At 35.8% G+C, this 143,669-nt stretch overlaps 10 protein-coding genes, 1 long non-coding RNA gene and 1 other non-coding gene across 19 annotated transcripts; 5 read left to right on the top strand and 7 right to left on the bottom strand.

Annotated features, from left to right (window-relative positions):
- Window positions 1-5,807: 5,807 nt before the first annotated feature.
- On the bottom strand, window positions 5,808-9,973 carry LOC140890320 (la-related protein 1C-like). The gene is made up of 7 exons (XM_073298083.1): window positions 9,339-9,973; window positions 7,977-8,523; window positions 7,748-7,904; window positions 7,540-7,630; window positions 6,776-6,847; window positions 6,183-6,478; window positions 5,808-6,101 (listed from the first exon to the last, which is right to left on the bottom strand). Exons 1-6 carry the CDS (start codon window positions 9,789-9,791, stop codon window positions 6,230-6,232), a joined length of 1,569 nt encoding a protein of 522 aa, XP_073154184.1. The 5' UTR covers window positions 9,792-9,973; the 3' UTR covers window positions 5,808-6,101; window positions 6,183-6,229.
- A 3,645-nt stretch (window positions 9,974-13,618) lies between these two features.
- LOC140875545 (uncharacterized) lies at window positions 13,619-15,844 on the bottom strand. The gene is made up of 3 exons (XM_073279257.1): window positions 15,609-15,844; window positions 14,636-15,094; window positions 13,619-14,511 (listed from the first exon to the last, which is right to left on the bottom strand). The coding sequence occupies exons 1-3, from the start codon at window positions 15,717-15,719 to the stop codon at window positions 13,822-13,824; spliced, it is 1,260 nt and encodes a 419-aa protein (XP_073135358.1). The 5' UTR covers window positions 15,720-15,844; the 3' UTR covers window positions 13,619-13,821.
- Window positions 15,845-17,519: 1,675 nt separating this feature from the next.
- Window positions 17,520-20,658, top strand: LOC140882975 (uncharacterized). The gene is made up of 3 exons (XM_073289252.1): window positions 17,520-17,772; window positions 19,402-19,720; window positions 19,822-20,658. The coding sequence occupies exons 1-3, from the start codon at window positions 17,692-17,694 to the stop codon at window positions 20,373-20,375; spliced, it is 954 nt and encodes a 317-aa protein (XP_073145353.1). The 5' UTR covers window positions 17,520-17,691; the 3' UTR covers window positions 20,376-20,658.
- Window positions 20,659-39,254: 18,596 nt separating this feature from the next.
- Window positions 39,255-44,376, bottom strand: LOC140889765 (ABC transporter B family member 13-like). The gene is made up of 10 exons (XM_073297493.1): window positions 43,801-44,376; window positions 43,664-43,718; window positions 43,387-43,562; window positions 43,084-43,284; window positions 42,712-42,971; window positions 42,308-42,621; window positions 41,994-42,217; window positions 41,078-41,864; window positions 40,742-40,983; window positions 39,255-40,640 (listed from the first exon to the last, which is right to left on the bottom strand). The coding sequence occupies exons 1-10, from the start codon at window positions 44,086-44,088 to the stop codon at window positions 39,414-39,416; spliced, it is 3,774 nt and encodes a 1,257-aa protein (XP_073153594.1). The 5' UTR covers window positions 44,089-44,376; the 3' UTR covers window positions 39,255-39,413.
- A 25,351-nt stretch (window positions 44,377-69,727) lies between these two features.
- Window positions 69,728-74,034, top strand: LOC140884806 (synaptotagmin-2-like). 2 transcript variants are annotated; one of them, XM_073291671.1, is made up of 12 exons: window positions 69,728-70,263; window positions 70,571-70,669; window positions 70,780-70,830; window positions 70,999-71,122; window positions 71,542-71,660; window positions 71,857-71,958; window positions 72,191-72,265; window positions 72,398-72,474; window positions 72,571-72,817; window positions 73,057-73,407; window positions 73,506-73,637; window positions 73,727-74,034. In XM_073291671.1, the coding sequence occupies exons 1-12, from the start codon at window positions 70,153-70,155 to the stop codon at window positions 73,856-73,858; spliced, it is 1,620 nt and encodes a 539-aa protein (XP_073147772.1). In that variant the 5' UTR covers window positions 69,728-70,152; the 3' UTR covers window positions 73,859-74,034. The 2 variants fall into 2 exon arrangements, with proteins under 2 accessions (XP_073147772.1, XP_073147780.1); XM_073291679.1 differs by having other exon boundaries at window positions 69,746-69,864.
- Window positions 74,035-88,156: 14,122 nt separating this feature from the next.
- Window positions 88,157-96,271, top strand: LOC140874699 (kinesin-like protein KIN-6). 2 transcript variants are annotated; one of them, XR_012148203.1, is made up of 19 exons: window positions 88,157-88,693; window positions 88,775-88,974; window positions 89,092-89,215; window positions 89,336-89,430; window positions 90,118-90,253; window positions 91,152-91,217; window positions 91,363-91,425; window positions 91,532-91,582; window positions 91,656-91,738; window positions 91,822-91,936; window positions 92,496-92,541; window positions 92,650-92,870; window positions 92,966-93,208; window positions 93,663-93,722; window positions 93,795-94,350; window positions 94,712-94,794; window positions 94,978-95,059; window positions 95,450-95,565; window positions 95,679-95,711. XR_012148203.1 is itself a non-coding variant. In XM_073278054.1 (19 exons), exons 1-19 carry the CDS (start codon window positions 88,175-88,177, stop codon window positions 96,129-96,131), a joined length of 2,955 nt encoding a protein of 984 aa, XP_073134155.1. In that variant the 5' UTR covers window positions 88,157-88,174; the 3' UTR covers window positions 96,132-96,271. The 2 variants fall into 2 exon arrangements, 1 of the variants encoding a protein (XP_073134155.1); XM_073278054.1 differs by lacking the exon at window positions 94,978-95,059 and adding an exon at window positions 96,033-96,271 and having other exon boundaries at window positions 95,679-95,757.
- Window positions 96,272-96,560: 289 nt separating this feature from the next.
- LOC140877222 (DEAD-box ATP-dependent RNA helicase 28) lies at window positions 96,561-106,008 on the bottom strand. The gene is made up of 19 exons (XM_073280754.1): window positions 105,615-106,008; window positions 105,337-105,519; window positions 105,166-105,234; window positions 104,920-105,026; window positions 103,756-103,837; window positions 102,821-102,994; window positions 102,191-102,339; window positions 101,994-102,089; window positions 101,136-101,238; window positions 100,985-101,047; window positions 100,139-100,200; window positions 99,895-99,991; window positions 98,705-98,823; window positions 98,576-98,618; window positions 98,269-98,370; window positions 97,610-97,708; window positions 97,454-97,528; window positions 96,997-97,271; window positions 96,561-96,909 (listed from the first exon to the last, which is right to left on the bottom strand). Exons 1-19 carry the CDS (start codon window positions 105,939-105,941, stop codon window positions 96,894-96,896), a joined length of 2,241 nt encoding a protein of 746 aa, XP_073136855.1. The 5' UTR covers window positions 105,942-106,008; the 3' UTR covers window positions 96,561-96,893.
- Window positions 106,009-109,643: 3,635 nt separating this feature from the next.
- LOC140876120 (uncharacterized) lies at window positions 109,644-110,355 on the bottom strand. Its single transcript, XM_073279998.1, has one exon. It carries the CDS (start codon window positions 110,231-110,233, stop codon window positions 109,919-109,921), a length of 315 nt encoding a protein of 104 aa, XP_073136099.1. The 5' UTR covers window positions 110,234-110,355; the 3' UTR covers window positions 109,644-109,918.
- Window positions 110,356-117,529: 7,174 nt separating this feature from the next.
- TRNAL-CAA (transfer RNA leucine (anticodon CAA)) lies at window positions 117,530-117,613 on the top strand. Its single transcript has one exon. It is a non-coding gene; the product is annotated as a tRNA-Leu (tRNA).
- Window positions 117,614-127,125: 9,512 nt separating this feature from the next.
- On the bottom strand, window positions 127,126-129,050 carry LOC140877079 (thaumatin-like protein 1b). Its single transcript, XM_073280591.1, has 3 exons — window positions 128,860-129,050; window positions 128,045-128,738; window positions 127,126-127,735 (listed from the first exon to the last, which is right to left on the bottom strand). The coding sequence occupies exons 1-3, from the start codon at window positions 128,915-128,917 to the stop codon at window positions 127,570-127,572; spliced, it is 918 nt and encodes a 305-aa protein (XP_073136692.1). The 5' UTR covers window positions 128,918-129,050; the 3' UTR covers window positions 127,126-127,569.
- A 4,213-nt stretch (window positions 129,051-133,263) lies between these two features.
- LOC140875001 (uncharacterized) lies at window positions 133,264-136,938 on the bottom strand. 6 transcript variants are annotated; one of them, XR_012148294.1, is made up of 8 exons: window positions 136,579-136,938; window positions 136,429-136,477; window positions 136,250-136,301; window positions 135,631-135,791; window positions 135,137-135,247; window positions 134,680-134,835; window positions 134,288-134,381; window positions 133,264-133,724 (listed from the first exon to the last, which is right to left on the bottom strand). XR_012148294.1 is itself a non-coding variant. In XM_073278512.1 (6 exons), the coding sequence occupies exons 1-6, from the start codon at window positions 136,926-136,928 to the stop codon at window positions 134,683-134,685; spliced, it is 876 nt and encodes a 291-aa protein (XP_073134613.1). In that variant the 5' UTR covers window positions 136,929-136,938; the 3' UTR covers window positions 134,457-134,682. The 6 variants fall into 6 exon arrangements, 1 of the variants encoding a protein (XP_073134613.1); XR_012148293.1 differs by having other exon boundaries at window positions 133,265-133,724; window positions 134,666-134,835; XR_012148297.1 differs by having other exon boundaries at window positions 133,267-133,595.
- Window positions 136,939-137,114: 176 nt separating this feature from the next.
- On the top strand, window positions 137,115-138,328 carry LOC140876473 (uncharacterized). The gene is made up of 4 exons (XR_012148802.1): window positions 137,115-137,246; window positions 137,331-137,391; window positions 137,581-137,662; window positions 138,061-138,328. It is a non-coding gene; the product is annotated as an uncharacterized lncRNA (long non-coding RNA).
- The last annotated feature ends 5,341 nt before the right edge of the window (window positions 138,329-143,669 follow it).

The raw sequence follows: 143,669 nt of genomic DNA, 5'->3' as shown, positions 1-143,669 counted from the left end.
ACAATAATGAAGTTGAATTTGAATACCTTGTAAATTTTACAATATTATTTCATGATTGTAATATTAAGTGATAAAATATAATCTAAATAAACATTAGATATTCTGGTACGAAAGATATTTTTTTAATTATAAAACAAAAAGGAAAAAAAATTAACTGTTCCACGTCGGTTTCTAACTAAGACCATATTGTAATTTCTGTCTCTATTCGAAATTGGTCGCAAAAATTAAAATATTAGTATATTTATTTAAATGAAATAAATGGTTAATTTGAGACAAAATTTAACAACGTCGATCTCAAGGAACTTAGGGACCGATAATTTTTCCGGTAATAGATCGTTTTTTTTTTATTCCGTTACAATTTACAAATAAGCGTTTTTCTTCTAGAGGTGTTTTTTTTTTTAGTATTCTAATGTGACTCTCACCGTGAGCACCTCTGTGAGTACCGACTAATGTGACATTCATCTATTGAATGTACAAGATGTCACATCAACCAGTGCTCATAGTGGTGCCCAGGTATATATAGACATATAGTTTTGATCTCCCGAACCCTATGATGCAGGGATCCATGGACGCCCATGTTGCAGTGTTTTATTATTATTTGTTGTATAGGTGCGGAGATCAAAACTATGTATGTAGGAACGAAGCTAGAAAATTCAATTAAGGGAGATGAAAATGATTTTTTATTGGATGAGTGGATGACGTCGATAAATCATTTAGAAAATAAACAAATTCGAATGATAAAATACTATAGATAAAACAAAGTTGAGGGGTGATGAGTGCAACCACTAAACCCGTTAGCTCCATCTGTATATACTAGCATCCTTTTGCACGCATTGCATGCTATACGATCTATTTTTAATTATATTTCAATTAAAATTGTCAAATAAAATAAAATAAATGTACTATATATTATATTAAATACACAAATTGGGGGAAATAGTAAAATAAAAAAAGGAAAGAAAATAAAATAAAAAGAGAAATAGAAACCATAATAGATAGAGGAAACTCGTAATTGAGGGAAAAATTGAGATAGTGGTATAGGATAAGTGATATCTTACCTGTACAGATACTACTTCAATACAAATTCAATGATTGAGATTTATCGATATATGTGAGTCCTACTATATTTTTCAGTGGTTCCCACAAATATTGATATATCCTCACGTTTAAATACATCATTGAGATAATGTATGTAAAAATATGATGAAATTATCTATGGCGGCGTAGAAGCGTTTTGTATGTGTGTGTGTGTTTTTTTTTTTCTAATTTAATTTATTATTTTATACCAATACACCAACTAAAGATCTTTCACCTGATAAATTTAAATATATATATATATATATATATATATATAATTTTTTTTTTTTTCCCAAAACAAACTTTGTATAATGGACATGTGAGTTACGGCGAATCAAACTGTGGGATCGTCATGTAGGGCCACATATATTCTTGAATCTGTGGCTATCACTATCAGAGTCATAATTGGTCTTCATACTTTTCCACCCTTCATTGTTATTTTCTTTTCAGTTTATCTATTTGTTTCTAATTAATTCATCCAAATTTCCTGCACCAAAATTATGATTAAAAATAATGGGTTATAAGCCCAATTTTAATTTATTTCATTTCAATCAATTATTTAACTAAGCCAAAATAAGGTCGAAGCCCAGTAAGCAGTTTTAAACATATATAGGATATTGTTTGTAACCTTTAAAAATAAGTAATTATGGATTATTTTTTCACAGATTTGTTAAAAAATATATATATAATCACTTATTTTTAGAAGTTGCAAACGCTAGCTAAATAAAAGTGTTTTTTTATGATTCAGGTACATTTTCATTTTTTCTCTCATTCGAGCTCTCTTATTTTTATGATTCAGGTACATTTGAACATCGAAGAGTCTACGTCGGGTAATCCACATGGCACCTCTAACGAATATTTGTGATACACGTGACAATCCACGAAATTATGGCCTGGAGCGTATCCATGATTTTTTTCTCTTGAGGGGCTTGATGTATAAATTATAAAAACCCAAAAATTTGGAAAATCTAAAACTTTCATTTCAAACTAATATAAGCAAAACTCAAGCATAATAAAATAACAATCAACAAAAGAAAAGAAATAATTGAGGATAACTACAATTATATATCACTTTGCATATTTTTTGCTATTCTTGAAAATTAGAATCAAACTAAAGAATTTTAAATAAAAATCACTTACTGCCTAAATGAGAATAACTAACATTAAAAATCTTAGTAAATTAAATATTTTAATTCACCGAAATTCACGAAACAACTATGCCACTAAACTATGACAGTGACAAAATTAAGGCAAAAACGAAAGCTTAACAAAATTATCCAAAAATTAAGTCACAAATGAATTATACAAACAGAAAACTAATTAAAAATAACCTAGCTTTGAAGAAATATATTGGCCATGAGTTCATCGCTATTGAAGGATTTAAAAGGTCTTAAATTTGACGAAAGAACATTCAAAAAATAAACATATAAATAAAAGCAAAAGAGAATAACAAAAATTAGTAGACAAATTGTAAGAAATGAAATTTGTACCTTCACGCCTATTTGATTTTTAAAAAAAATCAAAAAAAAAAAAAACTTGGTGGGCTTAATTAATAATTAGACCAAAATACAACTATATAAATTTTAAGCCCAGTCAACCCGGGTGAGACTATGCTCTACCAGGTGTGCTACACCTGGTGGAGCTAAGCCCTTGGATCAAGGGAGGACCTACGTGATAACATGTGGATCCCACATATTTTCATGTGGGCCCTATTGATCCAAGGGCTATGCTGCACCTGAAGAAGAACTCCAGGTGCAGCATAGTCTCACCCCAGTCAACCCCCTACTAATGGTACGCTCCTGATTATGACTTATCGATATACGCTTATGAAGTTTCAACCTATAAAGTTACAAACTTATCTATAAAGTTACAAACTTACGAACCTTACACCTACGAAGTTCTGCTTACGAACCAACTGGACTTTCGCACTCCGATATACGGAAGTGTCGATGCAACCCATGCGAGTAGTACCCTAAGATGGCATGTTATTTTTTTATTGGCCATCCATGTGGGCCCAACATGTGGGACCCACAAAATTGACCAATTAAAAAATGACACGCCACTCATAAGTACTACCCGCATGGATGACCAATAAAAAAATGACACATAACCCATGAATACTACCCGTATGGGTGACATCGACATTTCCCCGATATACATAGTTGAAGTAGTTATATTTTTTTTGCTACATCCAAAAATATGTATTCAACCAAAGAATCCTTATTATCTATCCGACAAAAGGGCAGAGGATATAAAGCTAAAAAGAAGGTAAAATAATAGGGAACGAATAATAAAAGTTGAAAATGAATCGAAAGGACAGATTGTTTGCTTGTAAAATATCGTTTCGATCATCAAAATCAAATCCACTGTTTCTTCTTATTATTATTTTTTTGAAATCGTAAAAGACCATGGTAACCTTTTATTTGAAAATAACCATGGTAACCTTTTATTTTAGAATTTGTATTGAGTTTTTTCTTTCTTTCTTCGAAGCTTCGCATACGACAAAAATAAGATTATGCATCCTTGTCGTATTCATAATTTAGTTCAAATTATTAAACTAAAAATAATTATACAAAACATATCTTTCATGGGAATAGAAAGTGACGAACGAAGGAATATAATGAGCATTTTAGGTCTTAGTCTAATGGTTAAGGTTGAAGCTTTGAGAATATTTGGTCTCAGGTTTTATTCTCGCTTAATGTGAGTAGTTTTTCTAATTTATTTAGATAGATTTATAAGTTTTCTTTGTAATTTTTCTGCTCAAGACAAGCATGTCTTGAGTCCACGCTCGAATTTCGTCTGAAGTGCGGACAACTACTTTATATGATTGTAATTTGGATCAATATTATATTGCACTCTTAAAAAAAAAAGAACATTCTCACCTCATTTTTTGTATTCATGTAATCATGTTTGATTAGTCTTTGAAATCGGAATGTGCATTCCGATTTGAAAATATTTACCATAAATTTTGGATGAGAATGATCATTCTCACTTCTATTTCTAGGTTTGTATACTAAAATTTTCCATATTTAGTTTATTTAAAATAAGTAACTAATATAATAATAATAATAATAATAATAATAATAATAATAATAATGCATTATTATAACTAGCAGAAACGCACACGCTTTAACAATACAAAAATATTGTATATATAATTTATAAATTATATTTTTTAATTAATATGACTTTTTTCTCACTACTGTAACATGAGTATTTATATATATATATATAAAAAAAAGAACATGAAAAAATAGTTAGGAAAGTGGGGCAGTGAGTGATCTTTAAATTTGTCCTCTATGTATTTTTAATTTTAGTGAAAACAATAAGGATATTTTTGTATAACCATTAAAATGACTAAAACGGTTACTATATTATTCTCTTGTAATATTATATTAAATAGATGTATAGATATGAAATAATAAATAATTATATAATTATTTTATTACTATATAATGAATAATAATATTATTATTTAATATTGATGATTAGTACTATGATCTTTTTATTTTTTATTAATATTTATAAATTTATTAATAAAAATATTATGTTATTTATTTATTTATTATAAAATGTAATTATAATTACTTATTATTATGATGATAATAATTATTTTTTGTTATTATTATAATAAATAATGTTAATTATTATCAAAATATAGGTTTAAAATATATTATCATATAATAATAAAATGTTTGAATAACTATTATTTTGTTATTTATAGTTAAAAAATATTTGACTATTAAAAATAATTTAATTCCTTCCCATTTTCCTTTCTTCCCAAACCAATCATAGGAATGAATATAACTGTCATTTCAATTTTTTATCTTATTTTATTTCAAAATTTACTTCATTCTCTATTGTTTTCCAGTGTACCAATCATGTAGCTTTCAAAACCAATCCAAACAATAATCTTTTCTATTTTATTAAAGTTACTTAATCGGAATGAATCAAATTTTTTCTTCTATGATTGATAGGTATAAACATCAACAACTACGAATTGGATTAGTTTCTCCTCAACAAATAAGCGTTTGGTCCACTAAAATCCTGCCTAATGGAGAGATAGTTGGAGAAGTGACAAAATCCTATATTTTTCATTACAAAATTAATAAACCGGAAAAAATGGATTATTTTGTGAAAGAATTTTTGGGCTTATCAAAAGTGGAATTTGTGCTTGTGGAAATTATCGAGTCATCGGAGATAAAAAAGAAGACCCGAATCTTTGTGAACAATGTGGAGTCAAATTTGTTGATTCTCGGATATGAAGATATCAAATGGGCTACATCAAACTCGCATGCCCAGTAACCAATGTGTGGTATTTAAAACGTCTTCATATTGCAAATCTTTTAGATAAACCACTTAAAGAATTAGAAAGCCTAGTTTACTGCAATGTGTGAGTTGATATGTTGGTATGACCAACCTTTTTATTTTTACCTTTTAATGTATATTTAATTATCAAAATGATATTTTATTTTTGTCCAATGATAACTACTAATTTACGAAAAAACCACTTTTATAAAATTAATTTATTTATATAAAAAAACACTTTTTAAAATTATTCTATACTTTTATTTTTGGTTTTTCGTAAAAAAATCGAACTACATAAGCACGCAACGCATGCACGAGAATACTAGTAATTAACTAAAAATTGATCCAAACCATACAATTTGATTTTACGGTTTAATTCGATTTCGGAACAAAACCAAGTTCAATTTTCGGGTGCGGCATAGAGGCCAAGATATAAATGGTACCCATATCAAAAAGCCTAACCAAATAAAAAAAAATTGATAAAATTCAAGGTAAGATTACTCTCATTTTGGTTGCCCAAACAACATAATTTTCCGATCTCATAATGCCTTGCATACTGAGTAAACTGCAAGCAAAACATTTTTCCCCGACGATTTAAAAAATCAACGTCCGAACGATAAAAAAAACAGCGTTCATCCATGTACCAACACAAAAGCCAAGTTCGCTCTGGTTTTCTTCTCAGTTTTCGTCTCGTCGTCCTCTCCACTCATTCATTCCTGAAACGAAAAAAGAAAATTTTCATACGTGCAAATATGTCATTACTTGTAAATACATGCATCTGAGGAATCTGTCTGTACCAGCCTTGAGTGAATCCACAGAACTTCCTTCACGGAGGATAAGTGTTTCATACACTGATTGAATGGACTTCTTCAACGTTATCATCACCATTAGCCAACCTTGACGATCCAGTCAAGGCTTCTCCTAGAACCTGACCAGAAGCCATCTCTACCCGCGTGACAATATTGCCATTTTCACCCCTTGTGGTATCATCAAGTGATGTTTCCTGCAATGATGTAGCCAAGGCATTTTCGGGCGTAGCTACAGAAGCGTTTAACCATTTCTCCCATTCATGATGCCGCCTCACCTTGTCTCCCTGTAAAGTAAGGAGCGACAAAATGACGAAAATAAGCTGCCATGGATATGTGCAATCACCTCATAACAAAATACAAGTACCAAAAGACGATCTACGAGATAGCAAGTAGCAACTTGAGTGGTTATTCTCCACCAAAAGAAAAGAAAAGATATACGTTAAATTCATAACACGAGTTCAGCCACAATTTTACTGGACTATACTGTAAGTCATGTAATCAAGAGACGTGGATTGAAAGATACAGTTGACATAAGTAGAAACGGAATACCACACCAAAAAAAGGAAAAGGAAGAAACTAACCTGTACTTCCACGACTGTTGAGCATCTCAAGGATTCCAAAATCAGTGGGATATCCTGTGTCAAAAGATGTACCTGAAAAGCAAATCACAAGACAAAGCTTGATCTTTGAGGTGGATACGATTACTGCAAATATGAGATTCCTAAAAGTAAAACAACTAGTTCAATATCTGCTAATCACTTGGTCAGTTGCCAAACCATTGCTCAAAATTCTCACAGGCGTCGAAGAGTGGAAAATACTCCTTTTTTTCAAGTCCTGCTGAGAGATTTTTATTTCTACTGTGGATTTACCGAAACAAGAGTGGAGCAAAGGAAAAAGAGAAAAAGATTAAGATAAAAACAAAAATACAAAAAAGCATTATAAATATCAATTTCAATAAACATGCAGCTTTATGATTAGCATGACATTGCCCAAGGATTTTGGACATTTACAAGTAATCCTCATGAAGCCCAAGAATCGAGCATCAACTGGTACAAAACTAGCATGACATTGCCTAACAAAAGAAGTATCGAGTATTCCTCCATTGTCGGTTTGTCTCTGTCACCAAGTTAAATGACATTACCAGTTGCATGCAATATTTCCGCTTAAGAAGAATCAAAGTCCATCATTGAGTTAGATCAGTAAAAGATCCTTTTTTTTTTTTTTTGAAATTATCAGTAAAAGATCATTAAAATATAGTTAACTGTGAGTTTTACGACAAGGAAACGAGAAATCATAAACATCGAGGTAAATTACAAACACAGGACCAGTTGCAAGTGCAACTTACTCGGGGAAAGGAGGCTATTAAAGTAATGGGCACCCAGCCGTGATCATCCATGTTTGACTTCAGAAAATTATCAGTCATCAAATTAACATCACTGTCACATCATAATACCTCATTCAGTAAAACAAATATGGATGGGCATGCAAATAGCAAAGGAGATGAAGTGCCATCGCAAATCAGTTTTTGAGAAGTGCTGTTCCAAAGAAAATACCTGAAATAATAATCTATTTGACTAACAATCAAATTAGATAATGGATTCACGTTTGAAGCAGGATAAGGCAGAGATGGTGGTGACGGAGGAACCATGGGCATAACCCCAAAGGTCTCCGGATGCACTGTTGGAACATAAATAAAAGGAGATGCCATATCTGAAAGATCCAAAACAATTGTTACTAAGTCCAAATAGTCCAATTTTAGCATAATACTGTTCAGTATCTTACCAAAACCTATCTGACCAGGGATTAATCTCACGGCTGGTGGCACCATAAATGGGGGAGCACCAGACGGAATTGGAGATGGCATATATCCGAGTGGAGGAGGGGGCCCATAATGAGGGGAAAGACGAACATCTCTACGATCTTGATCTCGCCAGCCTCCATGATTACTATGGTATGGGCCATCTCCACGAGGGCGGGAGCCATAATTACCCCTTCTTGAAGTATTTCTCGGTGAAGAATGACCATTTCCCACATGTGAATTAGAACCTTCAACTCCTCCAACTGGTCTCGTACCTCTCACAGGAGTATTCAGTATGGGAGGAATCAGCTCATAGGGCAATCCAAAAATTGGAAAGGGTGGTGGTGGCGGCGACGGCGGTGGGGTAGATGGCCTGCCAAAATTATTTTGAGATGGTCCACTCACTGAGGGACTTCCTCCACTACCACCTCCTCCTCCACGATTCCTAGATCTTGGCCTAGTAGGAGTTGTACTATTTGCAGCAGAATTAGCATTAGCTTGTCTACGAGGAGGTGTTGATAATATAGGAGCCTGCAAGATCATTCAAACAATTAAAATTGATGGCGTTCATCAATGAAATTTTCAATACGAAAAAACAAATTCAACATTTCACTAGATAGAATAAAGTTTTATCAAGCATACACAACTATACAAGTAATACATGCCTGATCTACACCGTACCTACAAAACTTGAAAGTTAAAAAATACTTCATACACAAATATGAGAAAAATCAAATTCTATATTATGTAAGAGTTAGATCCACACAAAAAATTACTATATGCGCGTTAAAGGATCCAAATTATATTACAAAATGCGGGTTTTTCACCTTTAACGGCCTACTGTAGATTTCATTCCCAAGGCAATAAGGACGCTGACAGCATTACCCGAAATGCCTATTTTTTCATTTAACATCAGCAATGCTTATGTGATTAAAAGATCTTGACCACGGTTTAGCTCATCCACTTATCGGAGTGGACGCTTTTCAATTGAGCCATACGAACAAATGTGAGCTAAAAAAATAAGTTTGCACAAATATGTGAGGGAAATTATTAAACTTTGCATTTTCCCAAGTCAGATAGGATTGACACACATACCACACATGATACAATTAGCAATCCAATGAAAAATAAGAGAATGCATATAAGGTATCCACACACACATTCTCATACGCTAAAAAAACTCAAAATTGCAACAAAAAACAATCTTTCACCAAGAACTGAACACTGATAGAAACATATATAAGGCTGAGGCACCCAAAAGAAACAAAATGGGATTGTTTACATCAAACCCAAAATTCTCAAGGGCAATGGCAAAATATGTATGTTCTATGTATATATATCTTCACCTGAGAAGAAGAGGCTGGTAAATCAGAACCTGGTCTAACGGAATCGATCGAAGATCTCGGACCAGGCCGGGTGGATTCCGAAAGAGCAGGCCAAGAGATATCCCCACCCATAACTGAACCCACATCAACGACGCCGTTTGAGGGCATGTTCCAAGCAGGTCTCCTAGGTCCACCCGCATGGCCTTCAATGTTAGCATCAGAAATCTCGGGCTGGGCTTCGTGACCCGAGCTCTCAACCAAAGAATTACCCGAACCCAAAGGCTGCGCCGGCGGGGCTGAAGAAAACCCAGGAGCTGCGGATACGGCGGTAGCTGTGGGAGAGGACACCTGTTCCGAATTGCCCCTAACAACGGAAGACCACGCAGCCGGACGCCGGGATTCAGGGCTGTTGACTCCAACGTCGTCGGCGGTGGCGGCGGCAGTGAATGAACTATGCGAGTGATCCATCGCCATTACTTGGGCATTAACCCGAATTACAAAAAACCCAAATTGAAAAATGAATCCTTTTGCTGGAGATTTATCGAAATATACGAAACTATATCCGAATCCAGGTTTCGTGTGAAGTCCTTCCGAATACCATGAGTGCGAGTGTGTGTGTTCAGAGAATTTGATGTCGAAGATGCTACCCTACGGGGTTATGAGAACGGAGAAATTTACTAAAAAAGGCTGACTTTTTTTTTTTTTTTTTTTTTAACAATATAATCCAGGTATTAGAAAAACTTTGATACACCAAAATTTGTTTCTCAATTTGGTCTTTTCTTTTGCAAATTTTTTGAATTGATAATTCATTGTGCACTGTTTGGAAAACTTCAGTATTTAAAAATTTTTGAAAGGAAAAAAAAAAACCGTTACAATACTATGTCTTCTCATCTTTACACGTATTGAATAAATAGATTAATGTCGATTTATTCATTTACTATACACACATAACGCGTGTGTGTCAATAACTAGTTTAAGTTAATTATGATGGTTCTTCGATTCCATATGGTTAAACATAAAACACTAGTATTTTTTTTAAAAAAAACAAACACCGTCGGAAGCGGAGGGTTAGGCAGACCCCTACCTGTATATAAACATACATAATCAATACAAGGAAATCCTAATGGAGGAGTGGACTAGACCAATACCTCCTTAACAGGCTATACAATGAAAATAGTCACATCCAAACAAGTATGTTATCAGAAAAAATACAATCAAGACAACCCTAGGCACTAGTGAATACAAACAAAATATCAGTGACAACTAAGAAATCATAAGCAGAAGCCATCATGAGCAGCAAAAGGACAGCAAAATCCACGACTCAAGCTAGGCAAGAGAGTCACAATCAGATGCATAGTCACTGACCAAAAGAGGTCGCATGGAAAAAGGAGTCGCAAACGCCAACAACAAGCAGACCAAGCGCGACCGCCAACCAAAAGAACCGGATGAAAAAATAGCAAGGATATGGCGTAGAGAGCCCAAACCAAATCCTAAAACCCGAGTAGACATGAAGACTTAAAAATAAGAAGGCATGTGAATCTGCCACCGTAAAACACTAGTATGTAAATTGAGAAAACCAAAAAACTTTTAACAACAAGAGCCGTCAATTTGAGTTGGATTCATTGAGTCGTCAAATTTCACCACACGTTTCTACACGATTTAAGTGAATTGAGTTGAAAAAATTTCAACTCATTTAAAGGCGGACGAATCCGTGCGGGTCGTGGGTCTAGACGGATTTGGGTTGACCTACGGCTTTGGTAGGAAAAAAAAGAAATTTATGTTATGGATTTATGTTGATATGTATATTTTTTAACGAAAGTTATAATTTTTTTTATTAATACTCTGTTTAAATGGTACATGTGTGAAATTAATAATTAGATATTTATTGATATTTTTTATAAATATTTATGAAATGAAATAAAATTTTAAATTAATTATAATAATTCTTTATATTTTTTTAGTCGACCCACCCGACCTGCAACTCAGTTTCGATTGGGTTGGAGATTTCCTGTAGTAGTCCGAATTTTAAATTAAGTTAATCAACCGCCTAAACGTGTTTAATTTGTAAAATATGATTAAGAGATTTCTAATTGGATTAAAAGAGTTTAAAATTGTATTCGGAATGATCGGAAATGGTACCAAGGGCTTCAAGTTAGTGGACAGTTTGGAAGCTCCGAAGAGTAGTTCGGAAGCACCGAACAAGTTCGGAAGCAGCGTTGTATTTCGGATGCAGAGGGTGAGTTCGGAAGTTCCGAACTTAAGATCGTTGTCTATAAATAGGGTTCTTCTTGCCAATTCACAAGTTTCCTCTCTTGTTTCTAGTTGGTTTTGAGGTTCCTAGGCGTCATATCGAGGGCCAGGTTGTGACAAACCACTACTGGGATCGTATCAAAGTTGTGCCTTGCGTTTAGGGCAATCGTTATCAAAGTGCTAACGACGGACGCAGGTATACGTCTAGATTCTGATTAGCTTTTGTGAGTAGCTAATAGTCTAGTTAAGATTTTTAGTAAACAATAAGTGATATGATGATTATGTGCTTATAGCTAGGACTAGAGAGTCAGTGTTGTTAGGTTGCTTGAATTGCTAAATAGAGGTACAAACATACTATCTATCTTAGTTGAGTATACGTGTTCTATGTTTGCATGATTTTATATGACATGAATTTATGTACATTCATTATGTCACGGTTATTACTGCTACATGTATATTATGTTGAACCTATACTTTGATATTACCAGTAGAGGGGTTGCTCAGCCTCGAGTTATTGTGTGGATAGATCCCATGTATTTGGATTCAGTTACCTTTATCCATTTATTGTTATGGTATGCGAGTATCTCCTGATGCGAAGATCTAGTATGCTACATACCATGACGCCTATTCAATTTTTTTAAAAAAATTCACTCATTTTACCAATTCAACGATCTCATGAGTTATGGCGAAAAGGGCTGATTTTTTTTATTGTTAGCATAATTTAACAAGTGTGAATTAAACTCTTTTTTGAGCGTGCCTCTATTGTCTAACACAAAAAACTTTTATAAAACAGTCTAATTGACTAATTATATTAGACTTGTCTCTTATTTAAGTTACTCATAAAAATATTACTTTTTATATAAAAATTATTAATTGTTATCGTAGATAAGTAAAATTGATATGTCTCAAGAATAAAAATATGTGAGACTATCAAACAAAAAAACTCTTATTAAATATTTTTATAGGATCGAGCATCCTCCGCTATACCAAAAGTTATAACTGGTGGTAATGATGCAACTCAAATATTTTTAAACCGCACAGCAGCCCAAACGTCATGGTTCGATCGCACGATACAACTCAAATCTTTTTAAACCGCACAAGAGTCCAAGCGTCATAGTTCAATCGCTCAACCTAGCAGTGACAATTATTGTACCCAACAATCTCTCTCCCAATAATTGAACTACTTCAATAAATGAAAATCGAACTCATGACCTTGACTTTCATACCAATTATAAGACCAAACACTTGCTGATTTACTATAGTTTTTGATAATAGTCAAGTCAAATCTTTTTAAACCGCACAGCAGCCAAACGCAGGAGTGTTCATTCGAACTGAACCGAATTTCACCGAAAATCCGAATCGAAAATCGAACCGAATTTCACGGTTCGGTTCAGTTAGAAACCGAAATATTTTCAGTTTTTTCGGTTCGGTTTTCGGTTTAACCGAATTTATATTTATTTTATTTATTTATTTAATTTATATTTATTTATTTATAAAAAATAAAAAATGAATTAAAATTTTAAAAAAACAATTAAAAAGTCAAAAACCGATTTTCGGTTGGGTACGGTGAACCAAGCGAAAAAAACCAAACAAAACGAAAACCGAAAATCCGAAAACTGAAAATCGAATTTTTGATTTCGGCTCGGTTCGAGCTAGTAACCAAACCATAGACACCCCTATCCAAACGTCATGGTTCAATCGCTCAACCTAGCAAGAACAATTATTACACTGATGACCCAACAATTTCTCTCTTTTTGTTTTTGAACTTGTCGAAATGTTATTTAAATAGCTATATTCACTGTTAAATAATATATGTGAATAACAAAATATAATCGAATAGCAAATTTATTTTTTTTGGAAAGGCAATAACAAAATTATTTTGAGATGCTAAAAGTAGTTTTTTTATTATTATTTATATTTATTTAAAAACGATGCAAAAAGTGGCGATGATCTTGTTGATGTGTAAACATATTTTTACACCTGTCAAAAAATGAAACAGATTTTTACAAAATAAGATAAGATTATAATAGAATAATGATGATTTTATTTTTAAAAAATAAATATTAATTTTTAAAAACATTTTCAAACAATAAGTTGTAAAGGACAGTCGTACGGAATGGCCCCCCACATAGGTGTCCGCCATATGCCCTGAACATCCAATCTGTATAGGAAATAAAATACATCACCAAAATCAGCAAATGATGAGAATGGAGATGTCAAGAATCAAAAATAGAGAGGATAAACTGGATATCGGTCACAGGGACCAACTTGATCGGAACATTAAGGCTGAAAATTGAGTAGATTCATCCATCACATACATCAGAGCTGGCTGTACTTTAAATCTTTTACCAAAGTTCAAGTTCAAATATGTTTCAACCTGGAAATGATCCCAACTTCTCCGGCCTTGTAGCGACCCTCCCAAAGTCAAGCCCCACCCGAATTCATCTTCAGGGTTATCACACATTGTCACTGCCCATTGGAAATATCCGGGGTCTGAGTTTTTGGTCTCGATCCAGCCTCCAATTCTCGTGTTCTCATCAAGTTCTGAGTTAACCATCAAAGCAATAGATCCATCCGAGATGCGTCCTTCCTGACTTGTAGGACTATCTTCCACCGTGGATATGTCTGAAATTCTATTCCGTTTGAATGCGCTGATTGGGAAAGCCAATGCACCGAGATTAGTCCTTTGACTCGATGACCTAGACACTTGGTGCCTGCCCAGAAGGGAGAGCTTTGTGCTTCTAGAGAGTTGCCAAGCAACTTGACCAAAAGTGCTCAAGGAAAGTGTAATTCCAGCAGGATGAAGTTGTGTTCGTAGACCAGAAACAAACTGAGCCAATGAGGCGACAACATTTGACTTTCTCACCGTTATGCCAATGGCACTGTCACTATGTTGATTCAGAAGAGGAGGACCAAATTCAGAATAATCAGTAAGGGCCCTTTCCTGCATAAAGAAAAATAACTTCAAAAATTTCACTCGGAGATCACCTAATTCATTAGATTATGCATAACATGAAAATGAGTGATATGTGGCAAGTGTTAAAGGATGCCGAGTTATAAAACATTACCCGATGAGAATCTGTTGCAACTTCAACGTCTCTACATTGTGCACCCATTGGAATTGCAACTGCAGAGAACCAATCCCTAAAATGTGCTCCATAGAAAACTTTAGTAAGTGAAAGTGGCCCACCAAAAGAATCACCTTGCCCTTTTTCACTCGCCGTAAACTCAGCCAGAAATATATCTTTCTCCCGAACAGCAGTTTCAAATGTAAATCTTGCATCAATACCCGTCCTAATGCCCGATCTTTGTAATATATCACATTTATGTTCGTCATCAACTCCATCCATAATGAAGAATCCGCCCAACACATCCACCTTTCCTCTCACATGTGTACTCGCTTCCTGAAACGGATTTCCCTTGGAAGATTTATTGAAAGTTAGGATCCGTTCCACCTTGTCTTGCCTGTCCCTGAGCTTCATGATATCCGAAAAAGCTTCTCGTTGTAACCGCTTCAGGATTTCAATCTGTAAACACATCATTAGAACGGCTGTAAGGCCCCATCGTATAGCTTGATTCCATATGTATTGAAACAAGAAGTGCAGAACCTGAATGCTACGTTTGCCAGTGCACTTGAGAGACATTTTTTTTTTACATGAAACTCTTTTCTAGGATTACATGATATGGACGTCTGCATTTAAGCTCCATTATTGCAGTTGCTGAATCATCACTAAAGTGAAAAATGTGTCGCAGTCAAGTAATACCTATTATGACACACCAAAAACTGATTCGATCCTTCCGCACTCAAACTCAATTCAAATTTACATCCAGGAGCAACGACTTAAATACCAGTTTCTAATCAAAACACGATAACCAGAGAAAAATATGAACTCCCGAAAAATCTTTAAGCACACCGTATCACACACAATAAACAAATAAAATTTCAGAAATTAGATAACATAAACCATCATCTGAACAAGAAATCAAAATATAAACTGCAAAATATGCAGAAGAAGAAGGGGAAAAAAAAAAAAGGATTACCGGACTTCGGTGGTCAGAATCCTTTCGCCTACAGAGGAGACTGAGAGCAAAACATTGCGTAGATTTCGTGAATTCCTTCAGCTTATCAACCACTGTGGCAACTGGGTCCATTTTCAAGTTCCAAATCCTTCGCCAAGTTTACATCTGAATCGTAATTGTAGAATATACAAGCTTGAAATCCAGAACGAGCTCTCAGTTTCCCAAATGGTTGCCACCGAAACCTAATAATTAACGTTTTTTCACCAATTTATTTATTTATTATTTTATAAAAAAAGAGAAAAAAAAGGATTTTTTTTTTTTTTTTTTTTTGAAACAAAATGATTCCTTTCATTAACACTGGCAAGTGGTAAGTAGAAATTCAAATTTTATGAAATTGTTTTTCTACCATATCATTTTTTTTTATTATCTTAAGGTAATTTTTCGTAGTTCATATTTTGAGTTACAGACCACCAAAAAAAAAACCGTGAACTTTAATTACTAAAAGATTATGGGATTTTAATTTTATGAGGAATATCAAATTTGACGCATTTGAAATTTTTAAAAATACGAAAAAATAATTCAATTGATTTTGGATCTAATTCAATTGGTTTTGGAACTAATGATGATGGAGTATTTCACGCGGTGGAATACTATTTGAATTATCGTTCGGATTTGATTTGTGTTTCGGAAGATGAATGTCTATTTTTCTATACATTTTCCAAGATATTAGAAATACTCTTAATAACCGGTTTACATATTTTTAAAAACTAGTTAATAGCAAAAAGCTCAAATTTAAAAAGGGTATAATAGTAAAAGAGGAAAAGCTTACTAAATATAGTATATGCCTATATATTTGAAACAAAAAAAAACGTGAATTATATAATCGAGACGAAGAAAATATAAATCAACACGTTTCTCAAAATATGAGAGCTTGTTGCCTAAATTTTGTTCAAGTAAATTTTAACCTTGGATCGAGTGTAGCATTCATTCCCAAAATACGAATTTGATGCAACGAGCTGGTATATTATGTCATTCACTAATCTAAATGAATCAGAGTTAAATTATTTTTAATGGAGACCGTGATTTAGATAAGAGTTTTGATCAAATAAGTTTTTCACCTTCACTTTGAATTTAGTGTAGCATCCACTCTCATAATAGAGTTTTGACCCAACGCCGACGGGAATTATTTAACTAAATAACATTTGTTTGACAATAATTTTGAAATATAATCTTTTCAATTTTTTTTTTTGTTTTGTTTTTGTATTTTCATTATTATTTTGATTCCAATATAATAGAGTTAAAATTTGAATATAAATATATATAATTTTATCACATTCGAACAAAATTTTTGAATCATTTTTTTTAAAAAAAATTGATGAGAAAAATATGTTGAATAAATATATTTTAAAAATAAAATAAAATTTTAATTTAACATCAACATAAACTTTTTGAATATTCTTAGAAAACAATTTCGATAAAAAAAATTATTTTGATAAATACATTTTTAAAAAATTAAAAAAAATTTAAAGTTTAAACCTTCATGGGCCATTTTCATATTATTAAATTAATAACTGTTTTGATTCCAAAAATATACTAAATAGATATTTAAAGAAAATAATGAACGGATTTTGTTGAAACATAGAAACAAATATTTTAGAATCTCATAAAAATAGCAAGATTTAAATGCATGTCAAATAATTTCTAATTAGCACAAAATTGACAAGTATTTAAGTTTAATTGGTATAGCAGAGAACCAATAACGTAGCATATTGTGTCGTAGACTCGTAGAGGATCTTGACTGCTTATGGGCCTAACCCGTCAAACTAACCCATAGAACACTCACAAGCCCAACGGGCCCAAGTAAAAACCCGAAAATCGCGTTCTATCCACGCCTATTTATAACCCTAACCCTACACTCAATCTCTCTTTTCGATCGTCCTCCGGGGTAGATTCTTCGTCTGTCGGCAGATTTCGTGTTTTCCGATTCTCATTCGCACAATTAATTCGGGAATATCTTTCCTGGATCTAAGACCGATCCGTTGTTCAGCCATTAAACAGTAGGATTTCTGTATTCTCTTCAAATCTTCGATTCGATCTCGTAGGTATGTCTCGGTGCTTCCCCTACCCGCCACCTGGGTATACACTGAGAAGATCCAGCGAAGATGCCTTGATCGAATCGATTAAGGTTTGTTGAATGGAGAGTCCTGATTGAATTATGCATGAGCATGATCGATGTTAATGTTGACGGGTCTCTCTGTGTTGTTCTTTATGTATGGGATGCTGTGGTCAATGTGTATATTTCAAAGAAAAAGATACTGGCGTCGAGCGTGTACTGATTGATATTGGGGTTTTTGCTAACTACAAGTGTTCATGTAAAAAATCAAACTTGAAGCCAGTAACTAATTTTATGCATGACTATGATTCCGACATCCGTGTTGTGGTTTTTTGAGAACATTATGTATCTTACTTTAACAGAACATTACGAGGAGAGTTTCGAATCAAGAATTGACGTTATGGAATGGGTTTGGCGATGGATTTGTTTTGAGATTCTTGTTGTTAATAACTGACTCCATTAAGCTATTTTATGAGCTTTTGGAGGTGGAGTTGGCCTATCTTGGCATCGTTTCTTATTGTGATTTGTAGTAAGCAAGATGATGAGATATCTTGGAGAGAACTATTCTAGTGGTTTTCAGGTTCTAGGAGAGCACTAAGGCGAGTCCGGGGGCCGGGGTAACCTATGCTCGACCATTGAACTGTGCAAAACATATGTTCATTAGATTTCAAATAAATGTAAAAGCCTTAACTTTTGATTTCACTTAAAATTCATAATCGTTTTACCAGGCACATACTTAAATGTACCTTGAACCTTGAAATAAGTGTGCCAATATATGAGTTTTTCTATTCTACACCATTAAAACGATGTGATTCAAATATGAGAGACCCATATGGTATAATGATGTTGGATGTGGTGAGAATTATTGTGGTGGAGGGTAGACTAACTCCTAAGATACGAGGTGGAGGATAGTTAACTCCCAAGATACATGCTTAATTGTCAAGGTGTGCCCCTCATTGAAGGGCTGCACCTGGCCACCCTAGGTGCCGCAAGAGCTGAGCTTTTGTGTGTCTGTATTGCCATGTTGCTATGTTAAGTGGTGCAATATCAATCTTTTCGTATATGGCTTTTGTCAAGAAAATCCATTTGATGCACAAGGCTTCTTGAACATTATGGTAGCACCGAAGAATGTCCACAACTTGCAGAAGGATATTGTCTTTGGAGAGTGCCTTGAGAGTTTTCCTTAGTGCAGCAGAGCTTGTGCTTTGTTCAACATGTGTTATTTGGTGTGAGATTCTGTGAGTTGTGCTATAATTGATAGTTTTTCTCCGAATTGTTCATACTTATTTGGTCTTTGTATTATCACGAGTGATCTAAGATTTGAAGGGTTCGATAAATAGTAGTAATTTTTCTTTTCAAAACTGAAAATAGCTTATTGATAACTATATATTTCTGTTGTTTACTGTGTAAATATGCATGTTTCATAAGTTACATTGGCAATCATTTTTTAATTTTATTTAAAGCAAATACAACTATTTTAAAATGATACTAATGGTGTTCATTGAGTGATGTTCATTTTTGGAAAAGTGTTGTGCAATCTCAGCGTTGAGTTATTGACCATGCCACTTAGATGGTCATCTGAGTGGCTAGGCTTAAATATGAATGATCTATGTTTGGAGTGCACTATTCATGCTCTGAGGTCTCTGTTCGTTTCCTTGGCAATGTCATCAACCCTAAAATTGCTATTTTGGTGCTCCAAAGCTCCAAAAAGAAAAGAAGAAAGCCAAGGAACAAAGGAAGGAAAGGAGAAAAGAGAGAAAAGAGAGAAGAAAAGAGAACGATGAGAAAAGGAAAGAGAGGAAGGATAAGGCAAATCAGAGCTCTGATAAGCATGACATCTCAAAGGGACAAAATGACAAGAATATTTGGGCAAATAGCGATCATTTGGAAAAAAGTGGCCTCACTGAGGAACATGAACAGCCTATTTGTTTGCGCATTCCTAGCACTTCCTCGGATAGCACTGAAAATAGCACCCAAAGGAAGAGAGACTTCTCCCTCGTTGGTGGCAGGCATGGCCATGGTAACTTCTTTTTTATCCACTTAACTAATTTCCCATATTCTGTTGGTGATCATTTATTATCTTTTATATGGTGCTTAGTTTGCCTCATTGACGTAACACAGGCAATATTATCAGAATACGGATGGCCTCAAAGAAACAGAATTCGTCTACTTCGTCGATTGATGAGCATGTCTGCTCTACATCTGGGAGGACCGACGTTCCTGCCCAGAATAAAGATGAAATTTGCGGCAAAAGCAAGCAAGAAGCCATTTACATCCCGACTGAGGAGACCAGGAAATTTGGTCAGGGTTTTACTGCTGGAACTGAAAAGGAGCTTGTCTGTTTAATTTCTAAGAATGATACTGGCCCTCCTTGCATAACTGGAATTTCACCTTTGCCTGATGCTGTTAGGTCCTCTATCCAAAGACGGGAATTAAAGTATAACAAGTTAATCGAGACGTGGCTTCCGCCACAGCTCGAGGATACATGTCTTGACACAGATGATCTAGATTGGCTCTTCGGTGGCAAGAATCAAGGCATCCGGACTGAGAAAAGGCTGAAATCCGAATGTGATAACATGTCCTGCTCGAGCAGCTCGACATTGTGGCAACCTCATGCTCGCCTCTTGCCTGAAGTTGGCGTTCATGCCTTGCCTTTTACGGTTCCATTTGCCTGAGTAGTTTTCTTGTTTCCTCTCCTAAATCATTGAGCTTAGATTGTTTTTGTTAGCGTCAGCTAGGAGCAGATAACATGCTAGGAGAAAGGTGTTGTCAAATTACATTAGTTTGTGACCCTACGTGTCCCTTATATTTTTATAAGAAAAAAAATTGATTATTGGCTTTTGAGTTAAAAGTCAGATTTGCGGCTTTCTTAATTCAGATTCTGCCCAATTCAAAATCCAAAAGCTGGTGATTGTGATTTTTGTAGAAGTGTCGTACGAGTATCATTTATATCGAACATTACTTATTTATTTTTAGTTTTTGTTTTTGTTTTCAAACACTTATGGATTGTGATTAGTTGGGTGGTTATTTTAGGTCCCATCGAGTTATTTGTGGGCTCTACGAAATGAACATCTATATCTATAAATCATGGCTTAATCCAATGTACCAAACACAGCCTAAAAACATTAACCGACATTAACCAAACCTACAAGTATTTAGCAGACATTTTGCATCAAATTGTTGTTTATGTTTTTCATTTGCAAAATAACTATTCGATATAATGTGTTTACCCATATTTATATTTTGTGTTATTCGAGAATAAACTTATGTTAATTGGTTCATGGTTAGAAAAAAATTATTATATACCTCATTTATTTCGAGGTTAGAAAAAAGTATTATTTATATCTCATTTATTTTATAGATAATCATGACTAATTAAATTAATTTATTATAAATAAACCCCATATACACTACAAGAAGATATAATATCTATATTTGTATAGTATATTACACACGCAATACATGTATATTGATAGCTTGACAGTTCAGTAGCTTGGCGATATGGACAAATCCTATGTAACAATTCAATAGTGAAATTTAATTTGTTTTTTTTGAAAAATCAAATTTAAATTTAAAAATTTTGAAAAGTGATGAACGATGGTTGATTAAATGTTATTTGGTATATTATGATTATTAAATTCTTACATATGACTGATTCAATATTATTTAGGATATTTGATTATCCGGTTTTTATTTATAGACATCACTCTTTTTTCTGATTATGTTACTTAATTTGATGAAATTTTATTTTATTGGTTTATGAGTACTGCATAATGTGTCTTCAAACCAACATGCCGGTTTAAAATGATGGCATATAGTATGAATTTTTTCATATACTGTTTTATTTCCGTGGTCCTTATTGCTATCTTTTTGGGAAATACTGCTGGTTGGGTGAGATTTCAGACTTAGAATAGCATCTTAAATCTTATAATTTATTTACTCATTGTCCAAAAAAGTGCTCTTAACGTACTTGAAAAAATAGGCAAAAGAAGACTTTTTTTATTATATACCAAATGTCATTCTAACAACTTTCATTTCCTATTTTTATGTCAACTCTTTACTAATTGAATTTTTCATTACTTGGTTATGTGCGTCCCCAATTTAAGATTATATTTTTCAGTGTGCCAAGTTAAAATCTTAGAACTAATTTCTGCACAATTTCACACGGCATACTGTTTCCTCCACAATACAATCATTATCTTTATGCTTCAAATTTTTGCCATAAAGTTTCATATAATTTCTTATATTTGTGCAATTATGTATATTTTGAATTATTTTTTTAGTTTACTTTTGTACTACAGGCGTTCATACTATTGAATTTAATTATATTTGTGCAATTATATTTTATTACTAACGATGATTTTTAATATGATTTCTTATATTTGTGCAATTTTATTTTATTAAATTTTTGGCTTCAACATAGGATTTTATAATCTTATTTATAAATCTCATTCAATGTTAATTACGACAAATTTTTGCCTTTAACAGATGATGGGATGAATAATTTACATAAACTTTGAAAAGTTTTATTTTGATTAATGTTCTTTTACTCTCTAAGCTTTTATGCATATGGTTCCTCAAACGGATAATTTGTGGCTTGCTTAAATTTTATCACTAAGAGTGACACTATACTAGATAATTTACTTTGGTTTTATGTAAACTCTTTACCAATTGAATATTTTTGTACTTGGTTATGTGCGTCGCCGTAAATTTTTTTATAACGTGGAAATCCGTAGCTGTTACATTTAGGTGTGTATCGAATAAATCCCGAATTAAAGCAATACAATTTTTTTCATTTATTGATGAAAAATTGATTGTTAGAACTTGCCATCACTATAATTAAGAAAACTCAAGCGTCTACTACTGATTAATTTTCAATCAATATTAAGAGTGTAAAACTTTTTCAAAAGCCAATTTCTATGCCAACACACATCATTTACTCCATGTCTATATTGTGTTATTAATTTATTATTGTATTGTTGTTGAAGTAGATTTTAAGGGTTATGTTATGTGATTAATATAATTAAAATTAGTAATTGTGATTATTTCAATAATTACTTAAAATACAAATAAACTTGATTTATATTTTAGTAAAATAATATATAATATTAGAAGTGATTTATTTAACATGAGCTTTACCATTTTTTTTAGATTTAACATCAATTTGTATAATATTTCATAAGCCAAGAATTATCTAATATTATATTATGAGGAAGGTTGAAAATATACAATATATATATTTTTATTTTAAGAAATGTGTTAGTTAAAAATAATTGCATATTGAAATTTTGTAACTTTGATCTTGATTTCTCTTAAATTTAACATAGTATTATTTAAATACATTGACTAAGATAACATTTTTATAGACCGATTTAGAACAAAATGTATATCCAAACTTATAAAGCTAATCTAGACATGGATACAAACTACAAAGTTTATTTATTTAGCAAATATATAAAAATATTAGCATTTGTATATGACTCAAATGGTTTAGAATGAAGATTCAAAAAAAAATTTAGAATGATCATAGGACTCAAAAAAATAAACATAAAAAATTTGTATTACGACTCATATATCTATCTATTCAATACTTAGATGCATTTCTGAGAAAGGAGATAAATAATTGCACGAGGTGAAAATAAAACAGATGGAAGAACTTACAAAATAAGGTTTGGTATTTTCTTTTCTGTATCTTTGCGGTAGATGATGTCAACCTTCAACCTCTTCATTCTTACATCAAAAATTTTTGCAAAATGACCCAATCACAAAAGAAATATAAAGACGGAACAAAAATAAATTTTTTTAACCAAAATCTAACCATCACTTTTTTAATGATTGCAAATACTCCTTTAATTGTTTAGATTAATTGGGACATTACACATGTCTGGTGTAGAGAAATTTTTTTTACATCAAAATTAAAGAAAATTTATAATTCGATGAGTTGTAAATTACTTTTGTTGAGTGATGATCCGATCGAGAATTGTTTATAATCAAATTTGCTAATTATTGAAAATTTAGAGAGTGTTTGCAATCATTAAAACAAATAATTGTTAGAATTTGGCTTAAAAATCACGTTTGTGTGTTTTTTAAACCCAAGTCACATGTTAATTTATGTTTAACTTAATTAAAATCCAAAAGCTAGACATATGGTGATTATGATTCTCCAAAAATGATTTTAATAAAAAGTTCAATGTTAAAATCACTATAATCATTTATTTATCAAACACTACACAACTTTCTTTTGTAGACTTTCACATTTGTTTTCAAACACTATCAACTTTTGATTTTTCTTAGCTTTTTTATAATTTATAAATTTAATCACTTTTATAAAAAACATAATCTTTTGCAAACACTTCCTTAATCTTGACATGTGTAGGTCAAATATCTTGACACTATTTTATAATAGTTATTATATTTGGATATTAAATGTTGAAATATAAATAAAGCCAATAATATATGACCATTTGGGTATTGGTTCTTAACGTAGGAACAAAAACTACCAGGATCGGAGTGTTATTTGTACTCCATAATTTGTTAACGAATCTCCAACTTATCATTTTATCTAGTTATTTGTCAACATTATCCTTTCTTAATTTGAGTTAATTTTCAAAACTTACTATCTACTTTTTTACATTAACTACTATAATAACTATATCATAATACTTAATTGTATTTCTTTTATCTTATATAATAATATAATTATTTAATTATTATAATTTAAAATACACGATAAATTTTGGTATGCCACATAAATTTTAATTTATTTTTTGAACAAATTTAAATTTGTATTTTGTTTGTTTCGTAGATTACTTAGTTATACTAAACATTTTTTTATTTTAATTATTTTGATTTTATTTTTAAAAAAATTGAAATATGTCGAATATATAATATTGTAAAATAAATATTTAGGTTATAATTATTTTAAATATTTAATTTTCCTATTTTGATTGTTGGAATTATATTTTTTAATAAATAATAAAAAAAATTTGAAAAAAATAAATAATAAATTTTTTTGACAACAATAAACAATAAATTCTAAAGAGTTATTTCGCCTTTTTTTTTTAAAACAGTTTGTTTCAAACATGGATATATTTTGTTTAGTCGAAAAACAACTTACATCGCATACATTTAAACATATTAAAACTCCAATTTAATTAAAAATTAGAAAATTTATAACACATTTAAATTTTTTTAGAAAAAACATTATTATATGTTTGTAAATAATATAATATAAATATATATTTTATTGTTGCGTAAGATTATTAAAGTTTTATGAAATCAAAATTTTACACATCTGCAAAAAACAAAGAAGTTACCAAAATGTTATTACCTCGAGATAAATTTTTTGCTATTTTATATTTTAATTTTATATAATAAAAAATATGACAAATTTTTAAAAATATTAAATATTTAGTTGTTTTTTAAATAAAATTTTTAGCAGTTAATGTAAAAAAAAAGTTTTAGATTTTGTAAGATAAATCAAGATTTTATAAAATAAAAAATATTTAGAAGGGTAAAGTTGTCTAGCAATTGATTAATTTTTATGTAGTGGAGTGTTATTAACACTTTTTGGAGTATAAATAACACTACTTCCCAAAAAATATATATCTTAATTGTAATCTATATTAACTAAAATGTACCCAACATTAATACTTCTTTTTCATCATGTAAATATCATCCTTTATAGCAAATTTTCATATATTTTTTGAACTACGTTACAAAGCTAAGCTATTAAAACTAACAAATTTTAATGATTATGAAATCATAAAAAAATCGAGTAATATGATAAAATGAATCACTGTGAGCTCAAAAAAGTGTTTACCTAAACAAAAGATGTTATATTAATTGCATTAGAGGTAACAACGAAGTCGCAAACTAGCATTATTAAAATATGTAATCAGTAATAACAAAATTCACATTCACAATTAATATGTGTGTTTGTTTGTTATAAAAGAGAGATTCAACACAATATTATAATGTTCTAGAGCTTTAATTTAAACAAAACAATCATAAATTTGATATATTTTAAACTATACAAATGGTTGAAATACATGATGACATGCTATCATCATCATTGAAACATTTGAGGAATATATAACTGTGTGCCTCAAATTAAAGCAAATGTAACAAAAATAAAACAACCAAAAAATAAAAAAATAAAAAATAAAAGAAATTATAGCATTATCAAAATGAAAAATTAGTTAAAAAATCTCACACACACAAACAAAAGAAGAAAATAACACAAGGTGAGCACATCATTGATGATCAAGAAAGTAAAAAAACTGAGATTGAATATGATTATATATATATATGTATGTATGTATATATATTTGTTATCTCAGTCCCACCAAAGACCTGAACAAATTTCAATTCAAAAAAAATATATATATCTATTATCTATTCTTCTATTATTATTATTATTATTATTATTATTACTATTATAAATATATGAGTTCCAATTGTGAATTTTCTAATTTGCCCTTATTTATCTTACATAATATTAATTAAATATTTTTATCATTTCCAATGTATTTTTTGGTTTTTCCTTTCATTTTTTAGATTAGTCTAGAATAAATAATTTTTTTTAATTGTTAACATTTAATTCATGTCTTAAATTAAAAAAATTTATTAATTATTAATTAATTAATAATTAATTATCTTACATAATATTAATTAAATATTTTTGTCATTTTCAATGTATTTTTTGGTTTTTACTTTCATTTTCTAGATTAGTCTAGAGTAATTAATTTTTTTTATTAATTGTTAACATTTAATTCATGTCTTAAATTAAAATAATTAATTAATTAATAATTAAGTAATTAAATAATTAAATAAAATTATAAATATATGAGTTCCAATTGTTGTAACGCCAGAAATTATTTAATTTTGATCCAAGAATATTTAATTTGGGAATATTTGGAGTTTTGATTTAAATTCTAATATTCTTAAATTATTTAGGATTGAAATTGAATGAAATGAGAAGTTGAGGACTGAATTGCAATTTTTGAATAGTTGAGGGGCTAAAATGCAAATAGTTTGGACACTTGTGATTTTTAAACTTATTCACGTGTATTCCATCAGATTTCTATCAGAAAGGTAAAGGAAGGAACCGAGTGAGAGCAAAAGAATTTCCAAGTTCAATCTTCATTTTCTAATTGAGATATCTTGAGTTCCGGATATCCGATTTCGATTCCGAAAGATGTTCTGGAATTCTCGCAACGAAACCTTCGATTTGATGTAAGTTTTCTCTTAGTTCATCAAGGTTTGAGAATTCGAAATGGACAGAGATCAGACTTGTGTTTGAATTATTGTTGATGAGCTTCTATCTTTTGTAATATTGAAGTTGGGTTGAGGATTGATTGTTGTATCATGTTCTTATGATTTCCCAGCTATGATTTGATCTATATACCTGTTGATATATTGGTTTCGAAGCTTCAACAGCTGATATGTATGTTAGAAATGTTATAGATGTGTTCGGAATCGCCGAGTTATACCGATATGCCGTCGAACTCATGATTTGAAGTGATTTGCTATTGTTCTTGGACTAAGAAGTTGCTGAATTATTAGCTGATGATTTCTTGCTTGTTATGCTGTGATTTCAGTGTGTAAACAGGGCATTTCAACTCATTGATCTTGACTCCGAAACCGATACAAGAACGCACAAGGTTGGTAGCGTTTTGCTTTGACGTTTGGGTTGAAACTTGAGCAGATTTTGAGATAGGTTTGGTGGTTAACTTGTACAGATTTGGACAAGCTAAAAGACATCCTAAACATCACATTTGAAAGGTAAAAGTGGACTACTATTTGATTGGGATTACAACTCGAGATGGTTTGTATCGAGTTCCCCTAAATCACATACTTGTTTGCTTAATTTCTCTTATGTGCTTTTCTTTGAGTTGTTGAATAAGTCTTGATGTTAATGAATGTGATTTGAATGATATATATCGCATTCATCTTGTAAGACTTGTTCTTTGATTTCGAAATGAACGAAAACATTCGAATAGACGATTTGAGGGATTGTATATGTATGGCTTGGGTGATTGTTTAGTCTAGCGTCTGATTTACATATATAATGGCTTCAAAGTCTAGAGAAGTGAGATAAGTAGCCCCACCTCGATCGGAAGAGTCGGTGGATTAGTTATGATATCTACTTCTCGGGATCCCAATTGACGAGATAAGAGATGAACCTTGTTTTAAAAACATGCATTGAAGTTATGTTCCTTATATCATGATCTTGATATATATTTGTTATGCATGTTTAGTTGCTTTTACTGGGAAATCTATTTCTCACCGGAGTTATCCGGCTATTGTTTTGTTGTATGTGTCATTGCAATAGGAGGGAGTGGAACCGGGCAAAAGCGAACGTGAAGAACAAGAGATAAGAAGATAGCGTGATGATCCGAGTCTAGATGGTTGTGTGAGCTGTCATGATGTTGTTGAGTGTCTTAAACATGAGCATGTTAGAGCTACTTGTTCCAAGACTTCTTGATGATTAAGTTATGGTCTTGTGATGAATATATGATTTGAAATGATATGTAAATCCTTGAGACAGTATAATGTAGTTTGATCTTGAATGTATAATATTGCTCCTTGTATGTTTATGAGCTTTTATTGTTATGATTTTAAAGTCTTGTGATGATCCCTTCCCATCAATTATATCATGTTGGAATGCATGTTAGATGTGGCTATGGAATAAATCATGCATGACCTGAAGCTAGATGAAAATACTTGAATGATCTTAGTTTGACAGCAAAATGCAGTTTCTGTTCTGCTTTTGAACCTGTGCTCGCTCGATCGGGCAATTCTTACCGATCGAGCGAGGATGTTAAATCAGGAACAGAACACTGGAGGGAAGTAGCTCGCTCGATCGCTCATTTGTTGCAGATCGAGCGAGGCCACCACTCGCTGCACCCGAGATTTTGAGCATTGTGCTCGCTCGATCGGTAGATTTTTACCGATCGAGCGAGGTACTCTGCTTTTAAAAAAAAAAAGTTTTTATTTTTTTAGACATTGATTATTGTCTATTCTTTTTGTTGATTTGATTTTTGAGAGATTAGAACTCGGGTCGTCACAACAGGTGGTATCAGAGCAAGAGAATTCTGGACTTAGATAGACTGTGAGTGGGGTAGATCTTGTCTTCTGCCTTCCTTATTTATGGATTCATGCTATGATTTAATTACATGATTGAATTACATGTTGTAAATGCTAGCATGATTTACTTTCAATTCTTTATTACAAGATGTTGTATTTATTTTATTTGAAAGTATGATTACGATGATTAAGATGCATGCTTACTGGATTATCGAAAATGATTAGAGGCATGTATTCTGATGATTTATGACATGCTACCTGATTATCTGAATTGATTGGAAGCATGTTTTATCTGAAGACTGTGATTATTTATTTAAGATTGAATCAGAACCGAGTCTTGATCAGAGGTAAGATGATCAGAGGAGGACTGAGATTGATTTGAGGATTATGGTGTCCTAACCATTTTGATAATCAGATATGTCTCGAAGACCAGGACGACCTCCTCTTAGACCACGAGCTCTTACTTCGATGCCAGAACAGACAGTTCCTATACATCTGCCAGAACAGACAGTGGTAACACCGATTGTGCCTCAAGCTACAGTCCCGAGTAATGAACAGGGAAGCACTTCAAGAGACATGACCGATATGACTGCGACTCCAATGGAAACATTATTGAAAAGATTTCAATCCTACAAGCCGCCAACCCTGAAAGGTACCGAGAATGCAGTTGAATGTGAAGGATGGCTTGATGATATGGAGATGTTATTTGATTCACTTGATTACGATGATGAGCGGAGAGTCAGACTTATTGGTCATCAGTTGCATGAAGTTGCAAAAAGCTGGTGGTTCACAACAAATAAATCTCTGGAGCGTAGAGGAACTGTTCTGACCTGGAATGTCTTAAAAACTGAGTTTTACCAACGCTTCTTTCCAGTGTCTTATCGTAAAGACAAGGGTGCCGAATTTGCTAATCTGAGGCAGGGAAACTTAAATATTGAAGACTATGTTGCAAAATTCACGACATTGCTACGTTTTGCTCCACATGTTGCAGATAGTGACGAGGCTATGGCTGATCAGTTCATTAATGGACTGAATCCTGATGTTTTTACATTGGTAAACACAAGGCGACCGAATAATTTTGCTGATGCCTTGAACAGTGCCAAAGGAGCGGAAGCTGGCTTGATACAGCAGCGAGGAGCTTCGTATGTTGCTCAGCCTCCGAGACAGTCACAACCTTCAGCTCCAACTCCGCAACAGTCTTCTCAATTTGAAAGTGGTGGCAGTAGCAGTAGTAAGAAAGGATATTTGCAGGCTCGAGGAAAACAGTTTAAGAAGTCAGGAAGCAGTTCTTCGAGTTCCAGTGGCACGAAACCAAAGTCTGGGGTGTTCTGTAACAATTGTGGTGGAGGACATCCAACCGATCAGTGTCGAGGTGTATCTGGGAGGTGCCATATATGCCATCAGACTGGCCATTTTGCGAGGGTGTGTCCTCAGAGAGGTTCTGGACAGGCACGAGGTGCAGAGTCATCATGATCAGTGGCTCAAACCGCAAGACAAGCCTCCTCTGTCCATTCCTTTCAACCGTCACCTCCACAGCAAAAACCAAGGCCAGGAGGAAGTCAGACAGGTAGTCAACCTCAAAGACAGCAGGCTCATGTCTTTTCATTGACGGAGGAACAGGCACAGGGAGCACCAGACGATGTGATTGCAGGTAACTGTTCTCTTTATGGTTATCCTGCATATGTATTGATAGATACAGGTGCATCCCATACGTTTATCTCTGCCCAATTTGTTTCATTGCATTCTTTGCCTGTTGAAACATTACCTGTTGTAGTATCCGTTTCTTCTCCTTTGGGGAGGGGTCTTATATCGATGCAAACAGTTAAGAATTGTGTACTACAGTATGATGGTAATGAGATTGAGATAGATTGTTTTGTACTTGGTATGTCTGATTTTGACTGTATTATTGGGATTGATATGCTGAATAAGTACAGAACTACCGTAGACTGTTTCCAAAAGATCGTGAGATTCAAACCTGAGATGGCTGAAGAATGGAAATTCTATGGTAAGGGTTCACGTGCTAAGATTCCTCTTATTTCTGTATTAGCTATGACCCGACTTTTGCAGAAAGGAGCGGAGGGATTTCTTGTATATGCAGTTGACATTTTGAAAGCTAGCCCGAACCTGGCTGATTTGCCAGTGGTTAGTGAATTTTCGGACGTTTTTCCTGATGAGATTCCAGGATTACCTTCGTATCGTGATATTGATTTCAACATCGAACTGATGCCAGGAACTGCACCAATTTTGAAAGCACCTTATCGAATGACACCAGTTGAACTAAAAGAGTTGAAAGAACAGTTAGAAGATTTACTGGCCAAGGGATACATTCGACCAAGTGTTTCTCTTTGGGAAGCTCCAGTACTATTTGTTAGAAAGAAAGACGGTTCAATGAGATTGTGTATCGATTACGGGCAACTAAACAAGGCAACGGTAAAGAACAAATATCCTTTGCCTCGTATTGATGATTTATTTGACCAGTTGCAAGGTTCTTCAGTGTATTCCAAGATCGATTTGAGATCTGGATACCATCAGCTGAGAGTTAGGGATTCTAATATTCCTAAGACTGCGTTTAGAACCAGGTATGGCCATTATGAGTTTATAGTTATGCCGTTTGGTTTGACAAATGCTCCAACTGTATTCATGGCTTTGATGAACCGTGTATTTCAGAAATATCTCGATGAATTTGTGATTATTTTTATTGATGATATTCTGATATATTCGAAGAATTTAATTGATCATTCTGAACATCTGAGAACAGTATTGAAGACTTTAAGAGCCGAGAAACTGTATGCTAAACTGTCGAAATGTGAGTTTTGGCTGAAACAGGTTGTCTTTCTTGGACATATCATATCTGGAAATGGTATTTCTGTTGATCCAAGCAAAGTAGAGGCAGTGATCAGTTGGTCAAGACCAACATCTGTTCCTGAGATTCGTAGTTTCATGGGTTTGGCTGGGTATTATCGCCGGTTCATTAAAGATTTTTCTAGTATTGCAAAGCCGATTACTTAGTTGACTCAGAAGAATACTCCATTTGTCTGGTCTGATGCTTGTGAATCAAGTTTTCTGGAGTTGAAGAAACGACTGACCAGTGCACCAGTCTTGACGATCCCTTCAGGTACTGGCGGTTTCACTGTTTATTGTGATGCATCTCATCGAGGTTTAGGTTGTGTTTTAATGCAGCGAGGGCATGTAATTGCTTATGCCTCAAGACAGTTGAAGCCACACGAGACCAGATATCCGATTCATGATCTTGAATTGGCCGCTATTGTATTTGCTTTGAAGATTTGGCGACATTATCTGTACGGGGAACAGTTTGAGATTTATTCTGATCACAAGAGTCTGAAATATCTGTTTTCACAGTCAGAATTGAATATGAGACAGCGACGATGGCTTGATTTGCTGAAAGATTTTGATTGTGAAATTAAGTACTATCCGGGAAAATCGAATGCAGCAGCTGATGCATTGAGTCGAAAGGTATGTTCCTTATCCTTATCGACGATTGGTGTATCGAATTTTATTGAAAACTGTTGTCTATCTGGATTAGTATTTGATACTAATTATCAGCCTCTGCGACTTTATCAAATTCAAGTTGAACCAGCATTATTGTTGCGAATTCGAGATGCTCAGAAACTTGATCAGAATGTGCAGAACTCAATTGAGAAAGTCCGATCAGGGCATGTATCTGAATATCGGGTTCGAGATGATCTTCTTTACGTTCATAATCGCCTAGTAGTGCCTGATATTTCTGATGTACGTCAACAACTACTGAAAGAGGCGCATTGTAGTCGTTACAGTATTCATCCTGGTGGTAGGAAGATGTACAATGATCTGAAGACTCATTATTGGTGGAAATAGATGAAGTCAGATATCATCGATTTTGTGTCTCGATGTCTTAATTGCCAGTAGGTGAAGGCTGAAAGGAAGAGACCACCTGGTTTATTACAGAGTTTATCCGTGCCTGAATGGAAATGGGATCATATTTCTATGGATTTCGTGACAAGATTACCTCGATCTTCTAGAGGCTGTGATGCTATCTGGGTGATTATTGACAGATTGACGAAATCAGCGTGTTTCATTCCTTATCGCATGACATATAGACACGACCAGATGGCAGAGATTTATGTTCGAGAAGTTTTTAGATTGCACGGAGTGCCGAAATCCATCGTATCAGATCGTGATCCTCAATTTACATCACATTTTTGGCACAGCTTACAGAGTGCTTTAGGTACTCAGTTACACTTGAGTACAGCTTATCATCCACAGACTGACGGACAGTCTGAGCATACTATTCAGACATTGGAGGACATGTTGAGAACTGTAGTGCTTGATTTTGGCACTAGTTGGCAAGAATAACTATCTCTTTGTGAATTCTCGTACAACAACAACTATCAATCGAGTATTAGAATGGCTCCTTTTGAAGCTTTATATGGAAGAAAATGTCGATCTCCTCTGTACTGGGATGATATCTCTGAAGTACCTGACACTGGCCCTGATATGATACGTGATATGAATGACCAGGTGAAGCTTATTCAGAGAAGAATGAAGACAGCTCAAGATAGACAAGCGAAATATGCCAATGTTCGACGTCGACCTTTGTCGTTTGAATAGGGAAAATGATGTTTCTGAAGATTTCTCCATTCAGAGGCACTGTCAGATTTGGCAAGCGAGGGAAATTATCTCCACGATATATCGGTCCTTATGAAATTCTGGAGAAAATAGGCAATCTCGCCTATCGATTAGCTCTTCCTTCATCTTTATTTGGAATACATGATGTCTTTTATGTATCGATGCTTCGAAAATATCTGGCTGATGAATCTCATGTGCTTCAATCTGATGAGGCTGAACTCGACGAGACTTTGAGTTATTTTGAAAAGCCAATTCAGATTCTTGATCGAAAAGAGAAGCAACTACGAACGAAGACTATTCCACTTGTGAAAGTCCAATGGAGTCGTCATGGTATTGAAGAAGCGACTTGGGAGACTGAGTCAGATATGATGCAATGTTTTCTAGAGATGTTTCAATGATGTGAGTCTTCTTTAGTTTTCTGTTATCTGATATCTGTTATATGATCTGTGGATACTACTTGAGATTTCGAGGACGAAATCGTGTCTTAGTGAAGGAGAATTGTAACGCCCGAAATTATTTAATTTTGATCCAAGAATATTTAATTTGGGAATATTTGGAGTTTTGATTTAAATTCTAATATTCTTAAATTATTTAGGATTGAAATTGAATGAAATGAGAAGTTAAGGACTGAATTGCAATTTTTGAATAGTTGAGGGGCTAAAATGCAAATAGCTTGGACACTTGTGATTTTTAAACTTATTCACATGTATTCCATCAGATTTCTATCAGAAAGGTAAAGGAAGGAACCGAGTGAGAGCAAAAGAATTTCCAAGTTCAATCTTCATTTTCTAATTGAGATATCTTGAGTTCCGGATATCCGATTTCGATTTCGAAAGATGTTCTGGAATTTTCGCAACGAAACCTTCGATTGGATGTAAGTTTTCTCTTAGTTCATCAAGGTTTGAGAATTCGAAATGGACAGAGATCAGACTTGTGTTTGAATTATTGTTGATGAGCTTCTATCTTTTGTAATATTGAAGTTGGGTTGAGGATTGATTGTTGTATCATGTTCTTATGATTTCCCAGCTATGATTTGATCTATATACCTGCTGATATATTGGTTTCGAAGCTTCAACTGCTGATATGTATGTTAGAAATGTTATAGATGTGTTCGGAATCGCCGAGTTATACCGATATGCCGTCGAACTCATGATTTGAAGTGATTTGCTATTGTTCTTGGACTAAGAAGTTGCTGAATTATTAGCTGATGATTCCTTGCTTGTTATGCTGTGATTTTAGTGTGTAAACAGGGCATTTCAACTCATTGATCTTGACTCCGAAACCGATACAAGAACGCACAAGGTTGGTAGCGTTTTGCTTTGACGTTTGGGTTGAAACTTGAGCAGATTTTGAGATAGGTTTGGTGGTTAACTTGTACAGATTTGGACAAGCTAAAAGACATTCTTAACATCACATTTGAAAGGTAAAAGTGGACTACTATTTGATTGGGATTACACCTCGAGATGGTTTGTATCAAGTTTCCCTAAATCACATACTTGTTTGCTTAATTGCTCTTATGTGCTTTCCTTTGAGTTGTTGAATAAGTCTTGATGTTAATGAATGTGATTTGAATGATATATATTGCATTCATCTTGTAAGACTTGTTCTTTGATTTCGAAATGAACGGAAACGTTCGAATAGACGATTTGAGGGATTGTATATGTATGGCTTGGGTGGTTGTTTAGCCTAGCGTCTGATTTACATATATAATGGCTTCAAAGTCTAGAGAAGTGAGATAAGTAGCCCCACCTCGATCGGGAGAGTCGGTGGATTAGTTATGATATCTACTTCTCGGGATCCCAATTGACGAGATAAGAGATGAACCTTGTTTTAAAAACATGCATTGAAGTTATGTTCCTTATATCATGATCTTGATATATATTTATTATGCATGTTTAGTTGCTTTTACTGGGAAATCTATTTCTCACCGGAGTTATCCGGCTATTATTTTGTTGTATGTGTCATTGCAATAGGAGGGAGTGGAACCGGGCAAAAGCGAACGTGAAGAACAAGAGATAAGAAGATAGCGTGATGATCCGAGTCTAGATGGTTGTGTGAGCTGTCATGATGTTGTTGAGTGTCTTAAACATGAGCATGTTAGAGCTACTTGTTCCAAGACTTCTTGATGATTAAGTTATGGTCTTGTGATGAATATAGGATTTGAAATGATATGTAAATCCTTGAGACAGTATAATGTAGTTTGATCTTGAATGTATAATATTGCTCCTTGTATGTTTATGAGCTTTTATTGTTATGATTTTAAAGTCTTGTGATGATCCCTTCCCATCAATTATATCATGTTGGAATGCATGTTAGATGTGGCTATGGAATAAATCATGCATGACCTGAAGCTAGATGAAAATACTTGAATGATCTTAGTTTGACAGCAAAATGCAGTTTATGTTATGCTTTTGAACATGTGCTCGCTCGATCGGGCAATTCTTACCGATCGAGTGAGGCTGTTAAATTAGGAACAGAACACTGGAGGGAAGTGGCTCGCTCGATCGCTCATTTGTTGCAGATCGAGCGAGGCCACCACTCGCTGCACCCGAGAGTTTGAGCATTGTGCTCGCTCGATCGGTAGATTTTTACCGATCGAGCGAGGTACTCTGCTTTTATAAAAAAAAAAATTTATTTTGTTTAGACATTGATTATTGTCTATTCTTTTTGTTGATTTGATTTTTGAGAGATTAGAACTCGGGTCGTCACAATTGTGAATTTTTTAATTTGCCCTTCTTTATCTTACATAATATTAATTAAATATTTTTGTCATTTCCAATGTATTTTTTGGTTTTTACTTTCATTTTCTAGATTAGTCTAGAGTAATTAATTTTTTTAATTAATTTTTAACATTTAATTCATGTCTTCAATTAAAAAAAAGTTATTAATTAAAATTTACTTAAATTTTGTGTCTAATTAATTTAATTCATTTCCTAAACTAAAAAAATTATTATATTAATTGACATATGTATTAATTTATTTGTTATAATATATATCTATAAAAGTGACACTTTAGTTATTATCACTTTTCATTTCATAATTAATACGTATGTGTAATATTTTTAAAAATTTTAGAGATTACAAATATAATCAACAACATCAATATTTTCCCGTACAAGTTAAAAAATATAATCATTTTTAGATTAGTTCCAATTGGCAATTTTTTAATTTGCCCTTCTTATTTTACATACTATTAATTAAAAAAAAATAAATGTAGTTTAAATAAGTGAAACATAGAGAGTATGATTATAATTAAGTTTTAAGTTGATATTTGTACTACAGTATAATAATTGGCTAATAGAATCAATTAATACTAATAAAATAAAATAATTATACAAGTAGTTAATAATATTAAGTTAATATGGATAAATTGTTAAAAGAGCAGGACATATGATATTCAATAGATAACTAGACTATATAATTGAGACAAGCCCACAGGGACATAGGCGAGTTGGTAAGGTCTGAGGTGACGTGGAAAGAGATTCTCCAGCGTTGCGGGTTCGATCCTCGTGTGAAGCATATTTCCTGCTGAAATATTGTGGGGGTATGCTCTAGGGGTTGGCCATGTTGCTCTCTCCTTCAGGTCTCTGCCGCTCGTGCACATCAATAATTATACAAGTAGTTAATAATATTAAGTTAATATGGATAAATTGTTAAAAGAGCATGACATATGATATTCAATATGATAACTAGACTATATAATTGAGACAAGCCCACAGGGGCATATGCGAGTTGGTAAGGTCTGAGGTGACGTGAAAAGAGATTCTCCAGCGTTGCGGGTTCGATCCTCGTGTGGAGCATATTCCATGCTGAAATATTGTGGGGGTATGTTCTGGGGGTTGGTCATGTTACTCCCTCCTTCGGGTCTTTGCCGCTTGTGCACATCCCTCGATTTAACATCCGCATAAGCCAATGAGCCTCTGACTCATGTGAAATGGAGTCCCTTTCGGGGTCAACTTTTTTTTTATATATATAATTGAGACAGATAAAAAATAAATGTATTTTAAATAAGTGAGACAAAGAGATCGAGTATCATTATGACTAAATTTCATGTGGATATTTGCATTACAATATAATACTTGACTAATAAAATTAATTAATGTTAATACTTATGAAATCGTAAAATATTGCGTGACAAAACTTAAAAAATCAAACTAAATTGAAATCTATTTTAAGTTAAACAAGTTATTCTTATATCTAAGTTACTTGAATGATTTATTATAAAAGTTTTTAACTTGTTTAAAATATGATTGTTCATCCTCTAAAAAAATATTTCTCTTCACATTTTTAAGTTTACTCAAATTTTTATTGCAAATAATATATTTAACATATTATTCTTAAAAATTATAAATTAATTATCACACTCATATATAAATGTTTTTTATGGCATGTACAACAATATCTACTTTAAATGTATATAAAATTTAAAACAACTCAATTGGATTATTATTGAAGAAAATTAAAAATAAAAGCATATATTCGAGTCAAAAATTGAGATCGAACATTGTTGAATTGTCAAATATCACGTTAGCAATTGAACTAACAATAGTCGAAAATTAAATATTAGTGCACCAAAACCAAATTTGACAAATCAATGGACTAAAACTCAAATTTAGATAAGTTAATGAATCAAAAAATCACTTATCTGAAAAAGATTACTGTAGCAAGTTAATCTACAACAATTGTCTTATGATTAACATGGTTAATCAGATAAAAAAATAATACGTGATTTTTATTTACTTTATCAATGGAAGATCAACTTTCATATTTAAATAAAAGTTTTTAAATAAAAGAAAAATAGTTTTTTTTGTTCACTAACTTATTTAATATTATGATTTGGTCCACTAAGTTTACAAAGTTTATTTTTGATACGCTAAATTTTAATTCGGTTATTTTAGGTCTAATTGGGTCAGTGGCCCATTGGAAAATACAGACTTATAATAAAAAAAATGCTGGCATGACATAAAAATGCTGAAGTGAGATCGAACATTGTTGAATTGTCAAATATCAAGTCATCAATTGGACAAACAATAATTGAAAATTAAATGTGAGTGCACCATAACCAAATTTGACAACTCAAATGACTAAAACTCAAATTTGGACAAGTTAATGAATCAAAAAATCATTTTTCTAAAATTACTTTTTTTTCCCTTAAAAATCAATATAAGTAAAATTATCATTTCACATAAATTGTTTAAGTTGGGATGCAATAATAATCTCTAAGAGCAATCAAAATATGATGCTTGAGATTTTGTAATATTTAAGATATTTGAATCGTATTGTTACCATCAACTATAAATTTTGGTAATGCGATACGTATTCGGTCATACAATTAATATCAGAGTCAAGACCATAGTTTCGATTCACATTGATTAAAAGCACAATTGTTGATAAGGTGATTGTTTGGGTGCAATAATTGTCCTCTTGGGTTGAACAACTGAAATATGTATTTGTTTGAACTGTGATACGATCTAAAAGATTTGCGTTACACAATTACCACCAACTATAGTTTTTAGTAAAACACAAATCTCTTGATCCTACCGTTTGTAACGATATAAATATTTTACGTTTTTCAATAAATATATAACATATGTTATTGCTTTAAAGTTGTTAGCTTTAAAAAATAAAATTTAATGAATAAACATATAATATCACTAAAAAAACGTCTATCAGAAACCGACAAATATAACAAAAAAAAAGTTAAATAGGTCATATGATCACTTCGGTAGCTAATTAGATATTGAATCATAGATACTGAAGTTTGAACTGGCATCCGTAAAAAATATAACACTTGATTTTAATAAAACTAAACATTCAAAATTTGATAACTCCGGCCACAATCAAATAAAATTGTTATTACGTGCAACACACGTACATTTTGCTGGTATATATATATATATCTCAGTCTCACCAAGGGTTGATCTATAAAGAACTTTGTTTATGAGTATGTAAACACTAATATTCTGTTAAGGTTGTAATTTTACTATGTTCCAAAATCATCCTATGTTTCCTACATCCTTCTGCTCACACTGTAAATGGACCAACTGAAAATATGCACTTTCATGTCTGCTAATAAGTTGCTCATGGCTTCCACTTTCAACAGCTTTGCCATTCTGCAGCACAGTGATAACATCGGCATTCCGAATGGTGGAAAGCCTGTGTGCTATCAGAATGGTCGTCCTTCCGCTCATGAGCTTGTTAATGGCATCTCGAACTTGCATTTCTGACTCTGTATCCAGGGCACTTGTTGCTTCATCCAGAAGAAGAATGGCTGGATCCTTGAGAATCGCCCTCGCAATCGCTACCCTTTGCTTTTGTCCTCCTGATAACTGCACTCCCTTTTCGCCAACTTGAGTGTGGTATCCTTCTGGCATTTGGCTGATGAATCCATGTGCATTTGCTGCTACTGCAGCATCCTTTATCTCGATTTCTGATGCGTTCCTGTTTCCATACTTGATATTTTCATGAATGGTTGTGGAGAATAATACTGGCTCTTGCTGCACTAGGCCTATTCTCAACCGCAGAGATCTAAGGTTTAAGTTCTTGATGTCGCATCCATCGATCAAAATCGTTCCTGAAGTAGCATCGTAAAATCTTGAAATCAGAGAGATTATGGTACTCTTCCCTGAGCCACTTTGACCTACAATAGCCATGCTCTTTTCCTTTGATACTTTCAAGTTCAAATTATCGAAAACTGTTACATCTGGCCTGGTAGGGTACTTGAAGCACACATTCTTGAACTCAATGTCTCCCCTGATCTCAGTCACCATAGTGGACAAGGGATTCTCAGGATCAATTTCTGTGCTTCTACTAAGAATGTTGAACACTGATTCAAGAACTTGTGATCCCTTTACAAAGTTAGGCGCCAAGGCGAGTGTTTCTGCTGCGGCTAATGCGGTAATGATCAAGATCATGAAAGACTTGATGATGTCTCCGAAGTTTGACTTTTCTTCTTTAATCAGAACAGATGCGTACCAAAGTCCAACTGCATACGAAGAATATGCGAGAAATAGAGATATACCATAGCCGAAACCCAGTATATGGCCACGCAGTAGAGCTCTCTTTCTTGTCTGGTGTAGTTCAGAGGCAAATGTGGCTATTATCCTGTCTTCAGCCCCAAAAGCGGCGACTGTACGAATATTAGCAATGGCTTCACGAGCAACTTCCGTTGCTCGATAGTATGCCTTGGCATAATCTCCTCCAAACCCCTTAAGAAATAGTTGCTGCGGAGGAAAACAGAAACAAAAGCTATGTTATCAAAATTATAATAATATGAAAAACTGATATTCAAAAAAAGGATGTTTCTAGTTGTTCTAATATTTACCTCAGCTATATTTGCACCGATAAGAATAGGAAAGACGGCAACTACAACGATTGCAATACGCCAACTAAGTATAAAAGCAATCACAAATGCTGTCACAGCTAGTGCAATATTTTGGACAACTGTGGATATACGGTCGGCTATTGCACTTCGTACTAATGTTGCATCAGTTGCTAACTTGGAAGCCAATGAGCCAGTGCTATTCTCATCCTCGTCAAACCAACCAATCTCATTGGAAAGAATGGCTGTTAAATCCAGAGAAATGGTATATCTATCAATTTTTTGACCAAAGGAGGCACAAGAGTTATGATTCCATTTAAAAGATAAGGGAAGGAAAACCTGAGAACATAGACAAGCGAACTCGTGCGATAAGGCGTTCTCCCATTAAGGTATAGAAATAGTGTTGCAACAAGTATATGAATATAGTCACCAATGCCACCACAATGAATATAAAAGAAACCTTTCTGACTTCTTGTTTGATTATTGAATCGTCCCGACTGTAAAAAACTGTTAAAATATGTGTGATTGCAAGGGCGAAAATAGGAGTTTCCATGCCAGCAAGAACCGCACCTAATGAACCCAATACAGCACATGGCCATTCCGAGGCGTTGAGTTTGATTAGTTCCCAAACTGGGCTTGTTAAGTTTCTTGGAACATTTTGATGACCACTGCTCGTGCGCTGATCATTATAGACGATTGGCTTCAACTTCTGTTGACAGTTTTCAATGTTCAGGTAATCTTGAGTGCTGGAAACTCCAGATGTTCTTGTACTGTTGCCTGAGCTAGGACTTGTTTTGTGTACAGACATTTGCATGCTCACCAAAGATTCATAATCTCCACCTTTGGACATTAATTCCGTGTGAGTTCCTTTATCAACAACTTCACCATCCCTGAGAACGACAATCGTGCCAACATCTCTAATTGTTGATAATCTGTGTGCAATAATTATTGTTGTCCTTTCATTCATGACTGCCTTCAGTGCCTGTTGAACCGTGAATTCCGACTCTGCATCAAGTGCACTAGTCGCTTCATCCATAAGCAGTAGCTTCGGATTTCTCAAAATTGCTCTCGCAATAGCAATTCTCTGCTTCTGACCTCCTGAAAGCTGTGTTCCCCCTTCTCCCACCTATAAGTAACAAGCATGCCGGTGGATTTAATCAAAAATGTTAACTCTGAGGCAATGTAAGTTTGTAATACAGAACTTTAACCTTTAGCAGAAGTATGCATTCAAAATTTTCTTCTGGAAAAAACGAACCTGAGTGCGGTAACCATTGGGTAAACTTTGGATGAAAGAATGTGCATTTGCAGATTTTGCAGCCTCAGTTACTTCCTCCATGTTAGCGCCTTCTTTACCAAGCAAAATATTTTCAGCTATACTTGTAGCAAACAGAGCTGGCTCTTGGTTAACCAATCCCATATGTGATCTTAACCATTTTAATTGAAGTTTCTCCAAGTCATTTCCATCCAGCAAAATCATTCCTGTCAAATTAGCCCTCATTCATTCTCATAAACTTAGAATGGATGCACGAACTGGAAAGTAGCGATGCCTCGTAAAATGACATCCAATACCTGAAGTGGGGTCGTAGAATCGTTGGATCATGGAGATAATGGTGCTCTTCCCCGAGCCACTAGGACCAACAATGGCTAATGACTTACCAGCAGATACTGAGAAACTCAGATCTTTGAAAACCGTAGTGGGTCGAGAAGGGTAAGCAAAACAGACATCACAAAATTCGATATGTCCATCTATTCTTGACAGCACAACCCCCTCATCTGAACTTTTAGTGGAAGTAGAATCACTTTCTATCATTTTAAAGATACCTGTAACTGCAGCCCGAGCTTTGGAAATGGCAGCAAGATTCGGAGCCGCTTGACCAAGTGCACTACATGATAACAAGTTATGCTTTTTCAGTTCAGACAAAGATGAACAATGAACAGAAAACAATTATAGCATATGCTAGATAGGTACTTACAATCCACTATAAATCACATTTAGAATCGTTGTGAATGCTTTCCCTCCATTCGTAACACGATTCCTCACGAGAACACTGGCATACCAAAGAAGTAATGCCCAACAGCAAAATAAAAGCCCAAAAGTAGAGCCAATGCCAATTCCCTTCACAATCCCAATCTTCTTCACCGGCTTGAGGCCATTTCTAAGCGAATTAGAATATGTTTCAATGGCCTTTTCTTCTCCAACAAAAGAGTACACCGTACGAACTTGTGAAATAACCTGATCAAAGTGCATTCAATGTTTTAATCAACGAGAGTTTCGATTCTTGAATCAAAAGCAAATGGCCATTATTATTCAATAAAAAGGCATTCTTTGCGAAAGTCCATTTCACCTCTTGTGCTACTCTTCCAGCCTCTGCATACGCATCCTCGCCTTTCTTGGACAAGGATGACATTATCACTGTATACACTCCTCCAGCAACGGCTATCAAAGGGACAATAGCCAATGTGAGAAGCGTGAGCTGCCATACCGAACAGAATCCCAACAAAAATCCGACAAAAAACGTGGAAAGATGGCATATGCAATGACATATCTGCATAAACAATGGAGAAAACGATTATATCTAGAAACTAATCTCAAGAACAAAACCCCGTAAATAAGAACTATCTTCATTTATTTAAGGTTTTCTATCTACCTTATCTCCTATTGCATCCTGCACGAGTATGGCATCACTAGAGATGTGAAAAACTATATTTTGTTCCCCTGCTTCTGAATCAAAGAACTGGATATTTTTTCCCAACACGGATTGAAGATACTTCTTTCGCAACGAAGCAGTTTGCCTTTCCCCCGTCTGAGTCCAACATGCGACGCCTTAATGTTTATTCACATGAGTGACGAGGATCATGTCAAATAATCAATGGAAAAACACAGTTTTCCTCGAAAAATGTATTCTATTAATGATGAAAACATACCGGCCCACGCTGATAACCAAATAACTAATCCAAGATAAACCAAGTACAGAGCATACTGCACGGAAGAGGATAAAAGGAACACTTTTACAATGCAAAGCTTAAAATTTATCTTAATACGCGGAAATTCGAGAATGTACCTTGGATACTTCTGATGAAAATCTGTGAGGATCCGAAGACAAGCTTCCTAAAGAATTGATCATACGACCAAACAATACAAAAAACACAGGAAGTGTAGCACCTTGTATGCAAGCTCCAATGCTTCCAAGAAACATCAAAGCATAGTCTATCTTATCCGCCGCAGCAAATAGACTAAAGAAGGAAACAATTTCTTGGTTTTCTGAAGTTGAATCCAACGATTTTCGGGTTCCAGGCACCTCATCCTGCTCAAAACTTTGCTCCCTTTTCGAAACTTCAGCCTCAGCCATGAGTGATCCAATTATTCAGATGATATCACCAGATAGCAAGAAAATGATATATATCCCTGTGGGAAGCTCGTGGAGGGTACAAGATTGGTCTTTTTCCCGCTTGTAAATCAGCGAAATATGCAGTTGGCAAGTGGCGACTCAACTACTTTCTTCTTCAGTCAAATTGTATTCAACTTATATATATATACTGGAAAAAAAAAACCATGATTTTCACTTGAGATATATAATTGTTTGACAAGACAACTTTGATCGGGCTTCTCCTCTGCATTTAGTCTTCAAGCAGGGGAGTAACGGTACAGAATTGTTACTGCAATTTGAGTCACAAATGCATTATTGGTAGATGACACCAACTCTTGCATTCGAGTAAATGACTGACAAGAAACCATGGTGGTTCAGCAGCGAGGGGCCCCTGAAATTCAGTGGTTGGAGCAACAACAGGAGGTTGCGGCTATTTAATATTAATACGGAGTCAGTAAATTTTGATTTCTTGAGCAGTCATGTATGAAGTGCAAAATTTTAACTTTTTTTAACGTTAATTTGTTTGTTTGTTAGTTTGTTTTTTTTTTTTTTTTTTTACAGTTTAATTTGTCCATTCTGTTTGAATTTGACGTTGATAAATGATTGCTTAACACTAGAGAATAATTACATGTCTCCATTTATCCCTGATGTGGTTTTAGATATTGTTGACATGTTCAATGTCATGTTAAAACATATGTGAAATAAAGTAAAAATATAAATTAGTGAATTAAGATCGTGAATGAACCGATAGAATAACCAAACATATAATTTTCTCGTATGCTTTTCTAACTCCAAAACTTATAAATTTATTTACTTATTCGGGAATTTTGTATAGATTAAAGAATATCATTGAAAAAAACCAGTTATAGAAACGAAACTGTTTTTTTATTCTACTATAAATGAATGTTTATATATTTAAAAAAAGAGTGTTTTATATAAATAATGGTATGTAAATGAATTGCTCAAAGTAGCTAAAGAATTTAATTTCAATCTTCTACCTATATTCCAAGAAATTGGACATTTCATTCGAGAAATTGATGTTGTATATCTTCTGACCAAGACTTAGTTAATAAGAAATAAAATTAATTACGACTTAAGTGTTCAAAATTAAATAAAAACAAATTAATTACAATAATGCAAATAGAATATGAATAAATTAGTAGTACTACAACAGGGTGGAAAAAACACTACTAAGTCAGGCATTTTCCCTCTCTAGCTCTCCCAACCTAGCACAATAAAACACAATCGCTACAGTAATCTACCCAATATAGCATAAAACTAATATCTTTTCGTGAGTTGGATCGGATAAAAAATATATCATCAATTTGATATGTGAAACGTATCTCATGAAAACTTATGCATGTTACTCAATCCGTCTCACTCATTTAAGTTGCATTTTTTTCATTCGTCCTAAATATATATTCTAGTTTCCATATTTAATGTTATCTTTCTTATTATTTTACCAATTTATCTATATTAAATTAATATCATTAACTACTAGTACAATTATTTTATTCTATTAAAATTTTTATTAAATAAGTGTAAAATGAAAAATTTCTTTCTAAAATTTATTTTTTCAAATACTTTCTTAATATGTGTGAAAACACACCGTTTCTGTTGTTATGGAACGTAGGGAGTATTTGAAACTAACCACACCCATAACCACACCCATAATTCACAAACTCAAAAGGAATATTTAGTGAGAGTGCAACATGTGATGCATTTATTTGCCAACTGTTTAGGTGCAATGAAATTAATGTTACAGCATCTATATATGCACAAGCAATACAAAGAGTTGGTTCATATATTTCTTGTTTTAAATTACTATAATCGTAGTATATTTTTTCTCATCTCAATTATTAAAAAAATTATCCAAAATTAATTACAATCATGCAAATTTTTTGCATAAACACTTGGTCTATGACGTTCCATCAGTTGATCATATTATTCTGAACGAAAAAACAATCAATTTAATTAGTCATCTAAATTGTCGTGTTTTTTTCCCTAAACCTTTTTTTAAAAAAACCTTCTCCTAAACTTAATGAATGCGAAGAATAACAATCATTCCCAACTGTAAATGATACAATTAAAACTTCAAATTTTGTCGTCAAATTAAATACATTTGCTAGGTTCCGCTGATTAAAAAAAAAAAAGAAAAGAAAAGAATTGTGGAGTCACCTATACTATACGGCCCCAGCCAGTTGAGATAAATACATCCAACCATCTTTGGGGCTGCATTTAATTAGCATTTATTTATTCTACTAAACAACTTTGACAAAAATGGGCGCTATTAGCCATTAGGGAACCACTGAGCAAATATATAGATTGACAAATTTTGATGTAATTTATACTATACTATATATATATATAATATTATTAATATTAAAGAGATAAATATCGCCTTCTCAAATCACAGAAAGCTAACTTCATTTAGTGACAGAATAGCGACGGAGGAGCCCATCGACCGCAAGTTTCCTTTATTCTGCCGCAAAATTTCCAAATTCTAAGTGAAGTGCAAATTGCAATAAATTATTCTTCATATTTTAAGTTCTAGGTTGGCACCGTGCCCGTACCCGCATGTGCATATATCAAATGGCTCAGACCACAAATTAAAACTAGAATTTTTTTAATGCAAACTGACTAGACTTTAAAGTGGAAGTAACTTCTCAAACATAAATTTTCTATGAAATCAATACACCATCACAAGTTCTTGAAAAATTAATTGATGTCAAGAGCTCCATGCATCCAACCACCTCTTCACCTACCCATGGGATATTAACAATATATCTTAAGTATTAATCTTTTATTTTGAGCTCTTGTTATATTGCTAATATTTGAGTCGTTGATACCAATACGCGCATGACGGTAGCAGTTCATGCACTACCACTTCCACTTCCACTTCTAATATATCAATACGCAAGTGTGTGTTTTCACCATTTTCTTGTAAATATCAAAATGGAGGATACATACGAGTGGGAAAGAAATGGAGGTGAAGCTTGGGAACCACCCTTTTCTTGAAAATTTGAACTCTGAAAGGGGAATCAAGAAATAAAACAATGGTTGGTTTTCTTGGAATTTCCGATGTAGGGTGGTATTGCCTCCGTTGAAGGACCTTCAAATTAAACAATGAAAATAGGAATTAGAAAGCATTTTCGAGAAGATGATCAAAGAAAAATTAGGCATTGTATGGAAAAAAAAGTATGATCAGTTGCTATACCTTATACCTCGGGAGGAGATTAGCTCAGCTCATCGATGACCCTAAGCTCCAAAGGCTATTATTTGACAAGCTACGATAGGAACAAGGAGCTCGGCCTCGGCAGCTCGGGAGGTCGAGACCACGGCCAAGCCCCTTGTTGTACTTCCCAGGTCAGGTCGGCCTTGGGAGCTCGGGAGCTCGGCCAAGTTTCCCCGCCATCGTTCCCAGTTTGGGCTGGGAGCTCAACTCGGCCCCGATGTCAGTAGAGAGTTAGCTTAGTAGAATGGTTTGGCAACTTCAATAGGCTAACTAAGATGTTAGGATCAGTTATTTATGGTGAGCTTAGGAGTTCAGCAATAGCTCACTCACCACTTTCTCTATTAGTCCTTAGAGGACGTCAACTAAGTGTCCTCATGACGGCAGTTCAGCTCAGATTAGGTGTATTATTATTTCCTTTGTTAGACAAGATTCGGGCGAGATCTCAGCCTAGATATCGGGATCGTGATCCCGGTATTCTCGGGTTTTTGATAAGGAAGGTAAGCGCTAAATCCGGAGCCCTTTCCTATAAATATCAGGTTCATTTTCATTATTGGTATTGAATCTTCACTTGTGCGCACAAACCACTCTCTATATTTCGATATCCTAGCATCTGACTTGAGCGTCGGAGGGGATACGCCAGAACACCTTCCGGCCCCCCTTAACACTCCTGTTAGTGGTTTCAGGTCGACAGCCGCTCATCACCCATTGGAGGAGTTTTGCTAGCTCGGCTAGTTAGCTCATTAGAGGAGATCACATTATTGAGGTATATCAATACCTATGATCGATGATTGAGAGAAAGTACTCATGTTGTGTTTTAACTTGGGTATGGTCTAACCCGAGCCCGTGGATTCAAGGAGATTCAAACCCATTATTTTTAACGGTCTTGAGGGGGTCATACGTAAGAGCCCAAACCTCATATTGGTCCTAAAACATCAAAGCCCGTAAAAATGAATCTGGAAGCTGAGCCCATGTAGCTGAACCTATTTGGTCGAGCCCATAATGACCATGCTTTCCTAGCCCCAGTTAGGGGGTCGAGCCCTTGAGCAGGGGTTCTCGACTGGCGAGCACATGTATGTAAAATAACCGACCCGAACTCATTAACCGAGCATAGCCTTAGACTTGTTATATCTCGTATACATGGAAAATCATTGAGAATCTTTAATGATAAGAAAAGAATCACAGTAAACTTGGGATAAGGTCAAATCTACTAAGTCTGTTAAGAGTCCTAGCCGCCCTGTCAACCAAGCCCTACTCTCACCGGTCTCCTACCTTGGGTAGAGTTCTAACCTAACAAGGATTCTACCCTAGCAAGTAACCTATCCATGGCGTTCTTATAAATATCATGTATTTTTTTTATGGTTTTACACCTTCACCTACACATTCACTTACTTTCACTCTCTTGCCTCATATTATTATTTGCTATTCGCATTCATAGTCAAAGCACTGACTGAAGCATCGGATGGCTCACGCCGAAAACATCTCTCACGCCCCTTGACCCTATTATTACTTGCTCTTTCTTTCTTTTCTTTTTTTTAACTATATATGCATATATTTCGAATTTTCGAACTGACATGGAAGTGTCTACTAAGATGATGAGATTCAAATAGTTCGCCTAATCCAAGGATGAAGTACTTGAATGATCTTATGTTGCAAGTGATCAACTAACAGAACAAAAATCTAATAAGTAATTTCATTGGGGTTGTCATCTCTTTCACGAACAGACGTAAGAAGCACTGAGATTACTCAACGAAAATCTTTCGATGTCTAAATTGGCAATCACCTTACAATTATAATAAAAAAGAGATATTTTGGAGTTCTAAAATTCAATTACAATTACTTATATCAAATGGAAAGTACAAGGTATTTATATAAATATTTTGATGTGCTAAAAAGGAAAATAAGCTCTTTTAAGGATAAATATTAACAATTAAGTCCTTCAAGAGCCAAATATGTTTAATTGGACTATTTATTGTTTTAGATCAATATTTGTGAGACCTAGGTTCTAAACAACTAATCTCGGATTAAACAACAATTAAGCATACAAGATCCAAAACTAAAAGTAAAAGAATTTTTTTTTTTAAAAAAAAAAAGGGGGGTGCGGTCGGTCAGCTAAAAACAGCAGACCGTGCGCCTCCAACTAACCATCCTACTGTTCTGCTCAACAGGGGTTGCGCTCGGTCTGCTAAAAACAGCAGACCGAGCGCGGCCAAAACAGCAAACCTATTGCCTTGCTCGGAAGGGGGTGCGCTCGGTCTGCTAAAAACCGCAGACCGTGCGCCCCCTGCTGCAAAACCAGAAACAGAGCAGAAACCTCAGGAACTCAATTCCAAAACAATCCAACATATTCAAATCATAATCATGCGTTACAAACGCAGTTTCTCCAAATAATACATGAAGTTCTAGAGTTGATCAACCACTCATAAAGATAGAACATGCATCGGTTCTAGCTATTACAATCCGAATACAAAACATAAGAAGTTCGAGTTCTAATATGCCTCAAAACATAAAACTAGGTAAACATGCTGATTCGAATTCTAAACCGAGTCCCACTACTAACTATCCCTCTTGATGCTAACCAGGTCTTCGCTGACTTGATCCTGCCCCACCTGTTGCGAAGTACACATACAAAATAAAGCAACAGCCGGATAACTCCGGTGAGAAAGATATTCCCAGTAAAAGTAACATAACAAGCAATACATGTAATATAACAACAACATGCTTTTAAGACAACATAATCAAAACAAGTTAATGATATGCATGTTTTTAAAATAGGGATATCGACTCTGATAAACAAGGGGTTGCTGCTCTGCTTTTGGGATCTCGAGGATGAGATCACGCAATGACTCACCGACTCTCCCAATCGAGGTGGTGCCACGTATCCCACTCCCCTAGACTTTGGTGCGACTATAAGGAGTATGCTGACACCAGGTGAACTTATACACCTAGGCCACTCACAGTATAGCCCCCAAACGTCTAAACAAAAAGGGTCGTTCTGCCCGACAAATCAAAGGTTTGGCTCAAGATGAATGCATAAGAAAACATAAAAATTAAGCCATATAATAAAAGCTAAAACAACACAAAATACGAGTTCCACATGCTAGAACAAGTACTGATGCAAGTATATGATTTTAAGGGAAAACTCGAGAACCAACTGTCCCGAGTATGCTATCCCGCTAACGATGATTGCTTTTACCTTTCAATGCAAGTAGTTCAAACTCTGGATAAGCTACAATAAAAAGGTTATATCAGAACTATACAACCTAACAACAATAACGGCTCAAGGTAATCTCTTTACCGTTCTTCGTCCAATTCTTCGACGATTCAATGCTGCTAACACAGGGCTCGACAAACTCCAAACGAATTTGTACGGAGGCAAAGAAGATCAAAAACGACGATCAACTCATAAGCCAAGGTTCAACAACATAAAACGGTTCAAAATCTCTAAAACTCAAACCGGCGGCATAACAACTATAAACTGAACAAACCGAAAACGCAGACAGAAGTAAAATATCGATATCAACTCAAATCAATGCTAATACAACAATAACAAATTAAAGCAATTCCAACACATCTCAAGATCTCATTTTCAAAAATAGGCTTCCAAAAATTATAACAAATCTGAACGTCGCTCTATTTCAAAACCGACAGAGAATAAACGATCAGAACTCTGTCAAAAACAACATACTCGCAACTCAATCGATTCTAACAATATCCAAAAAATAGAATGTGTCTGATCGTAGAAAAACTTACGATAAAACAAAGCTCTCGCTGCAGTGATCGCTAATATGCCTTCAGAAATAATTTCCAACGGACGGATCGAGCTCGGACTAAAATCCCAAAGCTTGAAAAGCTCAAAAGGCGTTTCAATGGAGGAGGAGGCGGCCAAGGGAGGAGATGGAGTGAATGAGAGGTCAAAACAAGTCAAGATAATATATAAAACTCCAAATTTGCGTTTTAGTCCCTGAAATTTCCAAAATTTGCAAAATAGACCCTGATAAAAAACAAGTCGGCTCTTGAACTCTGAAAACTCTGATTATCTCAAATAAGCTCAATTAAGATAAAATCGGGACATTACAATTCTCCCCCAGTAAGAAGAGATTTCGTCCTCGAAATCAATAAGAATCACAACTCATAAGATAGAATAAAGAACTAAAGACAGTAAGAAGAACTCACGTCATCCGAATAACACAGGAAAACGCTGTCTCATGTCTGATTCTGTCTCCCAAGTCGCTTCCTCAACTCCGTGACGGCTCCACTGCACTTTCACCAACGGAATCAACTTGGTTCTGAGTTGCTTCTCCTTCCGATCAAGGATCTAAATCGGTCGCTCAAAGTAGCTTAGAGTCTCGTCTAATTCACTTCGTCAGGCTGCAGGATATGAGAAGGATCTGGATGATACTTTCGGAGCATAGAGACGTGAAAAACGTCGTGAATACCAGATAAAGACGGAGAAAGTGCAAGTCTGTAGGCAAGATCGCCTATCTTCTCGAGAATCTCATACAGTCCGATGAATCTCGGAGATAACTTACCTCTCTTTCCAAATATTACAGTGCCTCTGAAAGGAGAAATCTTAAGGAAAACTCGGTCTCCCTGCTCGAAACTCAGAGGTCTACGTCTGATATTCGCATACTTCGCATGTCTATCCTGAACTAACTTCATTATCAACTGAATGATCTTAACTTGTTCTGCCATATCTCTAAGCATATCCGATCCCAAAACAGGTGACTCGGACAAATCATCCCAAAACAACGGAGATCGGCACTTCTTGCTGTACAATGCCTCAAAAGGCAACATACCGATATACGTTTGGAAGTTGTTGTTGTAAGAAAACTCAACCAGAGGCAAAGAATCTTGCCAACTAGTGCCAAAGTCTAGCACTACCGCTCGCAGCATATCCTCTAACGTCTGGATAGTCCGTTCTGACTGTCCATCGGTCTGAGGATGATAAGCTGTACTCAGATGCAATCGAGTACCAAGTGCCTCCTGCAGACTGTGCCAAAAGTGCGAAGTGAATCTAGGGTCTCGGTCTAAAATGATCGACTTCGGCATACCATGCAATCTCACAATATTGCTAACATATAACTCAGTCATCTGATCGTGACGATACGTCATCCTGCACGGAATAAAACAAGCAGACTTCGTCAATCGGTCGATCACTATCCAAATAGCATCTCATCCTCGAACAGATCGCGGTAGTTTCGTGATGAAATCCATAGAAATGTGATCCCATTTCTATTCAAGAACAGATAGACTGTGCAACAGACCACCCGATCGCTTTCTCTCTGCTTTCACTTGCTGACAGTCCAAACATCGAGATACAAACATCGCAACTTCGCTCTTAATTCTCTTCCACCAGAACTGGTTCTTCAGATCGTTATACATCTTACGGCCTCCAGGGTGAACACCGAACCGACTGCAATGAGCCTCTCGTAGTATACGTTGTCTCAACTCCAAAATATCAGGCACAACAATACGTCTATTCACAAACAAAACGTCATCTCTAACCTGGAATTCAGACTGATGCCCAGATCTGACTTTTTCTACTGAAACCTGAATGCTCGGATCAGACCTCTGTGCTTATTTGATCGCAATAAACAACTCCGGCTCGGCTTGAATAGCAAACACTCTGATAGTCTCCCTATCTGTTTCAAACTCTAAACCAGAAGTGCAACATTCATAGATCAACTGAGAAACACCGATAGTAGAAAGAGATAAAGAACAAAGCTTTCGGCTCAAGGCATCTGCAACTGCATTCAACTTTTCCGGATAATACTTGATTTCACAGTCAAAATCCTTCAACAGATCTAACTATCCCCTCTGTCTCATATTCAGCTTTGCCTCTGAAAACAAGTACTTAAGACTCTTATGATCAGAAAAGATCTCGAAAGACTCATCATAAAGATAGTGACGCCAGATCTTCAGAGCAAAAACGATCGCAGCGAGTTCAAGATCATGAACCGGATAACGAGTCTCGTGCGGCTTCACCTGCCTTGATGCATACGCTATCACATGCTTATGCTACATAAGAACACAACACAAGCCTTGGTTAGAAGCATCACAATAGACTGTGAAACCTCCCGTACCTTTTGGAATAGAAAGAATTGGAGCACTGGTCAGTCTCCTCTTCAGATCAACAAAGCTAGCCTCACAATCTGTAGTCCAGATAAAAGGCGCATTCTTCTGAGTCAGCTGGATAATCGGCTTGGCAATAGAAGAGAAACCCTCGATGAATCGGTGATAATAACCAGCTAAACCCATAAAGCTTCGGATCTCAGGTACTGATGTCGGTCTAGGCCAATTCATAACCGCTTCAATATTGCTGGGATCGACAGAAATCCCATCTCCAGAAATAATATGACCGAGAAAGACAACTGGATCCAGCCAGAACTCACACTTAGATAGCTTGGCAAACAGCTGCTCAACTCGCAAAATCTGCAAGACGGCCCTCAGATGCTTTGCATGGTCAGTACGGTTCTTCGAGTAGATAAGAATATCATCGATGAAGATAATAACAAACTCATATAAAAAGCGCTGAAAGATACGGTTCATCAAACCCATAAAAACCACTGGAGCGTTAGTCAAACCGAACGGCATGACTATAAACTCAAAATGACCATACCTCGTTTTGAATGCGGTCTTAGGAACATCTTCCTCTCGCACTCTCAGCTGATGATAACCTGACCTCATATCAATCTTCGAATAAACAGAAGAACCCTGCAGCTGATCAAAAAGGTCATCTATTCGGGGAAAAGGATACCTGTTCTTGACTGTAGCCTGATTCAGTTGACGGTAGTCAATACAGAGCCGCATAGAACCATCCTTCTTCTGAACAAATAGAAAAGGAGCACCCCAAGGCGATACACTAGGTCTGATGTATCCCTTGGCAATCAAATCCTCAAGCTGCTCCTTCAACTCTCTCAATTCAATCGGTGTCATACGATACGGAGCTTTGGAAATAGGTTGAGTACCTGACACCAAATCAATGCTGAATTCGACCTCTCAAATAGGCGGCAATCCAGGAACATCTTCCGTAAACACATCAGCAAATTCTCTAACCATTGGTATATCAACCAAATCAGGGCTAGATTTCAGTACATCAACTGCATAGACCAAAAATCCCTCTGCACCTCTCTGTAACAAACGAGTCATAGATAACACTAAAATCAAAGGAATTCTAGATCGAAAACCCTTAACAAAGAATTTCCACTCGTCTGCCATTTTAGGTCTGAGCCTAATAACTTTCATAAAACAATCGAATGTTGCCCTGTACTTGGTTAAAACATCTATACCAACAATACAGTCAAAATATGACAGCCCAAATACAATACAGTCGAACTCTAACAAATTCCCTCAAAACAGAGTTCACAATTCCTAACTAATCTGACAGAAACAATTTTTTCACCCAAAGATGAAGTAACAGCTACTACAGTAGGCAACAACTCAGTAGGCAAAGTGTAACGCCCCGTTTTTATCTTAAATGAGTTTATGTGAGTTAATCGGAGATTGCAGAGTTCAAGAGCCGACTTGATTTTGATCAGGGTCCTTTTTGCAAATTTTAAAAATTTCAAGGACTTAAACGCAATTAATGGATTTTATATATTATCTTGTCTAGTTGACTTGGTCCATTCACTTCATCTTCTTCCTCCTGGCACGCCACCTCCATTCTCATGCCTCCAAGCTTTTCCAAGCTTTGGGATTTCAGTCCGAGCACGATCCGGCCGTTGGAAATTATTTCTGAAGGCAGATTATCGATCACTGCAGCGAGAGCTCCGTTATACCGTAAGTTTTTCTACGATCAGATACATTCTAGTTTTTGGATGTTGTTAGAATCGTTCGAGATTCGAGTATGTTGTTCTTGACAGAGTTCTGATCGTTTATTATCCATCAGTTTTGAATTAGAGCGATGTTCGGATTTGTTATGATTTTTGGAATCCATTTTCGAAAACTTGGATTTTGAGATTGGTGGGTTTGCCTTGTTATTGTTGTTTTGGGCATTGATATGAGGTTATATCGTTATTGAACTGTTGTCTGCGTTTTCGGTTTGTTCAGTTTATAGATGTTATGCCGTCGGTTTGAGTTTTGAGATTTCGAACCATTTGAGTTGTTGTACTTTGGGCTTTGAGTTGTTTGTTGTTGTTGATCATCTTTTGTATCTGAATAGTTTCGTTTAGAGTTGTCAAGCCCGGAGTAAACAGCATTGGTCGTCGAGATTTGGATGAAGAACGGTAAAGAGATTTACCTTGAACCGCAGTTGTTGCTTAGATTGTTTAGTGTTTGATACAATCTTTTGGTTGTAGCTTATCTAGAGTTGGAACTACTGCATTGAAAGGTAAAAGCAGTCATCGTAGCGGGATAGCATACTCGGGACAGTTGGTTCTCGAGTTTTCCCTTTTAAATCACATATTGCATCTACACTTGTTCTAGCATAAGAAACTTGTGTCTTGTTGATTTTTCTTGAGCTCTTGTTACATAGCTATGTTTTATGTTTCTGTTATGCATTCATCTTGAGCCAACTTTGACTTCAGCGGGCAGAATAGCCCTTTTTGTTTAGACGTTTGGGAACTATGATTGAGTGGCCTAGGTCGTAGTCATTTCGCCTAGTGCTAGCATACTCATTATAGTTGCTCAAAGTCTAGAGGAGTGGGATACGTGACACCACCTCGATTGGGAGAGTCGGTGAGTCGTTACGTGATCTTATCCTCGGGATCCCAAAAGCACAGCAGCAATCCCTCGTTTATCAGATTTGATATCCCGATTTAAAGACATGCATTTCATTTCATTGTTATTGATTACGTTGTTGTCTTGAAAGCATGTTTATTGTTGTATTACTTGATATGTTGCTTTTACTGGGATTATCATTCTCACCGGTTATCCGGCTGTTGCTTTGTTTTGTATGTGTACTTGGCAACAGGTGGGTCAGGAACAAGTCAGAAGAGGCATGGTTAGCTTCGAGGGAAAGATGTAGAAGTGAGACTCGGATTAGAAGTCGATTTCAGCATGCCAATCTAGTTTATGTTAGAACATGTTTAGTTATCGAACTTCATCGTTATATTGTTGTTGCATGTTCTCGACTTTGGTTTGGTTGTTGAACTCCAGAACTCATGTTTTAATTTGAGGAATCAAGTTTGTAACGCATGTTTATGTTTTGAAATATTGTATGGCTTGATGTTCTTGATTTTGGCAATTTCTAGCACCGGAGCAGCCAGGGAGGCGCGCCCGCGCGCACTGCGCCCCTTTTCGGGCAGGGCGTCATGCGCGGCCGCGCATGAGCCAGGGCGCCGTGCGCGCCCGCGCCTGATGAGGCGCGCCCGCGCGGGCCCTTTTATAAAACAAAATAATAAATAATGTGTTGCCTTTTAATGCTTGCTTATTTTAATTACTCCTTTAATTGATGTTTAGAACCGAGGTCTCACATTAAGTGGTATCAAAACGTTAAGATTCTTGGTTGAACTAGAGTGAGCGGGGTAGATCGAGTCTGCGTGTATCGACTCCTCGCATGTGTTTGAATTATTTAACTGTGTACTTAATTCCATGCGAGCATGCTTTATTGTTGGGAATTATTGAATTACATGGTTTTGTGATTTACTCTATAAAGCATGATCTACTTGTGATATAACTGTTTCTGTTGTCGACTGGTATCCGGTATTCCTAGCGGTTGTAAGGGCACTGATTGTAGCGATTGAGATATCTCGTGTCCTAACCTTTGATTATCAGATGGGTCCTCGTCGAGTGATAAATAGAAACACACCGCCAGTTATCCCTGCGACTGAGCAAGCTAGCACTGAAGTTGATCAGATGGATGCTACAGCGACGCCTATGGAGACCTTGCTGAAAAGGTTTTAGTCGTTCAATCCGCCGTTTTTGATGGGTTCAGAAAATCCAGTTGACTGTGAGAGTTGGTTGGATGATATTGATCAGTTGTTCGATTCCATTGACTACACCGATGACCGCCGAATCAGGTTAGTCATTCATTAGCTTTGTGGGGTTGCTAAGAGCTGGTGGATCATGACGAAGAAAGCAATGGAGAGTAGAGGTACGGAAGTTACTTGGACTCTTTTTAAATCTGAATTCTATAAGCGATTTTTCCCTATCTCGTACCGTAAAGATAAGAGAGCAGAGTTTGCCAATCTGAGGCAAGGGAATCTGAACATTGAAGTGTATGTAGCCAAGTTTGATAGTCTGTTGCGTTTCGCACCGCTAATTGCCGGAGATGAGGAAGCAAAGGCCGATCAGTTTATCAATGGTTTGAACCCCGATGTCTTCACGTTGGTGAACACCAACAGGCCTAACAACTTTGCGGATGCCATGAATCACGCAAAGGGAGCAGAAGCAGGCTTGTGGAGGCAAAGAGGTAATCAGGTGGCACCTCAGCAGCAGAGGCAGTATCAGAACCAACCATCTCAGTATCAGAATCAGCCACCTCAGCATCAAAACCAGCAGCAGAGGTATTAAGATGGTAGCAGTGGGGGAAACAGAAAGGATCAGTACAAGGCAAGAGGTAAACAATTCAAAAGGCAGGGGAACAGTTCGTCTAGTTCCAGTGGTTCCCGACAATTTGGTTCAGGGCAGAGTTCTGGATCATCATCCTTGTACTGCAGCAAGTGTGGAGGAAGACACTCACCAGATCAGTGTGTGGGAGTCTTTGGTAACTGCAACACCTGTCAGCAACCGGGACACTTCTCTAAGGTGTGCCCTCAGCTTAACAGAGATAGAGCTCAGAGTGGGAGTTCGTCTAGACCTGCAGCTCAGCCTAAGAGGCAGTCTTCTGCAGTTCACTCTTTCCAACCTCAGCAGCAGCAGAACAGACAGGGAGGTAATACTAGTGCAAACCAGCCTCCGAGACAGCAAGCACGAGTCTTTGCTCTGACAGAGGATCAGGCTCAAGCAGCACCTGACGATGTTATAGCAGGTAACTGTTCGATTTTCGGTTATTCTGCTCATGTTTTGATAGATATAGGTGCTTCCCATTCCTTTATCTCTGAAAAATTTGTGTTATTGCATGCTTTGCCTACCGAGTTGTTGCCTACTATAGTAGCTGTTACTTCACCCTTGGGTGGAGGAATTGTTTCTGTCAGATTAGTCAGGAACTGTGAACTGTGTTTTGAAGGACATTTGTTAGAATTCGACTGTATTGTACTTGGACTGTCAGATTTTGATTGCATTGTCGGTATAGATGCCTTAACCAAGTACAGGGCAACCATCGATTGTTTTCTGAAAGTTGTCAGGTTCAGACCTAAAATGGCAGACGAGTGGAAATTCTTTGGTAAGGGTTCTCGATCTAGAATTCCTTTGATTTCAGTGTTATCTATGACTCGTTTGCTACAGAGAGGTGCAGAAGGATTTTTGGTGTATGCAGTTGATGTACTGAAATCTAGCCCAGCTTTGGTAGATTTACCAGTGGTTAGAGATTTTGCTGATGTGTTCCCGGAAGATGTTCCTGGATTGCCACCTATTCGAGAGATCGAATTCAGCATCGATTTGGTGCCAGGTACTCAACCTATTTCCAAAGCTTCTTATCGTATGACACCTATTGAACTGAGAGAGTTGAAGGAGCAACTTGAAGATTTGATTGCCAAGGGATACATCAGACCTAGTGTATCGCCTTGGGGTGCTCCTGTTCTGTTTGTTCGGAAGAAGGATGGTTCTATGCGGCTTTGTATCGACTACCATCAGTTGAATCAGGCTACAGTTAAGAACAGGTATCCTTTACCCAGAATAGATGACCTTTTTTATCAGCTGCAGGGTTCTTCTGTCTATTCTAAGATTGATCTGAGGTCAGGCTATCATCAGCTGAGAGTGCGAGAGGAAGATGTTCCTAAGACCGCATTCAGAACGAGGTATGGTCATTTCGAGTTTATAGTCATGCCGTTCGGTTTGACTAACGCTCCAACGGTTTTTATGGGTTTGATGAACCGTATCTTTCAGCGTTATTTAAATGAGTTTGTCATTATCTTTATTGATGATATTCTTATCTACTCGAAGAACCGTACTGACCATGCAGAGCACTTGAGGACCGTATTGCAAATTTTGCGAGTTGAGCAGTTGTTTGCCAAGTTGTCTAAATGTGAATTCTGGTTGGATCGAGTTATCTTTCTCGGTCACATTATTTCAGGAGATGGTATTTCTGTCGATCCCAGCAAGATCGAAGCGGTTATGAATTGGCCTAGACCGACATCAGTACCTGAGATCCGAAGCTTCATGGGTTTGGCTGGTTATTATCGCTGTTTCATCAAGGATTTCTCGTCTATTGCCAAGCCGATTACCCAGCTGACTCAGAAGAATGCGCCTTTTGTCTGGACATCAGATTGTGAGGCTAGCTTTGTTGATCTGAAGAGGAGACTGACCAGTGCTCCGATTCTTTCTATTTCAAAGGGTACTGGAGGTTTCACAGTCTATTGTGATGCTTCTAACTAAGGCTTGGGTTGTGTTCTCATGCAGCATAAGCATGTGATAGCATATGCATCGAGGCAGCTGAACCGCACGAGACTCGTTATCCAGTTCATGATCTTGAACTAGATGCGATTGTATTTTCTCTGAAGATCTGGCATCACTATCTTTTTGGTGAGTCTTTCGAGATCTTTTCTGATCATAAGAGTCTTAAGTACTTGTTTTCACAGGCAAAGCTGAATATGAGGCAGAGAAGATGGTTAGATCTGTTGAAGGATTTCGACTGTGAAATCAAGTATTATCCGGGAAAGTCGAATGCAGTTGCAGATGCCTTGAGCCGAAAGCTATGTGCTTTATCTTTTTCTACTATTGGTGTTTCTCAGTTGATCGATGATTGTTGCACTTCTGGTTTAGAGTTTGAAACAGATAGGGAGACTATAAGAGTGTTTGCTATTCAAGCCAAGCCGGAGTTGTTTGTTGCAATCAGAGAAGCACAAAAGTCTGAGCCGAGCATTCAGGTTTCAGTAGATAAAGTCAGATTGGGTCATCAGTCTGAATTTAAGGTTAGAGATGATATTTTGCTTGTGAATAACCGTATTGTTGTGCCTGATATTTCGGAGTTGAGACAGCGTATTCTCCGAAAGGCTCATTGCAGTCGGTTCAGTGTTCATCCTGGAGGTCGTAAGATGTATAACGATTTGAAGATTCAGTTCTGGTGGAAGAGAATGAAGAGCGACGTTGTGAGGTTTGTATCTCGGTGTTTGAACTGTCAACAAGTGAAAGCAGAGCGAAAGCGACCAGGTGGTCTATTGCACAGTCTATCTGTTTCTGAATGGAAATGGGATCACATTTCTATGGATTTTGTCACGAAGCTACCACGATCAGTTCGAGGATGCGATGCTATTTGGGTAGTGATCGACCGATTGATGAAGTCTGCCTGTTTTATTCCGTACAGGATGACGTATCGTCACGACCAGATGGCTGAGTTGTATGTTAGCAATGTTGTGATGTTGCATGGTGTGCCGAAGTTGATCGTTTCAGACCGAGATCCTAGATTCACTTCGCACTTCTGGCACAGTCTTTCGGAGGCACTTGGTACTCGATTGCATCTGAGTACAGCTTATCACCCTCATACCGATGGACAGTCAGAGCAGACTATCCAGATGTTAGAGGATATGATGCGAGCGATAGTGCTAGACTTTGGCACTAGTTGACAGGATTCTTTGCCTCTTGTCGAGTTTTCTTACAACAACAGCTTCCAAGCGAGCATCGGTATGGCGCCTTTTGAGGCTTTGTACGGCAAGAAGTGTCGATCTCCGCTGTTTTGGGATGATTTGTCCGAGTCACCAGATTTGGGACCGGAGATGCTTAGAGATATGGCAGAGCAGGTTAAGATCATTCAGACCAGAATGAAGTCAGCTCAAGATAGACAGGCAAAGTATGCGAATGTCAGACGTAGACCTCTGAGTTTCGAGCAGGGAGACCGTGTGTTCCTTAAGATTTCTCCTTTCAGAGGTACTGTCAGATTCGGTAAGAGAGGAAAGTTATCTCCGAGATTCATCGGGCCGTACGAGATTCTCGAAAAGATAGGCGATCTTGCCTACAGACTTGCACTTCCTCCGTCTCTATCTGGTATTCACGACGTTTTTCACGTCTCTATGCTGCGAAAGTATCATCCAGATCCTTCTCATATCCTTCATCCTGATGAAGCCGAGTTAGACGAGACTCTGAGCTACTTTGAGCGACCGATTCAGATCCTTGATCGAAAGGAAAAACAGCTCAGAACCAAGTTGATTCCGTTGGTGAAGGTGCAGTGGAGCCGTCACGGCGTCGAGGAAGCGACTTGGGAGACAGAATCTGACATGAGACAGCGATTTCCGGAGTTATTCGGATGACATGAGTTCTTCTTACTGTCTTTCGTTCTTTATTCTATCTTATGAGTTGTGGTTCTCGTTGATTTCGAGGACGAAATCTCTTCTTAGTGGGGGAGAATTGTAACGCCCCGTTTTTATCTTAAATGAGTTTATTTGAGTTAATCGAAGATTGCAGAGTTCAAGAGCCGACTTGATTTTGATCAGGGTCCTTTTTGCAAATTTTGGAAATTTCAGGGACTTAAACGCAATTAATGGATTTTATATATTATCTTGTCTAGTTGACTTGGTCCATTCACTTCATCTTCTTCCTCCTGGCACGCCACCTCCATTCTCACGCCTCCAAGCTTTTCCAAGCTTTGGGATTTCAGTCCGAGCACGATCCGGCCGTTGGAAATTATTTCTGAAGGCAGATTATCGATCACTGCAGCGAGAGCTCCGTTATACCGTAAGTTTTTCTACGATCAGATACATTCTAGTTTTTAGATGTTGTTAGAATCGTTCGAGATTCGAGTATGTTGTTCTTGACAGAGTTCTGATCGTTTATTATCCGTCAGTTTTGAATTAGAGCGACGTTCGGATTTATTATGATTTTTGGAAGCCATTTTCGAAAACTTGGATTTTGAGATTGGTGGGTTTGCTTTGTTATTGTTGTTTTGGGCATTGATATGAGGTTATATCGTTATTGAACTGCTGTCTGTGTTTTCGGTTTGTTCAGTTTATAGCCGTTATGCCGTCGGTTTGAGTTTTGAGATTTCGAACCATTTGAGTTGTTGTACTTTGGGCTTTGAGTTGTTCGATGTTGTTGATCATCTTTTGTATCTGAACAGTTTCATTTAGAGTTGTCAAGCCCGGAGTAAACAGCATTGATCGTCGAGATTTGGACGAAGAACGGTAAAGATATTTACCTTGAACCGTAGTTGTTGCTTAAATTGTTTAGTGTTTGATAAAATCTTTTGGTTGTAGATTATCCAGAGTTGGAACTACTGCATTGAAAGGTAAAAGCAGTCATCGTAGCGGGATAGCATACTCGGGACAGTTGGTTCTCGAGTTTTCCCTTTTAAATCACATATTGCATCTACACTTGTTCTAGCATGAGGAACTTGTGTCTTGTTGATTTCGCTTGAGCTCTTGTTATATAGCTATGTTTTATGTTTCTGTTATGCATTCATCTTGAGCCAACTTTGACTTCAGCGGGCAGAATAGCCCTTTTTGTTTAGATGTTTGGGAACTATGATTGAGTGGCCTAGTCGTAGTCATTTCGCCTAGTGCTAGCATACTCATTATAGTTGCTCAAAGTCTAGAGGAGTGGGATACGTGACACCACCTCGATTGGGAGAGTCGGTGAGTCGTTACGTGATCTCATCCTCGGGATCCCAAAAGCACAGCAGCAATCCATCGTTTATCAGATTTGATATCCCGGTTTAAAGACATGCATTTCGTTTCATTGTTATTGATTACGTTGTTGTCTTGAAAGCATGTTTATTGTTGTATTACTTGATATGTTGCTTTTACTGGGATTATCATTCTCACCGGTTATCCGGCTGTTGCTTTGTTTTGTATGTGTACTTGGCAACAGGTGGGTCAGGAATAAGTCAGAAGAGGCATGGTTAGTTTCGAGGGAAAGATGTAGAAGTGAGACTCGGATTAGAAGTCAATTTCAGCATGCCAATCTAGTTTATGTTAGAACATGTTTAGTTATCAAACTTCATCGTTATATTGTTGTTGCATGTTCTCGACTTTGGTTTGGTTGTTGAACTCCAGAACTCATGTTTTAATTTGAGGAATCAAGTTTGTAACGCATGTTTATGTTTTGAAATATTGTATGGCTTGATGTTCTTGATTTTGGCAATTTCTAGCACCGGAGCAGCCAGGGAGGCACGCCCGCGCATCCTAGCTCGCGCTTGCACGCACTGCGCCTCTTTCCGGGCAGGGCGTCATGCGCGCCCACGCCTCGGAAGGGCGCGGCCACGCATGAGCCAGGGCGCCGTGCGCGGCCGCGCGGGCCCTTTTATAAAAAAAAAATGTGTTGGCTTTTAATGCTTGCTTATTTTAATTACTCCTTTAATTGATATTTAGAACCGAGGTCTCACACAAAGCATGCAATAACACAAATTTATCAGAGATAAAGGAATGAAAAGCACCTGTATCTATCAAAACATGAGCAGAATAACCGAAAATCGAACAGTTACCTGTTATAATATCGTCAGGTGCTGCCTGAGCCTGATCCTCTGTCAGAGCAAAGACTCGTGCCTGCTGTCTCGGAGGCTGGTTTGCACTAGGATTACCTCCCTGTCTGTTCTGCTGCTGAGGCTGGAAGGAGTGAACTGCAGAAGACTGTCTCTCAGACTGAGCTGTAGGTCTAGATGAACTCCCACTCTGAGCTCGATCTCTACTACGCTGAGGGCACACCTTAGAAAAGTGTCCCGGTTGCTGACAGGTGTTGCAGTTCCCAAAGACTCCCACATACTGATCTGGTGAGTGTCTACCCCCCACACTTGCTGCAGAACATGGATGAAGATCCAGAACTCTGTCCTGAACCGAATTGCTTGGAACAACTAGAACTAGAAGAACTGTTCCCCTGCCTCTTGAACTGTTTCCTTCTTGCTTTGTACTGATCCTTTATGTTTCCACCACTGCTTCCAACCTTCATACCTCTGCTGGTTATGATACTGAGGTGGTTGATTCTGATACTGAGACGGTTGGTTCTGAGACTGTCTCTGCTGCTGAGGTACCATCTGAATCCCTCTCTGTCTCCACAAACCCGCTTCGGCTCCCTTTGCGTGATTCATGGCATCCGCAAAGTTATCCGATCTAGCAGTGTTTACCAACGTGAAGATGTCGGGATTCAAGCCGTTGATGAACTGATCGGCTTTGGCTTCTTCACTGTCGGCAATGTGCGGTGCAAAACGCAACAAGCTGTCGAACTTGGCTACGTACTCCTCAATGTTCAGATTCCCTTGCCTTAGATTGGCGAACTCGGATCCCTTGTCTTTTCAATACGAAACGGGAAAAAACCGCTTATAAAACTCAGATTTGAAAAGAGTCCAATTAACAACTGTACCTCGGTTCTCTATGGATCTCTTTGTCGTGATCCACCAGTTCTTAGCAATACCACGAAGCTGATGAATGACTAACCTGGTTCGGCGGTCATATGTATAATCAATTGAATCGAACAACTGATCAATGTCGTCCAACCAGCTTTCACAATCAATCGGATTATCTGTACCCAACAACAAGGGTGGATTAAACGACTGAAACCTCTTCATCAAGGTTTCTACAGGCGTCGTTGTAGCATCCAATTGATCGACTTCAGTACTAGCTTGCTCAGTCATAGGAATAACTGGCGGTGGGTTTCTGTTTATAACTCGACGAGGACCCATCTGATAATCAAAGGTTAGGACACAAGATATCTCAATCGCTACAATTCGGTACCCTTACAACCGCTCAGAATACCGGATACCAGTCGATAAACAATTATATCTCAAATAGTCCATGCTTTATAAAATAAATCACATAATCATGTAATTCTAATAATTCTCATTCAATAAAGCATGCTCGCATGGTATTAATTAAACAATTAAATAACTCAAACACATGCGAGGAGCCAATACATGCGGACTCGAACTACCCCGCTCACTCTAGTTCAACCAAGAATCTTAAGTCTATGATACCACTTAATGTGAGACCTCGGTTCTAAACAACTAATCTCGGATTAAACAACAATTAAGCATACAAGATCCAAGACTAAAAGTAAAAGAAATTTTTTTTTAAAAAAAGGGGTACGCTCGGTCTGCTAAAAACAGCAGACCGTGCGCCTCCAACTAACCATCCTACTGTTCTGCTCAACAGGGGTTGCGCTCGGTCTGCTAAAAACAGCAGATCGAGCACGGCCAAAACAGCAAACCTACTACCTTTCTCGGAAGGTGGTGCGCTCGGTTTGCTAAAAACTGCAGACCGTGCGCCCCTGCTGCAAAACCAGAAACAGAGCAGAAACCTCAGGAACTCAATTCCAAAACAATCCAACACATTCAAATCATAATCATGCGTTACAAACGCAGTTCCTCCAAAAAATACATGAAGTTCTAGAGTTGATCAACCACTCATAAATATAGAACATGCATCGGTTTTAGCTATTACAATCCGAATACAAAACATAAGAAGTTCGAGTTCTAACATGCCTCAAAACATAAAACTAGGTAAACATGTAGATTCGACTTCTAAACCGAGTCCCACTACTAACTCTCCCTCTTGATGCTAACCAGGTCTTTGCTAACTTGATCCTGCCCCACCTGTTGCCAAGTACACATACAAAACAAAGCACCAGCCGGATAACTCCGGTGAGAAAGATATTCTCAGTAAAAGCAACATAACAAGCAATACATGTAATATAACAACAACATGCTTTCAATACAACATAATCAAAACAAGCTAATGATATGCATGTCTTTAAAATAGGTATATCGAATCTGATAAACAAGGGGTTGCTGCTCTACTTTTGGGATCCCGATGATGAGATCACGCAACGACTCACCGACTCTTCCGATCGAGGTGGTGCCACGTATCCCACTCCCCTAGACTTTGGTGCGACTATAAGGAGTATGCTGACACTAGGTGAACTTCCACACCCAGGCCACTCACAGTATAGCCCCCAGACATATAAACAAAAAGGGTCGTTCTGCCCGACAAATCAAAGATTTGGCTCAAGATGAATGCATAAGAAAACATAAACATTAAGCCATATAATAAAAACTAAAACAACACAAAATACGAGTTTCACATGCTAGAACAAGTATTGATGCAAATATGTAATTTTAAGAGAAAACTCGAAAACCAACTGTCCCGAGTATGATATCCCGCTAACGATGATTGCTTTTATCTTTCAATGCAAGTAGTTCCAACTCTGGATAAGCTACAATAAAAAGTTTATATCAGAACTATACAACATAACAACAACAACGGCTCAAGGTAATCTCTTTATCGTTCTTCGTCCAATTCTTCGACAATTCAATGCTGCTAACACAGGGCTCGACAAACTTCAAACGAATCTTTACGGAGGCAAAGAAGATCAACAACGACGATCAACTCATAATCCAAGGTTCAACAACATAAAACGGTTCAAAATCTCTAAAACTCAAACCGGCGGCATAAAGGCTATAAACTGAACAAACCGAAAACGCAGACAGTAGTACAATATCGATATCAACTCAAATCAATGCTAAGACAACAATAACAAATTAAAGCAATTCCAACACATCTCAAGATCTCATTTTCGAAAATAGGCTTCCAAAAATCATAACAAATCCGAATATCGCTCTATTTCAAAACCGACAGAGAATAAACGATCAGAACTCTATCAAGAACAACATACTCGCAACTCAATCGATTCTAACAACATCCAAAAAATAGAATGTGTCTGATCGTAGAAAAACTTACGATAAAACGAAGCTCTCGCTGCAGTGATCGCTAATTTGCCTTCAGAAATAATTTCCAATGGACGGATCGAGCTCGGACTGAAATTCCAAAGCTTGAAAAGCTCAAAAGGCGTTTCAATGGAGGAGGAGGCGGCCAATGGAGGAGATGGAGTGAATGAGAGGTCAAAACAAGTCAAGATAATATATAAAACTCCAAATTTGTGTTTTAGTATCTGAAATTTCCAAAATTTGCAAAATAGACCCTGATCAAAAACAAGTTGGCTCTTGAACTCTGGAAAATCTAATTATCTCAAATAAGCTCAATTAAGATAAAATCGGGGCATTACAATTGGTCTAATTATTCCATAACCAGTGATTGATAAAATGTGACACTCATCAGGTAAATCCTTGGTCATTTTCTTTTTATTTCCAATGGTTCAAGACTAAAAAATGAGTGTTGGGGGAAACGTATACTGCTATACATGCATTATAGTTCATGATAAATTACTATTTTTTGTCAAAGATATTGACTTCGCTCGTGCGAATCATGAAAATAAGATAATGAATTGTCACATGTATTGCAAAAAAATGTTAAAAGTGTTATGATTATCTGACAATGAATACTATTCATCGCTTACATCAACACTATCTAAAATATGATAAATTAAACTTCTTCTCAAGAGCTGGGATGAGAATTCACTAGCAAATCGAATATTTGAACTATTTAGGACATCTCCAGTCATGAATCTAATTTTTGGGTTCATTTTTGCCACATCTATCGCTACCTCAAAATTATAAAGCTCACTATGTGACACCCAGAGTCAAAGAGTCCTAAGACGGTACATGGTCTGCAATATGAGTGATTAAAACCTGAAAGATGGAAACATCACCAAAAAGAATGGGCGACGGGTGACATGAATGAATCGATCCACACCGAAATGATTAGAGATACAAAAGATTTGATATGTACAACTCATATCAAGAAGGTTCATCTTCTTTTCGAGAACTCATCACATAAGAACTCCAAAGTTAAGCGTGCTTGAGTTGAGACAATTTTAGGATGAGTGACCCCAGAGAAGTTTCCCATGGTGTGTGTGCTTGAAGACATAAAAACGCTGAAAAGACTCGTCTTAAACCTAAAAACATAACCTTTGGGTGTCCCACTATCCAATCACACATTCATTCTATCATTTTAATTTACTACTATTATTTATAATTTTCATTTATATATTTAAATAAATATATATTTATAATAATAAATTTAATTTGTATAATTAATTAATTATTCATATACATTATTTTTTAAATAATTTAATAAATCATAAAATTAGAAAAAAAGAAAGAAAAATATATAATATAAAAGTAATAATTTATATATATATAATATTATGTTATATCTATAAAAAAAATAAAAAATTTTGTTAAAAAAATACTGAAATAATAAAAACTTCCTATTACGGTTAATAGAACGTACATACTAAAACAAAAATATAAAAAATAAAAAACCATTTGGAGTTAGTTGCGGGATCCCCATGACATAGAGCCCGTTTGGTATCGAAAGTGTTTTTTTAAAAAAATAATGTTTTTTTAAACTCTAATTTTAGACTTTTGAAAAAACTTTAAATTTAGCTTAAAAAGGTTTTTTTTTTTAAGCATCAAAATGACCACCCAAAAATATTATAAATTAGAAAAGTATTTGTTTTTAAAAAAAACATTTTATTGGTTTGACTTTTGATACCAAACAAACTTATATTGGCAATTTTGACCATGAACCCACTCATTTTTAATGTTCATATTTTAAACTTCAATCTATAAACCAACCTCCCATTGGAGGTGCCCTTATTGAGGATTTTGTGGGCTTGACCCCTCTGTGGGTGCCAATCTATTGTACAAATCAAGCTCAAGGACCTGATTAATTAATTTATTGATTTGTTCATTACCCCCGTTGTTGTTATTGCAAATTTTATAAATAATATCGTTCCTATATAAAAATATTATTACTACTTTTTTGTATTTATTATATTTATATTATATAAAGTTAATGAGCACATTAACAAACCCAAAAATTGCAGGCGAAGACAGTAACCGATATTTTTGACTACTTGCGTATATATTATAATTATAAACACAATATATTCATTATTTCAATTTTAGTAAGACATTAATATAATCAAATACGAAGGCAGTTCGGTCAAATTATTTGAAAGCGTAAAAAAGACCAAAAAATATAATATAAAAATATAAAAGCATGTTTAATTTCATTGAGATCTAAAATAAATATTTGAAATTTGGCAAAAACTCTTATGAAACGGTTTCAATGGTCATTTTTTTGAAACGGGTCTCTTATATGGGTTATCCATTAAAAAGTATTACATTTTATGCCAAAAGTATTACTTATCATTATAAATATGAGTAGGATTGACCCGTCTCACAAAGAGTGTTACTCAATTTGATATGATCTTTGAACCACGTCAAATAGAAAAAAATAAAATATTATTAGTAAATAAAAAAATTTATTTATTTATTACTCATGAAACGCATGCTTAGCATATATATTTTCTTTTTTTTTAGACAATGGAAAATACCATTCGAAATAATTTTGTTTATCATGAATCCAAAAAAACTGATTCCTGGGTCCCAATCATCCAATAGAATCAATGGGATCTTTTCCCCTCATTTTCTGGTTTCCAAGGAAAAATCCAAAAGTTTGGAAATTCAGAACTTTGAAAATTATTATTACCAAGCACCTGAGTTACCGACATGCTTAGCAGGCCCCTCCACTCTACGGGCATGAATAGTAAGAAGAAGCCGTTACATGTGGATCCAAATGGGGCGTTAAATGCAAAGATTGGTCAAGAAATTTATGTTTCTTTTATTGCTCTCTTGACTCCTCGAATCACCCGAAAAATAAAAAAAAAAAACTGAATATTGTAAATTTCCTTCACTTTTGGGTCTAATAATGTGTTTCAAGCTTTGATGTTTTATGAAGTTTTCTTGAATTTGAGACCTGTTTCTTCATCAAGATTTGAAGTGTAGTTTCTTGAGATAGAAATTGGTGGGGGGGGCCTTCTCGTATATTGATCGGATTTTATTCTGTTTCTTTTTTCTATTTTTGCTGGTTTTTTGAACAAGATTTGATATGGGCATTATTAGCACTATAATGGGTGTTTTCGGATTTGGTTTTGGGATCACAATTGGGCTTGTGGTGGGATACTATTTGTTCATATACTATCAGCCGAGTGATGTCAAGGTTAGTTTTTGTTTTTTGAGCAAATTCTGAAATCAATGCTCACATTTGCACTCTGGAAGAAAATCTTTTATCTTACGTTTTCTGCTTGATATTTGTTCTTATTTGGGTTAATCTTTGTTACTTTTCTCACATAGTCTGGACTTTTGATGTCTTTTTCGAACACGTTGCTGTATTTTCCATCGTTGATGGCGAAATTTTTAAGATATAAGAAAACTTTCAAGTAAAAATGGAATCTTTTAATTTTTGGGATTGTTTATGTGACAAGTTTTGATAATGTTGTAACTTATTTGGAATTTACACTCAACAGGATCCCCAAATTCGTCCATTGGTCGAAAAGGATTCTAAAAGTCTCCAAAAGCTGCTCCCAGAAATACCTCTTTGGATAAAAAATCCTGATTACGATAGAGTAAGCTCCTGTTTACTATGGTCTATGAAAGAATCTGCAAGAATAGTGTTTTTACTTCACATCCTCATTTTTCTTGCATTAGTTCATAGTTTCAAACGTGTCTTCTGCAGATCGATTGGCTGAACAAATTCATAGGATATATGTGGCCTTATTTAGATAAGGTACGGTCATGAATTTGTTGTGGAAATTTTGGAGTGCGACGAAAAAAAGTAGTCTTGTTTTACAATACTTTTGTGATTACTTGTATTTTCGGGTTTTATTTTATTGTATTATTTGTTGTTTGGAGACATTTGTATTGAGATGCAACCTTAACATTCTAAGATCCTCAGGCAATCTGCAAGATGGCAAAGAAAATAGCTGAGCCCATTATAGCTGAGCAAATCCCAAAATACAAAATCGATTCTGTGGATTTTGAAGCACTAACTTTGGGATGTCTTCCGCCTACATTTCAAGGTCTCATCACCGATACATTCTTCTACATTCGGATACAATTTGCAGACAAAACAGTGGGCTATAAATATCACTAGTATATCATGTCATGGTTGTCACTTGTTTGTGTCTTCCTAGAAAAATCTTCACTTTTTGCTGAAAAAGGGATTGCTTCTCGGTCAATTAAAATGAATGAATCTCTACTATTGAATGTATCTTACAATATAACTTGCTGCTTGATCTGAATAACCTTCTTTCAGATTGAGATTACCGATTTAATTGCAACGAAGAAAGTCAATGATGAAGGTTGATATCTGATTCGTAGTGATTTAAATTCTGCATGTAGAAGAAATTATGGATTCATCAAGAAAGAAAACCACTTATTGCTACGTTTTGATATATGTCTTCTTGATTTCAACATGTGATCTGTGATATCGTGCCAGGAATGAAAGTATATACCACTGAGGAAAAGGAATTGATAATGGAACTAGGCTTGAAATGGGCTGCGAACCCTAACATCCTGGTTGCTGTTAAGGCATTTGGACTGAGAGCTACTGTCCAGGTATTCTATCTATTAAAGATCACACGGATACGATACAATACAGATACAAAATAAGACATCATTAAAAAATTAGGATACTTCATGGTTGCAAAGCTGTGGAATTAGCGCTGACTCCCTTTTTTTATTTTTATATCTAATGATACTAATGATCTACTTGTGACTAAGCCCTGACTGATTTTTATTTTGAGAATGCCAGGTGCTTGACCTGCAAGTATTTGCTTCTCCACGAATCACGTTAAAGCCACTGGTTCCAAGCTTTCCTTGTTTCGCAAATATACATGTTTCTCTAATGGAGAAGGTGTGTTGATGGATTTATCTCTATTTGAGATATTTCGCATGAAACTCAAATGGCATGTGCTGAGAGGCCTGTAGAATGCAATGCACATATTTTTCGCATCGCAAATTATGAAATATGCGATAATTTTGTGGGAACCAACAATCACACATGGAAGAACTAAATATGTCCAAGATTTAGGTAACCATAGAATTGCAGACCTGATGATCTTTCTTACTTTGTATTTTCTTTGTAGCCTCACGTTGATTTTGGAGTAAAGCTGCTAGGTGCTGATGCTATGTCCATCCCTGGGGCATACAGATTCGTACAGGTAATACTGAATGAATGTGTTCTTTCATAACAACTGAAAATTCAGTCGGACTTTTTACCAAGCCATGTAGCTGGTATGTGAATTTGACATGGTACATGACCTTGCTTTAAATTTCATGTTTTTTTTTTCCAGGAACTTATCAAAGATCAGGTTGCAAATATGTACTTGTGGCCTAAAAGGCTTGAAGTTCAGATAATGGATCCCTCAAAGTACATTTTTTTTTTTTTATCTCTGTATTGCAAACATTCTCAAACTATAACAAGTTCTTCAATTAATGATATGGATTGTGCTTTGGCCATCAACAGAGCAATGAAGAAACCAGTTGGGATTCTTCATGTGAAAGTTGTTAGAGCCCTAAAGCTCAAGAAGAAGGATCTCTTAGGGGCATCTGACCCTTATGTGAAGATGAATCTTACCGAAGAGAAACTTCCGTCCAAGAAAACAACAGTAAAACACAAGAACCTCAATCCTGAATGGAATGAGCAATTCACTTTTGTTGTTAAGGATCCCGAATTTCAAGTATTAGAGCTTACTGTCTACGACTGGGAACAGGTATATATATGTCTTTTGCTATGCAATCACGATGGGTTGGCCCTCCGCGTTGCAATGGCATCCACAGTCATCTCTCATGTTGTGTATTGTTGCCTATGTTAGACAACAATCAAAATGTGGTGTTTCAGTTAAAAGATATGAATCGGACCATTACCAACAACAATAGGCCATATAATGGGAGGCACTTGATGATACCATTTCTTCCCTTTATTTTTGTCCCTGTTGATTTCTTTGTTTAGGTTGGTTCGCATGAGAAGATGGGATTGAATATAATACCACTGAAAGAGCTAACGCCCGAGGAGCCAAAGACTATGACTCTTGATCTTCTTAAAAACCTGAATCCAGACGACGTTCAGAATGAGAAGTCGAGAGGGCAACTTGTTGTTGAAGTCAATTACAAACCCTTAAATGATTTAGAGTTGCCAACCAATCCCGCAGATTCAGGTTCGGTACAAAAGGCTCCTGAAGGAACCCCTGAAGGTGGCGGTCTGCTCGTTATTATAGTCCACGAAGCTCAAGATTTGGAAGGCAAAAACCATACAAATCCATCCGTACGTCTACTATTTAGAGGGGAGACGAGAAAAACCAAGGTAAAACAATCCAATAAATCTGAGAATGATTCAATAATTTCATGCAAATAACTTGTCAGGAATAATTAAATTTCTGTTAAATGTTACAAATTTGGCAGGTTGTGAAGAAGAACAGAGATCCAAGATGGGAAGAGGAGTTTCAGTTCATGCTGGATGAGCCTCCCACAAATGACAGGATTCATGTTGAAGTTGTCAGTACGTCGAAAAGAATGGCTTTGCTACAAGCTAAGGTAATTGAGCGCGCAGCAATGAATTGTTAGACCTGGTTAGTACAAGATTGAGCTCCCTCTGATCAACATGTAAACTTGTTTTCTCGTAGGAAGCGTTGGGCTATGTGGATATATACTTGTCAGATGTTGTCAACAACAAGCGAATCAACGAGAGGTACCACCTCATTGACTCGAAAAATGGCAGGATCCAGATTGAAATGCAATGGAGAACTGCATCTTGAAGAGGGTATTTCTACAGTTAAAGACGTTGCTTTTTTCCGATAAATGTTGTTTAGGTGAATATTGTCCAGTTGCAAGTTATCTAATAGCTAGCTTTAGGGTGGATTTTTCAACAATTGTGCATTGATCTTATTATATGATACATGTTATGTATTAGACCATCATAGATTTAATTAATTTTAAAAATATTACTAAGCTATAAACTACAAAAAAAAATATGCAACTGTTAAATATTTAAGATAAAAAGATTATCATCTTCCAAAAAAAAAGATAAAAAGATTATCTGTATGCAGACATTGTCAAATTCATTTTAAAAAAGTAATATGAAAATGCATATATCTATACTACACTATTGTTAATATAAAAAATCTATTTGATGTCTTGCTATGGTCATTTTTAAACGACAATGTTATCTTATCTCACTAAATAAAATATTATTCAAACTAGTAAAAAATGAACACTTTTATGCATGCGTAAAATAAAATTTATTTTTATATGTATTTTTTGTGGGTGGAGTGAGTGGGAGATTTGGTGGGATAGTGGATACAAATGGGATGTGAGGGTAAAACGGGAAACGAAAATTGGTGTTCTCAGAATAAAAGTTAGTATATGTTTCTCAAATATTATTATATAGAAAGAAGAAGATATTACTATAGCAACTTGTAAAAAAAACTCCTACAGTATATTTCTAACATATTTGAAAAAGTCATTTTAAAAAAAAAAATATATATATATATATATATATATTTGACCAAATCTATTTTTCTAATTTGCTCCGGTGAATCATCGCACAAACAAAATATATTATCATTTTTCTAAAACAATAACACATTACCCGCACAGTAATTTTACAAATTATTATGACAAAATAATTATAAATATTTTCAATTCAAATTGTTTATTGGGATAATTGCATATACTAACCCTGTGAAATCATGAGATTGCTAAAAACCTTCTATGACTATAAACCCCTTGTGTTTTCAAATTTTGTGCACAAATATTCCTGAAAATACGTACAGACAAGGGGTTATGCGCTCAAATTTTAAAAACACAGGGAGGTATGTGCTCAAAATTAAAGAACATAAGGAGCTCGTAGGTCATTATTTTTTCATAAGAGGTTTTTAACAATCTCGATATTTCACATGAGTAATGTATGTAATTACTCTTTGTTTTTTATATTTTATAATCTAAATATTAATTTAACTATTTCAAAAAATAATAATTTAACTCTAACAATAGTTATTAATTAAAATCAACTATACATACATACCATGAGTGCATAAATTTACTAGTATATATTATATTACAAGCATTTAATGAATCTTGTCTTTTGAAATAAGAAAAATAAAAAATATCATATTAAATAATGATAGATGAATAATAATAATAATAATAATAATGAATTCTAATAAATCTAAAGTAAGAATAAGATTTATAATTAAAAATTATAAAATAGTTATTATTTGTTATCATCTTTACTATATTATAAAACTTCAGCCCCACATAAAAACCAATTTGGTCCGACTTGCTTCACAAATCAAATTACCAATATACCATGGAAAATTACACTCTATTTCATATTATCTCTTGGTAAAATGGTCAGAATAAATACACATTGATGTCCCGGTAAGCCAGGGGGGCCGGGACACGAATGACCCGGAGTGGTAGGGCTGTATTAAGGTAGCCCAGTAGCCTCAGGAGCCCAAAAAACCAGGTCTGCAGGACTTATATAAGGCCCGTGTTTTAGGGGCATGATCCCCACGATTATCACCAACCCAAGCTTTCCGGGTTCATCGTACGTGACAGGCAAACATGGGCAACTACCACACCCACGATCCAGATCGTGGCCACTACCCTGGGATTGCGGAGTGACACTCTCACTCCAAGGCCTTTAAATATCTAATCACAGATATTGGTAGAGGTATGTTCACCTAAATTTCCAAAGCACTATATTCATTTTCTCTAAAAAGCCCACTCTATTTCTAAGTCTAACTTAAGCATCGGAGTGGCCCCGCCGGAACTTCCTCCAGCGTCCCACTAACGTGCTTTTTATCCCATTCTTTGGTGTGCAGTTCATCTCGATTAAGGAAGGGCAGTTCATATATCACTTTCATTAGCCCGGTCACCACGTCAGGCCCACAACACTACCCTGATAGCCCGGGCCCTGATTTTACTACCATCATCATTGGCGCCGTCTGTGGGAAGCTTGTTCTATAGACGTAGATATGGCTTCTCATGACCAAACATTACCTGGAGACCATCATCCAGGACGGAATATTACCATTCCCTTGGAGCAATTAGAATTATTTGTCCAAGATGTGGTACGGAAGTCGTTGATAGTTGCAAAGCAACCACAATCAAAGGACATAACAGTGGAGGAAGAAGGAAATCAGGGTAATCCAAACCCTATTGCCCAGGTTCAAGAAGGAGAAGAAGAAGAAAGCTCTTGGATGCACTCAATACAGTCGTCCATGGCAGATGAGTTGCATGAGCTCAGGAGAAAGGTACAGAAGTTGGAGGAAGGGGGTTCCCAAATGGCTTGCCCCATCAAAATTCCGGGTTGCCCTTTTTCACAGGAGGTGATAGAGGAACCCTTGCCACTAAATTACAAGTCGACTAAAATCCGGGAATACGATGGGAGCACAGACCCAGAGGAGCACCTGGCTCGGTTTGAAAATGTAGCCATGCTACATTGCTATGGAGATAAGATCAAATGCAAAGTCTTCCTAACCACTTTGGTGGATTCTGCCCAAAGATGGTTTGAGAAGTTGGAGCCCCAGAGTGTTCAATCATTTTCCAAATTCAAGCAAGTGTTTTTGCAGCACTTCGGCAGTAGCAAGAGGTATAGGAAAACTGCCTATAGCCTTTTTGAAACAAAGCAGCCAGGAGAGGAGTCTTTACGAACCTATATCAAAAGGTTTAACAAAATTGCTTTGGAGGTCCCGATTTGTGCCCAGGAGACCAAGATCACGGCTTTCACTCAAGGTCTTCGGGAGGGGGAATTTTTCAAATCACTGGTGAAAAAAGCACCCCGGACCTTCGAAGATTTGCTGGCTCGGGCTGAAAAATACATTAACATGGAGGAAGCTCAGAGGCAGAAAAAGGAGGTGGCCCGGCAGGAGGGAGGCCGGGAACAAGGAAGAAGTAGGGAGAACCATGATCCCATGGGGCGATTGTCCCGGTATGCTCCGTACCGAGGGACCCGAGATAAGGCTGTTCATATGTGTGAAGAAAGGGTCGACACGCAGACCCCTGTTTCTAAGGAGAAGCTCTGGAAGTACTGTGCACTTCATCAAGAGTGCACTCATGACACCAGTGAGTGTCGAACTCTGCAGCAAAGACACCAACTGCCTTATGCTAGAGATGGTAGGCCGGTCCCAAAAAAGCCTCGAAGCGTGCCTTGGTTTCGGGGGTCACAGACGTCGATTCCTCCCCGGGATGCCACCAGCTCTCGGGAAAAAGGAAAACAAGAAATGGATCATGCAAAAAAAGACAAAACATCTGGAGATGGGCCGGCCAAAGGTATCATTAACATGATATCGGGAGGATCTACGGATGGAGATTCCAACCGGGCTAGGAAGGCCTGGAGTCGGAGGGAAAGCTTAGGGGTGGAGGAAGGAAGGCAGGGGGCGGGGCCAATCATTACATTTGGACCCCAAGACCTGGAGGGAGTAAACTTACCCCATAATGACGCCTTGCTTATACAAGCTCGGATCGCCAATTATGATGTTCGAAGGGTGTTCGTTGACTCGAGAAGCTCAGTGAATGTCCTTTTTCAAGAAGCATTCGAGCAGATGGATTTGCAGGGGTATGAGTTGAGCCCGGTAAAAACCGCCTTATATGGTTTTGCCGGGCACACTGTCCAACCCCAAGGGGAAATGTTGCTGCCTATCACCTTGGGATCAGGAGATGAGAAGAGGACGGTCATGACAAGATTCACATTAGTGGAAGTACCTTCTTCCTATAATGTCATCTTGGGTAGGCCTGCTATGAACTCTTTCAAAGCCGTAGCCTCAGCTTACCATCAAAAGATCAAGTTCCCAGTGGGAGATAAGGTCGGAGAAGTTCGAGGAGATCAGCCTTCCTCCCGAAAATGCTATGCCGAGACAGTGAAGATAGACTACAAGAGGGAAAAACAGAATGGAAAGGTAGGAGCCTTGGGGGGAAGAGAAGTCTGTTCGGTGGAGGAATCCAAAAGCGAGTATGAAGAGGTAGAGATGGAGCCCGGGCAAACAGAGAAGTCTGTTAAAATAGCTCGGGATTTAGATGCATGGTTGATTGAAGCATTGAGAGGCTGCCTCATTCAGAATAAGGATGTGTTTGCCTGGGCTCAGGGTGATTTGGTGGGAGTTTCATCTCGGTGGCAGAACACAAACTAAACATCAGCCCAGGTTCCCGACCTGTCCTACAAAAGAAGAGGCATTTTGGGGCCGAGAAGGATAAGGTGATAGCGGAGCAGGTTCAAGAGCTACTGCGGGCCGGGCACATCAAGGAAATACAATTTCCTACTTGGTTGTCCAACGTAGTGCTAGTACCAAAGGCCACGGGGAAGTGGAGAATGTGTGTGGATTTCCGGGATTTAAATAAAGCTTGTCCCAAAGATTGTTACCCTCTGCCCCGAATTGACCAGTTGGTGGACTCCACATCCGGGTGTGAGTTGCTGAGCTTCATGGATGCATACCAGGGCTATCATCAAATTCCTTTAGCCCTGGAAGATCAAGATAAAGTCAGCTTTGTCACCTCGGAAGGTACTTTCTGCTACGTAGTGATGCCATTTGGTTTGAAAAATGCAGGAGCTACGTATCAGCGGATGATGGACAGAGTGTTCCGGGAACAGGTGGGCCGAAATGTGGAGGTATATGTGGATGATATATTGGTGAAGTCCAGGACTCGGGATAGTTTCTTACCCGACTTGGAGGAAACTTTTGCGACAGTTCGGCGATATGGGATCAAATTGAACCCGGCTAAGTGTATGTTTGGGGTGAAAAGTGGCAAGTTTCTGGGGTTCATGGTCACTGAACGAGGGATAGAAGTCAACCCTGAAAAAGTGAAGCTGTTGCGGGAAATGCCTTCACCAACATCTATTAAGGAGGTACAGCGATTAACCGGCCGGATTACAGCCCTGGCCCGGTTTATAGCTCGGTCAGCTCATCGCAACTATCATTTTTTCCAAGTGTTGCGTAAAGCCCGGAGGTTCGGCTGGACTGAGCAATGCGAGCAGGCCTTTCAGGAGTTGAAGGAGCATCTGGCTAGCTTGCCTATCTTGGTTAAGCCGAAACCAGGGGAACGATTGTGGATATATCTATCCACTACAGAAAAGGCGGTCAGCACTGTCTTGATAAAAGAGGAAAAGGGAGATCAGAGGCCTGTATACTATGTCAGCCATGCTTTGAAGGGGGCGAAAGTTAGATATACGGAAATTGAAAAGATGGCCTTGGCTCTAGTCATAACGGCCCGGAAATTGAGACCTTATTTCTTGTCTCACCCGGTAACTGTTCTTACTAATAGCCTCCTGGGGCGTATTATGACTCATCCAGATGCCTCGGGAAGACTTGTGAAATGGTCGGTGGAACTAGGAGAATATGATATTGAGTACCAGCCACGTAAGGCTATCAAAGCCCAGGCTTTATCGGATTTTTTGACAGAGGTGGCCGTTTTTGGCCGAGAAGAAGTGTGGAGGGTTTTTGTAGATGGAGCAAGTGGTGCTGGAGGCAGTGGTGTGGGGATCATCCTGATCTCACCGGCCCAAGAGAAGATTGAGATAGCCGTGAAGCTAGACTTCCAGGCCTCCAACAACGAAGCTGAATACGAGGCTGTGATAGCGGGGATGCAACGAGCCCGGGATGTTGGGGTAAGTCATATCATAATTTATTCTGACTCTCAGTTGGTTGTTCAACAAGTAAACAAAACCTTCTGTACTCGAGAAGAGAAATTGATAAAATATTGTAAGATGATTGAAGAGCTCGGGGCCAGTTTCGACACTTGGAGTATAGAGCAGATATCCCGGGAAAAAAATATGGAAGCAGACGCCTTGGCTAAGAAAGCGGCCGCGGGGGAAGGTGATTGTAGCGAATCCCTTCTGCAAAGGGAAACGGTGGCTGCCATAGAAGCCTGGGAACCGGTCCTCCAAGTAAACACATGGAAAGCCCCGATTTTCAAGTACCTAACTCAGGGGAACCTCCCGGAGGACAAAGGACGAGCCCGGATCATACGAAGACAGGCAGCCAGGTTTGCTATCTTGGGAGGAAGCCTGTATAGGCGTTCTTACCAGGGCCCTTTTCTCAAATGTTTGGAGGAAGGAGAAACCGAATATGTCTTGCGGGAAGTGCACGAGGGATGTTGTGGAAACCATGGAGGGTCTATGAGTCTGGTCCGAAGGGTGTTGCTGTCAGGATATTGGTGGCCAACTATGCAGGCAGACGCATACAAGATCTCCCGGTCTTGTGAAGGATGTCAGAGGTTCGGAAATATACAACATAGCCCGGCAAGCAACTTGACTCCGATATGGGCATCCTGCCCCTTTGATCAATGGGGTCTGGACATAGTGGGACCTTTTCCACTAGCCCGGGCACAGAAGAAGTTCTTGTTAGTAGCTGTTGATTATTTTTCCAAGTGGGTGGAGGCAGAGCTTTTGGCGAAAATAACAGAGGCCGAGGTGATGAAATTTTTATGGAAAAGCATAGTATGTCGATTTGGGCTACCAAGAAAGCTGGTCTCGGATAATGGCAGGCAATTTCAGGGCCAAAAATTGGCAGACTGGTGTGCTGAGATGGGAATTAAGCAGGTTTTCACCTCGGTAGCCTATCCTCAAGCTAATGGCCAAACAGAGGTAACCAATCGTACTATTGTTCGGTCTTTACAGGCGCGATTGCATGGAATGGAGAAAGATTGGGTTGAAGAGATCCCGAGTGTGTTATGGGCCTATCGCACAACTCCACACACTGCAACACAAGAATCACCTTTTAGCCTGGTATATGGGTCGGAGGCTATTTTGCCTGTAGAGATCGGACAGCCTTCAGCTCGGATTAAAGCATATGAGGACACAGACGAAGGAGCCCGGGCACAAGAATTGGATCTCATTGCAGAACGAAGAGAGAAGGCGGCTCATAGAATGGAGGCCTACAGAGCTCGGGTGATGAGAGCCTATAATCAGAAGGTCCGGCCTCGGGAATTCCAAGAGGGAGAATTTGTGTTGAAAAGAGTTAATCCAGCAGGGGAAGTAGGGAAGCTAGATGCCCGATGGGAGGGACCATATAAGCTTATCAGAAAATTCGGTGCCAATACTTGGTACCTACAAGATGGCCAGGGACGCCCCCTCAAGCGACCGTGGAATGCTTTACATTTGAAGAAGTATTTTGTGTAATGCTTTGTATTTAATGTTTTATTAATGAAGAAGTTTTATCATGAAATAAGCTTGGCATTATATAAGCCCGGGAGGTTCCAGGCCCCGGCACCCATCATAAGCCCAAGGCATATATAAGCCTTTGGCATTATATAAGCCCGGGAGGTTACAGGCCCCGGCACCCATCATAAGCCCAAGACATATATAAGCTCTTGGCATTATATAAGCCCGGGAGGTTTCAGGCCCCGGCACCCATCATAAGCCCAAGGCATATATAAGCCCTTGGCATTATATAAGCCCGGGAGGTTCCAGGCCCCGGCACCCATCATAAGCCCAAGGCATATATAAGCCCTTGGCATTATATAAGCCCGGGATGTTCCAGGCCCCGGCACCCATCATAAACCCAAGACATATATAAGCCCTTGGCATCATATAAGCCCGGGAGGTTCCAGGCCCCGGCATCCATCATAAGCCCAAGGCATATATAAGCCCTTGGCATTATATAAGCCCGGGAGGTTCCAGGACCCGGCACCCATCGTAAGCCCAAGGCATATATAAGCCCTTGGCATTACCTACTCTTTTGTTTATATATATCAGGCATTACATAATGAATAACAAGAACAAAGGAGTTCCATTGACAACAGAATATAAGAGGAGGGGCTCTTGCGGCCCAATTACAAATAATAATTCAAAGTGCGGGGTTATTAGAGGGACCGACATCTGCAGTTGTCTGACTCGGGGCAGCCCTCGCATTTTCAGCTCCTTGGGTGGCGGGGAGGGAGTCGATGGCCTTATCCAAGTTGGGAAAATCTCTCTTGTCAGAAGACCATAGGCCAGCTTCCTCGAATTGATCTCGGCATTTGTAAAATCCGACCTGGAAAAAGGTGTACGATCTGTCCACGACTGCCTCTTGAAACTCAGCAGAAGATAGGAAGGTTGCTTTGAGCTCTTCCTCTGACTTCAGGCGAGTTTCCAGAGCTGACACTGCTTTCTCTGCTTTATCCCTTGCGCTAGCCGCTTCCGCTTGAGCCTCTGCAGCCCGGTTTTCCGCCGCTCTCAACTCACCCATAGTGGTGGCTAGAGCATCTCGAGCCTGCCCTAGATCAGCTTCAGAGCGGGCACGATCCAGCTGAGCAGAGTGAAGACTTTGCTCGGCCGCCTCCAGGGCTGAATGGAGACTAGACGCCACTTGATCATGAATTTGTTGTGCCATCATCAAGTCTTGTTCCAGCTTTTTGATCAACTCCGCGGCAGCCCGAGATTTCTTAGCCTCTACGTGTGCCCGATCAGTCTCAATCCGACCAAATTTGGTCGCATCTTCATAGTTGTCCACCAGCATATGCAATCCCTGAAAGCAGAGGTGTTAGAAATATAAAACATGACACGTTCGAGACTAGGAGAAGTAAACTTACGGATATAACCCGGTTGGTGCCCTCGAAATACTTCACGGTTGGGTTTTGGTTGTAGAGGTGGAGCTGCTCCGTAGAAGTCAAGAGGTCCTTCAGCATCCGCACTCCCCGGCCAGAGGCCCCGGCTTGGAATATATTTTCCCTTGCACCAAAGGGACTAGATCCCTGGGCAGCCTGGTAAAAGGGGGCCAATGGGGGGAAGGAGGGAGAGGAAGGAGACACCTCTTCTGGGTCACTAAGAATGACCATTTCTGGCTCCTCTAGGGTTTTCCTCTTCCGCGTCAAAGGAGAGGAGGGACCGGCAGCAGAAGGAGCTGGCTCATTCGTCCACCCTGCCTCCACAGATTGAAATGGCAGGGGTATAGCAGAAGGTGAAGGAGCGGCGACTTTGGAGATGACAACTGCAGTGGCAGCCTCCTCACCTAGGCCTTGTTGAGCCCTGCGTTCCTCCGCTAGTTGAAGAACTCGGGCTTTTCTCGTTGCCTCTGCAGCCCTGGCTTCTTCCTTTTCCCGGGCAGCTGCCTTCTCGGCTGCCCGTTTCTGAGCAAAGGCCTGCTTCATCAGTCGAGATTTTTTTTTCTTAGGCGGGGCTGGGGATGCTGCGCAAAAATGATAAAAATCGGTACATTACAAACAGCATGTAAGAGAAGCAAATACATGGTAACAGTAAAGCATACCAGGGACTGGGGCCGACTCATCATATTCATCAATAATCCGGTCAACCGGATCAGTTACCCGGGCACCCAGAAAATTTTTTCCTCCAGGAGAGGGGCTGAAGGAAACTTCTGGTTTTCCACTAGCTCTTGGGTTCGGAGGTAGGGTTCCTCCAACTTATAATTTTTAGGGAGCTCGAGTTGAGGAGGAAGGGCCGTCAAGAATTGGGTAGGTCTGGTTCGGGCACCAGGGAGTTGAATATAAAAGAATCTTTCTTTCCATCCCTTCCACGAGGACGGGGTATCATCTAGAAACCGGGCATTCTGCCGGGCATTCAAAGAAAAAGCCATCTCCGTGAAACGGCAGGCATAATAGTAGTGAAAGATGAGAGGGGTGATGGCTAAGTTGTTCGCTTTAAAAAGAACATAAGTGGCAGCTATCATGCGGAAGGCATTGGGATGAAATTGGTTCAAGGAAACCTTGTAAAAAGAAGCAATTTTATAATAAAAGGGGTGAATAGGGAAACGAAGCCCATTCCCGAGCTGTTCCCTGAAGAAGGTATAGAACCCCTCGGGTGGCTGGTCAGCCCGGCCTAGGGGCCCTGGAATGAGAATCGAATACGCCGGAGGAATGTTACCCATAAGCCTAAGTTCCTCTATGGTTTCTGGGCGGAGGGTACTGGTAAAATGGGAGAACCAGGGACCTTCGGGGTTTGGTTTGGGCAAGGGAAGGAGAGGCCCAGACTCGGATATTTTAGCCTTACCCTTGTCCTTAGAGGGCCCGATTTTAGCCTTCTTCGGACGCGAGGAGGAGGGAGCTACTGTGGATCGAACATGGGAGGTGACAGGAGGGGGAGAATCGTGGCGTAAGGCCTCGGATTCTATATCAGAGGAGCCACGAACGTGGCCACCGGAAGTTGAAGATGTGGAATTCGACATGTTCAAAGGACAAGGAAACTTTAAGGTAAGATAGATAGAAAACTTACAGAAGAAAGCAAGCTTGCTACGCGGAGTCGCAGGAGCCGGAGAAGTTTGGTAGCAGGGAGGGAATACGTGAATAGGGAAGGTAAAGAAAAAGTGAAGGAAGGGGGTTTTGTTTTTATAGGCGAAGAGCTTTAACGCTGGCCGTAGATGAAAAGATGATCGAAGGGTAAGGATGATCTTGGGAAGTTGAACCGGGCAGCGTAATGATCACGCGGGCAGTCGAAAGGACAGGTAACGGCTTCTGACACCTGCCCGTCTTTTCAAAATTCTAGGGTTAACGTCAGCCCTACAATTTTTGGACATTACTGGACGATACACCTACAAGGCCGGGGTAGCAAACCTTTGAACAGCCAGGGGCAGGACTGTAAGTCGGGACAGCGAGTAAGACTCTAGCCCGACTATTTTTGGGCTGAGTAGTGATGCCCCGGCAAGACAGGGGAGCAGGGCCGCATATGCCCTGGGGAACAGGGGCATAAACAGTCAGGGATTATAGGGTTGTATTAAAGCAAGGGTGGCGGAACTGTAAGTCGGGACAGCGATTAAGACTCTAGCCCGACTATTTTTGGGCTGAGTAGTGATGCCCCGGCAAGACAGGGGAGCAGGGCCGCATATGCCCTGGGGAACAGGGGCATAAACAGTCAGGGATTACAGGGTTGTATTAAAGCAAGGGTGGCGGAACTGTAAGTCGGGACAGCGATTAAGACTCTAGCCCGACTATTTTTGGATGAGTAGTGATGTCCCGGTAAGCCAGGGGGCCCGGGACACGAATGACCCGGAGTGGTAGGGCTGTATTAAGGTAGCCCAGTAGCCTCAGGAGCCCGAAAAACCAGGTCTGCAGGACTTATATAAGGCCCGTGTTTTAGGGGCATGATCCCCACGATTATCACCAACCCAAGCTTTTCGGGTTCATCGTACGTGACAGGCAAACATGGGCAACTACCACACCCACGATCCAGATCGTGGCCACTACCCTGGGATTGCGGAGTGACACTCTCACTCCAAGGCCTTTAAATATCTGGTCACAGATATTGGTAGAGGTATGTTCACCTAAATTTCCAAAGCACTATATTCATTTTCTCTAAAAAAGCCCACTCTATTTCTAAGTCTAACTTAAGCATCGGAGTGGCCCCGCCAGAACTTCCTCCGGCGTCCCACTAACGTGTTTTTTATCCCCTTCTTTGGTGTGCAGTTCATCTCGATTAAGGAAGGGCAGTTCATATATCACTTTCATTAGCCCGGTCACCACGTCAGGCCCACAACACTACCCTGATAGCCCGGACCCTGGTTTTACTACCATCATCACACATTATTTCACGTAATCACGTTTAACTTCAAATTTGAAATTCAAAATTCAAATTGAAGAAACCGATTACCTTTTTTTTAACGTCATTTTCTTTCGTAAAAATTATTTGATTTGTTCATTGTTTTAGCACACGCAAATACGTGTGCATCTATCTACTAGTTAAATATAATATATACTAGTGTATTGATGCACGCGTTGCGTGCTTGTATAATATGTTTATATTAATTTGATTTATATTCAAATATGAGTAATCTTATAGTTATAAAAAGGGCTAATTGCATTCACGCCCCCCGTGAAAAGTCTAAAAGACATAAAACCCCCCGTGTAAAATTAATAGTATGTTAGACCCTATGTTTTAAAAAAATTAGCATAAAAACCCCTATGAGAGGGTATAAATGTGCCCGAGTTTGTATAACATAGGGGTGAAATGTGCTACATTTTAAAAAATTGAGGGATGCATTAGCCTATTAATATTTTTTAAGGGGTTTTATGTCTTTTAGAATTTTCACAGGGGATGTGGATGCAATTAGCCCTTGTAAAAATTATCTAGGACTAATCTGTAATTTGAAATATCGATTTTTTTAAAAAAAAAGAAAACAAGAGTGAGGGAAATTTTTGCAAAACAAAAGATGGTGTCTAAGAAAGATATATTTATAAATAAGGAGAGATTATGACAGTTTCAGACGAAGATTTTAGCCATATGGTCTTTCATGTATGAAATTTAGTAAAAAACGGGTCTTACAGGGGGCTGTATATAACATTTCAAACCTATACCAAGGGCTGTAAAATGTGAAAGAGATATATCGGTAGAGAGCAAAGCATACTCGTAATCAACAATAATCGGGTTTTTTCTACTTTTAATTTTAAAAAAAATAAAAATTTCAAAAATACTGTAAATTGAAAATAATTTCAAAACTATCGTAAAACGCTGTCGGTGGGAGCGGACGCTCGAAATTATTTTTGCCACATAGGCAGCGTCCGCTCCAACTGGAAGCGGACGCTGCCAGTTGGCCCCATGCCTTATTTATTTATTTATTTTACTTTTTATTTATTTAATTGTTTTTTTATACTTTTAAAATTTGTAAATATTGTTATAAAAAGTTTAATTATTTAATTTGTTTTTTTATAGTTTTTTTAATTTGTAAATTTTTTTTACCTCTTGAATTTCTAATTTTTTTCTTAATAATTTTTTTAACTCGTAATCAAATCGAAAATTAAAATTTGATTTTTTTGATAAAAAAATTACCATAATTTCAATAACAAATACATAATCATTTTTTATAAAAAAATTTTACAAATTAAAAAAATTATAAATAAACAAATTAAATAATTAAACTTTTTATAAAAATATTTAAAAATTTAAAAATTATAAAAAAACAATTAAATAATTAAAAAATTAAAAAAAAAAAAGAAAAGAAAAAAGGCACGGGGACCTGCAGGTGCGATTGCCTTTTTTCTTTTTTCATTTTTTACTTTTTTTTAATTATTTAATAGTTTTTATACTTTTTTAATTTGTAAATATTTTTAAAAAAATTTAATTATTTAATTTGTTTTTTTATAATTTTTTAATTTGTAAGTAAACATATTTTGATTAAATTTTTTGATTTATATTACTATTACTATTAAGTGTTGTAAATTGTTATTTATTTATTTTGTAAAAAAATCAAATCGGATTGATCGGGTTAGTTGAGTTCGAGTTCATATTTTCGAGATGATTTAGATCCAACTCGAATTTTATAAATATAACTGATAATAATTTTATTAATACGGTATTTTTTTCAAAAAAATAAAATTTTAATTTTAATTTTTGACTTGATTACCATCTAATAAGACACATTAGAAATTTAACATGTAAAAATTAAAATGATTAAATAAATTTTTAAATTTTTTTTACAAATTACATAATCATTTTTTATAAAAAAAATTTACTAATTAAAAACACTATAAAAAACAAATTAAATAATTAAACTTTTTATAAAAATATTTACAAATTTTAAAAGTATAAAAAACAATTAAATAAATAAAAAGTAAAAAAAAAAAGAAAGAAAAAATGCCGCTGCCAGTTGAAGCGGACGCTGCCTATGTGGCAGCGGACGCTGCAAAAATAATTTCGAGCGTCCGCTGCCACCGACAGCGTTTTACGGTAGTTTTGAAATTATTTTCAGTTTACAGTATTTTTAAAATTTTTATTTTTTTTAAAATTAAAAGTAAAAAAAACCCACAATAATCTGCTCCCGAAAGACATGGTCGCCAGATTTCATCCCTGGTAGGGGTTCGCCTAACCCTGCCACAACAAATACTTTCTTTAAAAAAAAATGAAATTTGGTAAAAATGAGTTTTCAGTAATTTATTTTTATAAATATATGTTTTTATATTTCATATTTGAACATAAAAAATACAGATTAATTAAAAAAAACAGAATAACGTACACAAATATTTAAAAAGCACTTGGCTGAAACGTAATGTGGGAAACTTGAAAGCGCATCAACGGTAAAAGCCCCCGACCCGACCCGTTTACTCATCCCGCTTGATTTCAATTTAAATCCCCTTTCTGAATTAAAGGCTTACTCGATTTGAATAATTCAAATCAAGCAAGTACAATCGCCGCTTCCAGTAACAGTACGAAAATGGAGATGAAATCTCCTCCGCCGTGTCCCCCCACCGTCACTGTCCGCCGCAATCCACCTCGAAAAGCACGCAACACCCCCTCTTCCGCCGTCCCCCTCCGTGAACTTTTCTCTTCACCAGCTCCTCCGACGGACGTCCCCTCATGCCCTCTTCGAGACATTCTCTCCGACGAGTCTATTGAAATTCCTGAGAAAAGTGATAATCATGAAGACCGTCGTTCGCCTAAAATCATGTCCGAAAACCTCAAAGTCTATTTAAGAATCCGACCCGTGGATATCCAGAGGCATGGTGTCCAACACAAAAGTACTACAGAGTCGAAGAACGCCTGGCCGAAAAATCCGAAGGTGAAGATTAATTCGAGACCGAAATTAAAGAAGAGTACTGAAATATGCGTACAAATAAACGATGATTTGCGTTCCGTCACTGTTTCAACTCCTCAAGCGTTGCAAGAAACTAAGAGAATCAAATCAGAGGCCTATGAAGGATTTTCTCATGTCTTCTCTTCTGAAGCGTCTCAGGTTATTAAGTATTTATTACGGTGCTATGTTAAATTTGTGCTAGTACTATTTTTTTTTTATTTTTTTAATCTTGCTTTGTAGACTGATGTGTATGAGAAAATGGTGAACCCCTTAGTTGAAGATTTTCTTAATGGGAAAAGCGGATTGCTTGTGGCCATGGGGCCTACCGGCTCTGGGAAGACTCACACAGTTTTTGGGTGTGCAAGGGAGCCTGGTATGGTGCCTCTAGCTCTTAGAAGAATCTTTAGCAAAAGTGAGAGCGGAGGGATTCCATCATCTAGGTATTGTTTTATAGAAAAATGTTTTAAATAATGAAAGAAACCGTTTGTTTGTGTAATCACTCGCGCTAAACAGCATAGTCGACAAAGTTATTAATATGTATGACGTTATGTGGGCAGGATTTTCCATCTTTCAATGTTTGAAATCTGCTCGGAAAAAGGAAAGGCTGAGAGAATGATTGATTTATTGCATGACGGGGGTGAAATGTGCATGCAACAGTCAGTTGTCAGGGGTCTCCAAGAGGTAGCTCATTTTGGACACTATCTTTGACCACTGAATGCCCATAACTATTCATACATGATTGCAGTTTTTTAAACGGGATCAAGGAGCCATAACTACAAGCAATTATTTTTGGTCATTTAGGTGGTGGTTTTTGATACTCAGCAAGCTGAGTTACTAATTGCACAAGGAATGCTAAAACGTTCAACAGCAATGACAAATTCAAATAGTCAATCGAGGTTTCTGACCTATTATTCCTAATTGTTTTCAAAATTTAATATTTTCCGGTCACGTGAAACAATAATGCCGCTGATGAACTATGCTTTGTGTTATACCATGATAGGTAGCTGATTGACTTAACTGCATATTCACTATGTTCTTATGTGCTCATCAGGTCAAATTCGTCAAAATATTTGGTTGTGTTTGCTTTTTGTCATGAATATTCATGTCAATTTCTGTTAGGTTGTGCTCATCCAATTTGGGTGTGTAAATTTTGGAGGTGCAGCTTTATTATTGAATTACGATCCATCAACTAATCTAATTTGCAAAACTACATCTTGTTAACAATCAATCAGTTTCTTCGTTGCTACACTGTTTGCGAGGTGGACATCAGATGCTATGACTATTGTGGAACTGATTTAGGCCGTAGGAATTAATAACTCCTAGATATTCTTTTCTACAATTTCATCACTGTCTTCATTATTTAATCACTACTGTCGTCGTCGATGACTTTCAGTCTTGCTTCTAGAAGTAGTGATGTATGTAATGTGCATTAGCTTGGTGCTAATTTGTTTTTGCCAACTTCTTCCAACTGTTTTTTGTTAACCCCTCACCCGATATTGTATGTTTCTATCATCAGTTTGATACAGATTGACTTTTGGTCCCCCTTTGGCTGTTCCAATTTACATTTTGACTAATTAATGTAGTCGTTCACAATGCATCATTAATATCCGATGTGATCCCAAAAAAACTATTGAGGACATTGATGGCAAATCAAGAACTGCTGTGTTATCAATAGTGGACCTTGCTGGAGCTGAGAAGGAAAAGAAGACTGGTAATCAGGTAAAAAGTTAAAGTATGTTGACGCAAATGAATGATATTTGCAGGCAGCAGGAACCAAAAATTCTGTAGCTGCATGACATTGGTAATACTTGTACCTACATTTTAAGAAATATTAACCTCGTTAGAGGGTGTTTGGCTGAGATTATAAACTCATAAAAACAGCTTATAAGTTGTTTCACACATAAACATCTTTAAGTTGTTTAAAATAAGTTCATCCTAACACTTTAACAACATATTTTTAAAATAAGACATGACAGTTTATGAACTCCTAAAACAGCTTATAAGATCTACTAGCTTATAAGTTGTTTTTAATAAATTTCGCCAAACACCCTCTTAGTTATTTGAAAATAAAACTGACAGCCATCTATTCTTAGATGTGTCAATTTTCATCTGCAACTCAACCTTTGCTGTGTGTATTAATTGAATTACGCAGGCTTCTGTTTGCAAATTCTGTTGCACTTTTATTAAGTGCAAACCATTCCTTTTGAAGCTTTTATTTCAACTGTGTTTAAATTTTAAAAATAATAGCTTAGATTTGTAAAGATTTTGTGGTCTTTACTTTTTCGTAATTAGTATTATTGCCTATTGGTGTAAGGTAAAGTTTTACTTTTGACAATTTTAATTAGTTTGAGTCCTCTTTGATCTATATTCTTTTTCACATTTTTCTCACAGGCCATAGCTACTGCATAGATTTGCCCCAGAGTATATCCCTAGAGCATTCTCACAACTGCTTTTCTTTTCTTCCAAAGATTTTATAAAATCAATGCGTATTTCTTGAAATTACATGGATAGATAGTAGTCATCTGCAAATAAATTATTTTAATCTTTAAAACATATTTGATTAAATGTTGTTCTGGTCAAATAACACATCCTCATGAACATTGTGGATGTTTTACAGGGTACCAGATTGCTAGAAAGCAATTTCATCAACAATAACTCAATGGTGTTTGGTCAGTGCTTGAGGGTAAGAGACACATAACTTTCAGTTTATTTTGCCCTCTTGATTTCTTGCATCAGACATATGAACAAACTTGTTGTCGAAGCCATGTCCTTATTTTTGGAAATGGAATCTACTATATTTGTCATTTAGTTACATTTTTTGTTTTCAGTCATTGTTGGAGCACCAGAAAAATCAAACTAAGCCACTGCAAAAGCACTACCAATACTCCTTGGTAATCTAAGTTTTAAAGTTGATCGGATATTTTGAAACAATTTGCTACCTAAATTTTCCACCTTGAGTTTACATAGTATTTTGAATCTGGTTTTATCCGTGATCAGTTAACAAGGTATTTGAGAGAGTATCTGGAAGGCAAGAAGAGGATGATGTTGGTGAGTTTACAGATCAAATGTTATTCTCTTTAAGTAATCTAAACAATTCAAATATGTTTATTTATTTCTACAGATTTTAACTGTAAAACCTGGTATAGAAGATTACCTCAGCACTTCTTTTCTGTTGAGGCAGGCATCGCCACTCACAAAGATCAAGTAGGGAGCTCTGTGAGATTATTTCCTCTTGGCCTGTAGGACAGTAAACAAATTCTTTATGAAATATTTTTATCTTTATGTAGGTTTAAAAGTCTTGTAGAGCCAGTAAATGTAACTTGCAGCAAGAGGCCAAACCAAGCATTTCCTCGAGCAGAGCAGCTTAAGAAAATGAAGATCAATAGTGATGAAGCTTATTTGGTAAATAATTTTGCAAATTTTTCAACAACTGATTGATTATTAGCAATTGTGTAATATAAGTCCTACCATGCTATTTTGCTGAAGCTAACACACTAACATGTTAGCTTAGTCTCCTTGTAATTCATAATGAAATTCAAAACTGGTTCAACCTTTTTATTTATAGACGTTGATGAATCAAGATGCAGTTTTATTGAACAATATGTTCTTGAAATACAAAATGTGTTCATTGTCATAGTTCGCAGTATATTAACTGTTATTATAATTATGATTTCTGTCACCATGACATTTGTCTCTTGAGCAGGCAAACTGTGAGCTCTTCAATATTTTCCTCTCACCGGTACTGCCAAATTTTTAAGAAGTATGAGCGGATTTACAATGTTACACATCACAGCTCCATATATATTTCTTAATATTTTACAAATTTAAGCTACTGCTGTTAAACAGACAAAGTCAAGCTTTTGTTCCAGTTAACAACGATGTAATCTGGTTTACCAATTCGGTAAACCACTATCTCCCCAATTCTTTCTGCATACTCAGTTTGAATATATCCCACTTTCAGGTTGCCGAGAGAATTGGTGAGAGAAATGTACCACTGACCACCACAGGTTGCTGAAATATATCTGTTTAATTATGATAAATTTTTTATCCTTCCATTTATATAGCTTTATCTTTTCATGTTGAACGTTCCGCATTTGGTGATAATTGATGGACAGGGATAGCTATGAAAGTTAAAAAAATTGAGATTGATGATGCAAGCTTGACAGAGATTGAGATCCTGGATGATGGATTTGCGAGTAAGGAAGTTAGTGGGAAATCATCGTCAGAGAAAGATTGTGTTACATATAAGAATGACAAAGATAGGAAGTACCAAATCCTGCAAGGATTTTCAAAAGCTTTGTGGAATGTCTTGAAACATTATAAGGAAAAACTAGAGGTAAGAACTGTTATTGGGACAAAATAATAATTGTCAGTAAACATTATTTTCATATCTTTTTATTCTATTTAATCTCTTATTCTACTTTTCAATAGGGGGTCGAAAATGAAAATTGTGACCTTCGAGATAGCTTAACCAAGGAGCAGACAAGAAACTTGGACCTTCAGAATGAACTGACACATGAAAAGATGAAACTCTCTCATCTAGAAAATGAACTGAAGCAATCGAAGTCTCATTATATGTGCCATAAACAAGCTTGTACTGATCTCGAGTTTTCAGTTTCATTGAATTATGCTTGTTCCAGTCCTTCAAAATGTGAATCAGCTTCATCTAGCGAGGTATCTAAAGACCAATTTTCTGTCCTTCGAGATCTATCATCGATTTCTTTTTTTAATATTTTTATTTTTAAAATGTACCTGTTTTTACTTTTCAAGATTTAAGGGAAGGAGACATTATGAAATATCAGATTATCGTGGGACAATCTGAATACAAAATGCCAATGGTGATTTGCATTAACGATTAGCCAAGTATCTAAGTAATGAAACACAAGCTCCTTTTCGTGGTTTCTAAATTCCTCTAATAGCTTAGTCATTGTAAAATAGATGGTTTGGTTGGTCTCTAAGTTTCAGTGCAGGTGAACCTTGAAATTGGATCTTGTTACTTGAAAGAGTTGAAGGAAACTTAAAAGAAGAAGAAAGCTGATCACTCTATGAATCACCTGTGTTCTCTACATTGTGCGCCCCTGTATGGTGTTGGTCTTACTTTTTGCATGATTATTTCGCTTTTATTCAGGTGAGAGACCCAAGTGTGACTTTTGCATCATCTGATGAAGTGGAAGAGCATCGCCGTCAGGTTTAAGATAGCAATCCATTTTGTTCGTTGTTTCGTTTCCTCCAAATAACTTATCTTTTGGCATACTGTCAGCAACTTGAAGTTCTCTCGAAGAGTATTGATGATGCAGAAGATGCAGTGGACCTGAAAGATACCGGCATGTCCGATATGTATTCCAGAACTGAGAGCCCTCCAGTAAGTAGTGATAATGCTGAAGATGACTTTAAAGCCATTGACACATTGGATATGAATTCAACAAGTGAAACCCACTGCACAAGTCATGCCCAAGATGCCGCAGGATTTAAAGACACAAGCACGGTGGATTTGTATTCCGAACCTAAAGACTTCAAAGTAAGTGCTGTTGACGTTGAAGATGGCATGATAAATACTGGCACATCAGACCTTTGTTGCACAAGTGAAACAACTAGTCTGTTGGAAAGTGTGTGCCTTCGTTCGAGTCATGAGTACGAACAAGCTGCTGAAACTTTTGTGGCAGATGCAAACAATTTGACACTTGAGAGTGATTGTGCATTAAACGGATCTTGTGTTGATGCTTCTTTGGAATGTGAAAGTAAAAATACTCCTCAAGACTATGAAAATTTAAGATATGCAAACAGAGACCAGACTCAGCTTGAAAACAGGGAAACAGGTTGGGATTTAAGCTTGTTTTATTTATCTTGATGCGTTTATAGGAAATCCCCGAAAGAGTTAATTCCCGCCAGTTGTTGCTCTATGCTGGGTGAACTTGGCCTAAGAATCATAAACGTCCAGGATAAAATCCTTACTGAGACAGTGACACATGATGAGGTCTCTAGAAAGAGACCTTGCCAATTGATCATGATGTTGAGATACACTACACATTCCACTCCTGCTAATTTATCCTTCTTTTAATTTGATTTGTTATTTACTAGTTCACTTATTAGTTTTATGATCCTATGCATTCAGTCTTATGATATTTCTAGGAAACTGCCTTCTGTTTTTGATTAAGAGCAACATATCTTCTGTTGCAGAGTTTTCAAAGGCCGAACCTCCAAAGAATGATGAAATCTGTTTTCTAGCAGAAGAAGCACAATTCAATACCGAAGAGAGCAAGGTTAGCTGATAGTTAAAGAAACTACGAAATTTCCTTATTTGATTTCGTCATCCTTTATTTATCTGCTTGAGTATCAAATTTGATGTCATGTTTAAAAACTGATCCATTCAACCCAGCAACATATATTTTTTTTAAAACTTTAGTAAGAAGTTGATAATACGGATTTGTATTTTTCTGTAACAGCCAATGCTTGTCCTTTGCTTGCCAGTGTGTGCATGGGGAATATTATCAAGATTTTCCTTCTGCTCCATTAATCGTGAGAAAGGTGTAATGATTGTAATGATATACCCTTTTCCTCTATGATGATCACTTTGTCTGAGTTTTTACTTAATGTTCACGGGCAACGCTGAAGTGTTATATTTCACCGGAACCATTTCTTGACCAAAAGTGATGAACTACAAGTTTTAACTATGGGTTGGACCATCGTATTGCTAAAATTTATCTATAATGCTGTGAAGCTGCATAAAGCTCACAAGTAGTATGGGTTGGACTATGGTATTGCTAAAATAAATTACACGTGAATGTTGCATATTCTAGTTTGCTGATTGTTTCGTAAAGTGTTTCAAGTTAAATAATGTCGTGATTTGAAAGTTATTTTGCACAAGTTTCCCTGAGAAATTTTTTTTATTATCTTTATTGCCTACTTTCCAAGCAGCTCAATCCATCAATCACTATTCTGCCTAAAGAAGGATCGGATGGAAGTAAGACTTCCGAAACTGTATCGAAGTTTGCTTCCTGCGGCAATTTTCAGCTTTCAGATAAACCAAAAAGGTTTTCCTTCGCAACTCATTTTATCTGTTAGTGTCATAATATACTGCCACATCGAACCATGATTCCATTTATCTCAAGACTTTCTTTAATAAACTACCTTTCAAATTATTCAGGAGACTCCTGCCAGCTTCATCTGTTTTGTTGAAGGACATCAGCAGATTGGAGGTCAACGACGATGAAGACAAGCCAAAGGTAAAATTTTCAAACAAGCCAAACTTCTATCTGCATCATTACTCTTTAAGTATGCCCCAAAAGCACCGATTTGTTTCAATACAAAAACTCGCCGAAGTAAAAAAAATCTTGCACAAGATAACACTTTTTCAATCCAGATTCCAGTCGTCGTCTCAGCGTTTTACAGAGTGTTTGTTATTGCTTATTTGCTTCTAAGAAGCAATCTCAATCACTCGTTAATCTCTTGGATTATTAATCCAGAAAATCTTTGAAAACATTGGAAACTATTGATGCAGGGTGCTCGAGGAGCGAAGAGGACACTAGTGGACGACAAAAATAGAACACAAGGCAGCTTGTCTCTCCTTCATTTACTTACAGCTAAACTTGACAGATGAATAATCTCGTTCGTTGGTTTTACCGTCAAAAATATTTTGCACAGGCATATGTATGAGAATCAGCTTAGTTGGATCCTTTAAATCAGTATGTAATCAAACAGGGGCACATGCAATTGCAAATGCAACATACTTGTTATTCACTACATTTGTAATATGATCATCATCAATTGCCGCTCAGCATCTTGTCATCACGTATTATTTGTATTCATCTAACATAACATATTGAAGAAATACCACAATGATTAAATTAATGTGTAATATTTTTTAACACGGTAAACTACTATAAACTAGCTCAATAAGTAGCTTAGCTTCTACTTAAAATTTTGAGACATTTTCTTTAACACAAGGGATATGATATCTTTTTTTGGATCGAAGATATAATATCTTTCGGAAGGAAGAGAAATTATATAATTTATGCATGTTTGTACTTGGGTTTTTTGTTATCGCACTCAATGAGGAAAAAAAATACTTTTACTGAATAATTCAAGTCCTCTTTTCCGGGTTTGAGAGTTCAAATTATAAGTACTTAAAGATTTACACCATCAAAAACAATATACTAAATATAATAATATATAAATTGCAAGGATAACTAAATCAAAATTGCCAGGATTCCTCATAGTGGCACCGCTGCAGATTTCACTTATCAAAACCGAGATTGGATGAACTGACCAGTTGATTCATCCCATGTTTGCATGTCCATTCCATACAGCAGTAGGGACATAGAGCTGAACGAGAACGCATCGTACAGCTAACCTTTTTAATCTATCTGCGTTTATAACTGCACACAACATTCTTGGGGTTAATAGATGGATAAATTGAGGTTGCATGATCAGAAATACAACAGGAAACACATTAAATTTCAAACCGTGATTTGCTCTTAAAAGCTGATTTCTTCCTCGCACCTCCTCCTCCCATTGCTCTTTTCTGCCTTTTCTCACTCATGTCATTTTGGAAAAGTTCCTGCATCTCTTCTGTTCTGGATTTATTCTTTTGGATAGGATGCTTCGACTTCTTATCTGTCTTTCTCGTGATCCTGCCAGCATCTACAGCCCTCTTCGCAGCTTTCACTGCTTTTGCTCGACGATAAGCCACATCAACAAGAGACATTCCATTCTTTTCTTTCTTATGTTGCTCTTCTCCCTAATCATTTTGACAATAAATATTATGAACCATTGCATAATTTGATAAACTGCATGCCATATTATATTAGCCTACAATTGGAAGGTACTGTTCGGGTATATTTTACAACACAGTAGTGTATATTTCAAATAAAATTCAGAAAAAGCAATCAAACACAAATAAGAAAAGAAGAAAATGCCTGCCTTGATTTCATCTTCATCTTCTAACGTCTCTCTAGCTGCCTCCAGTCTCCTTCGTTTCTTCCTGGGCAAATTTTTCTACAGATAATAATAGCTTAATGTAAAAAATTTTGACATCATAATTTGTTCTAAAATATATAAATGTTGTACATCAAGCACCTCACGCTCCCGCTTTCTCTTTTCCTTCATCTTCAACTCTTCTGCTTGTTCAGCACTCACCACTTCTTTGCGGTTACCTTTCTGTTTATCCAATACTTCCTAGAAAATGATTTTGCAATTGTCATCCGAATGAGTTTACAAACACAAGTAAAACGGAAGCGTTTCGATGGTAAATGCACCAAAAGCAAATTCAACTACATGGGTAAAGTAAAAGTTCAACCAACATGAACACGGTTTCTTCGAGCCGGTATAAAAAATATTTGATTCATATTTAAAATTATCGAATTCGACCCGAACTCGAGCCCAAATTAGTCTGTTAATTAGTTTGTCCTGAGCTTTAATATTTTATTAATATAATATAATTATATATTATATTTCGAGCCTTTATTTTTTAGTAGCTCGCAAACATGTTAGATTTAATCCAACTCACAAAGGTGGCATCTATCACTCTCATATTAGCAAAAAAAATTTCTGAAAAGATATGCATTGAAAACCCCAACATGATTGTCATCATAAAACATTCAGGTTAGCCCAACCCCAAGAACAGTAGACCACCTAGACTCATAAAAGTTAAATCATTTCAAATGTCTGATAATAAACAACTTCCCTAGCCTATTATATGTAAATCCTTAGAAAGCATTCAATAAAGGGGAAATTACCTTCGCTGTTTTTGCTGCAAGCTTTTTTTCCTTCTCCGTGACAAACCATGTTCTTTTCGGGCGTGCATAAATTTCATCTTTATGTGCAATCATGTTTTCAGCCTACAAAAGTGTCAAATAATAAACAAAACAATAAATGTATAAGTTGCATAGACGAAAGGAAACTGTTGCTGAAAAAAAAATGCATCTCCCATATTTTTTAACCTAGAAATGGTTTGCAAAGAAAAACTAATTATCAAGCTTTTGAGTATTTTAGCGCGAAAAAAGTTAACCGTTGAAAAGAGGAGAACATTGTAGGAAATAAAACCTTTGTTGCCTCCATTTCAGCTTTTCTTAGGGCCATCTCTTCCCTGTAGTAATCAAATGATTAAAAAAAAATTAATGCAAACCATGACGTTTTGGTACAGGAAATCAGATGGCAAGAAATGATAATTACCTTTCCTCTTGAAGAACTGAGGTCACTTGATCCTCCATTTGCTCAATTATTTCAGACCACTTCTTTATTGATTGCTCAGAAACAATTCGGCTCTTCAGCCTTGAACCAGCTCTTTTAACCTGTCACGTTATTCCGCGAAGTCTTAGAACCGAGATAATTCCAAAGCAAAAGCTTTACGCTTATACTTTACCCTCCCTCCCTTGTTTATTTTCTCTCTCTTTCAAGAGATTAAATCTTTTCACCACAAATCATCCATAACGAACTTTAAATTATGTGATCAACTATCTACTGTGATAGAATTTCACAGGATATAAACATCAGACAAGACAACTGCTTCTGGAAATCAGAAGTATTGTAGCTGTGTTTTCTGTTGGTGAAAAATTCTTGCTTCACCTGGAAGAGAAAAACAAGTCAAAGTCTCTACATTAAGTAACAACTTTTATATGCTAAGGGCCTGAGGAAATAGTCCATGTCCAATAGAAGCTCGTGCATGGTATAACCACTCAGGCATTGTCACTAGGTGCGAAGGAATTTAAGTCCATGCATTGTATAAACACTCGGGCATTTACACCAGGCGCTAGGAATTCCTTCGCATGTACAGGGACTTCCCTAGCAGGCTATTATTAACTATGAGTGTCCCAAGTAAGAGATTTACTTGGATTAACTTCCTCGCATCAAAGTTGGACTAGGCTATTGTTTCCATAGAGTTTGAGTCTAGCTCGAGTACTTTTTTGAGCCCTGATCGAGCTTTAATGCCTTAAGCTCGAGTATCCGTCAAGTACTCAAGCTCTAGAAATTAATTTTTTATTTTAAAATATTTTAATTAAATTTCCATTTTACCTTTAATTTTATAATAAACTAATAACTTTGCTATTTAATTTTTCAAACTATAGAGGGCTTTTTTCCAATAAATTTTCCAGACTCGATTGCACCCCTCTAAATTTAGACCTTAGGCTGAACCATAAATCAATCAATCATATACCATATTTTATTTAACAATCAAAATATCAACTTGACTACCTTGGATTCATGAATTCTAGGAAGCACCCACACCCCAACAGCCGGAGTTGAGAAAGAAAAAAATGTTCAAGAAACTCCCATTTGAGATATAAATTTTTTTTTAAAAACAAAAAAAATAAAAGTATAATACAATAAAATCACAACGTTAAATGGGGAAAATAGATACTTACAATAGCTTTTAAAAGAGACCTGTCGTTATCAGTTACAAAAGTAACTGCATACCCTGTCCTGCCAGCTCTAGCTGTCCGACCCACTCGATGTACGTAACTGCATAGGAGTAACTTGCTTATTTTACATGGTACAATAGGTATTTTACTAAAAGGTTGGCAATAACAAAAACTAGAAATTGGAATTTGGATACTAAAACAGAAAGAGGAAGAACATGGACTGAAATATACAAAAGCCATTATTTACCTAGTAAGGTCCCGAGGACATGCGAAATTAATAACTGTCTGAACACCGATAATATCAAGACCCTAAAAGATGAGATAGAACAAACAACGGATCAAAGCTATGTTCCCGGTAAGCTATGTAGCACCGATACTTCAAAAAAAAAAATTCCAAAGTATTGGACACGGATACGACACGTGTCGGATACGGCAAAATCCGCGTCGTTGACTTTTTTCATGTTTGACCAGTCGGATACGTTTTGGACACGGCTAGGATACGGCATGGATACGGCAAGGAAACGTTTCCGGATACGTTTTTTGGCAAAATTGCAAAAAATTAAAAGTTTCAGGGGTTAAAATGGAAAACATTAAATTTCTAAGGACTAATTAATAAATAAATAAAAGTAAATTGGGCTCAAAAGCCCTAAATTAAATAATTAATAGTCAGTTTCTGTTCTTTCTTGCTTGGATTCTTGCATCGTCGATCATCACAATTCACAACACCACTCTTTGAAGTTGCTGCCCCATCAGCCGCCTCTTGCCGGTTTCTGGAAAGATTATAAAAATATGGTTTTCTATCTCTATAATTTTATTTTTAATACTAAATTTATATATAATATTTATATATTTTTTAATAACTGTTGTATCCTAACCGTATCGTGTCTTATATTTTCAAAATTTGTGGTATTGCCGTATCCGTGTCGTATCCGATACGATACCCGTACCCGTATCCGTGTAACACAGCCGGTAAGAGATCAACCATTCAAGCAATGCAACTATCAGCCTGACAAAGATCCATCAATTTGAATTCCTGAAAAACCTAAAAATATCCCCACAATTATGCGAAATTCAACAGAAACTTTATTCTTACACGAGCAGCAACATCTGTCGCAATCAGAAAATCAACTTGCTGCTTCCTGAAAATTTCAAGCGCCTGTGCATAAAAAATGTATATCATGACACAAAAAATTGAAGGAAAATATATACAGACTTACTCCAAGATGGTGCCAAGAAGGGCTTACATCTAGACGCTGAGACTGGGTGAGGTCTCCATGAAGTTCAGCTGCTTTAAATCCAGCTAACCCAAACAAAATTTTCAATCTATGAGCAGCCTTCTTGGTTCCGCTAAAATAAAATGTAAAATCAATCAGGCATAGAATTTAGAGCAAAAAATTTTGCATGAATGTAAGACAAGCATTATGTGGAAACGACAGCTGTATGTTAGACCTCATAAAGATGAGATATGACCACCAATAAATGGAATCAACCCAATTTCAATGCATGGTAAAACTGAGCTCAAGGCTCCATGTAATGATTTCTAATTCATGCAAATACATTGGGCAAACAAGAAATTGCGGATATAATGCATGATGTCAGCCCTGCCCATGACTAACTTAAGATGCAAACTGAATATGTCCATCAACCACATGGAGAATCTAAAATCTTAGCCATCAACTAACCAGCACCAGAGATCCAGGATGTCACACATGTTTTTGCTTCGAATGCCAAGAAATGAAAAATGGCACATTTCAGTGAAATGCCAAACAGATGGCTTAACTCAAATAATTATCAATATCATCATAAATCAGCCCACGTTGAGTTTGAGGTCATTATCGAAATTCCACTCAGGGGGAAAGAAATGAAATTCCTAGGCCTAGACCATGACAATGATGGTCCCTGTAAGTTTCTTTTATCTATTTTTCCATTTGCTCAAATAGCTACAAGCAAAATTGCAGCTACCAAGCAGCGTGGCTAATGCAGCTCAAAGCAGAAACATTATAAATAATATAAAACTGAAAATGCGGGAACCAGAGACAAAATTCGAATCCATGCAGTGTAAGCGAAAATGGTAAGCAATTCAATTTGAAAGGAGCAAAAACCTGAAAATAATCACTTTTTCCGTAAAGGTCTTGGAACACAACGCAAGAACAACTGCTTCCTGATTTGCTTCACGCAATCGACGTATACGAACAACCCTGCACACAATGTCGATATGCTCCATTTTAACTTAATGCAGCAGTTTCACTTACACGATCTTGAACCATTCATGATGGATCATAACAAACCGACCACTTACTCTTCAGTTAAAGTTGTTGGCCGCTTTGTTGTTGGATCAGCTGATAAGCGCAAGGGTTTATTCAAAGAGAGTTTGATTAGATCGTCAACTTCCTCAGTCATGGTTGCTGAAAACAGCATGGTCTGTCTCCTTTTAGGACATAATCTGACCTGAATGATAGAGCAATATCAATTACCTCAAAAATTATAAAGTTAAGGATCGATGAATAAAATAGCATATTCCGAAGATTAGATTTACTGGCTAATGTTAATGTTTGTGACCCCATTAATATATAGGTGGTATTAAACAGATGCACTTGTATCTAGAGAGTTGGCTTTCCGCAAAACTACAGCAGTGAAAAAAGATGAAAATAAAATAATAGGGAATATTGTCAGATGGCATCTTTCATTAACCAAAATAATATCCACAGGAAACAAATTTCGCTCTTGAACACAGGCCGCCCCCCAGTCATTTTCAAGTAAATGGAATGATAGTTTGAATCATACGATTTCACAATTAATATCTTCAATGCAACTGGATCTTTTATGTGACGAAACTAGATTCCTAAGACATGATTCTCACATTTCACAATTAAAAAACAACATTAAGCATGCATTTTCAGACCGAGAATGAAAATGTATAATGATATACCAGTTCATGAATTTCAGCACTAAATCCAAGCTCTAGGAGCCGATCAGCTTCATCAAGTATTAAAACTGCAAGTTCATCCAGATGAACTGACATAGAGTTGCGTAGGTGATCTATCATGCGCCCTGGAGTGGCAACAACTATATCCGGCAGTGATCGTAGGGCTGTCTCTTGCACCTAATATGGTCTCAAGTCAGCATTTACCAAATACCTCAGAAATTGTTAAATAAAATAAACCTCATCATGCATTTGGCATCATAACTTTTGGTCAGATGACAAATCACACATACAAGGATAACTCATGTGCTGAAGTAGTTATTTTAAAGATAATTACACAATATAATTGTGATAATGAAGTTTTCATATTTTTCTTTGGGCTTCATATACAACCCTAGGAAATGAAAGCACTTGGCCAGATTAAAAATTAAGTGCATGGTATAAAAAATGTACTCTCAATAAATGTAAGTGCATTGTAAAATAATTATACCCTCAAATCAGATTGAAAATTATTCAGTTACCACAAATCAAATCCATGCAAAGATCTGAATAAATGTTTCTTTGTGTTTAATATCAACAACAAACAAAAAAAAAATATAGTCGCATGACTGGATATTATTAGTTGTTGGCTTGTTGCTGATAAAAACCAGATATGACCACCAGTCTTAAAACAGAGAATTAGATGACGTAGAAATTATTAATGATGCACATATAAAAAAAAACCATTTCGCTTTGAAGATAGGGTTAATAACTCTGAACTTTGCCTCTAGGGGTAACGTGGCCAATAACATTTGCTGACACTGATCCTGCTATATACATAATATGTACTGAACCTTTTTGTTAAAGCATGCTCATTTATAACTGAAACCACCTAACAAAGGAGATTTTCTGATTATGCCAGCCATAACCAAATAAAAGAGGGATGTGATTCACAATCAGACCTTTATTGAGAGACCACCAACAACCAGACAACATCTGATATCTGTCATGAACTGAGCAAGTTTCTCTATCATACTATGAACCCTGAAAAACAAAATCTAGTCAATCAAACATTGACACAAATTGGCTCAAAAAATAAATAATGAAAAACAACCAAATGAATATTAACTCGCTGAGTTAAGGAAAGCTATTATCCGACTACCCTGGCATCGAGATATCAAGAAATCATAGCATGATGCACAACAGTAATTGTTCACACATTTAAGACAACAGGAGCAACCTTTTTCAAACTTTGCACAATATTTAATGCACAGCAAGAAAAGTAAAAAAAAAAGTGCCATCATTTAAAGCAAAATAGACGCAGAAAAACCTAATTTCTAGAGCAGAATGCTTAAAAGAAAGCTCACGGTACTAATACACAATAAGTAACATTTTAGTCACTGGTTTAGAACTTTGGAGTACCAAAGTCATTGTATTGACCTTTTTAGAAGCACATAAAAAATTTGTCGCAAGCAAGCCCATCACAGTAAGCATATGTTATCAGAATACCAAAGTGATAACAGTATAACCTTCAACCACCATGCTGACATGGACTACTTAGGTCACAGAGAGCTGAAACTTTAACATCATGATGCGCTGATGATGGAAATGATCTTTATATACTTCTAAGAATGATCCACACTTAAAAGAATTTCTTTGTATTGCTTTTCTTCAAATGAGTTCAAAAATTCAAAATAACTTTCTCAGCCACCTAGTATATTCAATATATTCAGTACACTATCTTTTCAGATTAAGTGATTTTTTTTCAAGAATCTGAAATTATTTGGTGGAGACTTGAAAGTGTAAGTTTGATGAATTCATGTTCTACTGCAAATATATATTTCTGTGTGCGTGTGTCTATATATATAAATATTTATATATATATATGTACACACACACACACACACTACTGAACAGCACCTAAGAATAAATATTAAATGCACACAGGCAGTTATCTTTCTTTTGGGGCTATTTGCATATAAAGAACTATATGTAGAGAATACAACACTTATCCACCAAAACTAATGGTCAAAAATAATAAGAAAACAGAAAAGTCTGAACCCCTGTGTCGGACATTCATGGATGATGGAGCATCATAAAACAACTTCACATGAAGAATCACTTACTGAACAGCCAACTCCCTTGTCGGAGTGAGGATTAGAACCCTTATTGCTGGCCTACTCTTTGGTCGGTATACCAGCCTCTCCAAGGTTGGCAAAGAAAATGCAGCAGTCTGATAAAAATTGACAACAAAATTAGACTACCCCTAGCAACATTAAAAATGGGGGAAAATTTATCTTCGTACAGTCAGAAAATGTTTGACATCAGCAAAAGATGAATTTTTATATTTTTCATGAAATCTATAAAAATACCTTTCCAGAACCCGTAATAGCACTCCCACAAATATCTCGTCCAGTTAAAGCCAAAGGTATACAAGCAGCCTACAGTAAAGCAAAACAAAATAACCCAAGTGAACCACATAAATCATTCATCAAAATCAAATATAAACCATAATTGAACAATTGTTAAGAAAAAGTAAGAACCTGAATGGGAGTAGGCTTACTGTAGCCCAAAGCCTCACAAGCCCGAAGCAACGGCCTTGAAAGATGGAGCTCCAAAAACGAATTAGAGTGGAAACTCACACCTTCCACTGTTGCAAAAAAAGTCTTGCCGTCCTTCCCACTCTTGGTTTCCTTTTCGTCGTCCTCGTCTGGCTTATACTCCTCCTGCGCCATTAAGCCCAAAAATCAGCAAAACAAACCCACAAAAAACACTTTTACTTAAAATATAACATACAAAATGAAGAAACTATATAAACTACTTGGTGGTGAGGTTCGAGATCGGAATGTTCATCAGAGTCATAATCAATAGCTGTCCGGATAGGATGTTGTTTGAGAACTTTCGATATTTTATCGTCAATTGAAGTGGTGCTCCGCCTTGAGTGTTCGTCGACGACTGATTCAGAATATGACGAGAAGTCCCACGGTGACTGAGATTTTTTGCTTTTCGGAACTCTTTTTTCTTCCTCGAATTCCGAGTCGGGATCTGCTGCTACTCCACTTTCCCCATTATCTGATTCGGTTTCAGAGTTGTGATCGATTTCCTCATCACTTGGGGCTTCGAAGAAGAAGCTTTTGCTTCTAGCCATTGTTGGTGAAACCTCAAAGGTGGAGGGTGGTTCAGGGTCGAGGGTTTTAGAGTCAAAATTTGGACTGCCGCGACGTCGTATAACTTTCGGTCCAAAATGGGTCCAGTGTTAGGTATGAGGGTAGGGTTTTCCGTGTTCGGTTTTTCGGGTCGGGTGCTCAAAAAGCCTACCCGAACCCGGTAATCTTGGTACCCGACAAAAGGCACCAGCAAATGCAAAATTGAATTTTTTGCAAAAGGTTTGAACTAAAAGAGGAAAACTCAATCAATTAATAACTAGATTAGTGTAATTATTAATCGAGCAGGTTTGGGTGGGTACCTACCCGAACCCAACATTTTTTAAAAATTACCCGATAGATCGGGTCAAATCGGGAATTAAAAACTCGTTCTTAACATCCATCCTTAATTTTGATTATAAAATTTTCAACTTAGTAGTATGATTCAATGTTGTTCTAAAAATTATTTAAAAGCTGAAAATACTTTTTGTCTCAAGAAAAACTCTATTCTGTAAATTTCCATATTCTTTTTTTGATTACATAAATTTCAATATTGGAAATCTCAAAAAACCTAAAATCGACAATTTTTGGCTAACTTTTTAAAATACCCTTTACCTATTCAATACAAAATTAATCTGTAAGCTATTGCATATTTTTTTAAACAAAATATTTCAATTTTGCACAACATGTAATTCTAAGATGAAATTTGATGTAAGATTAGGAAGAAGAGATGATGAATCGAACATGAAATGATAGTGTTATGAATCGTATTTTTCGCATTAAATCATATTTAATTTATTTAAATGAATAAATGGGTCGGCAAATTTCGCTCGCATTCGAGGATGTTGATTGTTAAATGACATCTAAAATTCCAGGTTTTTTGTAAATATTTTTTTGGCCGTTGAAATTTTGTCTCTCACTTTTGGGCTACTCATTATATCCCTACTCAATTTATTGTGTGTAAACCTAGATAGTGAACATCAACATGCCTACAATAATTTAACTCCTATTTCAAGTCTTATAAAAAAATTTCAATCTACTTGTACAGACATTGTTCACTGAAAAAATAGCAGGTATATCAATAAATCTCTACATTTGGATGTTACTTGATGTAGTCTGATTCTAAACGGTTGTGTCTACTTCTAGACCCAACTTGCCCAAAGCCTGAGCATAAAGAAGACATTAACACTTTGTTTTGACTTTTGAGGTTCAAAAATGTACTATTCTTCCTTGTATAATAAAGTGGTGTCAACCCATCAAATTTATTTACAGAACATTCTCAACATTTGATCACCAAGCACTTGATATGAATCTCATATATATATCGTGGCTTCGCAACCATCACTACTATTACTTATCAAATCCCGGTTGTATTTCCGATAACAAGCACGGTAAGATAAATGCAAACTATGTGGTACTCCAATTACAATAGCAAAATAAATCTCAAGTAATTACAAGAGTTAGATGCTTGATTTCAGCATACATTTGGTAACCGCAACGACCGTTTTAGTACATCATTGCAGTTTGCAACCAAAACTTTGGTAAATTAAATCCTATGGCCTTTTAAGACATCATTCGCCATAGTTGTAACGAAAAGCTTCATTTGCAGCAATCAGCCGAGGGCTTAAAAATTCAGACACAATAAAATTATAACAAATAGATAGAATAATTTTAGACGTGGGAAGTATAAAAACAAAAAGACCACAAGAAAAATTACATTCAGAAGTTGTAAAAAGACATGAAGACATGAATCATAGTTGCGAAGTTTTTAAAATTTTTGAAAACACACAGGAAAATTTGAAGTATGAATATTGCATAGTGATGCGAACATCATAAAATGGATGCCCCGGGGGTGGGTGTAATCCCGAGAAAAAATGGTTTAAGACATATGGAGTGGGCTTAGAAAATTTTAGAGAGTGAGTGTGTGCTAGAAAGTGATCGTGCTTTTTTGCGGCCAGGCGTAGGAGCCTGGTGTTTATACATGCTGACCTGACTCTTTTATGATTATCCAGTATGGCCTAATTGACAATTTTTATTGTGATAGGATGGTTATCACGTGTGATTAGACACACCGTAATACTAGGAGGAACTCATACCGTGGCAGCGTGATTCATAATGATTTGATTTGTAATAAAAGTCTGCTGCACGCAACATAAGTATGACCTCCCTTTTATGTCTTTAAAAAATAAAGGAACCCAGGTCCCACCTGCTTTCCCAGGCTCCTGGCTTCCGGGAATTTATCCCTGATATCCGAGCTATCAAAGGACCTCTCGGGTTCTTAGGACCACTTCCCTGTCCCTTGATATTACCCTGTAGAAGCTAGTGTTTAACCACCCGGGTTCTAAATCATCCGGGGTCTTTAAAGACAAAAACCCCGGGTTATCTTATTGGGATAACACCACATAGTCAATGCTGGAATCGCGCAGCTTCATACCCAGCAGCATCCACGTAATCCCCATGATTCCCTACATACGTTTCGGATTCAGGAACGAAAATTTTGAGAAAGATCAAAAGTCCTAGTTTTAAGCCATTTTAGTTGTTTTTTTTTTCAACATGTGAAACTAATAATATTAGTTTGGACCATGTGACGTGCTACAATCACCTTTTATCATTGCTTATTTATTTATTTTAATTGCTATGCCTAGTACATTAATACCTACTCAATCATTATTATCTCATTGCGGTGGTGAACGTGTTTGAGTATTTGTATAATTTTTTTTTTAATTAATTTGATTTAGATTCAAATAATGATAATTTTGTAGTCGTGAAAAGTAAATAAAGATCATACCGCTATTTGAATTGATCATATGTATATGAGAATCACATTTTAAAAATTATCAAATGACTCACTAAACTACAATTTGAAATGTCGAAATAAACAAAAAAAAACAAAAAAAAAAAAAAGCAAAAATGTAATACCTATACCATATAAGGGTGATTTTAGGAGGAAAAAGATGGTATATTTGTTTACATCTATGAGACAGATTCCTTATATATAATATAGATTACGTGCATAAACATTCATCTCCTTCTTCTGGCATATGTATCAGTCACACTAACTACTAATAAGCCTAACCTACTGGCCAATGACCGCGACCATTCAAGCTAAGTGAACATCTCGCATGTCCTTGAGATCGTATGCAAACATGTCCGGTTATTATACATATTTCATCTTCTCCTCGATGGACTCAAAAGAAACATGAAACATAATTTACTCCGGATTGATCTGTATTAAGGTAGAGTTTGAGAGAAATGCATATAATGTTTGGGAGAGCCGAGAGCTTTTAGAAAACATTTTTCAACTTTTTCTTAATAAAATTTTGAAATTTTGTGAAACTTTGTTTAAAAAAAACTAAAAAGTGCTTCCTCAAAGCTATTTCAGACACTATCTAAACCAATAAGGGATCAGGGTTTCAACTTTAAGGGATCAGGGTTTCAACTTTCAAATTATATTGTAACTCAAACCCCTCGACCAACATTTTCACCCTATCATAATCTATACCGAAGAACCAGCTAAAAAATTGAGCACAAGTTTTCACTCATAATCACGTGAATTCCCCATTCGATTTCAATCATTATTTCGAGCTTGTAAAAATGTCTAGGTCATTTTTTTTTAATCTAAAAAATTTCTAGGTCTAAAATATGCTAAATCTCAATTCAAATCATACATATGTATATCATGAACTAGTAAGATCACGGAGTCGAAATTAATCAAGAAGCAGCTAAAATTTCATTTCACATTGCACAAATTGGCTTCTGCACAAAATCACTGTACATTGTATTTTAGATATTTATACACAGAAAAACTTCAACTTTGTTACATCAACTGTAGAACTACCAAACACGCACCTTCTGTTCTTCGAAGGAAAATTGCATCGTATTTTACAAAACTTTTGATCGGAAAAGGAAAATCGATAGGTTCAATAAGGAGCCCTCGCCGCGAATTTTACTTCCACAGTCCGAAACCGCTTCGATTAAAGGATCATTGCACGTGTTGAGGAGGGAGGCGGAACCGCACCTGAGACGCCGGCGACTTGACGGCGACGCCGTGCCAGCAGATTCCGCCGCGGCACATCTCGTGCCCGTGGTCGCGAGTCATCAGCGCATCCGTGGCCTTGCGCGACACGTCGTAGGTGAGGGTGGCGACCAGGATGGCGACCACGACCAACGTGGAGAGGATGAGGACGCAGCCGCTGCTGAAGCTCCGCCCCGTGGCCAGACCGTACGTCTTCATGGCGGCGATCACCACCAGGTAAAGCGTCGTCAAGTTCCCCACGACTACGTCGGAAATCGTCATGATTCTTCTTCTGGGGCGGGGAACTCTTTGGTGGGTGTGCTTGATAGAAACATAATCTTGGCAAAAGCAGAGGGGTGAATGAGGCGCTTGTTTTTTAGTGGAGTGGGGACGGTGATGGGGTTGGGGAATTGTCAAAATTTTGGCTTTGATCTTATCTACCTTACTTTTTAATTAATTAATCTTAGCTCTCATAATATATATTCTGTGAGACGATTTTACAAATTAATTTTATGAGACGGTATTATCAAATTTTTATTCTTTGTTATAACTAAATCTCGAAATCGATATATATACATTTTGTACTAGGACAAATTCAACAAGAAGCTTAAGATGCTATATTACAAGTCAATAAAAAATATTATCTCAACACAGGGTCTCACTTTTGTAAAGCTTAGCAATACAATTAGACCACATGATGTAGATAACGTAAACCAATTTGCAATTTGTACGGCTCAAAGTGGTTACTGAAAATTTAATCCAATTTGCAATTTGTACGGCTCAAAGTGGTTATTGAAAATTTAATTCAAAACAAGCTCCCTACCCATGTATTTGCTTTACTTTGGCTCTTTTATAGCAAGTGTATTCCTATTTTGTCACGATTATTTTTCTATGTTAATCACGTTTCTTGTTTATTCACTATCCATGTAAAATCTAGATGTGGTCACAAGTTTATGCACATCTATAGACAATGAGTAATTTTGTGTTTCATTTTCACGGTTCTCACTCTTTCTATTATAGATATCAAAGAGAGTCCTGCAAATAAGTAATGACGAAAATGAGACCAAAATAACAGCGCAAATGATGGGTAATAACCTCGTTTTAATATATTAGTCTACCAAAATTAAGAGTCAAATTCAAATAAAGCTCAAGCTCAAACAAAATCTCGCATTTATTAATTTCAAGCTCATCAACATGTCTGCAAATAGACAGCTTGCTCTCATTTCAAATGAAGTTTCATTTGAGCTCTCAAGGAATTTCTTATTTGCTCGATTTTTGGATAGCGTTTATTTGAGTGTCAGAGCTTTTCACTGAAAAATCCCTCTAAATTTCTTAAATTTTGGTGATTAATTAACGTGGATACATCACTCTATATAAAAAGGAATATTTTTGTCCTTAACAAAAGTTTGATGATTCAGTGTAAAAACAAAATTATATAGATTTTATCTTTTTTTAAGAACTAAATTATATAGCTTTAAACTAATGAATTCTAGGTGAATAGCTTTAAACTAATGAATTCTAGGTGAATCCATATTTCCTTGTATTAAACTCCACTCGATCTCCAAAACCCCAACATAAGAGCTTAAAATTTTAAATCAGTATTTCACCTTGGATCAATCCGTCACCAATAGGGAAGAACTATTAATCATTTAGTTCGGAACTATTTCACATAATATATTATACACATAAATAGCACGTCACTTATTACAATTTACAATTTTTTTTTTCAATTCCAGTTTGTTATTTGTAATATATTTGTTAATTAAATTGATATTGTCAAATTGACGGATGACGCATACCTTATACCTACCATCTGGTTATTGAGATGCTACGCCATTATGTTAGGCCCCAATTATGATTGGTCTATATTGTAGTGAGACAAATATTTTTTATACAATTTATTATTTTTATATATGAATATATTTAAGTTATATAAATATACAATATACGAAGAGTTGTTATTTTGGTCGTAACATAGAGTAAATGAATCACAATAAAATTTGACATGAGCTGCCACAATTACAATACAAAACTTGTTGTACATTAACACAATTAGCTACACCTATTAAATTGGGTTCAAAAAAAAAAACTACACCTATTACTCACTTCGTCCTATATATTTAAGCTAGATTTATCTTTTCATTTGTACTAGCACAAATTGCATTTAATGATTAAAACATTCATTAAATAAGGTTAAGATGATAAATTTATCAATAAAATATATTTTCAATCGCATATTTTAATCTATCACACACAAATTTAAATATATGATAAAATAGTAACTTAAAGTAATATTAATTATAATTAATTAGATAAATATCTTTCTTAATCATGACGTGTATTGTAGTCATGGGTGGGGACAACGCTCTCTCCTAGCACAAAATTGCATTTAATGAAAGGCTAAATTGACTGCAACTCCTCCCATCAAATCCTTGGTCCCACCCCATTATCAATTATTTCAACATAAGTGTGATAACATATTTTATTCTAAAAATTTCATGATGTGTCCATTACAATTTACAAATTTTCTAGTAATATATGTCATCCCTTTGAATAAATATATAATTTTTTTAGTATTTTATAAGTTAAAAACGATAAATTTAACATAAATCCCTAATTGAAGTCTGAACTTTGTGTTCAGTCCCTGGTTCAAAATTTATGTATTATGAATTTCTGACAAAATGAACTTATTTGTTTTAACTCCATAATGAACACCAAAATACCTAATTGCCCTCATTTTTAATTCAAAACCCCAAATACCCTCATCTACATATCGTATCTAATTTCTCTCCATTTCTCTGTCGATAGTTCGAAAGAAAGAACGAAGATACCACCGTGATCTAATTTCTCTCCATTTCTCTGCCGATAGTTCGAAAAAATTTCACGACGAAAAAAGAACGAAGATACCCATGCACGGGAAGAAAAGTGTGAAGTAAGTTGAAATTAAATCGAAGAAAGGTACGAAAAAATCGAAGAAGGTACGAAGAAAAACAAAATATTTCTCAATTTCTATCGTTCGTTTCGTTCTTGAAAAATATTTGGGGGTTTTCAAATATTTGTTATTTATTTTAGCTTATTGACACATTTTCCCGCAATTTATAGGGTTTGTCGTTGATTCTGTTAGTCTATATATTTTCAATTGAATTGATTTCGAGGTAGTAAATCAAAATTTGTAGTGTTTTATGCAATTCGGTTTCCATTTGTTTTTAATCTTTTGTTACAAAAATTTTCGTGATTTTGAAATTATAATTGGCTATATTAGTTTATTGACAACCATTTTTCCCAAATTTTAGGTTTTGTATTTGATATTGCAATTCAATAGATGTTTAGTTGCATTGAATTGTCTTTCCAAAAATTTTTGAAATTCATAAATGGGGTGTAGTGCTTTATTAGTATGCAGCAAATCAAAATTTCTTGCGTTTTGTACATTTCGATTTTTATTCTTGTATTTTTCTTTTTGTTTTGGTTCCTGTTGTGGTGTACTGCAAGAGATTTAAATTGATGTTTTTCTCTTTTTTTTTTCGGCTCACTAAATTGAAAATTCATTGAGATTGATATTATTATTTATTTGGAATTTGAAGCATATTCTTCAAAAATTGAAAAGAAACACACACGCACACACACATATATAAGGCATACAAAATTCTAAAATTCATGGTGCATTTCTTGCAAATTTGACATCTTTCACAATGGGTAGACTACAGGAGTTGAGTGAATATTTATTTAAAAGATGTAGATATATCATTTTCCCCATGAATGACAAGTTGCATTGGTTTTTGTTGGTTTAAAAACGAGATGAAGGCGTATTTATACTGTGAAACTCCATGCATGATTCATTTGAAGTTGGGACAACAAAAATTTCTGTAAGTTACACCATATTTTATTTAAATACAAATTAAGTCTGAATTTGAAATTATTATTTGTTGTAGGAAAATTTTTTGGCTGGTGTCATATGTCACTTCTCGGGATTTCAGATAGTAAGTGAGCCAGTGCTAAGAGAACCTTGTCGTCAACAAGGAGCAACCCTCGATTGTGGCGTTTATTCATGCATGCGGATGGAGTGTGTAGCTTGTGACACGAATGAGATCTAGACATATGCACAAGATGTCCATATTGATACTTATAGAGCCCGTGTGACAACCACAATACTATCTGATGAAAATGGGTTGTTGAAAAACAAGTTTCAGTAGTTAATAACTTATCATTATGCTTATGACTAAGAAGTTCTTGTAGATGTGGTGATTGAAAATTGAAAGTCTATGTTGTTTTGTTGGTTTTAATTAAATTATGTGATGAACATAAACAAATGGTTGTGGACGTATCTGAAGTTTGGTTATATTTTGGTTGAAATTGGTGCGTTGTGAAATTAAAAGTTTTGGCTATATCAGTTTCTGTTATACGTAATACCAAATATCATTGATTTTTTACTCGATTAATTTGCAAGTATAATCGATATTTTTGATATTGTTCTTAATAAAGTAGCATATGTACCTTAATCAACCAAATAGTATTTTATAAATAGAGCATCATGTTTACATATATGGAGTACAATATTTCTTCGATCTAGCACAACTAAGAGTGAGTCATCTTAACCATGCTCGTTTTCAAATCGAGCACACCGTACACATGCATTGAGTACAATATGTCTTCGATCGAGAACAATGTAGAGTGAGTCCATATTATCCAAGATAAGGAACAAAATGGCTTTTGCGGATGAAGTTATAGTGTGATAATGTCGAGATATAAAATCATGGTGAGTAGACATCCAAAAACTTGAAGATATAATGGACACAAGAACTTTAATAGAGATAAATCCATATGAGATTCAATATTTCACTAGTAGTGCATAAGAAATTATACCATGACATAGTTCTATCACTCATTGTTGATATACACCAGTATCTAAAATGTATCTTTCCAAGCCTAACAAATATATCTATCAAACTACAATAACTGAATATTGAAATCACAAACAACTGATTCTTACACTTACAACTACCCAAAAATGAAAGGTTGCAAAACCCATTTTCAGATTCTATTTTGAACTTAATACACACAACAAAAAAGTACAAAGTTGATTGATATGCACGTTTCAATAATGTAAAGAATTTTCAGATAATTTTAAAAAAGGTAAACAATTTTTGTATTAAATAACTAAACAATAAACTGTAAGGATAAAATTGCATTCCTATAAAGATGAATACATCTATTTGCAATCAAAAAAACTTTAGACTTCAATATTTTGTAAAAAAGAACACATCTAAATAATTTTTAGAAAAACTTTAACGCTTCAATATTGAACAATTTTTAGTAATTATTAAACGATTTAAATTATTTTCATAACAAAACTCAACCATAAAATTTGAGGAGAAAATTTTATGCATCGAGAAATTTAAATATTTTTAGATTAGCCATATAGGATTTAATAGAAATTAACTAAAATTATGATATTCTAGAAATATAAATCTTATCTTTAAGAAAAAAACGATGAATGCAGACAACTTCTCGATGCTCAATGCCGATAATTTTTCGTCGCTCTATATAAACTAAAATTGTTTCACGATTATAAATATTAGGGAATTATTAAATTGAAACAACAAATAAATCACAAACTCACCCATAAAGTTGCAATTTCAGAGAATAGTTCATAAAGTTTGGGAAAGAAACAGACCTTCAACTCTCTTCCAATAGCTTTTCGTTCGATTTTTAGAGTTCAGAAACTCTACACTTCAAGGATCTTGTCTCCTCCCCGATCACTGGCTTCAAGGTTGATGGATTTATGTGCACATCGTCTTCAATGTTTTAGGGTTCTTGAAGTGGGTGATGTTCCAACGAAAGAGGGATAAATATTGTCCGATGGAATTGTGCAGGTATTCTTATTATATTTTTATTGTTGATTATATTTTTATTGTTTCAACAAATAAAAAGGGTAAAAGTGGATTTCAATTAAGAATAAGGTCAATTGGGTAATCTCATGTCTATAAGGGAGTTAAAACATATAAAAAAGTTGTGTCAGGAAGTGAAAAAAAATTTCTTCTGACTTAGGGACTGAGAGAAAAGATGAAAGTAGTGTTGGGGATTTTAGGACAATTGCCCCTTAAAAAAACTCTAAGTATGTGTTTAATAAGATTTTTGTTTAATTTTTTTTGAAAAAATATTTTAAATTTTTTTTCCTTGAAATATATTTATTAACGAACACTTGATATTTATTTTTTGATATTTTTTATAGAATAATTATTCAAACATATTTATTTTTTAAAAAATATTTTTATTATAAAAATATTTTATAAATATTTGTCCAAACGGAGCATCATATTTTGAATAAAAGGTGTAGGATTTTATTATTATTTTTTGATAAAAAAAAAGGTGTAGAAAATTTGAAGGATTTTGTGGATTGTAGTTTATATAGAGCTCGTCGACATAAAAATTATATGCACATATATATATATAGGAATTTTCAGCTGTCCAACCATGTTTTTTTACTTGATTCGTGATCACATAGTAGGTTTTAGTGATGCAAAAAAAAAACCCACTAAAACCCACTACCGGATTTTAGTGGTCGCGGACCAAGTGAAGAAACATGGTTGGGCAGCTTAGCATTCCTACATATATATATATAATTTTCTGACATTTCTCAATTTATATTAAAGTTGAGAGTAGGGTTATCTAACCTTGGACAATCATTTTTTTAAAAAAATTAATTTTCTGTAATATATATATATATATATATATATATATATTTAGTGTTTTTCAATAAAATATTTTAAATAGATATAAATTTTTTTTAAAAGTATTTTTGAGCAAACTCATTTTCCCAAATATCCGGAGGAAAGGGTAAAAAATAAATAAATAATTGACCAAACTCATTTTTCCAAATATCTCGAGGCAAGGGCGGGAGGATTGCATTTTTCTGTAATTAAGTTGATGTGTTCTTTGTTTTTTACCCCCTTTTACCCTCTCTATCTTCCCCATTTTTTGTTTCTTCCCAAATTTCTTTTACTAATTCGATAATTTAACCTGATTTTACTGAAAAGTAGTTTTGTTAAAAATTTTCATGTTTTCGACTCATAATTGTTTTTACTACCAGTGTCAATGACAGTTTTCCAAAACAAGTCTTTTGTCTTTTCAAAACACTCCGTCCAAACAAATTTTGCTCACCGGACGAAAAGCTTCTAACTACACCTTATATTAGTTATACAATGCGTAATTTAAAATTTATACTTCCAACTAAGGTAGTGTTTGAAAATTTCAAAATTTTATAAAAAAAAACTGACAAATGTTTCCTAAAGACTAGTACCAAACACTACAACTGTTTACAAGTATAAATGCCAACCCTCACACAATAATGTCGACTTCGAAATCGGGCCATACCGTTGCTACCATTTCTTCCTTCATAAAATCTCAATTTGTCTACACGTCCATGTTCGTGCGAACGGCCCGGTATCATGGATTCAGTAAGTGATGGGCTTACACCCAACAAGAAAAAGCCTTCCGCGAGATGGGCCTACTGTAAAAATGTCCAAGATTTGTGAAATTATATTTGTATTATATAACATAATATGCAAAGACATATCAAAAGTCAGGATGGCCGAGTGGTCTAAGGCGCCAGACTCAAGTTCTGGTCCTCTAACGAGGGCGTGGGTTCAAATCCCACTTCTGACAAATTTTTGCCTTTTTAATTTTTATGTAACTCAATTCGAAAACTTCGTCCCAAATTAAACCAATAAGTGCCTTTTTCATTGGATTTTGTATATGATTGCCCGTAGATATAATCCTCAAAACAAATAGTGGTTAAATGACAAAAACTGAAATTTCCAAAATCTAGGAAAGACCAAATATATAAGAAAAGTAAATTAAGAAGGAATATAGTGGGAAAAGTTGGAGACTAGAAACAATTGGTCATTGGGTAGAATAAAGATGGATTTATGGGGAATAATAATAGGGTGATGCTACATGTACACGTTGAGTTACACGTTGCATTTTAAATTACATAAATATATTTTGGAAAGAGTTTTTTCAAATAAAGTGGTGGAATATTTTTATAATTTCACGCGATGCATGGATTTATGCTACATATAGACATGTTTATTGGAATATAAGTGGATTTTCGATACGATACGTTGCGATATACTACTTTTAATTAAAACACCTCTATATATATAATGTTATGTATTTCAATATACTGTTTGTAAATACATAACACATAATGAGTTCATTGACCATAATCATATCATAATTTATATCAAGGTATACACTTTGAATTAATGCATAGAAAATGCATGTGATCGTAAAAGTTATTTAATTTTGTTTCCTTCACATTTTATAATATCCCATCGTTCGTACGTTTCTCAGCTTTAACCAATTCAGCAGCCCAACATGCAAAAAGGTGAGAAGCAATAGTAATAGATGAGGTGGATTGTGGCTTTTGTTTAGGATAAGATTTCATTAAAAGGGACACTAAAATTTTGGTATCTGACATTCTATTTGGTATGAAAAGAATGGCCGAAACTTAGTCAAGAATTCATGGTGAATGTGGTCATCACATTGTTAAAGTAAGCGATTTGTATTTTGATGTAAATTATCCACTTCGCATTGTCTTTTTTTGCAAGTTTATCTTAAGTTAAAACATTTTTTGGACAAATTAATTTATGTAGCCGCAAAATTTGTATTATTCAACATATTAATTAGCATCTTACCCTTATCAGTGAGAAATAGATAATTGTTTCAGAAATGGGTTTTGAGAAATAAAGAAAGATATATTTTTATAGAAATTAAAGATGGTAGCAGGACCCAAGTAAATGTTTTGAAAAAAGGTTAAAAAGATATATATATATATATATATATATATATATATATATATATAAAAGATTTAATTTTGTGGTTCATACATCATCCGACATAGATCACAACATAAAAGGGCAAAAAGTACCAAAAAAGATTTTTGGTCCAAAGTCACCATTGCCCCAGTTTGTACCAATCTTCACAATTTTTTTACAAAAGCCTAAAGTATCAAAATGCTTTACTCTTCAAGATTATTTCCTTCTCACTTTGGATTAATATCTCATTCTTCTCGTCATGCGATGTCTACATTATGAATAAATCTTTAAGTTGAGTTATAATATTATGATGCATTTTAAAATAATTTTATTTTTTTTCAAAATTTGAAGATAATTTCAAATTCACCGAATTTTAAACTTTTTTTTCTCTCCTATACAAACACATAGCACATGAATATTTAGCTATATATTCATTGAACACCCACAAAAGGCAAAAAGTTCCCTGAACTGCGAATCCAAATGAAATCACATATATATTTCGCTATCTACTAATAGTTAAGTGGGAAAATTATACTGGCGTTGCCTTCTTTTCTTTTTTTTTTTTTTCTTTTTTGTGACGTTGGAACTCGCGGTCGCTATCTTCGGTGCGTACTGGGTAAACCACCAAACTAATGCAATAGCCTGTAAACTACGTTAGCCACGTAAATCACACTAGGAAAGCCCTGTGTGACAGACTAGTACTCCAAGAAAGTGTTGGTAGGAGAAATCGAACTCCTGACTTCTGGCCAAAAATTCACCTACTCTACCAACTTAGACACTCCTCAGACGCATTGGCGTTGCCTTCTTTCTTTATTGAAAGGTGGTGGAATCTTAATTCTTGTATCTTTTTTATATAATTTATGCATGGACAACTCTATCTATATAAGTACGCGTATTTATATATATCGTCAAAAAGGAGCCAACATGTGTGCTTTAATTACGTGAGATTATGTTACAGATTATTGGATTGTCTACACTTTAATCTAAAATCATTAATAAATTATGTAGTCACCCCACTCTGATCATCAACTAATTAAGTCTTAATGACATGCAATTAATTTTAAAAAACAGAACTAGTTAAAGAGCGGAAACTAAACGTATTTAATACAACTCTATCGAAAGAAGCCTGAATATAACGAATATTATAAAATCATATCGAATATTCTCAGTGTACAACAACCCGAATAAACACGTGTGAGACCAAAGTCACCCTTGAAACTACCACATCGCTTAACTCAACGATCGCTCCCGTAGGGTCCATTCAACCTAAGTCATGTCCCGTGAAATAGGTGTTCAAGAAAAACAAAACAGAGGACGTGAGCAATGAAAATGTTCGATACGAAAGTATGAGTGTACAAGTGCTATATGTGCATGAATGCAAGTGTATAGGGTACCAAAAATCCGTATCAAGATCAGGAACTCTGCTCAGTCTGGTGGCTCCATGGCATGTAGCACTCTGCATCGTCGCACCAGGAAGTAGCTCCCATACCATAAAATCTGTGGATATCGGTGACCTGACTCCGAACTAACAGGTCCAACCATCCACTCAAAGTCGACGGGCCTGAGCTACCCCACTACGGTTTATCTCAAGAAGATATGTTGCTACGTGTAAATTGTCCCAACTCCAGCACAGCTCCGCTACAAAGTCTCGTAGCATGCACGTTGTTATCGCCCGAACCTTTAGTATAAGATCCAAAAGCACTCACAAATATACTGGATCTGAACCCACACACTCAAACACATACCAATTATGAGAAATCCGAGCCCTATTTATAGAGTACGATCGGACGCTCCGATATCTTGTTAGGACCTTCCAAAATCACATGGTTTTCACGTGTCACAAGCATTTCAACACCTTGCGGGACAGCTGTGTTCGGACGATCCAATCTGGACTTTTCGGACTCTCTGAACTCCTACATGTCTACATCCTCTTGACACCTCACTATCTGGATGACCTAATTGCTGATCGGAAGTTTTGATCTCACGTTCGAACGTTTCAATCCCACCCTTTGCTCCCAAACTTGCTTGTGATCTGTTCGTGCTTTCGAATTACCCTTCGGACCTTCCGACCTTTTCGGTGGTTCCAAAGCATTATTCATTGATTCTAAACTCGATTAAACACTTGATTTACTTAATTAATTATATATATTCTTAATCATGTTTAATATTTAATTGTTTTAAAATGATACTCGAGTCACCATAAATTATTTGTAAAATCACACACTAGAGAAATTTTCTTCCGGGTTCTAATTAATTAAAGAATAAAATTTACGGCTTCAACTCGTTGAATTCGTTTAATTTAATTGGCATTGTTTTGATAATTTTAAGCCTCTAGTTACTTGTACAAGTAACACCATTTTCGACTTTTTGGACACTTTAATAAGTATATGCATTAATATATATGATACCCCATGAATGATCTCATCACATGTTTAGGCCCAATTGGAGTCTATAGCCAAAAAACAAGGCACAGGTCCAGGCCTAAGTGGTAAGATTGACCCATGGCAGTAGGTGGTCGAGGCGAGGTATGTTGGAGTTGGAGTTGGAGTTGAGCCTAAGAGTGGAGGAGTAGAGGGAGGTGGGAAGGTGATGAGGTGAGGTATGGATGACCCTATGAGTTGAGGATGACGATGGCAGAGGAGAGTAGCTAGGGTAGAGTATACCTGAGATGAGTGAGCTCTTAACCTAATATTCGTCTCAAGGGCAAGACCTCTTATCTTCAGCCTCGCCTCAAGGGTGAGTCTCGGATGAACAAACGCGTGAGTCTCATTTACGTGGTCCCCTACAGAATGTGCGCGGTCCTTATCTTCTACTCTATAAATATCAGGTTTGCTCACTTCATTTGTAACTTATCGCTCTCATTTTGAGGGGCGTCCACGCTCTGCTTTCTTTTATTCGTTAATGTATCTGACTTAAGCGTCGGAAGGGCTACGCCGGGACATCCTCCCGTTCCCCTCTAACTTTATTTGCTTGATTTCAGGTTCATTCCCGGGTTCGAAGCTTTGAGCTTGAGTTGGATCCGGACCATCAAATTTTAGTGAGTATCAATATATATTAGCAACACATTCACGCGATAATCCATCTTTAAACTTAATTAATTAATTACTTTAAAACGTTGGATGTACGTATTATGATATAAATTTTGACGAGTCTTTTGTCTCTCCCCACCTTTTAATCATGGATCATAAGAATGACCGATTAAACGAATCAAGTAGAAGCAAGGAGAACTAGACAACTTCTTTTAATTATTTTGATTTTGGGTAGCATTAAAGCAAAAGTTAAATACGTGAGATCAACACCACTCAGATCTACCTTAATTTGCTGGGCCGAAACCAATCCAATAATCATATCATTATTTTAGCCCCACTTGATACAAATGATAATCTCGTTCTATAAAAGATTAATGTTATTTATCATTATCTGATCAAATTATGTTGATTTTTTTTTATCTTTTTATGTCATACAAATATTTTATCATTTTATTTATGAACCAAACGATGTGATCCTAATTAAAGATAGATTTATTATCTATCTCGATCAGATAGTCTAAACACAAATATTATTTTTAGACAAAATACACAAGTGATCTATCCATGACAGATGCCGTGATGAATGGTCTTACAGTAGTACTACCTCGCCTCGCGTCGACAAAAAAAATAATTTGCTAAAAAAAAAATGAAGATGACGAATTGAAATTGAAATTTGATTACATAAGCATAATAAAATTACAAATAACAAACACACAACATAAGTAAAATAAAATTTTCACAAAAGATAATGGAACGAAACAGAATTTTGTATGGTGCCACTAATTATCTTGGTCTATTTTGTGAGATATGATTATTAATTATTTATAATCTAAAACATTAAAAGGAACATTAGAGTGAAGTGTGTAATTAACCTATCGAAAAAAAATTTAAAAAAAATTAGTCGATGAACATAACTACATAAGTGGAAACTTCTTGGGAAATTTTCTTGATCCTTTTAAGGGACGCAAGCTTTCATTTTCCAATTACATGTAATAACTTGTTCAATTCACTCAAAATGTCTAGAATTAAAATTGCTTTTTAAGTGGTCAAGTCATTGCAATTGACTAAAATTTTATAATCGATTCAATTTGATTAAAAGATTAAACCTAATAAATGTACAGTAAGTTTAAAGTTGAATGATCTGATTTTCAGTATCCAACTGCAACCATAGCATAAAAATAACAAATCTTACGTTTTAGAAATAAAATCACACTAATTTTATATAAACTAACAATAAGTGATTAAATTGTCTTTATTTTTCGTTCTAAAGTTAATTAATTCATTAACACTTCAGTTCATTTCCGCATGCCAATCTAGGCCAAATTAGTTAACACACTTGCATATATACAATGCTAATTGCATCAACATATTTGGTGAAAATTTTTAAAAATAAAGCAAAAAATACACTATATAAGATTAATAAGATGTTAGACCTTATGTTTTCAAAATATAAACATAAAATCCCCTATCAAAGGGGTAAATATGCATGAATTTTAATAACATATGGGTAAAATAAGCTAAATAATATTTTTTTAAAAATGAAGATTGCTGATAGGATTGAAAACGTGTGTAGAGGGGGTAAATACACATTTTTAAAATATTTTGAGCTACAATAGCTCATTATTGAAATGTTCGAATATGAACTGAGCACCGAGAAATAATATTGAGTTTGGTTACAAAACCAAGTGAAAGACACTCAACATAATCCTCTAAAAATCGATTAAACATTTCGAAAATCATTTGAAAATATTGCAAATTGAGATAATAAAAACAGTTTTTTGAAGCATTTTATCAAACACTTTGTATGCAACATTTTGGTACTTTAAAGAACATATAAAATGCTTCAACTAATCATCCAAAAAAAATCTAAAATATGTAAATGCGATAAAGTAAAGAAACACAAATTTGTTTATGGATGTTCGGAGCTCAATCTCCTACGTCACCTCTTTTTCCTCCCCGAAAAGATCAACTAGAAGACTTTGAGTATTACAACTTCTTGTAACTACCCCACTCCAATCTTAGGATTTACCCACTGCCTAAATCGGAACTCTTAACATCTCTCAACTATAGTTGGGACAACAAGTCTCACAACCAAATACAAAGATCAAACATTCTTTAATGTCTTTGTGCAAAAACTCTCACTCAACTATTTTATGAAATACATATCTCTTTTGTGTGAGTGAGCTCTCTTCAAATGATGTATTATTTAATACTTGAACGTGGAAGATTAACTTTGAAAGCTCATCTCTCTTCTTGTTCTTCACACCTCAATTTTTTGTGATTGCTCTCATTCTACCTTATAAATCTATTTAGACACCCTTCTTCTCTCTTTTGTTTTCTGAACTATGTTGTATTTATAGCCTCTAAGAGATATATATACGTTAGACACAATAATATGACCGTTAGTAAAGGTCTTATACTGTTTCTGTCATTTAAACAGTCATATTTGTGCTTCTGGCCACTTTCCTCTTCTTCTACTTATTTTGGGCTCTACTGGTCATCTACTAGTTTCACCAGCTACTGGTTGCCTCAACTACTGGTTTTGATCGGCTACTGGTTTTTAGCGGCTACTGTTAGGACTCTGCTGCATTTTGGAGTCCACTGCTTTTTCCCAATTCGGTTTTTTGCACCACTGTTTTCAGTAACAGGTTCTCTTGCTTATATCTCTCGATTCATTAACTTATAGGCAAAGTGATGAACATGAAAGTTGTATCTCTTCGTCTTGTCTTTTCATGGAATCAAGAATCACTCAGTTTGAAGTTTGTATGAGAGAGATATGCCCAAAATACTCAGCTGTATGAGAGAGATATGCAGAATTCAGTGCAGAACCAGATTCTTCATTGCAATTTATCAGCTCTTTATGCTCTGATTCAGACTTTGACTTCTGAATATGATTTGTAGAACTGAATCGTTCCATTTGGATAACCGAGTTGCAAGATATGACCCAAATACGAGAACTGTCAACGGCTATTGGTTTATGTTTTTTGCTCATCCGGTTCAGCTCCAGTAGCGTCTTTAGACAGTAGTTTGATCTAGATAACATCCGATTTAGTCTAAATGGTTTGAGATATGACTTGAAGCTTTTTGAGTTGGCTGTCCAGTAGTTTTGGCCGCTGGTCATTTGGATCATCGAGCTATGAGATATCATCAAAACAATTCTGCTTGTGCTGAAACTTTGTTCAGCAGCTTATTACTTCCAAAATGATATATATGACACACCTTAAGTAAATATGTTAGAAACACAATAAAAAAATTTGTTATCATCAAAATCAAAATAGCTTGTGTTTCACAACCCAACAATTGCATTATCTTATTAATATTTCTTAGGCATCTTGTGCCTTTTAGACTTTCACAATGAGGATTAGTGCAATTAACACCACAAATATGATAGATATATCATATATGTAATCTAAATGTTACGCACTATGCTAGAATTTACGGATTTTTAACGCGGATACTAAATAATTAGTACGATGGATAATAACATGTATAAAATGATTATTATATTTTGTCATCATAACATAGTTAACTCGTGTATTGCATGTATGATTGAGTGTTTGTCGCTTTAATCTTAACAAAAAATATTATAGCTGATGGTAACAATGTATTTCAAATCTTTATACCATACAAGAGCATAGTCATAGTAGTTCGATCGCTCTTACATCAAGGGTAATTATTGTATTCTAGTAACTGCATTATTTGCAATCAATGAGAATTGAATCTGTAAATTGACTCCGATATCAATTGTATGATCAAACGTTTTTCATTTATCAAAAAATATTGCTGATGATAATCGTGCAACTCAAATTTTTAAATCACACACCAACTTAATTAACCACTAAGATTCGATCACTCGATCCCAACAAAAATAATTATTTCATCATGACATTGCATATATATATATACACACACATACGTACACATGGAAGATATGAAATCATTGCAATTAATTTTCTTAAATTTTGTGATGTGAAGCAAGTGTACAATAATTATGCCCAAGTTGCTTAGCAATGTCACCGGATCACGACCTTTACCAATTATCAGAAATATGTATTAAATTAATTATATGATCACTCGTCTTTTTATTAAATAACTTATCTTATGAATTATTAAATCCATGATTTATCATTGAACGTGTGATGACTCGAGTTGATTGTCCCCTAGTACTTTCCACCAAAGAAGTTTATAACAAATTGTATGATTTTTATTTTTCAATTTGATATATTTTTTTTAAAAATAAATAAATGAAACTCACCGGAGCCGTCATGTTTATCGATTGAACAGAAATTAATTTGTCAAATGGAAACTGTTTCATTTTTTCCTCGATGGGAAACATATTTCCAGAAAATCTACCTAAATGGTTTTTAGACATTGTTTGGCGAAAATAATAAAACATTGATGAATTAAAACGTACACACACAAAAAAAATCATCTAACGTTTGATTTCTACAAATTATGAATCATTATATTATCTATATATGTTACATATCATTTCATCATTCAACAAAATAGTACAAACATATCTATTATATACTACATATATAATTGATCAGCCTGTTAGAGCAAATATGTTTGGTATAACATGTAAGATGTGGTATTATTTTTTTTCTTTCGAATTTGCGCTTATATTATAATTGACATGTAAATATAAATTTTAAGTATATTTATTTGAGTATAAGAATACAGGAATCAAGTGTACACTCTCTTTCGCTTTCTTGTGCCATAAACTCTCTTTAATGATCATTAATTAACATAATAATCAGGAGATAAAAACGCGTAAACCACATTATGTTCTTGGGTAATAATAATTAAATGAAAACGTTTTGGCACATTAGAGTGGTCGGCAGAGGGTAATTAATGGTACAAAATAAATATTTATTTATTATTGTTTGAGATCGGTGATTAATTGTCGGCATGTTTGCTAGCTGCAAATACATGCACGCCATTACTAGTACCAATTTAAGTATTATACTAATAAATTCTCTCATCCGATTATATAATTCTGATTTTATTTTAACACTTAGAATAAGTTCAGAAGTGCTTCTTAAAAGCTCTCCCAAACAATATCTTAGAGATGTGATCATTTCACTAGTTCAATCCGAAAGTAGAAAATGCTAATTCTACATGGAGAACTAGTGTATACCTCACATCTAATATATTATTGTTACAATATAATTCTGTGAATATCTTTTTTAAAGTTTTCTTGATAATTATAGCGTCTTTAGTTTCTTAAATAAAATCATTTTCTTTATTTAATTCTTTGTATTTTTAATTCTTCAAGAGTGATGTAATTTGTAGTTTAATGGTGTAAAATGATAAAACACAACCAAAAGATAATATTCTTTCAATCAAATTATTAAATTCCACTATTCTTCCACCTAAATTCGGTGGAGTACGAGCACATACAATGATTAATAGTTTTCACGAAATTAACTTTATAATTCCTAATCTACCAAATAAGCATGCCTCGAATTCCCCCATCTCAATAGTATTTTTTTTTTAAATAAAAAAATATGATTCTAAATCTAAAAATACAAAATTAATTAAAACTTTAAACCTGTTTTCTATTTCTAGCACTATCTATCGATTTCCAAACTAAGCTACCTTTTATTTTCTCTAACTATCCATCTATTTTTTTTTTGGTATATTGTCTTTAAGATGACTCAGGCTGATCCAGTTCCTCGTCACACGGGCCCCCCCATCTGTGGCCCATCTATCCTCATCCTCCACAACCCGACAAGATTCAGGCCGGGCCCACTCGAGGGACGAGAAATCACAACAGATGACGCAAGAGCCCCCATAATGCCGCCGCGACGACTACGGCGCCGCCATAAGTCGGCGGTGGATCACCGCCACTGACGTCCAATGCGCCTTGGTACACCATGGCGCTGTCGATGGGTTGTTCCGATCCATTTTGGCCGCCGGACGAGGATTTTTGACTGCATAAACAATTCGATAATTTTAATAATAATTAATTCGTACGTATGTATGTATGTCATATACTAAGGCCACGTCGTGAAAATGTAAGAGGAAAGCAGCCGACCGTTGGTTTTTTTTAACGGATACAAATGGGGACAACCTTCTTCTGTCGGCTTATATTAATAGTTATTTCCTTCTAAGCAAAATTTGTCTGGCTTATAATAATGATAATTATTTGTTATTAATCCAAAGAAAAATTAACTACGGATTTCTGGACGAAAGTAGCCCTCATGAAATAAAATTCGGATGGGCAATTTGGTAAAAAGTACCTGGTGTTTGGGGAAGGGCAAAACATGACGATGTAGTCGGCAGAGGTACACGTGAAGGTGCTGGTGGAATCATCGTAAGCGTAGCTGTAGGCTTGTGGGCACGCGCTTTTGAACAGCTGGGAGTACTGAGTCGGCTGGCATGATTGCGGTGAGCCGTACGCGCCGACGCAGCAGTACTGGTCTTCCCCCAAGGCCTCGCAAGCGCTCTTGCAAGCCACGCGTTCCCCGCCGGAGCTCATCACCTGAAGGGCCTGCGGGCAAGCGCTGTTCAGGTCCCTTATGCATCCCGTGTTCGTACAGTTCGTCCCGGACCCGCCTTGCGGAACCAACAGCATCGGGATGTTGTACCCGTCGACGAGGCTGACGTCGTAGAAATCCTGGCCGCCGTAGCCGTTGAGGGTGAATTCCGCCAGGGTTGCAGGCGGGGAAGCTCCAGCCCCGGCGCATTCCACCTTTCCGGAGCCGCAATCCGCCGTGACGCAAGAGAATTTCCCCGTGGAGTCGAAACTACACTGTGTCCTTCCCCAGAAACGGCCGCCCCAAGACGCTGGCGCGCTGATGACCTTCGTCTCGCCGGTTTGCAAAGCGAACCCTGTTGGCTCGAGAGGTGCGATTCCAGCGTTCGATAGAATGCCTGGCCAGACCGTGTACGGACACTTGTTCACGAATGAGAATGTACCAGCCGAATATACTCCTGTAAACAAAACAAAAAAAAAAAACATTAATCGCGTTAATCCAAACATTCAATTCCCCATTTCCGAAATCGATTAACCAAGAATCAAGAATTAACTTTCATCATTAGTCAATGGAGGTACCTGAAACGATAGAATTTGAGAAAATTAGGAGCAGAACATGCAAGCAGAATCTCCCCATGGAAGTGGGATGCACTTTAATTGATGGATGATATGAAAGGAGAAGAAGAAGGGCGGAGGCGGCGGAGGAAACCTTCTTCCGATGAGGAGAGAATTGAGAGATTGGGGGGAATTTTGCAGGCTGGTGGCAGAGAGGATTTTATAGGCAGCAGCGAGGGGAGGCTGCTGGGAGAAATGTGTTAATGCTTGGCTATATGTATTGCGGGACCCACTTAGGGGCATTTTGTTGAAAAGCCAGTGACTTTTTAATTAATATTTATATATATCTATTTTTTTGAGATATCGGAAAGACAAATAATACCATAAATAATAATTCCAAATTCATGCAAAGAAACATATTACTTATCCTATTATTCAAACCAAACGATACAGATATTATATCGTATTTGAATTGATAAATTTGATTGCATCGTTCGAAATTGGAATTTTAGACGTTCAAACAATATCAACTTTTGGAATTTATAAATTTTAAAAAATACGTGTATTTTTTATTTTAGACAATTTTTATCACTAACATCACTTATATGATTACAGAAAGAATAGTTTAAAATCTACTGCTAATGCGTAGAAGGAATTATTAATGGATGAGTAATGATGGATATTGTAATATTTTACAAGTTGTTGACCTCCTAATTTGAACTCTCGCTGTTGTTTTTAGTCATATTTGGTTGCTTTATATATTTATAATAAATAATTGTCATGCCACACGTGCTACAAAATGATTGCTTCCGATTTGTAAATTTTTTTTTTCTCTCTTTCTTATTTTCTTGTTAATTTTTTTCAGAACAAAGGCGTTAAAAATTGTTCTAAATTGTCACGTACCCAAAAAAAAAAAAAGAGGTAATCTGTACGTGTGCTTTTTCATAATAAAAATAAAAATATTTAAACAATTAGTTGGTGTATTGGTAAACTAACGATGTAGTACCAATATTTCAAAGTTTTTCTTTGCCTAAACTTTGAAGTCAAATAAGATATGATCTGTATTGACCTCTATATAGTGGATTTGTGCAACATAATGGTAAAGTGTTGATTTTCTTTCTCCTTTTTTTATGAGTCACGTGAAAATTAATTACTCAAAGATATTCTGTGTGTTTATGCACATTTAAATTTAGCAAATTGCTAATCAACAGTGTCCATCCACGTTGCAATGCCTGAAGCGATGGATGCAAAAATAAAATAAAAATTAAATTAAATAGCCAAATGTCATTCAATCAATGTTAATATATATGGACGATAATGTTTTTGTTTTGATTATGCGTGAGCGCTCCATTTTACAAAAAGTATCACGATGTTTTTCTTTAAAATTTAAATACTTGTCGATGAATCGTGCCTATGAAGTAATTGTTTATTAGCATATAAGTTATAACAAAATCATTTATTTTTTTTGTTTTGAATCGAGAACAGAGAAAATACGTAAATAAATCGAATCGAATCAAATATTAGCGAGCAGATACAGTGTCGCTGTTACGTGGTGTGGTTGGCGATGGAAGCACACATCAAAAGTGATATTTTACAGCCCAAAAAAAACGCGATTTGTGGTGCCTCCTGCGAGCTGCTTACTCCTGCCAGCCAACTTGCATTCATGATAGATATGGTATCGGCCATTGTCAAACAAATTACTTCTTTTACAATTAATAAATAAATGTCCTCTCACAATAAATAAATGATTGTATATATACATATAAACAATTTTGATATCAAATTAAAGGCTTTTACTTATTTTTTTAAAAAAAAATTCCAGATGTGAACATCTAAAAAAAAATTACAAAACAAGTTGGGCCGTCAGTTGAGTTGTCGTTTAACTTGCAACTTTTTATGTTTTTTAAAAAGTTTTGCAAATATTCACGTGAACATCTAAAAAACACTTTTTTTAAAAAATAAAAGACTGGAAGTTGAGCTGACGTCCATAGTTCTCATGTAGGCTGTATCCTAGAGTGCGGAAGAACAAATATGTGTGTGTATATATATATATATGTATGTAATTATGTGTGGAACTTTTTGGAATATATCCATCGAATCATAATAAAGTTCCTTACTGATTAACATGGATCAGATCGTCATTCAAACAAGCTACGTATTGAGATTCATGGACGCTACGGTTTTGCAACGTCGATCGCCCTCGACGGTGGATCGAGCAAGGGCGGAGCTAGTTGACGTCCCTCCCTATTAAGGAAAAATCATTTATAGCTTTCTTAAAAAAATAAGTTTTACCCTATCTAGATAATTTTGTTTAATATCAAGGTGGCCCCTTAATTGAACGAAAAGACCAGCCTAATTACTATACAATTCATTTTCCTGAGTGTTTTTAATTTTCTTGAGAAGGACTTTTGATAATATAAGCAAGCAATACACACGAAGGGGGATGAATATAATTCATGAGAATATGGTTTGGTTGGATAAGAAGAGCTTGGCGGTGGCTTCAATTATATGCATGTATTAACTTCCAACTATACAATTGAAAAGGTCCTACTTGGTAAACCTTTTACAGTTGACAGGTAATTTTTGACTTCCAAAAATAGACGTTTTTATATACTTCAAGTTCATTATTGAATATAATGTTTGTTTTTTGGTTCAATATTTCAAAAATCCCGACAAGGTATGTTATATTCGAATGAGATTTATATGATTTTTATGCTATTATTATTATTATTATTATTATTATTATTATTATTATTATTATTATTATTATTATTATTATTATGCATGAAGTATATGCTAATTCATTTTCTTCTCATGAGACTTGAGAGAGTTTATTATATCCTCGTATGTAAACTTTATTAAAAAAAACATGAACAACACATGTATTAATAAATTTCACATATAAATGTACTCTTGTAGCAATATATTTGAAAAATATATCTCCCACCATATGTAATGTAGGTACGTACTGTTTGGTAGAGATTTTAGTAAGCACTTCTCAGCTTTTCGTTAACAAAATTTAAAAATTTTTATTTTTTTGTTAACGAAAAATTGAAAAGTGCTTTTTAGAAGCTTTTCAAATACTATCGTAATCTCGGTCATTGATATACATGGACCTGGCGTGTTAGTTTGGCTATTTTCAGGATTTTATATTTACCATAAAAGTACATTGAATCGAATGCTTGTTTAAAATTCTAAATTTGCTGGCGTCATTAATTAGGATAATACTTTGAATGAGCACATTTTGGTAGATTTCAATCAAGTTTGACTTTGGAATTTTCACCAAGACTGCATTCTCACACGCCTTTTAGCCCCCGAAGTTGGTGTTTGATATTTCTCCATGCATAATAATATAAGATGTACCAATCTTATTTTATTTAAGTTCAATTTCTACTTTTCTTGGTTGAGTTCGATTTTTTTTATCATGTAGTGTGTACGCAATAAAATCATGTCCACTACGAAATGCAACTCACGTCGATTTTTCTCTTCTTCTAAATATAGAAACTTCAAGGCTATCTAGAAATGTTTGAAATTTGAAATTTTGATATTGTGATTTTTTTTTAAAAAAAATAAGGCTGCAAAATTATATTTACAATGTTTCAGAATGTTATTCCATATATTATAGAATATAGTCACCACTTAATATAATGTTTCGAGCATTGCCAATATTTAACTAATAATTCACATGCTTAATATGTTTTTTGTGTCACAATCTCACAGAGCTACTTTATCTGGTACTAAATAGTAAATAATGTATTCGCTTAAATATTATCTACGCTAAATTCCAAAATATATAGTTCCAAATTCCAATAGCATTTGATTTAGATTTGTATTTATTAATTAATGAAAACTAGGGATTGTATAAGAGACAAGGTTTAAACTCAACCTTAAAAATAGTCTCGTTGCACTTGTCACTTGTCACCTTATGAATTAAGACGAGCAGTACAAGTCATTATGTTAAAATCCAACAATTTGCCGGCAACGTTTCGATCACTTGATGAAGGTCGTATATAGATAGATACCAACAAGATTTTATTCATCATACGGGTATTTAAATCTCACCATAATTATCATTGCATCTATATAAATTAGCAAGAGAGGAATTTAAAATCACCCAATAGAACTTGCTCCAAGCAAGTAAATGAATTTAAAATCCATAAAATTCAAATTCATTGCTTTCATCCAAATGCATCCTAGTAAGGGTTGAGTAGACGCTATCCGCAGGGTAGTGCCCTGCGGGTGACGTGACGGCTCATGATTGGTCAAAATCAATAGGCCCTACATGGGACCCATTATTTTTAACCAATCATGTGGTTACACGTCACCCGCAGGGCACTACCCTGCGGGTGGCATGTACTAAACCCCTAGTAAGATTCGGGATCGACCATTTCTTGGTTAATGAATGAGATCCTACCTTTAGGGTACCGCCCAAATCATGAATCTAATTATCTATATTTTAACACATAAACATAATTAATGTTGGAGAGCTGACGTGATAAATCATTGAACCATTAAATCGACAATTAAAATAATACTCGTGATTTAGGTTGAAATCTACCCCATTTCATCGTTGAATACCGCTTATGGGCTTAACCCAAACAGTTTTTTTTAACCAGACCCATACTTTTGGTAACGTCGTCGTCTGCGTCTGATGGGCCACCCTTATTCCATGGTTGTCCACTTGGGCTGGCTGTGTCCATTGGTAGTACAAGTTAAGGTCCTGCTTGTGAAAGTTGCAATTGAATGCTCCTTTTCTTCAACTTCAAAGAAAATAGACCGCACTACCATTTTACACATGGTAAGTATGATTGGTTTTCAAGGGAAAAATTTGCAGATTTTTTTGGATCAATATAGGTTTTTTTCCCAGCAACTCATGAACTAATTCACTCCTGATAAGAGACAGGCAACCAACTAGGTGAACAATATTTATTGAATGATCCTTATCAAGTATTAACATGACAGGAACTTCTGCCTACCAAGTCACCCCCAGATGTGTACATAATTTGAAAGTGATGCATAATTTCGAGATTCGTCTGTCTTAAATATAGCCGGAAAATAAGGAAAACATGACATTTGGATAATCAATAATTCACCGAGAAAGGCAGACTGATTCTGGTTCTTTTTTCCGTATTTTGACTGAGGTTTTACATGAGTCTCGAAATCGAGATCTTATCATACATGGTGACACCGGGTGCGACTAGGCCAAGAGGTCAATGACATATCCATTTATCTAAATTCACAACTTAAACCAATTTCTTGAAGTTAAACTCTTATCATATTATATTTGGACTTGACCATTTGGAATAATGAATATCAAATCCATTATTTAAATATATTTTAGTTGTTTAGACAAACTTGATTAAGGGTTTCAAATTCTCTCTCTTATCAATTTATAATTAATTTTAATAGATTTAAAAGTCACACATTACTAATTATCATTTAAAATACATACCTCAGATCCATCGTCGAATCAAATCTTCTCATGCGACTCCAAAGTCGGTGCGACTGGAGGTGTGGTGCTTGACACTTGAAAGTAACTTGAGGTGCTTTCAAGACAAATTGGGACAAAATCAAAATACAGATAGCCAACCAGAAGAACAGCAACACAGGCCAGGTTCAAATTAGAAAACAAAATTTTTATTAAGCACCAATTATAGTAATTTTTGGATAATAAGATCTCAACTTCCACAAGCGAACAAAGGATGTGAAAAAAAAGCATAGTTTGGAGGTTGTCGCTTCTCATGGTATGTGAGATGAATGGAGGAGAAATGAGATGTAATCCTAAAATTTCCGACTTCAACATAAGTTACTGAATAACCATTAATCGTACAGGTGGAACTTTACACATTAGTTGGATGGAAGCTGCTTCACAAGACCTCGGAGAAAACGAGTGAGTGATCTTCTAGCTTTCACAGATGCAGCATCAGGTTTTCCGTTTTCCTCTGAAGTGGCCCGAGGCTCTGGTGTGGCATGAACTTTCCGAACTAGCTGTCGGAGTTCCTATAATAATAAAACAGGAATAAAATAGCCTATGAGCAGTATATAATTAAGAAACGTAAATAATCTTATGTGATAAGTAAATTTATGTGCTTGCACATATAGCAATGACAATTAAAAGTTTGTTTTCAGCTCCAAATGGGGTTAATGGCTATGAAGTTTACTGCAAACTATGATTAACTCAGAAACATTAAATAGCACGTTCATAATCTCTATATCAGAGAGAATTCATTGATGAAGAACAAGTTACATCAATGTGTTCTTATTAGTCAACAATCCTAATCGGAGCATCCCAGATACTAACCTGTCGATCAAATTCAATTTCGCGAAGTGAATAAATTTCATTGGTAATGCAAATGTCTTTGTTGATCAAACCGTCGTACCATCTGTCAGCTACAGCAATATTAATCGAATCCTGCGAAGTAACCCAGAGGTAAAAATAAAACATTTAATTCATAACGTCATCAGACAAAGAACGGAACGGATGTAAACATGATAATTACAAAGTAGCATCATATATAACTGAATCAGATCAAAAACAAATTTCATGACTAACCGAATCTATGAACATGAAGAACAAAGCAATAAACAACACATGTTCCAATCAAAATTATCTCACAAAAGATACTAGATTTTCTATCAAACTAAGATGTAAGCATACTTTGGTTACTACACATACACAACGGATAAGAATAAATAAAGTGAAATTTGTAGAGGAACATGCCCCCACCCCAAAAACTGAAACTAGAGCTAATTACCCTTTCCAAGACTATAAACAAACGGATCATTCTTGCTTACTTCTTCATCCCCCTCTTCAATTTCCTCATCTTCCTCTTCTTCACCATCAATATCCAAGTTTTCTGTCCCTAAGAAACCTTGAAACCTACTCTGGTCTCCATCTTTTGTGGCCTGAATTAAGCCATCCATTAATTCAGGCTCCACTTCTCGTAGCAGTCTTCCTGAATAACGTTGTTGATATTTTTAGAGAGGAAATCAAGGAGGAAATGCATTACACAATCTCACATTTATAAATCTTTTTTAGCCATATTATAAATCTATGTCGATTTTAAAAAAAAAAACAGACAATTTTTTGATCGCTGTATAACCATACTCGGCTAAAGACATCAGAAACCAGTTTTTTATTTCATCTCCTATATAGCATATACATAATACATTGCGTTATGCAATGGCGGAAGAAAACTATGGATTGCTCTGTATAACCCCTCAATGAATACTCCATATGAACAAGGCTACGGTAACAACTAACCATCAACACTTCAAAATATCATTTTTTATTTTAAGAAAATCGCTTTTCGAAAAAAAAAAATTGCCCCAAAAAATTTGTATCCAATAGCACTTGAATCTTGTTATTATTTTTTTTTTTTTGTGTTTTATTGGATTTTTTGTCCTCTCTTACCTATAAGATTATATTGCCTTCTCTTTCCTTCTCTAACATCGCGGCCTAGTCCCTGCGGCAAAAAACCAAGCACCTTAAATCCTTTTACATCACCGAACAATATATACGCACAAAAACAATACGGGCATGCTTCTAAAGTTCTAATTGATCGGCAACAAAACAAAATATAAAACAAACACCTTAACTAGAATAAGAGCATCATACACCTCTTGCTCCAGAGCAGCCACCCTGCACTAATAAATACACACATGAATGTATCAACTGCCAGATGTCACAATATTTAATCCTAATTGGCAAACAAGAAAATGTAGTTTTGTACAGCATTTCACCTAATAATGCGCTTAATTTGAGGTGGAGAGAAGCTAGCAAGCTCCATACCCCAGCGTACGGCACGTCGAGCCTCGCGCTTTCTGTCGTTGCGGCTCTTGAATGTTTCGCCACTATCTGAAGACGACGCACCGTCGCTGTCTTCCGCGTCGTAGGGCAAAGGAACGTCACGCAATCTAACGGCGCCGAAACGGAAGTGGACTGCACGGCAAGAGATGGAGAATAATGCGAATAACGGAAGTTTACCGGAGACGTGGGTTGACGATGAAGGTAGGCTGAGAAGATGATAGAATGGCGACGGACGGTGGCGCCACCGCGGCAATTGCATCAGCGGCCTCAATACGCGAGCCATTCTGGGCAGATCTCTAGGACTTGGTCTTTAAAATTTGGGTGCTAGAATCCGTAATTATTATGGGCTTTTATTGATGGGCCCAATTACTTTTTTGGGCCTTTTTCCCAAACAGGTGCTCTATAAATTTCAAAGTTCAAACAACAGTTTGCAATTAAATCTCTTTCTATCTCTTTCTATATTATTAAACTTTAGTCTGCTACCTTCCTGGTTTAAAAAATTTGACTCATCTTTTTATTTTAAAAAATAATAATATTGCTCCTCTTTTTTCTCCCCATTTCCCCCATTTTCCTGGCCGATTGCTCGCGTTCTCATTTTCATGTGAGTGTATCAATTTAAAATTTAAAGCACTACTATCTCTTTTAGATTTTTAAAATTAGTTTCTCTCGGTTTTACAATTTTCAGAGTTATTGGTACATATTTTTATCTTTGATGTTGTACACCTATTGAAGAGATTAAATTTGAGGTAATTTTCCAATTCATGCTCAATAATTTCTTTTATCTCAATGTTGGATTTTGTATGATTTGCAGATGTGCACAAAATATTTTGGTTTGGTTTATTCCTGACCCGATGACCCCAAACTCATCTTCAACATGTACATAACTCATTTTCTTAGGCGTATTGCTCATTAATTTTTTTTTTATCTCAATGTAGAACTATGTATAATTTGCAGATGCGCACAAAATATTCTGGTTTAATTCCTCATGTGGTCGAAATATTGCAATTGTCAATGAAGGTAATATAGTTTTTTTTTTTTTCTTGTCTGTTGGTAAACCACATACGCCAACTGTTTGACAAAATTTCTGAATAAAAAACCAAATTTTGTTGTTTATATGTGCATCTTAATTTGATTGTATGAATATTTGGAATGACTCATATACCATTTAAAAGTCGAAATTTTCTTTTCGTGGAATTTCTCTTTTATGTATTTTTATTTTTTGAATATTTAATTTCTTTGTTTTGTTGCAAGGAACACAAGACTTATCCTCAAACATGTGCTTTCATCAAAAACAGTAGTTTGTTTTTGTTTGATTCATCTTCTCCTTTTGTTTTATTCTTTGATTTTCACTTTCTTTTACTCTTTTGATTTCAAACTTTTATATCCTTTATAAGAAAATCTCTATTTGGTTGCAGGTCTCCTTTTCTTTACAAGGTGAAGCTATGCGTCCAAATTTTTTTTCATGCAACGAAACTTTATGATAATTTATTAACTCTCTAATTTTTTCTAAGATTGCTATGAAATGGTGAAAGATTATTAGAATTATAGTTTCAATTTATTATTATTTTTTTTGTCATTGTAGGTTGAGCAAAAATTATATGTTGTATCAATAGTCATGACTCATGCGGTCATATAGACCGAATGTTACTTGGATTTGTACGATACATTACATTGATCCTTTTTTTTTAAGTTAGTTAGACTCTACTTTTGTTTATTATTATCAGACTAAATTTTATGTTATCTTTGTTTTCCTTTTATTGATTTTAGCTTATTTTTTGAGATGAATATGGAAAAATAGAAGAAATGTGTGTTTACCGTTAATAACTGATTTTGTTTTATAATTATTTTTATATATATATATATATATATATATATATATATGAAATTCATAAAGAGAGATCTCACAATATATGGATAAATGGGTTAAGTCGATGTCACCCACTGGGTTGTGCCTTGTGGGTGGCATGACGGATTTTGATTGATTAAAATTAGTGGATCGTACATGGGACCCACTGATTTTAACCAATCATGGAGTTACACGTCGCCCGCAGGGTAAAACCCTGAGGGCGGCATGAACAAACCAGATAAATGAGGGAGTTGATTTTGAAATTTGATCAAAAATCAAATTTGAGATTATCTACTCGATCTACATGATAAGGTTTTGTTGGCAAGTGCAATTTATGGAAATTTTATGTCAATTTTTAAAATAAAATTTTTTATTGTCATTGCATAATATGATGTGTATATCTAAGTAATATGCAGCTTTTTATTTTATTTTTTCGAGCTTATATTAAACGATTTACCTAATAAAATAATATCATCAATAGCCTAAAAACTTAAAATTGAATTAAATCATGTTAAAAATGCTATAATATTCATTTACTTTATTATGTTATGCACACACACGTGTGTGCCATGGTCGTTAGTTTATGATTAATTACGTCCAACTCCCATGAGGTTTTTTAGTATTACAAAAACATACATTAAATTCCCCTAAAAAAACAGACAATTAAATGTAAAAATATTATTAGGTATATTTGATTTTTTTTATATATGTGATATTTTAATTTTATTAAATAAAATTGTAACTGTTTTTCAAATTGTTTTAATTTTATTATATATAATTTAATAGATAGTGTTGTCAGTTGTCACACAAATAAAATAACTAAAATACATTCAAATTTGATAGTAGTTTAAAATCAAATTTGTCAAATATTAAAAAAAAATATTTAATCTAAATAAATTTTTTTGACACCAACTACATAATTATTAAAACTTCAAAAAAAAAATTAATTATGAAAACATTAAAAATTAACATAGGTCAATTTGTAATAAAAGCGTAAATTTGGAATGTTATAGAAACTTTTTATCAATAAACTAATTTTTTATTAAACTATTTAATGGAGGACACAATATGTAAGATAAGCACAAATATGTTAAGGGGTAATTGTAATTTTGAAATTCACTTAGGTTTTTTTTATTGTCATAAACCACAAGGGTGATCAAGGTAATTAACCCTTAAATTTAATTATTGAGATCGCGAACTCAAATATAAACACTAAATGTCGACGACTGATGGCTCATTTGGCTTATCGGAATTTGACCGTTTGAGATCTGGTTATCAGAAATATCTCCTTCAATTCCAAAAAAAATCAATCAAAATATTGAAAAAAGATATTATCCAACATTCATTAGTCGTTCTATCTAACTTGACCTCGGACAAAATTCATGCTAACCTTGAATGGCATGACCAAACAATATATTTTGGATTCATTAGACGGTTTTTTATCAAGCGTTCCAAATTTTGCGGCGGTTTTCCAAAAATCGTTGCATTTGGTTGCGACGATAGGATATGCGACGTTAATGTAAACCATCGCAAATACTAATTTACAACAGTTTTTGCGACGCTTATACCGTCGCAAATGCCGAAAAAATTTTGTAGTGGTTGATGAAGAACTAATATAATTTAAAAATTCCTAGATTATATGGTGAATTTTGCTGGATCCTATATATATCTATATATATATATATTTAAAAAAATTAGGAATGTGTTTGATAATTATTTTAAAAGCGTTATTAGTATTTCAGTTTTAAAACATACAAATATGTTTTGGATAATATTTTCAAAAAATTCATGAATTTTCTTTTAAAAAATTCCTCCAAGTATAAATAATACAAAATATATATTTATTTTGTAACATTTTAAAATTAAAAAGAAACATGGGTCAAACGGAAATAAAGAGCAAACAAGAGAAAAATGTAAAAAGAAAATTATTGTAAGGTCAAACAACTCACTATAAAATAATCTAATTTAATTAATTTTTAATGTTAATTAATTGAATCATGTGTCGTGTGTGATGCATGAAATTAAATAATGTAATTAGTTTTCTCATAAGTTGACCAATGACATTATACTTTACTGGTATACATCCATCATATGTGGTTTTCACGTGCTCGAATAATTTATTTATTAAAAGAAAAAATGTTTTTAAACTATACGAGAGAATAAAAAAGAACGTATGAGCTTCAAAATGAAACATGGAGAATTTAAAGAAAAATTGAGAAGAATATTACTAACAAGTTACACTGTAGTAACCCAGATTCTATTTTAAAATTATAATATGTTAAACATGATTAAAGGTTACTAATTAAACAAGTCAAGATCAAGAACACATGATATGAGAATGAGCTAGGGTTTGATGGATTTGACCAGGGGCTCGGGTCGGACATGAGTGGCTCGGGTCGGACATGGTTGAGCATCAAGAGCTTGGCCGTGTGTGTGTGGCTTTGGCTAGGGCTCGGGCATGGCACTAGGGCTCGGGCATTGAGCTAGGGCTCGAGCGTGGAGGTGGATTTAGCTCGGGCATGGAGCTTGGTTTGGGCTCGGATGTTTCCTTGGGGCTCGGGTCGGTCATGGTGAACCAAGGGAGGGTTCGGACAAGAGGGGCTCGGTCAAGGAAAAGCATGGCTCGGGTCTGGTCCTAGGGTGCTCAAAAAAGTGAAGTGCAAGGCCAAGGTAGTGTTCGGTCAAGGGAAGGGCACATTGTGTTCAGGTCGGGAATGAACACTTAATCAAAATCAGAGAATGTATAAGCCTGAACCCTCCAGGACAGGCAGGCAGGTGTGTGGACGCTTGCATGAATGACATTTGGCGCCTAAGCATGAGCTGTCAATAATGGTAGTGACTCAGCTCAAGCATTTGATACGTGGCGTGCTTATAGGAGCTCGGACGTCTCGACGTCAGCTCAAGAATCCCGATCACCCCAAATAGTTGTCTATAAATAGGAGCTGGGGATTCAGTTATTTTTCACATCACTTCCATCTCACTTCATATCTTTGTCCGGAAAAGAGTAGCTCGGGAACTCGAGAAGGAATATCTCGGGAAGGAAGAGCTCGGGGTCGGACCAAGAGGCCAGGTCGGGCTTGAGACCAGGTCAGGTCGAGAGTTGACCTAGGACAGCTAGGGGTTGTCTTTTTCCAGCTTAGTTCAGACTTCGGTGTTAGGTACATACACATTGACTGAGATTGCCAGCGAGTATACATGTTTATATGTTGCATTTATTTGGCATTATTATGTGGCATGATGTATGTTTTACCGTTTTATATATTCATATATCATGTGCACATACACGTTGAGCCTATACATTGTTATACCTGATTATAGATCCGCTCAGCTCTATACTCGATAGTCTGTCACTGAGAGTACCGCGACGACGGGGACATGTATGTCTGACTACTCATGTGTATTAGACGAGTGTGGTTGCACCCAGAGGTTGATCCGTGCGGTGGCAGCACTCATGTGACGTCGGTACTGAGCATGACTTTTCAGATGACCATTTACCAGTCATCATGTTGCATGCATCATATACATATGTTTACTCATGTCTATGTACTGGGCGTTAGCGCTCACGTCCTAGTTGTTATCTTGGACACCCTATTCCACGGGAAGGTTGCAGGATGGACGGAGCCGGTAGTTCGAGGCAGGACTAGGAGGCCGGAGCTTTTCAGGGGATTTTATACAACAGGATTTGTCTTGCTGTATAATGGTTACTTTTAAGTTCTTTGATATGGTTGTATCACTACAGATTTAAGCTTGGATATGTTTTACTAAGCTGTTATGTAAATTATGGAGTATATTTCCGCACGTTTTTACTCTGTTTAAGAATTTTGCTTTATTAAGTTTAATGCATGCTATTAGTTGCCAGTTAGTAGGTGATTCCATGCAGGGTCACTACATACACACCATTAAAGTTTATAAGTTCATAGATGTGTTTAGAGAGGGTGTATAAAAACTATTAAAATTTTCGCTAAAACATTTGAATTATGATGCGATCGGTTTTGATATAGTTAGATGTACAAGACCAACTTTTCTCAATACTTAAAAAAAGTTGGACCACAAACTGTGACACCCGAAGCCAAAAAGTCCTAGGGCGGTACATGGTCCGCAATATGGGTGGTTAATACCTGAAAGATGGAAACTCCACCAAAGAATGGGCGACGGGTGACATGAATGAACCGATCCCACACCGGAATGAGAGGTACAAAAGATTTGATATGTACAACTCATATCAAGAAGGTGCATCTTCTTTTCGGGAGCTCATCACATAAGAACTCCAAAGTTAAGCGTGCTTGACTTGGGGAAATTATAGGATGGGTGACCCCCTGGGAAGTTTCTCAGGGTGCGTGTGAGTGAGGACATAAGCACGCTGAAAAGACTAGTCTTTATACAGTGGGTCGTTACAAATGGTATCAAAGCCTGACCTCTCCCAGTACGGTGTGGTTCGAGGACGAACCAAGCGGAAGCTGGTGGGCATGTGACACCCGAAGCCAAAAAGTCCTAGGGCGGTACATGGTCCGCAATATGGGTGGTTAATACCTGAAAGATGGAAACTCCACCAAAGAATGGGCGACGGGTGACATGAATGAACCGATCCCACACCGGAATGAGAGGTACAAAAGATTTGATATGTACAACTCATATCAAGAAGGTGCATCTTCTTTTCGGGAGCTCATCACATAAGAACTCCAAAGTTAAGCGTGCTTGACTTGGGGAAATTATAGGATGGGTGACCCCCTGGGAAGTTTCTCAGGGTGCGTGTGAGTGAGGACATAAGCACGCTGAAAAGACTAGTCTTGATACAGTGGGTCGTTACACAAACAATGTGAAAAATGATCCAAGTGGTTTTATGAGGATCTATACTCAAATAATGTATGCTAACAAGATAGATAAGTGCAATAAGTAAAATGACACGAGAGATATGAAAATTCGAAGGTAAATTTTTTTTACATTTCCCATTCTTCCACTTTGAAAAGATTTTCACTCTAAGACTTTAGTTATACAATTTTTAGTAACAACATGTTTCAACCTTAGGACTTATCAATTGTTTAGGTCGAAACTCCAAATTATCTTTCACAAATGGTTGAGACAACAAGGATCACAACCAATACAACATGATAAATACAATATTATAATGAATCCTGATATTCAAGCGGTCCAACAACTCCTCAAACAGTCATGACAGAA

This window comes from Henckelia pumila, chromosome 1 (genome assembly GCF_033568475.1).
Source record: "Henckelia pumila isolate YLH828 chromosome 1, ASM3356847v2, whole genome shotgun sequence".
NCBI classification, from domain to species: Eukaryota; Viridiplantae; Streptophyta; class Magnoliopsida; order Lamiales; family Gesneriaceae; genus Henckelia; species Henckelia pumila.
The sequence above is the reverse complement of the archived record's forward strand: the minus strand, read 5'-3'. Positions and strand labels throughout refer to the sequence as shown.

What these genes read in the sequence shown, in the direction of transcription:
- LOC140890320 (XM_073298083.1), bottom strand. Translation starts at nt 9,791, where the DNA reads ATGGCGATGGATCACTCGCATAGTTCATTCACTGCCGCCGCCACCGCC. An exon ending in CCCTGGTCAGATAGGTTTTG is followed by an intron (nt 7,905 to 7,976) that starts GTAAGATACTGA and finishes TGGATCTTTCAG; the next exon opens with ATATGGCATCTCCTTTTATT. An exon ending in TAATAGCCTCCTTTCCCCGA is followed by an intron (nt 6,848 to 7,539) that starts GTAAGTTGCACT and finishes TTTGCTTTTCAG; the next exon opens with GTACATCTTTTGACACAGGA.
- LOC140875545 (XM_073279257.1), bottom strand. Translation starts at nt 15,719, where the DNA reads ATGGACCCAGTTGCCACAGTGGTTGATAAGCTGAAGGAATTCACGAAA. An exon ending in ATTCTGACCACCGAAGTCCG is followed by an intron (nt 15,095 to 15,608) that starts GTAATCCTTTTT and finishes ATGTGTTTACAG; the next exon opens with ATTGAAATCCTGAAGCGGTT. An exon ending in TTGCAACAGATTCTCATCGG is followed by an intron (nt 14,512 to 14,635) that starts GTAATGTTTTAT and finishes TTCTTTATGCAG; the next exon opens with GAAAGGGCCCTTACTGATTA.
- LOC140882975 (XM_073289252.1), top strand. Translation starts at nt 17,692, where the DNA reads ATGTCTCGGTGCTTCCCCTACCCGCCACCTGGGTATACACTGAGAAGA. An exon ending in CCTTGATCGAATCGATTAAG is followed by an intron (nt 17,773 to 19,401) that starts GTTTGTTGAATG and finishes GGTGCTCCAAAG; the next exon opens with CTCCAAAAAGAAAAGAAGAA. An exon ending in TGGTGGCAGGCATGGCCATG is followed by an intron (nt 19,721 to 19,821) that starts GTAACTTCTTTT and finishes GACGTAACACAG; the next exon opens with GCAATATTATCAGAATACGG.
- LOC140889765 (XM_073297493.1), bottom strand. Translation starts at nt 44,088, where the DNA reads ATGGCTGAGGCTGAAGTTTCGAAAAGGGAGCAAAGTTTTGAGCAGGAT. An exon ending in CTGGAAGAGTAGCACAAGAG is followed by an intron (nt 42,972 to 43,083) that starts GTGAAATGGACT and finishes CACTTTGATCAG; the next exon opens with GTTATTTCACAAGTTCGTAC. An exon ending in TCGCTTGTCTATGTTCTCAG is followed by an intron (nt 40,984 to 41,077) that starts GTTTTCCTTCCC and finishes TGGATTTAACAG; the next exon opens with CCATTCTTTCCAATGAGATT.
- LOC140884806 (XM_073291671.1), top strand. Translation starts at nt 70,153, where the DNA reads ATGGGCATTATTAGCACTATAATGGGTGTTTTCGGATTTGGTTTTGGG. An exon ending in ATGTTTCTCTAATGGAGAAG is followed by an intron (nt 71,959 to 72,190) that starts GTGTGTTGATGG and finishes TTTTCTTTGTAG; the next exon opens with CCTCACGTTGATTTTGGAGT. An exon ending in CTGTCTACGACTGGGAACAG is followed by an intron (nt 72,818 to 73,056) that starts GTATATATATGT and finishes TTCTTTGTTTAG; the next exon opens with GTTGGTTCGCATGAGAAGAT.
- LOC140874699 (XM_073278054.1), top strand. Translation starts at nt 88,175, where the DNA reads ATGGAGATGAAATCTCCTCCGCCGTGTCCCCCCACCGTCACTGTCCGC. An exon ending in TGGAAGAGCATCGCCGTCAG is followed by an intron (nt 93,723 to 93,794) that starts GTTTAAGATAGC and finishes GCATACTGTCAG; the next exon opens with CAACTTGAAGTTCTCTCGAA. An exon ending in CTTTCAGATAAACCAAAAAG is followed by an intron (nt 95,566 to 95,678) that starts GTTTTCCTTCGC and finishes CAAATTATTCAG; the next exon opens with GAGACTCCTGCCAGCTTCAT.
- LOC140877222 (XM_073280754.1), bottom strand. Translation starts at nt 105,941, where the DNA reads ATGGCTAGAAGCAAAAGCTTCTTCTTCGAAGCCCCAAGTGATGAGGAA. An exon ending in CTATTACGGGTTCTGGAAAG is followed by an intron (nt 105,027 to 105,165) that starts GTATTTTTATAG and finishes AATTTTTATCAG; the next exon opens with ACTGCTGCATTTTCTTTGCC. An exon ending in CGACAGATGTTGCTGCTCGT is followed by an intron (nt 100,201 to 100,984) that starts GTAAGAATAAAG and finishes CTCATCTTTTAG; the next exon opens with GGTCTTGATATTATCGGTGT.
- LOC140876120 (XM_073279998.1), bottom strand. Translation starts at nt 110,233, where the DNA reads ATGACGATTTCCGACGTAGTCGTGGGGAACTTGACGACGCTTTACCTG.
- LOC140877079 (XM_073280591.1), bottom strand. Translation starts at nt 128,917, where the DNA reads ATGGGGAGATTCTGCTTGCATGTTCTGCTCCTAATTTTCTCAAATTCT. An exon ending in CTCAAATTCTATCGTTTCAG is followed by an intron (nt 128,739 to 128,859) that starts GTACCTCCATTG and finishes TTTTGTTTACAG; the next exon opens with GAGTATATTCGGCTGGTACA. An exon ending in TGCCCTTCCCCAAACACCAG is followed by an intron (nt 127,736 to 128,044) that starts GTACTTTTTACC and finishes TTGTTTATGCAG; the next exon opens with TCAAAAATCCTCGTCCGGCG.
- LOC140875001 (XM_073278512.1), bottom strand. Translation starts at nt 136,928, where the DNA reads ATGGCTCGCGTATTGAGGCCGCTGATGCAATTGCCGCGGTGGCGCCAC. An exon ending in AAGGCAATATAATCTTATAG is followed by an intron (nt 135,792 to 136,249) that starts GTAAGAGAGGAC and finishes AACGTTATTCAG; the next exon opens with GAAGACTGCTACGAGAAGTG. An exon ending in TTGAAGAGGGGGATGAAGAA is followed by an intron (nt 135,248 to 135,630) that starts GTAAGCAAGAAT and finishes GTTACTTCGCAG; the next exon opens with GATTCGATTAATATTGCTGT.